The sequence below is a fragment of the Bos javanicus genome, chromosome 22 (assembly GCF_032452875.1).
Source record: "Bos javanicus breed banteng chromosome 22, ARS-OSU_banteng_1.0, whole genome shotgun sequence".
NCBI classification, from domain to species: Eukaryota; Metazoa; Chordata; class Mammalia; order Artiodactyla; family Bovidae; genus Bos; species Bos javanicus.
The window spans coordinates 58392763-58531363 of record NC_083889.1 but is presented as its reverse complement, the minus strand read 5'-3'; the positions used below and the strand labels follow the sequence as shown (position 1 = coordinate 58531363).

The window sequence follows — 138601 nt, the reverse complement described above, 5'->3', positions numbered from 1 at the left end:
GCTCTCTGCAGGAGAGGAGCCCAAGCCCCTTCTTGGGCTCGCATGTCACCCTGCAGTGCAACCTAAGGGTGCTTTGTCCCCATCCCTCTGAGCTGACCATCTTCCTGAGTTCGCTTCCTTCTGTGATGAGGATGTAGATCAGAGGCAGGGCCATGTGGTGAGGGGCCTTGGGTACTGCCAGGAACAGAGCTGGTCCTTTGGGGAAGGCAGTAGGGAGCCATGAAGTGCTCTGGGCTCTCCATGGAGCTCTTTGTGGGAGATGTAGGGAACCAGGTGGTGTCTAGGGTCTTCCAGGTGGCTCCGTAGTAAAGAATCTGCCTGCCAGTGCCGGAGATGCGGGTTCAACCCCTGATCTGGGAAGATTCCGGAGGGGAAATAGCAACCCACTCCAGTATTCTTGCCTGGGAAGCCTGTGGACGGAGGAGCCTGGCGGGCTACAGTCCACGGGGTCGCAGAGGCGGACGTGACTTAGTGACTAAACAGCAACGGGCTTCTACCAGGGGTGGCTTCTGAGAGTGACGTGTTAGTACAGGTCCCGTAGATTCTACCAGGGGTGGCTTCTGAGAGTGACATGTTAGGACAGGTCCCGTAGATTCTACCAGGGGTGGATTCTGAGAGTGAGGTGTTAGTACAGGTCCCATAGGTTGTACCAGGGGTGGCTTCTGAGAGTGACGTGTTAGTACAGGTCCCGTGGATTCTACCAGGGGTGGCTTCTGAGAGTGACATGTTAGTACAGTCCCGTAGATTCTGACCTTGTCTTTCAGTGTCCTTAGAACCAGAGCGTCATGGATCCGTTCTCACAGTGCCCTAGACAGAGCGTTTCCTCCCCTCCGTCTAACTTCTTCTGTTGCAAAAAGGAGGGAATTTTGTCTGGTGTGTGTGGGGGGTGACGACATAGCGTGGTGTTTCCCAAACATCAGTCATTGGCAAACCACTCTTGGGAATGTGCCATCAACTCATACCACCTGTTTCGTTATTTACATCAGAGTTTTTATTGACCTAGCCTTCATTTTTAAAAACTTTTAAGTAAGCCTGTTTTAAAAGGGAACATTATGTCATCTCAATGGAAAAAGCCAGTTTCATCTGCCTTAAATAGAAGGTCATGGTAAAAAAATAAATGCGATGAAAGCAGCAGTGTGTTCCAGCTCAGGCAGCTTACTGTTGGGACAGACTGTGGAACGATTGCTGCTGGTGAGGGGGTTAAAAAAAGGGAGAGGAGCAAGGATCAGGCAAGTGTTAAAAGAGAGGCCCCCACACACGACACCCCCCATGACGTCACCCCAAGGTGGAGGAGACTCAATCAGGAGAGTTTTTCTCACCTTGAGACGCAGCATTAATGACCCCTGTGTCACCTGCCTCTGCAAGTTGCCCAGCCACGCCTGAGCTCACCCCCTGGCTCTCAGTGCCCTGGGACACTGGAGGATCGCTGGGCACAACATCCTTTGCCCCCTGGCCCGAGGGCCTGGCGACTCTCTCCACACTGGCCTGAGAGGTGGCCCGTTCTGAGACTACCCGCAAGCCAGCAGGGGCCACATTCTCCTGGGACGGGGCTACCAGGGGCCACGTCTGAGCCCGCGGGAGGGGCTGGGGCTGGAGGCCAGCAGGGGTGCATGGTGCCCACTTTGTGGTTTCAGAAGAGAAGCTGCTGTCAGACAGCATGCTGGTGGAGGCGCGGGAGGCCTCGGATGAAGACCTGCTGGTGGTGCACACGAGGCGCTATCTCAACGAGCTGAAGGTGCGGGGCCTGGGGGCGGCCAGCCGGGAGGAGGGCCGCAGGCTCGAGGGGCTCCGTTCCTGTCCCTGCGCAGGGGGAGCGTGTGAGTCTGCGGTCCCCATCGGGAGCCAGGGGCCCTAGAAGGGCAGGTACCAGGGATGCGCGTGGCTGCTCCTGGGGTCCGTGAGCCCCCATCCCTGGAAGTATGAAAGCATGGACACCCCCTTATGGGGATTGAAACTTCGCTGGGGTTCAGGGCTTCTGCCTCGGTGACTTTCCATCTGGGCTTTGTGGACAGGCCTTCAAGACCCCTGCTGGGGTGAGGGGTGGCGGACCCCAGCTCCTTGTCTCCCTCCAGCCGCGTCTCTTCCACCTTGGCCTATGTTTATATTGGGCTGAAGTTGAAGATTCTGTTTCAAGGGCTTCTACTGCTGGAGATTTGTTGGAAACTGTTGCGCTGAAAGCTAGCCTTTGTGCCCCAGGGCCCAGCTGGGAACGTATACAAGTGGTCAGGCGGGTGGTGGGTGGTATCGGGGCGAACCCGAGCTCTGGCCCCTCCCAGGCGGTGGCTGCCGCCCAGCTCCTCCGTGGGCCTGGCTTTCAAAGAGAAGCCAGGAATGCAGACCAGTGGGTGACGGCACCTGATTTCTTAATGCAGCGACTCATCGGAAGGTTTGTAAATTCACCTGCAGGCTGCCTGTGGCGACCTCTCTCTAGAAGAGCCGCACGGCTCCCCTCCGCTTCTGAGGGCGGAGAAACTGTTGGGCCCCTTTGTGGGGGCGGGAGGCAGGCGGGCCTGGGGGCGGCATCAGAACACGGTGGGTCGAGGATGCCCCAGGTTCTCTGCTCCTGGGAGCGTGGAACCCTGACATGTACCACTGGGCTCCCAGCAGGACTCATCTTAGAGCCAGAGTGGACACCCGAGGTCACCAGGCCCTGCCCCCCCAGGTGGACAAGCCTGCAAAGAGGCCACACCTGCTCAAGGTCACCCAGGCGGTCCCGCAGGCCTCGGGGCGGCCCCAGACAGGCCACCTGGCAGGGTCTCCTAGGCTCCTGGTCACGCCTGCTGCCCCTCGTCCTCCCACGCGCCGGCCCGAGCTGTGAGAATTCTAGATGGAGCCGTGGCAGCGCGCGCTCCTGAAAGATTACCAGGAAGAGGGTGAAACCTGGCTCCCGGGAGAGCGAGGGGTGCGAGGCCCTGGCAGGAAGCCCAGCGCTTGGCTGCCCTGGTTTCCCGGGGCTGGGACCTGCGTGGTCACAGTCCACAGCCCAGGGGCAGGGCCAGGAGGACATGCCTGCCAGAGTCCAGAGGGTGAGGGTGGGACCAGGGCGAGGCTGGGACGGAGCGGGGCCGGGCTGGAGCCAGCGCCCGGAGAAAGCTGGGTGGGGGCCGGGCTCCATCTGTTTGGAGGTCCTTTCAGGGAACCATCGGGGGCTGACCGCGTGGCTGGCCTTGGGCCCCCTAGTACCCTGAAGGCAGCTTTCTAGGTGCTACGTGATAATACGAACAAGTATTCACAGGTAGAGTCTCAAGTAGAAAACCGACGTCAGGGGCAGGAGGAGAATTCAGATATGCCAACGTAACCAAGAGGCCACGGCCGAGCTACGTGTCTGGAGCTCCCTGGTGGCCAGACCAAAAGGAGAAACATGATGATTTCCATATGACCTACTGAGGCGAAGAAGTATTCAGTCATGCAACACCTCTGTATGGAATTCTGACTGTGTATTGGGTGCAAAAACAAAACAATAAGCAATGTTCCCTGCTGCCATGGATCCGCATTTCCTGGTAGAAGCCTGAAAAGAAGTAACGGTACAAAAGCGTTTCAGAGCAACAGAGGGAGAAGAAAGAGGGTCGCTGGGCAGAGGTGGGCTCGTGCAGGCTGAGTGATCCGGGAGGGCCTCAAGGAGGAGGCAGGCTGTGAGCTGAGACCAGAGAAGGATGAGCAGGCGATACGTGTGGCATTTCAGAGGAAGATGGTTGTAGAGACTCAGGCCTGGAGTGGGAGGGGGCTCAGCCTCCTGAAGGGGAGAGTGAGGGAGTGGGCTAGGCAGGCATCTGGGGGAGGCATTCTGAGCGAGCAGGAGGAGGAGCAGGGGCAAGGGGCCCTGAGGCAGGAGTGCCCCAGCAGCAGTGACCCCGCTGGATTGGAGGGAATGGAGGGGAGACGGTAGGAGGTGGGGTCAGATGAGGGTCAGGAGCACCGAGGGCCTGTGGTCACTGCGACTTTGCTCTGAGGGCGGTGGGAGCCCAGGGCTGTTTCAAGCAGGGGGACGTGATCTGACCTAGGTTTCCAAAGCTTGCTTGGCAGCTGTGATGGGAATAGATGAGACCCGGCTATCAGGATGACATCAGGAGCCCAAGAGGAAGCGGGTGGTTGCCGTGATCCTGGTGGGAGAGCCTGGGCGCTCAAACAAGGCTGGAAGCAGCCGTGGCCGGGGGTACACCTGGCAGCACCCGGGGTTTGTTGTGAAGTTGGAACAACAGGACTTTCCTGGGCTCAGATCGGGTGTGGGGTCTGGAGGCCAAGGATGTCCTGGAAACTGTGGCCGGAGCCCCACGGAGTCTGGGCACAACCTGGGCCTTGTTGCTGCCACCACGGTGCCCTGGGTCTGTGAGAGCAGAGACACAGACCCCCGTGCACAGAGTACCCGGGGTTGAGCCTCCGAGGGTCCCCGGGAAATGGGACCCCCAGGGTTATAGGACAGCTTCTCCACTTCTGCAAAACACAAAAACCAAAAAACGCTATTGGGATTTCAGTAGTGATTATGAATCTATAGATGAGTTAGGGGAGAACCGCCATCCTCACAAGGTTAGGTCTTCCAGCCCATGGACACAGATGTCTTTCCCCTTATTCAGATCTTCTTTAAGTTCTTTCAGCAGCATTTCATAGTTTCCACTGTACAAGTCTTATACCTGTTTGGTTAATTTATTCTTTTTGATGTCCTTGTAAATGAAATTGCTTTCTTAATTTCCTTTTGGGGGCGGTGGCTTCATTTTCTTTCCTTCTCTGTCCCCTGCTGGCTTGCTGGGGGTGGAAGGAGGCAGTGGTCGATGTTCTCCTTCGGGGGCTCGTCGCTCCCTTCCAGGGACAGTCGTTCCCTGGCTCCCATGTGCTGGGCTGCTGCTGGGGTGGGGTTGGTGTGACGGACAGGTGGAGCCCCTGCCTTCCTCCACACACGTGCACACATATGCCCCCACTCACTCACATGTGCATACACATGAACGCATGTGCACATGTGCGTACACACACACACACACACACACACACACACACACACACACACACACGCGTCTTGCAGCTGTCCAGCCAGACCATGTTCTCCCTCCCCCAGCAAAGCTGTCACATTGCAGGTCAGCACCTCCCCACCATGCTGCTGTGTGTCTGTGAGGACAGACCAGCTCCATCTCCGGGCCTGGTGCCTCCCCAGGCTCTTGGGAAGTATCTGCCAGGTGCCAGAGTCCTTGCAGGGCTCTGCCTAGCGTTGGTGGAGAGCAGGGTCTGGACCAGGTGTTCCCAGCCAGCCAGGAGAGGTCCAGGACCAGGGTGCATGGACACCAGCCCAGGGCCTGGGAGGTCGAAGGGAGGCTGTATCCTGGTCTGGGTGCCCCAGGCCCTCCTGCCTCGGCAGCAGGGGACGAGAGCGTGCGGCCCCATTTGCAGGGACGGGGCTTGCTGCTCTGGGGGACGAGCAGCCCTGGGCATCCAGTCTGGACTCTGTAGATGACTCGCTGTGACCTTGTAAAGAAGGATCCTCCTTCCTTACCCCCTCTCCCTGCCCCCGCAGGGCCTTGCTGCCCGCCGGGGTGCAAGCCAGGCCAGTTCCGGGTAGGCTGGGTGGTGACCGGTCGTCCCCTGCAGTTCTCCTTCTAGACACAAGAGGGCAGCCGAGGGCCGTAGCCCACGAGGCCCTTGCGCTGACTCCACTTTAAGAACACCCTGTTGTGAGCGTCTCCGTGCTGAGCCTGAAGTTCAGCCACGGTGGGAGGGCCCCCATTTCTCACCCAAGGAGCTGCACTTGCCTGCAGCCCCCAGGCGCCCCGAAGCTGGTCCAGAGGGAATCTTCTGCCTCTGGGCCCGTCGGGCAGAGGGAGGCCACACAGCCCGTGTCTCTTCCCGCAGTGGTCCTTCGCCGTCGCGACCATCACAGAGATCCCCCCGGTCATCTTCCTGCCCAACTTCCTGGTACAGAGGAAGGTGCTCAGGCCCCTGCGGACCCAGACGGGAGGAACCATAATGGTAGGTGGGGAGCAGGGGCCAGTGGCTGGGCGGGAACCCCCAGCCCCGGCTCCTTTGCTCCCTGGGCCTTTGCCCACCTGGGCTTTTGCCTCCAGAAGGCCTCGTCCCGCTGAGTAGTTGAGAAAAATCACAAATGTTCTTCAAGGCGGCAACAGGAACTCTTTCTTCCAAAGCTTCTCCCGTAGAAATCACTGCTTTTCCCCCAAGCCCCCCTGTTAGAGTATTTACTGGTGTGTAAGAGGTTTCCTTAACCAGCCACCCCCCACCAGGGTGTGTCCTGAAACTGTGGCTCTGAGCTGCTCACATTTCAGATGAAAACAAGCCCGTGGCCTCAGCGGTGGACAGGGGCCTCACCCGCAGCGGGGTGTGGCAGCCACCAACACTCGAGGCAAAACTGGGCTTCATGTCGCGTGTCAGCTCAGTTCAGTCGCGTAGTCGTGTCTGACTCTTTGTGACCCCGTGGATGGCAGCACCCAGGCCTCCCTGTCCATCACCAACTCCCGGAGTTCACTCAGACTCATGTGCATTGAGTCAGCAATGCCATCCAGCCATCTCATTCTGTCATCCCCTTCTCCTCCCACCTTCAATCTTTGCCAGCATCAGGGTCTTTTCCAATGAGTCAGCTCTTCACATCAGGTGGCCAAAGTATCAGAGTTTCCGCTTCAGCATCAGTCCTTCCAATGAAAATTAGCCACAGTCAGTGAGGAAAAGAAGTGGAAATGATTGAAATGTACAGTGATCTAACCAGACCTGGATCAACACCGGCTGACCCCTTATAGTTTTCTTCTTAGCTTTGCAAATTTGTGCACTTTTAAAGTTTATTAGAATAGTCCTGCTCACCCCAGAATGATGAGCTCCTACATGATTTCAGGACTAGAGCAACAGTATTTCCATGAGCAAAATTTTGTCTGTTTTCCCTTCGGAAGCCACGTGAGAATCCTTGTCAGCTCACATGCAAGCCTGAGACAGAACTTTGGTTTCCTCCAGTTCCCTCACACAGTCACACAGGGGTTTACACTTTGCAGGTGGCTCAGTGGTACAGAATCCGCCTGCCAATGCAGGAGCCACAGGAGATGTGGGTTCGATCCCTGGGTTGGGAAGATCCCCTGGAAGAGGGAATGGCAGCCCACTCCAGCATTCTTGCCTGGAAGTCCTGTGGACAGAGGAGCCTGGCGGGCTACAGTCCACAAGGTCACAGAGTCGGACGCGGCTGAGCACGCACATATCACACACTGCCCGTCTCATAGGCCGGCCCGTTGGGGATTTGCCGGACGAGGGCGGGTGGTGCCCCCTGTACCCCACCTCACAGCTCATCCCCCCTGGGAGCTGGCTGCAGTGTTCACGGGGGCAGTGAGTCAGCGCAGGAGCGAGTGGAGGGCTCGGCCCCTGCCTGCCTCAGCCTGTGCTTGTTTCCAAAGGCGGGCAAGCTGGCGGTGGACCGCGGCTGGGCCATCAACGTAGGTGAGTGCCCGGGCCGGGGCCTGCTGGCGGCAGCTCGGATGCCCTGATGGCAGAGCTGCCCCCCAACCCAGGGCCCCGGGGTGCTGACCTGCCCCGGGGGGGGGGGTCTGTTTGCCGAAACAGCCTGGAGGCCCAGAGCTGTCCCTGGGAGGACGGGGGTGGGGGGCACCTGGGGCGCACCCTCGCCCGGCCCTGCCCACTGCACGACCAGCCTGCAGGCCCAGAGCTGTCCCTGGGAGGACGGGGGTGGGGGGCACCTGGGGCGCGCCCTTGCCCGGCCCTGCCCACTGCATGACTGTCCTCGCAGGCGGCGGCTTCCACCACTGCTCCAGCGACCGGGGCGGGGGCTTCTGCGCCTACGCGGACATCACACTTGCCATCAAGGTGCGTCCGAGCGCACGTGACGGGCGGCGGGGAGGGTGATCGCCTCCAGGAGCCTCCCTGGAACCCCAGTCTGGTGTTCTCACCCCGTGTTGTGAAGGGATCGAGGTCCCGAATGGGAGAGAGCTCACCGGGTCCCTAAGCTGGGCTGAGACTCAGACGTAGGCGTGCACCTGCTCGTGACGCTGCCCGTGACGGTCCAGAGGTGACCCGCTTCTCCAGGGGCCGGGGGCCGGAGGAGAGCCGCTTACAGGACGCCGCTAGATATTAACAGGAGACAGGGCTTTGCTCAGGAGAGCGGGGAGGAGACAGGGATCAAGATCTTGATGGTGGTGACAGCGGCTGGCATCTGCGGGGCTCACCCCTTCACCCTCAGGGAACGGGGCTGGAGGGGGTGAGGGTACAGCCTGAAGGGGAAGCACTGGCCGTGGCCTCCGCGGCTGTCAGAAGCCAGCGCTCCCCCAGCACCTGCATCTGGGCTCAGGCTGGGAGTCCGTGTGGTCCTCGCAGCTCCTGTCTGCACACGGCATGGGAACGGATTGGGAGGAGGGGGCGGCAGACCCTGGCCGTTTGGAGAGTGAGATGCCAGGAGACCTGGCGGGAGGGGAGGGCGGGGGAAGGAAGGGCTTCCCGAGGAGGTGGCTTTAGGGCTGGGCCCCTGTAAGAAGGCGGAGATGGCCAGATGGAGCTCCGGGTACAGCTGGGAGGGGGACCCCGCTGCAGACACACACAGGCTCCTCTGAGCCACATGGACCTCCTGCTGGCCTGGGGTCCCCCACAAGCACGGAGGTGCTCCCAGTCCACCCTGTCGCTGACTGGGGCCCCTGGGGGCCTGCACCTTCCGGCCCAGGGGGTCCTCACCTCTCCCCTTTCTTGCCCCGGGCAGTTCCTGTTTGACCGAGTGGAGGGCATCTCCAAAGCCACCATCGTGGACCTCGACGCCCATCAGGTGAGTGCCCGGCGAGGCTGGGGTCCTCCCCTCCCCAGGCGGCCTCTGACACATGGCCCCATGAGGTGGGGTTCCCTGCCCCCAAGAACACCCCCAAGCCCCAGGCTGGGCCTCTGCTGCCCCTCCACCCAGGCACAGGGGGCGTTCTCTGGGGAGTGCTGGGGGTCCGGGCCTGGCCCAGGCACTGGCCTGCCGTGAGCAGCTTCTGTGTTCCCCCGCCAGGGCAACGGGCACGAGCGCGACTTCATGGGCGACAAGCGCGTGTACATCATGGACGTGTACAACCGCCACATCTACCCCGGGGACCGCTTCGCCAAGCGTGAGTGCCTGCCCACCCCAGCGCGCCCCCCTGAACTGGGCTCTGTCTGCTGGGCTGCTCCCATGTGCCGGGCCCTGCAGACGTCACTTCACTTCTTGATCTTCAGCATCCCAGGGAGGGGGAGGCCGTCCCCACTTCGCAGACAAGGAAACTGAGACCCAAAGAGGTCGCTTGACCCACCGAAGACCACGTAACCACCCCCCCACCCCAATAAACACACCGTGAATCCCTCTACTGGGGTGACCACCTGGAGAATAGAGTAGGATTTTCTCCCAGGTATGCAGCTGTCTAGTCAAAAACGGAAGAACAAGAAAGAAACAGAAAAATGTAGAAGCAGAAGATACGAGATAAGACGGCAGAAATCAGTTCAAACTTGACAGATGTTAATGCAAGTGGGTTAAACTCATTGATCCAAAGGCAGAGACTCTTCGATGAAGCTTTGAAGACAGGGGGACCTGCCTACCTTGTGGGGAGGGGACGTTTATGCAGGAAGCGCCTGCGGGCCTGCTGCGGGTGACCCAGCCACGCTGTGGTCCCAGGGACCCGTTTCTGAACTGAGTCTCGTCTCGAGGGGCCTGGCTTCAGACCCGAGGGTGCGTGGGGTGTCCCTGTCTCTGGCGAGTGCTTGCGGGGCAGCGAGCTCGGGGCCCGGCGTGGGTCCCTGAGCCCCAGGGCAGTGCTCCATCCGTGGTCTTCGTGCTCTGTTAGCTTAGTTTGGGTGGATGAGTGGCTGAGCAGCACTAGAGTCAGACGGGAAAGCAGGTAGTGTCCCCAGCCCCGTTTCCCGCCTGCACGCTGGGGCATCGCTGTCTCCCCCGCCAGAGGCCATCAGGCGGAAGGTGGAGCTGGAGTGGGGCACGGAGGACGACGAGTACCTGCAGAAGGTGGAGAGGAACCTGGAGAAAGCCCTGCAGGAGCACCGCCCCGACATCGTGGTGTACAACGCGGGCACGGACATCCTCGAGGGGGACCGCCTCGGCGGGCTGGCCATCAGTCCGCAGGTGCGTCCCGGGGCGGGGGCAGGGGCGGGCTCTGCTCTGGGGACTCAGCAGCGATGGGAATGTGGGCGGCACAGGCGTTCCTCCTGAGGCCAGAGGGGCTGGGCAGCAGCAGCAGCTCAGAGCGGGGTTAGACTCAGAGCAGGACCTCTGCCACCCTGAGGGCCCGGGCCTGCCTGAGCCCATCTTCCCCGTCCTCCCCCTACCCACTCAGGGTGTTGTGAAGCGGGACGAGCTGGTGTTCCGGATAGTCCGTGGCCGCCAGCTGCCCATCCTCATGGTGACCTCGGGCGGCTACCAGAAGCGCACGGCCCGCATCATCGCCGACTCCATCCTTAACCTGTACAGCCTGGGGCTCATCGGGCCCGAGTCCGCCAGCGTCTCAGCACAGAACTCAGACACACCTCTGCTGCCCCCGGAGGTTCCCTGACCATGCCGCCGTCTCGGAGGCTCCCCGCCTGCCGCCCGTCCGCCCACCCACCAGCCTCCCAGCGCGTCTCCTCCTCCAGCCGAGGGACCAGGGGGCGCCTTGCACAGCTCCACTCTCCCCCCGCCCCGGGTGTTGGGGGCTCTGGGCCCCTCTGCGGACGGGGCAGAGGGCAGGGCCCGAGTCCCGGCAGGACCCATGGGGGCACGGCCTGACCAGACCCTGCAGAGGTGATGGTTCTCCCAGGAGGGAGGAGGCAGGTGAGGCTCTGGGGCAGGGGGCGCCCCTCAGGGTGGGGTGCTCCAGTTTTCAGCACAGCACCACCGTTTCAGACTGAGGAGGCTTGCAGGACCTCCCTCCTGCCTCTTCCACACCCTCTCCCCCTCCCACCAGGGGTGGGGCATCCAAGAGGGGGCTGAGCCGGTCTCTCGGGGTAGGGATTCCCAGGCAGCAGGCAGGAACCCTGGTCCTGATGTGGGGTTGCGGGGAAGGGTGTGCAAGTGCAGGTGGGTTTTCCCGTCTGACTTCTCCATCAATAAAGGAAGGGCTGGACCCGCTGTCCCTGAGCCCCTCCCCACTCGTGGTGGGGTGGAGAGGGGAGCCTGTTCCAGCAACATCTTGCTTGTCCAGAGGGAAGGGCAGGCTCGGGGTGGGGAAGCCGGGAATGAGCTCTGACCTCAGGGACAGGACAGGCCTGAGCTCTGGAGGCCAGAGGGGCGGAGGAAACCGAGGCCCAGCCCAGGAGACCACGGAGGGGCAGGTGGCCAAGCAGGGTCCCGCAGGCCCTGAGGCCCAGTTGGGGACTGTGGTGCTGGTGACGCCAGGCTGGGGCTGCTGGGGGCAAGCGGAGGGTCTCCATCCTGGCCTGCAGCAGGTAGGGGTTGGGGGCAGGGCTACAGCCTGCACTGGCCTCCCTGAAAACACCAGGCCTGCCCTGCACCTGCGTCCCAGGTGGGCCCTGACCTTGTCACCGGCTCTGCTCTGAAGGGGATGCTCAGGACCCACTGGGAAGCTGGGACTGGGCGAGGCGTCCAGTGCCCCACGCCTGGTGTGTTCTCGGAGATCAGAGTTGGGGGAGGGAAGGCAGGCCGTCCCTGATCAACCCCCCTGGGGACTCTGCTCCTCGCCACCTGGGGGTGTCCTGAATTCTCCTGCCTTCTCCCTCGCACCCCCTCTGCTGTGGGGGTGGGGAGGGTCCCAAGATGACCAAGTGTCACAAACCTTGGACGCCCTGCCCTGCCACCCCACCCCCCTGTCTCTGCACCTAACACCCCTTCTCCTTCAACACGGGCCTGTGACCCCAGGGGGCAGGCGGCGATGGGCTTGTGTTGTGGAGCCTCTGTTCCAGAGAACCATAAAGGCCCTTCCCGATGAAAGCTGGCTGATGTGTGTTCTTCAGAGGAGTCTGTCCCTCCTAAGTATCCCAGGAAATAAAGGCTGAAAGTTCACACAGCAAGGGGCCTGGGGCAGCGGGTTGGTGAATGCTAGTGTTTCATTCTGTCCTCAGAGTCCCCTGGAGAAGGAAGGTCACTGTGCCCATTTTACAGATGAGGCAACTGAGGCTCAGTGAGTTTGCCCCAGGCTTGACCGCAGCTCTGCCAGATCCCACAGCATGTTCGCAGCTGCCTCTGATTTAGCAGGGGTGAAGAGAGGGTGCTCTCCAGACAGAAGGGTTTCAGGGGCAGGGGAGGGTGGGGATGGGAAGGTGCCAGACAGGGAGCACATGTTGGGATGGGCTGAGCAGGGGCAGAAGGGTTGGGGCAGGTGGGGAGTGGGACCTTGTCCTTAGCCTGGCAGAGCAGCCAGGGCACCCCCAGCATTAGGGGCACAGCCTGGGTGGGGAGTGGGTGTTGCTCAAGGATCAGTGCCGGGGCAAGGACAAGTGATGAAGACATCGGGTGGTGGTTGGGGTCCAGGTGTGCCCTGCGCCAGGTGCGAGGCGGGTGAAGGCTGGCAAGGCCGTCGTCTCTGTTTACAGCTGTAGATGCCGAGGCATGCGATTGGCGGGGGCGGGGTTACTTGCTCAGAGCGCACACTGGGGGCTGGAGGAGCAAGCTTCCCACCAAGGCCTTGGCTCTGGAATCCGCAACTCTTTCATCCTCCGTGAGATGGGCCTCGAAGGACGCGGTACTCACCCGGAGCGTGGGCCCAGGACTGAACACCTGGAGGATGTTTGGGACCATTCGTGACCACGATGGTGACTGCTGCAGAGCAGGAGGAGAGTCCGGGCTGGTTCCCATGAGGTGTTTGGGCTCTGTTCTTAGGATGTGCACTCTGTGCTCTTTGCAAGTGATCCCCCAAGTTATGAATCCCCAGGGAGAATGTGCCAAGCCCTGGCTGACCGGGTGGGCAAGAATGGGGCCAGGCTGGGAGGTCTGGGATCAGACACGTGCTCGGGGAGAACCCAGGGGCCTGGCAAGCTTGGAAAAGGTCCTGCAAAAAGGAGCCCACGTGGGCCAGCATGCTGCCTGGTGGTGGTGGAATGTCTGCAGCAGGCAGCTCCAGAGCGTCCTGAAGATCTGACCTAGGAGAACCCCTCGCCCCTACCACGCCCCACGCTGGGGAGTGGGCAGACCCCTGGGCCCCACGCCCAACACATAGGGAGCCCTCCGGGGCCTCTCCGAGCCTCCGTCCTCAGCCCTCCTGGTGGCTCGTGTCCTGAACTTGCGAGGCTGGCCAGGGTGTCCAGGGTGATGCTGGAGCCAGCTCAGAGCCTGACCCCACGAAGCTGGTGCATGATCGCGTCCCCCCCGTCATCCCCAAGACCCCAGTGCCAGGCCCGACTGGAGGCCCGCAAGTCCTGGGAGGTCATCTCGAGAGAGTTCACGGCCCCAGTCTCGGCTTGGGGCCGGTGCGCGTTCTCAGGCAGCACTGCCCGCCCAGGGCACCATGCCTGAGGCTGGAGGGGGCAGAGGCAGGAAGGGACATGCCCAGCCTGCCACCCAGGGCATAAACACAGGCAGGGGCACTGGCAGGGCCCCCGAGCTTTGCAGGAATCCTGGGCAGATCTGAGGGAGACACAATGCCGCCCTGGCCTCGCGTCGGTTTCATTTAGCCCAGCCATCCCCGGCTGGGGACGCCCTGCCCCGAGCAGAGGGCCACCGCGGGGAGGCTTGGTGCCATGTCAGGAGTGGTGCCTTCCCAGGACTGTCAGCCAGGCTGCAGGGGGACAGCGGTTAAGCCATGAGCGCCCACCCCTCACTGGCCAGACCTTGAGTCCCAACCCTCCACCTGTGGCTAGCCGGCTGCTTTTCCCTCTTTGTCTCAGTATACTCATCTGCAAAGTGGGAATGATACTCTGCATGGGGGCAGTTGTCACGAGAACTCAAGGAGCCAGTATTTGTTGAGAGCTTATAGTGGTGTCAAGCCTGGAACAGACACTCCATACCAGTTACCCATCAGCAGCTGCGTCACTGCCTTAGGGACAAGGAGGTTGAGACTCACAGAGGTCAAGTGACTTGCCCAAGGTCACACAGGCAACAGAAAAGCCAGGGAACGGACCCGAGGCCGCCTGACTCTAGAATGAGCGCCCTTGCCCCCCAACCCCACAAGCAGACCGTCTGGCAAAGGTTTGTAATGACCAGGGGGCAGAAGAGGCGGAGCTGTCCTTTGTGGAGGGCCCGCTGGGATACCAGCTCGGGGCTGGTGGTCAGTCTGGAAACTGACGCCCAGGGAGGGCTGTTAAGGAGCCTGGTGGCCAGCTGGGGACCAGAGCTCAGCCTCCTGGATCCCGCCCATGGCAGCTTTCCCATGGGGAGTCGGGGGGTCCGGAGCGTCGCCCCGGCCACCCCCTTGGGCATTTTCCTCTGCACGCCTTGTCACCACCAGGGTCAAGGCACGGCTGTCAGGGCACGAGGGAGCCCTGGGCTCTGCCGTCAGGGGCGCGGTCTCTGCAGGAAGGACGTGGGCTTTGTGGCCGGCCAGCCTCAGTCTGAACCTGCTTTGCCACTGGCCTCGGAGTGACCCTGGGCAAGCGCAGCCCCGACCGCAGGCTGGCCCTCCCTCCACACAGGCCTGTGTGAGGGGACGGAAGTGGCCTGGCCTATGCGCTCCAGTCACTTGAGGACGGACTTAGGGTCCGGCGGGAGAGTGTGGGGTGCCCTTCTGGCCTGCTCTCCAGTCTCTTGCTACACAGACGGGAAACGGACACCTAGAGAGACACGGCTTCATTGCACGTGGGAGCTGACTCATCGGAAGGTGGAGGACATGGTGTTTGGAGCTGGACTTTCTTGCCAGCTGTGCGGCCTTGAGCTGTGGTCACCATGCTGAGCCCTGATCTCCTCCCCCGTAAGATGCCCTGGTGTCGGCATGTTCTCAGTTAACATTGGCATCCTTCAGGAGGGCACCGGATGGGATGTTCTCGGGGCCGGGGCATCTGAAATCATCTTGTGGCCTCTGCGTGCAGCTTCTGGGTTCACGACGAGAGTCGTGCACAGGCGTGTGTTCACTGGCTTCATTCTCAGCACAGCTGTGTCCACGGAGGAAGACGGATGCAGAGAGGATGGGTCTCCAGACATACCCCCCAGCCCCCCAGAGCCTGCACCCCGTGTGCTGGAAGTGCCCACCCTTGGGTGCCCCGTGGCCGTGACCTCCCCTCCCAAGGGGTGTGCTAGCGAAGGGGCCTCGGGCATCCAGCTCCGTGGCTGAGGGGCGTCCCACCCCTTTCTGAGATTTCCCATTGGGCACCCTGGCCTTGGAGCTCTGAGGAGGGCTCACACATGAGGGGTGCTCCCAAGGGGCCAGGAGGAGGGGGCGATGGCCCAACCAGAGACCCTTCCCTGCTGGGACCCCCGAGCCGGCACTCACACCCCGCCAGTCATCGCGGTAACCGATACCCGGGCGGCCAGACGGAGTTATGGTGTGCGGCTGGGAGGCTATTTTGTCTAATGCGCTGTGAGGCGTTTGGAAATTCCTGGAGCCCATCTGGTCCTAGTTACGCCACAATATTGCTGTCTCTTCAGCTTGCAGACAAGGGAACACTTTTATTTCTCCTCTCGGAGCTCAGGAATGTGCCGAAAACACAGGCCGGCGGACGCCCATCTGGTTCCCGAGGTCTTCGGTCACGTGAGGACCCACTGTCGTTTCAAAGGCTGTGGCTCCTTCCCCAGGAATCCTGCGATGCCGCGGGGGTCCGAGGCCTGGCATAGGGTGCCAGCTGTGTGATGCATTCCCGAACCCCAGGCTCTCGTCCGCGCAGCTGAGATGGGCACTCCTGGTGGTGGGGCTGGGGGGCACGCTAGCCTGGCACGTGGTGGGCACCTATCCAGCAGTGGCGGCTTCCCCGAGAGCTCCTCGAACCTGAGACCGTTCTTTGACCAGTCCGAGGGCCAGTAGCCTCTGTCTAGCGGAAGCTTCAACTCTGACGGATGAGTCATTCCTGACACCCCGGCCTGCCCACAGCCAACCCCAGCACCAGAAGGGAAGCAAATTGAGAGGGTCCCCGTCTAACCCATCCCGGTGGAGTCCAGGCCAGACCACTCCTGCTGTCTCGCCTGGGCTGGAGCCTGACTCTTTATTCCCAGAGAGCTGGTCCCTGGGGCCCCTCGGGGCTCCCGCTGCTGCAGTGCCCAGAGCCGCGTGCGGCCGCCCACTGCCCCTGCTCACACACTCCTGCCTGGCCCAGCTCCCTCTTGGCCGCAACCCCGGGCGAGTGTTCAGAGTCGCTGGCACCCTCCTCCCCTTCCTGGAGGAGCTCCCACCCCTCCAGCCCAGGCTGTAGCGATCATGGTCCCCTGCCCGCCCCCCAGCCTAGCCCCTGCTGCCCCGAGAGTGCAGTGTGATCCAAGGACAGATCCTCCTGGAGGGTGCTTCTCTCCACCCCTGAGCTTGGACATGCCCACGGACTTGCTTCATGAACCGTGAGCTCAGTGCCTGTGTGTCTCCCCGGGGACGCTTTCCTCCCTGGGGACGCTTTCCCAGCCAGTGGGCGATGCTCCAAGTGCCTTGCTCTTGCTGCAGCGACGGCGGGAACACATTTTGAGCTGGGGCACCTGTCAGTCTGGGTCCCTGAAAGCCCCAGGTGAGCAAAGCCCCCTGGGCAGACAGGGGTGGGTGTTCAGAGTGAGGGAGAAATAAAGCACCGCTGAGGTTCTACGTGGCACGTTGCACGGCACAACCTTGCCCATCCTGACACCTGTCCCCTGCCTCTGACCACGGAGAAGGCTCAGTGATGGACCAGAGTCCTTACCTAGACTTTTATATTTGGGGGCGGGAGGGGAAGGGACTTGGTCTCACAAGTCACAGAGCAGCCTGATTTCAGCCACAAAGATAAAGCCTGTCTAAGGTACTAGAGAATGAAACGGAGAGAGAAACGGATAAAGCACGATGGGGAAACAAGGAAGCCTGGCGGCGCTGAGACGGGGTTGCCGTGGACAGCTGGACAAGTTGTGCACTACACAGCTCTGATGTGTGCTGCTCAGAGGGGCATCAGGGGAGATGTATTTGCCAGGATACTTTTCCAGCAGGTGGCGGTAAAGCATCTCAAGGAAGTGGAGCCTTGCTGAGCTTGGCACAGAACTTCATCCAGGCTGGCACCCTTGCGGTGTCAGATCCCCGAGTTCTGTCCTGGAGCCCCCAGAGCGTCCGGAGCTCAAGGAGGACTCGATGGCGCTTGTTCTCACCATGAATTCCCCTTGTTAAGCTCTGCTCGCAGTAGTCATCGATGGTCCATTCACTGGCAAGAGGCATCGAGCTTGTTAGCCGCTTTCCAAGCAGAGCCTGGGTGCTTCTAGAAGTGACTGGCCAACGACAGGAGAGGAGACAGAATAACCGCTAGAAGTAAACACAAGAACAGCACCAGCTGACTGCCAGTTTGGGGCTGTCTGTGTAGAGGCGAGTAACCCCCGCTCTCTCCACAGGTGCCAGATGCTCTGCTGTGCTGGTGTGCTGTAGCCTGAGCACGGCTGGCTGGCCTGGTCATTTTTCTGTAGGATCACAGAGGAGACACTGTGTGGGCTTCACTTCCTCTTGAATGGTTAAGTATAACTGTGTTGTTGCTTAAAAAGGACAGACCAAAATTATCCGCAGAGGGCGCATGTGTGTGTGGCTTGAGCTAGGTAAATAATGTATCATTGTAAAAGGATGCTGTTGGCCGAGGCCCAGTCCCCCAGCTGTCCCCGGCACAGGAGGGGGCTGCCTGCTGGCCGGGGCCTAACCCCACTCTGCCTGGCTCATGCGGACTCCCTCCTATGACTCAAAATGTGGGGAGTTTCAGGAAAAGTTTTGGGAGAGACAGTGGGTCTTCCCTGATGGCTCAGCAGGTGAAGAATCCATCTGCCATGCAGGAGACATGGGTTCCATCCCTGGGTCAGGAAGATCCCCTGGAGGAGGAAATGGCAACCCACTCCAGTATTCTGGCCTGAAAAATCCCATGAACAGAGGAGCCTGGCGGGCTACTGTCCAGCAGTTTGCAGAGTCGGACACGACTGAGCGACTGAGCATGCAAGCCTGTGGGCTCTGACGTCGGACCATCAGGGCGCCAGGGGGCAGTCTTGGTGTTGCCCTTCCCGGCGAGATGACTCCAGACAAGCCCCTGCCCCTGCCCATTTGGAGCTGCGGCAGCCAAGAGTGGGAAAGTTGACACCTACCTGCGGGGTCCTCGGAAGGGTCTGGTGGGTGGGCGAGGGGCCCAGGGTGTGGCTGGCAGGCACAGGGCCCAGGGCCCTTGACGTGGGTCCCTGGGTGCCCATGGCAAGTCGCTTCACCTCTGGGAGTCTGGGTTTCCTCGTCCATCAAGAGGTGGCTTCTCAGGGTGCAAGGAACAACCAGGCCCTTTCTGCTTCCCTGCCGGGCAGCAAGGGGTTGGGGGTGGAGGTGGGGGTCTGTACGCCCCGTGTCAGTCCCAGAACAGGGCCTGCAGGCAGGAAGTGGGTCCTCAGAAGCACCCCATTTGTGTTCTGGTCTGTGCCCACAGGCTGCAGGAGACTGGCTGGGAGCGGTCTTTGCTGGGCCAGCCTAGAGACCCCCTCCCCACTCCACATCCGGGAGGGGGCCCCCTTGCCCCCCTGAATTCTGAGCAAGTGCCCCGTCCACGCTCCCCCCCTCCCGCCAGGCCCTCCCCAGGGCTCCCCGGCAGGCTGCTTGGCACCTCTGGTGCAGGGAGGGGGGGGGCCCTGGGCCCCGCCAGCAGCCCTGGGCCAACACCACAATTGTTTTTCCACCTGGAGCTTCCAAGGGGCGGCTGGCAGCCAAGCCGGGGGGCTCGGGTGAGCCGCCAGCGGGCGCGGGAGGAGCCGAGTTTCAGCCACTCCATCCACGGAGTGAAGTGGACACCGCAGGTCAGCTGTGCACTGTCCTTTGACCCCGGGTGCATGACTGAACTGCCCTCGGCTCCCATTTCATCCATGAAATGGGGACGACATCTCAGCCTGGCTGGGGGGCCCCATGCAAAGGCCTTAGAACAGCGCCTGGCCCTGGACGAAGGCTCCAGAAGTCTGTTGCTGTGATCCTTACGGTTATAAGGCATCGTTCCTGCGGTTGTCGTCTTGACGCTGACGCCGCGTCTGTGGTGAAGCAGGTTGGACCTGTCTCCGAGCCGCTGTGTATGTAGGGAAGCCGTGAGCCCACAGACACCCCCGGCCTCCCACTGGTCCCTGACCCCTCTTCCTGCCTTTAGCCTGGTGGCTGCCCCCAAAGTGTAAAGGATAGGTCACCTGCCGGCCCCCCGCACTGCAGATGTGGTGGGCCTACGGATATCGCCACGTCCCAGCAGCCTCTGCGCGGATTTCGACATCCAGGCCGGGGCTGGGGGCAGGGCAGCCCCGCAGCTGTGAGGTCCAGCGGGGCTGAGGGCGGCCACTCAGGTCCCCAGGGCCTGGCTGTGAGAACAAGCTGTCCCCACCCACCTGGCCGCCGTCCCTCGCTGTTGTTTGGAGGAGACACAGGTCATCACACTCCGGCGGGCCTCCCTGCCTGCCCCTTGGCTCCCCCGGCTCTTGGCCTGGGACAGCCCCTGGCTGACCGAGTCGGACCCTGGTGGTCAGTGCTGCAGGCCTGCTCTCCCCCGGCCTCCACGTGAAAATCAGGGGGATGGAGCAGTCGGTCTCCGTGTGCCCTCCCCGATCCGGGCCTGGGAGATAAGGCTGGGGTGTGCGGGTGAGGGCCACGGGGCACTCGGGACGTTATACTCCCAGTGGCGTTTGAGAGGCCCTTTTCAAGAAGAAGGTGCTCAGGTGGGTGTGCAATCTGTTAGTGAGATGTGCCTCGTCCCTCATCCCTCCTGACCCGGCCGGGCCTAGGCTGAGAAGCAGCTGCTGGGCTGTGGAATTACCACGCGCCCCAGAAAGGGACGAGGCCTCAGAAAGGGGAGGGGAGAGTCATTAACACTGGCTGGGGGAGCTTGTCCTAGGCCAGTTGGATCCCGGGGAGGACCCCGCTGGGGGCGGCAGGGGCACCTCCAGGAGCCCGGTTCCAGGGCTTGATGACGAACACAACCCAGCAGGGAGACGGTAGCTGCGTGGGCACCGGGGCACCGGTGTCACTGGCACTGCAGGGCCCGCCTGCCAATGGGAGGAGGCGCAGGGCCCAGGCAGGGAGAGGCCGACTTGAGCGGCGTTGCAGAGACCAGGCCCTGGTTCCAGTCCCGCCTGGACCTCATCCCAGCTGTGTGACCGTGAGCAGGGCCCTTCTCCCCTCTGATTCCCCGCTCCTCGTCCACAAAGCCGAGGAGGAATGCCCCCAACATGTGCAACTTGGCCCTGGCATACTCCAGTGGCCGGCAGGCAGGCAGGCAGGCAGGGCTCTGAGCCTCTGGCCACCTTGGGCCTCCTGCTCTGTCCGGGGGCTGGAGGATGCAGTCGTGGGCACTGATTGCGCTGGCTCCAGCTCCCAAGACCCTGGAAGCTGCCAGGTCAGTCCTGGGACGGGTGCTCTGCCCATGGGAACTTGGGTCTGTCCCAGGAACAGGAGGGCAGAGCTCTGCCAAGCTCTCTCTGACCCAGGACGGACAGTGGGCACTGCCTGCCCGTCCAGTGCCAGCGGCTGCCGGCCAGGGTCTACAGCAGACAGTGGTCCTCCCCCTCTGAGGGCTGGAAAGGGGAGCCAGGGCAGCCTGCAGGCTGTGAGCAAATGTCTCCCCAAAAGACGCCTGGAACTGAGCTGAATCGGGAGCTCCCTGTGGCGGCTGGACGTGTGGACCGGGAGGGAGGGAGGCACCAGCTGGGAGTGAGGAGAGGGCGTCCAGCTGGGCTTGGCAGTCAGGTGCAGAGCCAGGGGGCCAGGGTGAGGTGTCCGGGGCTGGGGCCATGGCTCTAAGGGCCAGCCTGCAGCCCCTCAGAGCCCTCCGAGATGCCCGCTGGAAAAGGGGGGACCATACGCAGACACAGCAGGCAGGCTCAGGATTGGTGGGGGGCATGCCCCACGTGCCCTTGTAGACGCAGCAGCCCTGGCCGTCCTCAGAGATGATGCCTCCTCGGGGTCCAGACGGGCAGCCCCCTTGGGGGGAGGCTGGCTCCCAGCACGGCCCTCGAACTTGACCTTGAGCCCCTCCGCCCTCACCGATGACTCCAACCTTTCTCCAACACCCAGAGTGCTGGCTCTGCAGCCCCAGGGCTGGATGGTTTAGGATCTTGTGTGTAGATGAAGGCGCCACCCGAGGGGAGTGTCCCCTGGAGTGAGATCAGGCAGGGTCCCCATGGACGACCAAAGGGACCTCTGGCTGCCCCCACAGACACCCGTGGGCTCAGGCCAGGGCGGCCTGCCTCCTGCAGCCTCCTTCCACTCCCCGGGGTGCTGGGGAAGCCTGGCCCCCTGATGCCCCAGCTCCCCTCCTCCACCCGGCAGCGCCAGGCTGAGATGGGGTGCCCCTCCCTCCATGGCACCCCGGGGTCTCTGAAGAGCCCCCCACTTTGCAGCCCGAGCATCACAGATGTGGGGAGAGCCCTCCACTCTTCTGCGCCTGTTTCCCCAACTCGCGCTCCGGCCAGGCCATTCCCAGCTGGATGGAGGGGGGTCCAAGGTAGGGGGCGGGGAAAGCTGAGGCCAGAGGAAACGTGGTCAGCTGCCCAGGTAGGGACAGGGCTGTGCCCACCTCAGGGAGGCACTCCCCGCCCGCGGAGGACAGCTTCCTGCCCAGCAGGCTCCATAGGGAGAGCATCATCCCGGAGATAACACCATGGAACCCAGGTCAGCCAGGGATACCTGGGCAGCCGTCCAACAGGGCGATCCCCCTGCGGTCCTGGTGCCAGCGCCTCTTCCTGATGTGGGGTCCTGGGCTCGGGGGTCTCAGGCGAGGACAGACTCTTCCTGGGGTCGGGAACGCAGGGAACCTCGTGGTGGGCACGTGTGCGCGGTCACCGTGCTCTGCTTTCCACCTATACTAAACCTGGCGACCCTCGTCAAGGGTCCTGAAAGCAAAGTGAGGCCCGCCGGGTGATGTGCCTGTCAGCGTCCCTCCAGGTAAGGATGCAGAGAGCTGGGGAGAGCACTGCTGGCTCGCGTGCCCAGGGACACGGTGACACGGGGCTCAGACAGAGAATCCGCGAGCACCAGAGCCCAGGGTCCAGACAGGCTGGGGATGGGAGACATAGCAGAGGCACCTGGGGATAAGGGGCCCCTCCGCGCCAGACCTGTCCTGGGGACAGAACATCTCTTTGTCCATAAGACAGACAGAGAGAGTTAGAGAGAGTTAACGTTCAGAGAGTGTTAGTCGCTCAGTTGTGTCCGACTCTACGACCCCATGGACTGTATGTCCCCAGGCTCCTCTCTCCGTGGGATTTCCCAGGCAAGAACACTAGAGTGGGTTGCCATTTCCTCCTCCAGGGGATCTTCCCGACCCAGGGATGGAACCCGGGTCTCCCGCATCACGAGTACGTTCTTTACCGTCTGAGCCACGGCGGGGGGTGGGGGCGGGGCGGCTCAGAGTGGTCAGGAGCAAACCCAGGCTTGTGCAGCTGGTGTGTGGTCGTGAGCAGCAGCCCCCCATGGGTGTGACGCCAAAGCCCACGTTCGTGACCTCTCCAGCATTTTCCGCAGCTTAGCACAAGGGCCGGACGGCACAGGGCCTGGCAGGGGTCGACAGACGCTGGGCAGGCAGCCTGCTTCCTCCCTGGCCGTGGGGAAGGCCGAGACAGGGGGCCGTGGTGAAGGCAGCTAAACAAAGGCCTTTTATGTGCGGGAGGGTTTCTGGCCGGCCTGTCTGCATGCAGGATTGGAGTCATTGGTCTGGCAGAGCAGGCCCAGGTTGGTCCAGGCTGCCTGCTGGGCACAGCATCCCAGCTGGCGCGGGGGCTTGTCTGCCGGGTCACGTCTCTTCAGCGGTGTGCTCGAGGCCATCGGGGCTGGGGAAGTCAGAGAGAGACAGAGAGAGCCTGACAAGCATCTTTCTGGGGTGCAGGGCAGAGCCAGAAAAGGCTCCCCCTCCAAGGGTCCACCTCGATCCAGCCCTACAATGCCACCACTCGGAGTGGGGGCCCGGCAGTTGCCCCAGGTGGGACAGAAGCTGAAGACCCTGCTGACTGGTGGCCCACCAGGGGGGCCCAGCAAACCCAGAGAAAGCCTATAGCCGCAGGGCCTGAGCGGTGGTCCTGGGGCGAGGCCTGGCGAGCAGGACTCTTTCCAGAGCTAGTGACTTGACAGGGCCATGCAGAACCCGGCGGGCTGGTAGGAACAGCAGCCCCCACCCCCGCCCTGGCACAGCCAACATGGGGGCCTTGCCTGTGCATGAGTTGAATCAGTCATAAGGGCAGTCTGCTTTTTATGATCACCATGCTCCAGAAATTCTAAAATGAGTTCTGGATAAAGTGCTTGCCTGTGTTAAGCTATCGCCGTGGACACGGTCGCTTTCGTGACACAGACGGGTGCTTCAGATGTGCGTGTTTTAGAGACTCACCTTTTCATAAGCACCACGTCATCCATGGAATTGAATTCAACTCCCTGCGATCCGGCTGCCCTGGCACCTGAGGACTCAGCTCCAAGCACATGTTTGGAGGGTTAAGTTGGTGATGGCTCAGCGCCCTCAGGCCACATAAGGTGCATTTGGGGTCTCTGCTGTCCGCCGTGCCACCTACTCCTGTGCTTGATCGGTAGATTGGAAATAATCAGTTCCTGCACTGTGATTATAGAGCTGGGAGAGATAGAAGCTGACTCACTTCTATTCTTCGTGACCGCATGCAGCTTTTATCTGGATTTAAGATCTCAAATCTTTTGATGAAAGATGCAAATTCTGAGAGAAATGCATGCACTTGGTGGGTGCACATTTTTGTTCAGACATAAAATATTTTCATTTCGTGATTAAAAGTGAGGTGTGCAACAGATATCTGCACACCCGTGTCCACAGCGATATTCTTCAGAGCGTGTTTTCAGGCGCTCAGGCGTGTCCGGCTCTTTGTGAACCCAGAGAATGCAGCACACCAGGCCTCCCCGTCCATCACGGAATTTGCTCCAACTCACGTCCATTGAGTTGGTGATGCCATCCAACCGTCTCATCCTCTGTTGTCCCCCACTCTTATGATTCCACATATATGAGGTCCCTGGAACAGTTGAATCCTTAGACACAGGAAGTAGGATTATGCGGGGGAGGGTGTTGCCAAGGGCTGGGGAAAGGGGCCGGGGAGTTAGAGTTTAAAGGGCGCAGGGCTTCACTTCGTTCCGGAGATGATGGTGGGGGCGTTTGCACAACAACATGAGCGGACTTGACGCCGCCGCGCTGTGCACCTGGCAACAGTCCAGACGGTAACGCTGGGCCCTGTGTCAGCTCAGGGCAGTGCAGTCGCTCAGTCGGGTCCAACTCTCTGCAACCCCATGAACCGCAGCACGCCAGGCCTCCCTGTCCATCACCAGCTCCCGGAGTTCACCCAAACCCATGTCCACCCAGTCGGTGATGCCATCCAACCATCTCATCCTCTGTCGTCCCCTTCTCCTCCTGCCCTCAATCTTTCCCAGCATCAGGATCTTTTCAAAAGAGTCAGCTCTTCGCATCCAGTGGCCAAAGTATTGGAATTTCAGCTTCAACATCAGTCCTGTCAATGACTATTCAGGACTGATCTTCTTTAGGATGGACTGGCTGGATCTCCTTGCAGTCCAAGGGACTCTCAAGAGTATTCTCCAACACCACAGTTTAAAAGCATCAATTCTTCAGCGCTCAGCTTTCTTTATAGTCCAACAATCACATCCATACATGACTCCTGGAAAAACCATAGCTTTGACTACACAGACTTTTGTTATGTGTATTTTACTACAATTATGTGTTACGTGTAAAATGACTACAATTTATGGGCAGTGGCCATGAAGTTCCCGTGGGGAGGGGAGAGGCGGGCTGGGGAGGCCGGTGTGGAGGCACAGGAGCCAGTGCTGCCTGCTCCCAAAGCCCCGGGGCACACCCAGCGCTGCAGCGGGACACGGGCTCTGCACACCTGGCCCGCCGGCCAGGGACCCAGCGCTGCTCTGGGAGGTCAGTATGGTGATGGACCCGGCCGGGAGGTGCCCAGTGAGCTGCTGTCTGGGAGGGCGATCGGGGTTGGGGTGACACTGGACGCTGGTGTGGGCTTGTCCACCAGCCCTGCCTTTAACCTGCCGCAGTGGAATCGATACATCCCCGCCCTTTGTAGGGTTACTGTCCAGGCCAGTCTGCGCAAAGCCATTGACTGCATCGAGCACTGTTCTCTGTGCCCACTGAGGCGACGGCGTGGCCTCCCGCGTCTCTTTTGCCGCAGTGACCGGTCGTCCTGCCTTCCAGGCTCGCCGTCCTGGGTGGGCCACGCTCACACACACGCTTCTCTCTGCGGAGGCAGCCGGATTTGCTTTGTTCGCCTTCGTTGGGGTCCTTCGCGCCCATGTCTCTGGATGAGACTGGCCTGTGCCTGTCCTTCCTCCTAGCTGGGGGGTCTTCCATTTCTCAGCCCTCTCCCCTGCCCCGGCCCCGGCCATGCTCTCACAGCTCAGCCGTCTAAGCTCATGGGGGCTCCAGGACCGAGGGGCAGGCCATCGCTGGGGTGCTGCTCCCGGGGTCTGGGGAGCCTGAGCCCCTCTATGTAGCCTGGGGGTCCTGGGGCGGCGGTCCTGTTTTCTGAGGATGGTGCCTGCTGGCAGTGTCACCAAGCGGGCAGAGGCCTCCTCAGTCTGCCTGGCATATGGGAGTTTAATGGGGGGGCTCCTGCAGCTGGGCCGCAGCCTGGCGCCCCACGAAGCCCCGGTCTCTTCCTTCACGAGGCCCAGCTTCCTGTTTCACCGCCACTGGCTCGACGAGCAGCCTGCACTCCTGGGCAGACAAGGCAGAAAGCTCTTTTCCTTCCATCCTAGCTCTGCGGGCCGGCTGTTCCCTGATCCCCACCTCCGGCAGAACCCAGAGGGGTCAGCCAGGGAATGCGGGTTCAGGATACTGCGAACCTCCTCCGCTGTGCCCCTCCCAGGTGGGACGTGGCCTGTGGCCTGGGGCAGGGTGGGGCGGGTGCGGCGGGTGTGGCTGCGCACCCCACCCCCCGCCCCCACCCTCCTCTGCGTCCAGCCGCAGAGGCCGGAGGTTGCAGGGAGGAGGCGGCGCCCGCCTCTGCTGCCCCCCGCCTCCGCTGCCCCCCGCCTCCGCTGACCCCCGCCTCCGCTGACCCCCGCCTCCGCTGACCCCCGCCTCCGCTGCCCCCTCGCCTCTGCTGCCCGCTCACTGGCGTCTCCCAGCCCCCTGGGCTGCCCTTTGTGGCTATCAGGGTCCCTGGGGTGGCCTCCATCCCCACCATCGCATTCGTGGGCATGTGAGAATCTTCCAGAAGCACTGTTAGGGAGCGCGCTGACCCCGGAGCACCTTCCCTATCCGCTCTGATGCTGCCCCAGCAGGGTGCTCCAGGCCAGGCGTCCCTCTAGCGTGAAGAGCTGACCTGACAGCCCGAGCCTGGCCCCCTCCAGCGCTGACCATCGGTGGGCACCAGCGACTGCCCTCTGCCCTCCTCTCCCCTGCACACCTGGGCCCTGGACTCAGGGCCGCCAGGATCCAACCGGGAGCGACAGGCCTGCCTCCTTGCAGATCCACACGGTCTGGAGATCCGGCTTTGCGGGGTGCGGGTTTGGGGGTTACCTTGGCTTCTGGGGGAGGGGAAATGCGGCTCATGTCCTAACAGTGTAGAGCCCTCCCTGGTTGTTGAGCCCCCAGCCACCACATCCTCCCGCTCCACTGCGGATTCAGGTGTGTGGTGGGAGCTCCTGTGGGGGTGATGGAGCTGCGGCTCTCTGGCTGTCTTTAGAAGGTGGGGTTTGGGACTTCCCTGGGGGTCTGGTGGCTAGGATTCTGCGCTCGCTCAGCCGAGGGCTTGAGTTCAATCCCCGGTCGGGGAACAAAGACCCCACACGCCAAGTAGCGCAGCCAGTATAAAAAGAAAGAAAAATATGCAAGAAATTCACAATCTGAGTCTATCACAGAACGTGGGCTTCGGTGGGCTTCTTTGTCCTTTGCTCTGGGTCCTGGTTACTAGTTTTTGCAAAAGCAAAAGCCGCCGTCAAGATGCTGAGTGGCTCAGATAAGTCGGTGACTCAGCGCCGGGCACCCGCAGTCTCCTGATTAGATCTGAGGCGGCCGCCTGCCTCCAGATTCCCAGATAGGGGTAATCCCTCCGGCTGCCCTTTTGTTCCACATCTAAGGACACAAAAGGTGACTTGGAGCAAGGATTCAGGCACAAGGGGTAACCCGGAAAGCTCAGTGAGGGAGGGAGGGAGGCGAGGGGGAAAGTCACCAGCAGGGGTTGCATCAGCCCTGGGGTAACTGGGGCGCAGCCAGCCAGGGTCCCCGCAGGGACTGCGCAGGGCGCGCTTGAGAACTGCTCCCATGGGGGCCGAGGAAGCTGGGTGTTTGCCCAGCAACCCTGCCCCTTGCTGGCTGAGGTTAACTCCACAGCACTGGGGTGGCTCTGCACACACACATGGGCCAGCTGTGCCCCTGAAGCCAGAAGCCACACGTGTGTGCAAGGCTGACCACGGGGGCTGCAGTGACCTCCTGCATGGGCTGAGGGCGGCAGGCAGGGTGTTGCCTGCCTTTGGGCCACTCTGCTACCCTCCTGAGACCTCATCAAAACTCACATAAACAGAGCTGGGGGGATATCCCAGTTCCCACGTGATCCTGTCTTGGGGTAACTTCTCACGCCCCCAGCATCGGGTGTGCATACTGGATCTTCATGAATCACACAGACTCATGAAACTGGCCCCCAGGTTAAGATTCAGAACCCAGGGACTTCACTGGCGGTCCAGGGGCTGTGACTCTGCACCTCCAACAGGGACACGGGTTCGATTCCTGGTCGGGGAACTAAGATCCCACATGCCATGCACGTGACCAAAAAAAAAATAACCGCAACCCAAGAACCCTTCAAAAGTCCCCTCCGTGCCACCTCCCAGTTCTAACTACCCTGAGGGTCCCTACTCCCAACTTCTGGCCGCACAGATCAGTTTTGCGTGTTCCCGAACTTCTTCTGCTTGCTGTTTGCGCCTGACTTCTTGGGCTGCGCTGCTGAGCAATGTGCAGGTTGTCCCATGTGGCTGGGAACCGTTTGTTTTCACCGTGATGCCAGTTGCAGCTGTGTGGACGCACCCTGACCCCCGTATCCATCCCTCTGCGTTGGGCATGCGAGTGACTTCCAGTTTGGGGGACTAAGGGCAGAGCTGGTGAGGACCGACTTGCCCGGCCGCTGGCGGACACACGCTCGCCTCCTCTGCAGGGGAGTTTCGGGTCATCCAAGTTCAAGTGCTCAGCTGTAGCCAATTCTACCAAATGGTTTCTGAGATGAGCGTAAGGCGTGAAGCTCCCACCCGCGGCGGACAGGGATTCCAGCTGCAGCTCCTCCCGCCCACACTGCAGACTTGCGTCCTCTTCCTTCTACAAACCTAGTGGCCATGGGGCTTGTCCACAGGCACCACGCCCTTCTGACCCCTGCCGGCCTCCTCCACGCTTCAGAGACGAGACAGAACAGAGGCCCAGAGAGGGAGTCCCTGGCCCCACGTCACACAGCGTGCGGGCGGCTGGCCGGGGCTTGAGCCAGGCTCTCTGCGGGAGGCCTTCTGCCAGCTGGCAGGAGGCAAGTGGAGGGGACGTGGGTGGAGGGGACGTGGGTGGATACTCGGCAGATTTCCGGATGCAAGGTGGTGATCCGGACTGAGGCCCACTCCTCCCCTGGAAGCCATGCAGCTGGCCGGGTGATGACAGCTGCCCCTGCCCGTCCTCTGATCAGCCAACAGGAGGGTACCATGCCCCATCTTCCCAGGGCAGGACCAGGGGAGGTTGAGTGGACAACACGCCCGCCCTGGCTGCTGAGACCCCAGCAAGGAGCCTCCGGGCAGTGCAGCGGAGTGCAGTCCAGTCTCTGCCCCTCCTAGCAGCGTCCCAGGACCTCTGACCACGACCTCCAAGCCTCTCTAGTTCCCCATCTGCTCAACAGGCCATGGGCATGAGCCCTGCAAGAGCCAGGGTGGAGAGCACGCTTCCTGCAGCGCCCTTGGGCCCACGGGAGACTCAGCAGCGGGGCCTGGAGGCCGAGAGGGGGCTGGGGTGCTGCCCGCCCCCAGCCCCTCCCGCCACGTGTTGGCACGTGGCTTTGTTCAGCTGCAGCCAAGCTGCTGCAAGAGCCCAGAACACGGCCTCTTTGTTTGATCCCAGGTCTGTCTGCTCCCCGAGACTGAAGTTGTGGGCCCGACCTCGGGCTGGCCACCCACAGCATGACCTGTGATGAGAGGAGAGCCAGGACACCCCTCTGCGAGACGGGGAGACTCAGAAGACACGAGAGGTGCCTGAGAACTCGGTCTGGCAGGACTGGAACCCGCCTCCAGGGCTCCCAGTCCAGTGCCTGCCCCTCCTCCACCCTGTGGTCCCTGGGGCTCTCCCAGGGTCTCCATCAGTGCAGCCGCTTTTCTCAAACATCCCCTAGCTGCCTCTGTCCATCTGTGTCTTCCACGGAGTTTTGCTGATCTGCTTCTGTGCAGCTATGTTCCCACTTACGAGGCATATACTTGAGAGCAAAACAGTCATGCTCTTGACCCTCAGGGAGTCTGCTGTTTAGTGGCAAAGGCTCATGAGCCAGTTGACAGTTATGGCACACAGAACAGAGCCTGGAGACAGGCCCTGTGGCCCCACAGTCTGGATAGGGGTGGACAGAAGCCAGGAGGGCTCCCTGGAGGAAGTGATGTTTCAGCTGAGACGCAAAGGCTGAGAATGGAGCGAGCAGGCAAGGATGTGGGGCTGGTGGGGAGAGGGAGGCTGTTTCTGGCAGGTGTCACAGCACAAGCAGGAGCTGGGAGGTTGCAGAGAGCAGGGTGTGGACAAGTAAGTGGATACAGCCCCATAGGCGCAGAGAGGAGGGGAGACTGAGAGGAGAGAGAGAAACGCTCGGCTCCTACTGAGGGTAGATGCCGATCAGAGCCCAACCACTCGAGGGCCTTGCCGGCCTGGCCTCAGGCGTGGGCTTTGCTCCAGGGCCCCCAGGGAGCCATGGAAGGGCTTAAAGGCAGGGAGTCACATGGGCAGACTGTGCTTTACAAATCAGTGATTGCCGAGAAGAAAACAATATTTTCAGGCGCGAAAGGCCTGAGCGGAAACTTCACTGAAGAGCAGCTGCAGACCCCTGGCAAACATGTCAGAATCCTCATCCCCATTAGTGACCAGGGACATGTAAATTAGAACCACGCCGAGACACCATTTCACACCTACTGCACAGGCCAACGTTAACAAGGGTTGGCGAGGAGGCGCGGCCCCATGCCGCCAGCAGCAGTTAGCGGGAGCCCGTGTGGGTGCAAACACTTGGAAAGAGCAGTTTGGCTTGAGCCGGTGGACTTGAAAACGTGCACAGCCGTGACCCGGCCGGACGCTGGCCCTGGAGGACTAGTGCCCATGTCACTGGAGCAGCCAGAGCGGTGTCACGCGTAACAGGGAAACCAGACCACAGCCTGGAACATCCAGACAGCAGATTCACCCGCTGTGCTCACCCTGGTGGAATATTACGCAGCACTGAAAGGAAACCCAGACCGACGTGCGCATGCTCACTGATGCAAAGAGGAACGTTTACAGGGGGTCTGCTAAGGTCCACTTCAAAACCAACCCAAACAACATAACGATTTACGGATGTACCCAGAGCTGGCCACTGCTTTTAAGGGGAGATGCTGCAACCGGGGAGGGGCCTAGGAGAGGCTTTCTGGATCTGGTAGACCCCGTCGTCCACAATCCCCTGCTTCTGGTATTTTCACAAAGTGGGAATCAGCCACTGGGCTCGTGTCACATTCCCTCCTGCTGGCTTCACATTTTTGCAATGGGTGTAGCCTGCTTGTTTTGTTATTAGTCACCAGCCGCAGGCGACGGCATTCCTATCAGGCCCACGTTGCTTCCCCGGTGCTGCCGGGGTTCCTGGTACCCAGTCCAGCCGCAGTCAGCGACCATGTGAGATGCAGGAATCTCTGGGCTCTCATTGGCTGGTGGCTCAGGGCTTCGTTGGCTGACAGCCAATCACTGATGAGCTCGATGAAGTCCCCAAAGTGTCTGTTGGGGATTTTACAGAGAACACACTTCAGAAATGTGTGTTTTGGGGGATTTTACAGAGAACATGCTTCAGAAATGTTTGCTATTATCTGACAGCATCTGAATCGAATGCAGAAGAAATCAAGTTCAAACCCAAGAACGCAAATGCAGTCACCCTGTGAGGGTCATTCACGGATTCCTCTCCAGGATCTGGCAACGGCCCCCAGTTTCCATTGAGAGGCTCACTCCCACACCCAGGCTTTTGGGAGAGCGTATGATCGGGGCTAAGCCAATCAACACAGCCTGTTCCTCTGGCTGCAGTGATTGGTCCAGGGCTGAGCATCTGACTTAAGCCCCTCCATCGGGAGAGAACCTTAAGGCCAGTGGAGTATTGCTTCATTTCGTCTAGACATGAAGGGTTGTGGGCTGGAACTTCTGGGAATTTTGGTCACCAGGAGAGATGCTATGGGTGGAAAGCGGAGAGAGGAAAGAAGAGCTGAAAGCCGAGGGGGAGAAACTTGTTCCTGGAGACATTTGGGCACCTGGATCCAGCTATGCCTGAAGTCCTCCTCTCTATATTGTTCCATTATGGAATTGACTACCTCCCCCACCCCTCTTTTTTTTGGCTCTGGGCCCCTGTGAGTCAAGTGTTCTGTGACTTGCAGCAGAAAGTGCACTCCAGCACCCCTCCCAGCTCATCAGTGACACCTCTGGAGCCAGAAGCCTGGGAGTTGCCCCACCCCTCCCTCTCCCCAGCTCCCAGTGTCACACTAGCCCGGGTGGTCTTGCTCCTCAGTGTCTCTCCAGTCCTGCCACATCCTCACGCCACGACCCTCATCCGAACTGTGTCATCTCCCACCTGAACTCTAGCACCCAGCTTCTCAGTGTGTGCGTGCCGCTCAGTCGCTCAGTCGTGTCTGACTCTGCGGACCCCATGGACTGCAGCCTCCCAGACTCCTCTGTCCATGGGATTCTCCAGGCAAGAATACTGGAGTAGGCTGCCATGCCCTCCTCCAGGGGATCTTCCCGACCCAGGGATCAAGCCCACGCCTCCTGCATCCCCTGAATTGCAAGAGGATTCTTGTAACTGCTGAGCCACCAGGGAAGCCCCAGCCTTCTCAGTCTCTCTCTTTAAAATCCTCTAGCAGTTCCTCATAGCTCTCCGAATAAACACCAAACTCTTCTGACAGCCCACCGGGCCTGGCCAAGTCCTCTCCTCACCACCGTCCCTTCGAAGGACTCCTCAGCTTCGTGTGGGCAGCCGGGCAGCTAAGGGCACTGCGGTCAGTGTGCAGGTGCTTCAATATGGCCATCCTAAATAACCACCTCCAGCATGGGTCACATCACATGAGGTCTAAAGGTTGGAATGTGGAAGGTGAAAATTCTCTTTGGACGGTGTAGACAGCCTCGGGCCCAGCCCTGGGAGAGGGATGGGCTTAGTTCGTCATAGGGTACTGGAGGAGTTGGGGGTCTGTCAGCTTGGAAAACAGGCACCCTGGAGCTCTGACTGAGGAGTAGCAGAGAGGTCTGCAGGTACCAGAGGGCAGGGCCAGAGCCCAAAAAGGAGTCGCCTTCCTGTGTGAGGAAGACTTTTCTCTTCACACCTAACAGCCCAGTTTATGGCTCCTTCTTTCGGATTCAGCTGGGACAGGAGGATCTGGGCTCCTCTACTCAGGGAAGGGCATTCTGGGCCCTTTCCCCCGGCATCACTATAACCAGCTGGGGTCCAGGGGTCTCAGAGCTGGAAGAGGAAACCTGGAGCCTGGTGGGTGTGTCTCTGGACTGGGACACCTGGACGTAAGGATGTGGGACTCCGGGGTGTGGGTAGGGTGGGCACAGGGCTCACGTGAGCTTCCTGGCGGGAAGGAGACAGGCTGGGTTTGCATCCAAGCTCAGGTCTGAGTCTCAGCTGTGTGGTGGAGAAGGACACGAGAGAGGTGGTTGTATCAGAGGTTCATAAGCTAAATGAAGCTGTGGACTATGTGTTTTGTTGTTTAGTCACTAAACAAAGAGTCAAACAACATGTTTGACTCTTTGCAACCCTGAGACTGTAGCCCACCAGGCTCCTCTGTCTGTGAGATTTCACAGGCAGGAATACTGGCGTGGGTTGCCATTTCCTTCTCCAGGGAATCGTCCTGACCCAGGGATCGAATCCATGTCTCCTGCTTTGTAGGTGGATTCTTTATTGCTGAGCCACCAGGGAAGCCCGTGACTATCTTAATTACTATCTTTACCATTATTCCCGAAAGCTTCAGCCAGGACAAGGGAGCCCTCAGCCACTTTCTTCTGGGGGAACCCTGGGTCCTGCTGGAGTGATCCTGCATCAGCAGCCACTGCGCTCAGTTGCTGGCTGGGGGGCAGCTCACACGGTGGGAGTGGGGGTCGACCAGGCTCCTTGGAGCGGGAGGTCTGAGTGAGGCATTCCCAGGGCCACTGAGAGCATCAGCACCCGAAACTCCTCGGTACCCGCGGACTGGTCGGGTGGAGCCCTGTCAGGTACCTGGAGGTTATTTGGAGCCTCAGAGGCCAAACTTCATGATTTAAATAGAGATGTGTTTTCCGTCCCACGTTCCCAGAAGGGGAGGCTTCAAGGAATTACTGGAAATTCCTGTCCCTCAACAAGTCATGGTGCTGAGGGCCCAGCCACCGGGGTGTGGGCTAGGGTGGCCAGAGACCTAGGGCTTAAATATGAGAGTAACAGTGGATGAAGGCTGGATGAATGAAAAAGAGCTGGAAGAAAACACAGGTCGCTTACTAGTCTGTCTTAGAATGGAGAAATCCTACGCACAGAGGAAACTGCTAGACAGTTTTTCTACATCAAACTTTACAAGTTAAAAAAAAAAAAACTTTACAAGCTGTACATGTTAAAAAACAAACAAACAAACAAATAATCTTAAAACAAAGGTGTCTGCAGCAGGTACTTGGCAGACAAAGGGTTGGCGCTCCCACTATACAAAGAACTCTCAAAAATTTTTCAGATGAACTCCTCAATGGTGACAGCAAATGAAGAACAGGTGCATGGAGTTCTCAGAAGACACATAATCATTTACAAAGGCAATCAACTTCAGGCGGTGGGAGAACGCCTTCGCCTGGCAGATGGACTAAGACCTCAGAAGACGGGTGGTCCCCAGACATGGTGACTGGGTGAGGAGCAAGCGCCCTCACATGGCTGTGGGGAGGAAATCTGTGTGACTTTCCGGGGTCCTTTGGCAGGATATATCGCAAGCATTTACACACCTGCACACCCTTGCAACTTCTGGATGGTGGACAAGTGCCCAAAAATATAGGTTGGAGGTTAGTCTTCAAATTATTTTTCATGATAAAAACATTGGAAATGATGAAAGGAGGATCAGATCAAGCGCGGTTACAGCAGACAGCGGAACACGGGGCAGCTCTCGACTGTAGTTATGTAGACACGCGTGTTGATGTAGGAAATGGCCACAGTATATCACATAAAAATGGAGCAGAAAGTGTGTTAGAATTTGATTGTGAGCATGCACACGGACGGGCTTCCCAGGGCGCTAGTGGTAAAGAACCTGCCTGCCAATGCAGGAGACACAGGAAACTTGAGTTCGATCCCTGGGTAGGGAAGATCCCCTGGAGGAGGAAATGGCACCCCACTCTGGTATTCTTGCCTGGAGAATCCCCGGGACAGAGGAGCCTGGGGGCTACAGTCCACAGGGTCACAGAGTCAGACACGACTGAAGCGACTTAGCAGGCACGTATGTGTACGCACATACATTCATTCACGCAACTACTCGTTTTTATAAAACAAAAGGGGCTGGGAGAGTTTCTCTTGTGAAGGTAGATTTGCTAGTGTTGAGTGTTTTATTATGTATTTCCTAACTTATTTAGTAAAATCAGAACCAGCCTCTCCCGTTTCACAGATGGGAAAACTGAGGCTCAGAGCAGACAAGAGACTTGCTGGGATCAGGCCTCCTGTCTCTGGGCTGCCCCAGTAGGGAAGGGGCGCTGAGACCTAGTTTTCCAGCCCTCCAGGGAGGTCCTGGCCCCCTGAGCAGAGTGCCCCTAGCCCCCTCCCCACCTTTCCCCCTCCCAGGAAAGCTGGCCTGGTGGTGAGACTGGGCCAAGTCTTGTCTAGGGTGACCAGAACTTTTCAGAAGTGCCAGAAATTTCATCACACCAGGCAGAGGGATGGGCGGTGGTGAGTCACGAATGAGCTAGGCCACAGGAGGTAGGGTCTGGCCATTCCCAGCTGGGAGGCGTCAGGCTTTCCTGGAATCAGCAGATGGCTTGGGAAAGTGGAGAGAAATCCTAGAGTGAGAGACTGTGAAGGCTTCCTCCAGCTCCCCCAGCTCCTCTCTCCACACAGCCCGCTCCAACCACTCTGCCAAGGGGTCCCCCGCCCCTGCTCACGCCCCGTGGATGGGGAACCTCCTGCCTGGCTGCAGGGTGCTCCCCTCCTGCCTCTGGGAGGGCAGGGAGAGTGAGCGGACTCTGCGCTCAGACTGCTCTGGGCTGGGGCCTTAGCTTTGCCAACAAGCTGTGGTTTCTTTGTCTGTGAGATGGGGGTGATAATACCTAGTTTCTCAAAGACTACTTTTAAGATCAAATGAATTAATCAGTGTAGGGTTCCCATTAAAGTACTGTCGTTGTTGTTCAGTCACTAAGTTGCGTCCGGCTTGTTGTGACCCCATGGACTGGAGCACACCAGGCTTCCCTGTCCTTCCCTGTCTCCCAGAGTTTGCTCAGACTCATGTCCATTGAGTCAGTGATGCCATCCAACCATCGCATCCTCTGCCGTCCCCTTCTCCTCCCGCCTTCAGTCTTTCCCAGCATCAGGGTCTTTTCCAATGAGTCAGCTCTTCACATCAGGTGGCCAAAGTATTGGAACTTCAGCATCAGTCCTTCCAGTGAATATTCAGGGTTGATTTCCTTTAGGATGGACTGGTTGGATCTCCTTGCAGTCCAAGAGACTCTCAAGAGTCTTCACCAGCACCACAGTTTGAACTAGTAAAGTATATGATTAACAGATATGAGTTTATTTTTCATTCCAATCAGTGTCACCTTTATTTAAGGCAGAGCATCCTTGGAGATCATGAAAAACAGATTCCTGATGGCTAACTAACCTGGTGTCCTAAGTGGGCCTGGGAACTGCCGGGAGGTAACGTCGCCACAGTGAAACTCAGGCTATCAGCTGAAGCTCTTGGGTGCAAGTGATAAAACCCCAGTTCAGATTGGCTGAAGCCCCAAAGGGAATTTAGTACGCCCTGGAACAGGGGGGTGGGCTGGCTTCAGGCCTACAGACCCAGGGCTCAGCACACCTGAGGGCTCATTTCTCTTGCAGGTGAATGGCCAGGCCAGGTTCAGTGACTCCACGAGCCTCAGGGATGGTTCCACCCCAGCCTGACTTCCCCCTGGTAGACAGGGGGCCGCTCCAGCTCCGTGCCCACCCCAGGCCCTCACTTTAGCCAGCAGGAAGGGGAAAGGGTTCTTGACCTCCTGCAGCCAGAGAGTGGGGCCACGCAGAGACTGGGTACAATCAGCTTTCATCAGGTTGACAAGTAGGATGCTGGGGATGCAGAAAGGAGCGCAGACGGGCAAAGGGGCTGCAGGGACGGGTGGAGTCCAGAGCAGAGGGGCTTGCGCGGGGCTCCAGGCCTGACTCTGTGCCCGGATCTGAGCTCCCTCCATGCTACCTGCCAGCAGCTGCCCTTGGCCACCCCTTGGGACTGGCGTGTGTCCACTGCGGCCACTCCTAGGGGCAGATCATGGGACTCGGGGGCCGTTTGAGCAGGGGATTCCAGGGCCTGGAGTGAGGCATGGTGGGCTCCAGGCAGCAGGGACACAGCTCTGCCAGAAGGCTACAGGGAGCCTGAGTTTTCCCCACTTGGCAGCACCTCCAGGCAACTGGGGCTTAAAAAACAAAAATCCCAACACCTGGCTGCACCCTCCAGAGACTCAGATTTAATCGTTCTGGAGTAGGGTGATTCTAGACAGCAGCTTTGTCCTAGAGCTGAGTTCCCAGGGGCGGGGCAACCCCAGGTCTGTCGGACAGAAGCCTAGGCAGCGCCGCTCTGGGGAGGAGGGCCTGTCTGAAAGTCACTGTCCATCCTCTCTGAATGTCTCTGAATGTGGGAGACATTCTGGCTGGGCCCGGACGCTTCACTTTCTGTGCCCCCCAGTTTCTGTGAATGTGAGGCCAGAGCGATGGGAAAGCCAGCCCAGCGAAGAGCTCAGTCTTGGGAAAAGGAGGGGGTTCTCCGTGACCCCTAGAGGCAGCAGCAGGCGGATCCTGGGGGAGTGAGCAGCCCCCACACTGCCGGCACACAGGGCTGCAGGGAGAAGGCGGCCGGCTCAAGCTGGTGCCGGCTGCGTGGAGCTAGCGACAGCGGACATTTAATTGAAGTCTCATCACGTGCCAGACTCGCCGTAAGCATCTTCAAAACAATCCCACGGGGCAGGAACTATTTTCCAGACAAGTCCACTGAGGGCAGAGGGCTAAAGCCACCCCCACGAACGTCACACAGGCAGATGTGGCTTTAAACCAACCCTTTGGCTGCAGAGCCCGTGCGTCCAAACCTACGTGATTGTTGTCTGGGGTTATCACTGTCTGGGGTCACTCTCGTCTCTCACGCACCAGGAGAGGCACGGGACCTCCTCCTGCCTAAGCAGCAAGGATATAGTCCCAGCCAGCTCAGTAGGCCTTCTCTGCCCCACCGGTGCTGGCAGAGGGATTCAGGTGAGCCCCCACACCCGCCAGCCCTGGCGCCTCGATGCCTGGGAGATCATCACCGATGTAACCCCTCTGCCCACTCTGAGCGTTCTGTCTCAGCCTTATCGGCCCGGAACTTCCTCCAATCGTGTCTTGGCTGGGCCCCGGGCCCCAAATTCCTGGTGGGTGATGTGCACGCTGCTTGCGATAACGGCCCTGGCAGGACTCTGAGGGGCCGGCTGCCTTGGCTCATCTCCAGCTCAGATAACAGGGAGGTATCTCCGCTTTATCTTCTGGAAAGCTGGCCAGGCCTTGGGGGCGGGTTGGAAGGTGAGGCCCAACCTCACTACTGCCCCTCCCGGCCTGGACACCTGGGGCGGAAAGGGAGTGCATCTGAGAGCGGAGAGCTGCCCAGAGCCTTCCACAGCTGCCCACAGCATCACCAGATATTTACTGAGCTCGCTCCCGGGGCCAAGCCCTGTTCAAAGTGCTCTGGGACTTCAACTCATTTAATCCTCCCCACAAATCCCACGGGATTGGCCCTGATGTTATTCGGCTCATTTGACAGTTGAGACAATCAAGGCCCAGGGAGGTCAAGCAACTCGCCCAAGGTCACACAGCTGGTGGGTGGTGGAGTCCTTACCAGGTTAGCTTACTTCAGTTCAGTTCAGTCGCTCAGTCGTGTCCGGCTCTTTGTGACCCCATGAATTGCAGCACGCCAGGCCTCTCTGTCCATCACCAACTCCCGGAGTTCACTCAGACTCACGTCCATCGAGTCAGTGATGCCATCCAGCCATCTCATCCTCTGTCGTCCCCTTCTCCTCCTGCCCCCAATCCCTCCCAGCATCAGAGTCTTTTCCAATGAGTCAACTCTTCGCATGAGGTGGCCAAAGTACTGGAGTTTCAGCTTTAGCATCATTCCTTCCAAAGAAATCCCAGGACTGATCTCCTTCAGAATGGACTGGTTGGATCTCCTTGCAGTCCAAGGCACTCTCAAGAGTCTTCTCTAACACCACAGTTCAAAAGCATCAATTCTTCAGCGCTCAGCCTTCTTCACAGTCCAACTCTCATATCCATACATGACCACTGGAAAAACCATAGCCTTGACTAGACGGACCTTTGTTGACAAAGTAATGTCTCTGCTTTTGAATATGCTGTCTAGGTTGGTCATAACTTTCCTTCCAAGGAGTAAGCGTCTTTTAATTTTATGGCTGCAGTCACCATCTGCAGTGATTTTGGAGCCCAAAAAATAAAGTCTGACACTGTTTCCATTGTTTCCCCATCTATTTCCCATGAAGTGATGGGACCGGATGCCATGATCTTCATTTTCTGAATGTTGAGCTTTAAGCCAACTTTTTCACTCTCCACTTTCACTTTCATCAAGAGGCTTTTTAGTTCCTCTTCACTTTCTGCCATAAGGGTGGTGTCATCTGCATATCTGATAAACTCTGTATATCTGATAAACATAGCTGTCATCCGTAAACTCTAGCTTACTTAGAGTTACTTATAAATGGACTTTAAAAAGGCATCTAGGGACAAGAACTCTCAGGAACAAAGCGGGTAGAGAGGGATGGAGGGAGGCGCAGTTGCTATCTCTGCTGGGGTCTCAGGGAGGGCTCCCTGGGGGTGGGGTGGGGAGTGACATCCCACTGTATGGGGATCTGGGGGAAGGGCATTCCAGGCGGAGGGAACGGCTAGTGCAGAGGCCCCAGGCGAGAACAAGCTCCAGGGGAAAAGGGCCCGCAGAGAAAGGGCCTGGCGGGGTTATGGGTAAGCCGCTGGCCTGGCCCCAGGCTTTCAGTACAGAGCTGGCCCCTCCATCCGGTTCTGGCTCGTCTGCAGCCAGTCTGAGCCCCTCGGCACTCTCTGGCCTCACCTCCTCCCGGATGGGTGACCCTGGGCAGGCGGCTTCCCTTCTCTCTGCCTTTGCCCTTGGCTGCCTCATCCCAGTCTGGGCTCTGGAGGCCCCTAGGGTGGGGGCAGGGCCCATGACTGCTGCTCAGATGTGAGGCAGCGACCGCTACCACATGTCTCCTGGCAGGGATGGAAGGTGCTCCCAGAGGTCGCTGGGCTGAGACACACACAGAGACGGAGGACAGAGTCAGAGGGAGATGCGGGGACCGAGAAGAATAGAGGAAGACAGAGAGACACAGGCGGAGACGCAGAGACGGAGAGACAGGGTCGGTGGGGAGGGGGAGACGCCCCCAGAGAGCCTGGGAGACACGGGCCATCTGAAGGAGACACCCAGAGACACAGGGAGACGTTGACCCGCAGCAGCAGAGAGATGGGGACGGAGACGCTAGCAGAGAAAGCTGACTGTCTGGACGCCACTGAATGGTACTTGCCGTGATGAATTTCACGCTGTGTAAATTTTACAGCGAAAAGAGAGACAGCGATGGAAGGACAGACTTCTGGGATCCTGACTCTCTGGGGCCCTAAGCGGTGGTGGGGAAGGGACCGGGGCTGGGTCCCTGTGCAGAGTCCAGGCCTCCAGGGCCCAGGGGTCTGGGGGCCAGTCCCCCTTTCACCGGGCTGCCCCGGTCTGGCAGTGGCCGGTTTTGCTTATGTGGGCTTTGGGACGGGTTCTGAGCCCTTGGCCAGGAGACAGGGCCTGGGAGGTCTGGGGAAGGCAGCCTGTCCCTGTAGGTCCTGTCACCAGCTCCAAGGCTGCCAAACCCAGTGAGTGGGGGCCGGATGAGGCCCCCCGCCCCGGCTGTGGGGGTCGGCGTCAGGGCACTCAACCTTCTGAGCTGACAGCTTGGGGTGTTCACTGCCTGTCGCACCTAGCCAGGAGGGCATAATACGGGGTTCTCCATGGCTCCCCACCAACAGCCCAGGATATGGCTGCTCAAGAGATGAGGAGCCTGGGCTCAGAGAGGTCAAGGGCCTTGGCTGAGGTCACACAGTGGCCACAGGCAGCTGTGTGGGCTGGGGAAAAGGACAAGCCGAGGCTGGGGGCTGGGACCTGGTGCCAGCAGGCCGGGGTGGTGTGGGAGACCCCCAGACGGGGAGGAGCGGGTGAGAGGCGGCCAGGCCCCTCGGGCCCTCTCAACATGCTCGGGGAGGCCCGCCCATCTTCCCGGCGGGGACACTGAGGCCCAGCTGGCCGAGGCGGCCGGGCCAAAGCCCCTGTGGGCGGCAGGGCCAGGGCGAGGACTCTGCGCCAAAACGGGTCGGCGAAGGGGCGCGCCCAGGGCGCTCGGGGCTCGAGGCGCACGCGCGGCGCGGCCACGTCCGGCCCCGGGGGCGCGGCGGGGCGGGGAGCGGCGGCGCGCGCTCGGCCCCCTCCCCGGCCGCGGCCGAGACCCCGCCCCGGAGGCGGAGGGGGCAGGGCGGCCCGGGGGCCCGGCGCCCGCTCGGCCCGCCCCCGGCCCGCCCCCGGCCCGCCCCGCGCCGCCGCCGGGCTCCCCGAGCTCTCGACGCGCCGACGGCTGGACGGACGGACGGGTGGACGCGCCGGCGGCCGGGCGAACGGAGCGCAGCGCGGTGAGTGCACGCGGACCCCGGCCCGCGCCCCAGGGCCCCCCGGCTCCCCCTCTGCGGCGCTCCCCCGCCTAGTCCGGCCCCCGGCCCCCGTCCCCGGAGGGAACCGGGCCCTGGTCGGTTGGTACCGCTCTCCTCCCCCGCGCGTCCCCCTACCGCGGGCGGCCCAAGTTCTCCTGCTCCCGCGCACGCCCACCCCGGACCCCCTGCGCACGCCCGGCCCCTCACACTCCGCTCTCTCACGTCTCTTGTGCGCGCACAGGTTTCACCCACACGTGCCTTGCACACGGGCGGCCCCAGACACGCACGCCTGCCTCCACCCCGCTGCCTGTGAAGCGCGTGTGCCTCGCCGCCGTGCACGCGGGTGTGCCACACACGTGTCTGTCCCACACGCCTCTCCCGTGTGTCACACGCATACTTGCGGTGGTGAGCAGACCCCCCTCCCACACACACACCATGAATGCCTGCAGAGGCCAATAGCTTCCTCGTTGGGGGACCCCGGCCCCCCCACCCCCGTGGGCACCCCGCTTCATGCCCTCCTGACCCCGGTGGGGGCCCAGGCAAGCCCCCAGAGGCTTTGTCCCTTGTTGGGGAGCCTGGGTGGCTCCTGGGAGCACAGGCCGGGGTGACTGGCCCTGCCAACCCCCCCCCTCTTCACTCCCACCCCCACACACCCCCTCCCTGTATCCTCTCCTGCCCACTCTCCAGGCAGGGGTGCCCTCTTGCCCTTTGCGGTCACAGGCTCTCATTCCCACCTCAGTGTGTGCCCACCACTTGGGCTGGTCCAAAGCTGGCCTGAGCCAGCAGGTGTCACCGTGACCGGCCAGAAATGGAAAAATGGAAAGAACGTTTGGGTGCTGGCCATCACCCCGAGCCCCTCGGATCACGGTGCGGCTGCAGGGCCCTTCTGGGGTCAGCTGGTGCCTGGGCCTGGCCCGAGTCTGTGGCTGAGTGGTTGGGACTCTGAGTGTCCCCATCCCCACGTGCAAACAGGGCTGAAGATCCCCCTCCCCGCCGCCCCCCCCAGGAGGAAGGGAGGACCTGGGAACTACTGCTGGATCGACTGCCCACCGCCCCGACCCCCGACCAGATCCAGAGCCTTGGGAAGGGCAGTGGGCAGGGCGTGGATGGAGTCAGAGGCTCTTACTTGGGAGGCGCGGACTTGCCAGCCCCCACCGAGCCTGGCCCTGCCTGTTTGGTTTGGCTCTCAGCACGTTAGTATTCTTTTTAAAAATTTAATTAGCTGTCAGCATTTACAGATCGGTGAGCTTCACAGAAAAGTCCGGATTTCTGTCTTGTGAGAAATCGCAGGGTTCCGGCGGCTTGGGACCCATGTCGCCGGGGGTTGGTGCCCTTGAGTAGTTTGGCTTGCCTGCCGCCCCTGAGGTCGGGGCCGGGGCCCACTTGGCTGTAGTCCCCAGCTGGCCGCTTTCACATTTGCGGCTCCCTCCAGACCTGCTGTATAAACTGGGATGTTCTTGCAGCAGCAGCGGCCACCCCAAGGGGGCCTGGGCCGGTGGACACTCTTCCTGCCATGGCCTTGCAGTCACTGTGACTCCAGGACTGCCAGGCTGCAGACTCCGAGTTCCCCAAGGCTGCAGGGCCTCCGGAGGACCTCGGTGTGTCCTGTTGGGCATCAGAATTCTGTGTCTGCCGTGGGGGGGAGCAGGGAGCACTTCCCTTCCCCACCCCTGGCCGGCCTTGGAGGAGGAGGTGCTCTCTGCAGGGCGGGGCTCAGGCCGGGGGACAGGCTCCCAGCTCCCACTTCTTGGCGGCCTCTAGCTGGGTGGCGTGGGGCGGGGCGGTGGCTGCCTTAAGGCCTGGTTGCTGTGACTCTCTGCTCTCTTTCTGCCGCATGGATGTGGCCGAACTCATGCCAGCTGACTGTGCCTGTGGTGGATGGCTCCCTGGAAGTTTGCTGACTGACTGACTGAGGACCGGCCCTGTGGGCGGCACGCGGGACTTGGGGGCTGGACTCAGCCCCTGGCCTCGTCCCTGTACCTCCTGAGGCTTTCGTTCCTGCTATGGAGGAGGGTGCCAAGGGCCTGTTCCGCCCTTCCGTGACCCTGTGTCTTCTCTTCTGTAAAGTGGGTTCTGTTTGATGGCTTTCCAGGGCTCACGGTCCTGAAATGGGGTGTTGAGGAGGGGAGCCTGGGGCCCGCTGCCCAGGAAGTGTCTGGGTATCTCTCCCCTCTGGCTTCTTGAATCCTGATGTCCCACCTCTCACCACCTGCCCCCCCTAAACTGAAGGCCTGGTCCTGGGATGTAGTTCCAGCCTGCCAGGTAGGGTGACTGAAGCAATAGAGAATTGAATTAGGTTGACTTCAGGCAGGTGTAGTTGCTGTAAAGGCACTGAAGCCAACAGGGCAGCCCAACCCAGCTGGGAGGACAGGGTCCTCGGAGGAGGGGATCTCTGAGCTGCGATGGGAGCGTGCTGGCTGAGGGCGCAGCTGGTGCAAATGGCCTTTGGTGGGACCCTGGCGTGCTGTGCGTGAGCCTTGGCGTGTTCGAGGGACGAGGGACTGAAAGGGAGGAGGCTGGAGCTGGTAGGGGAGGGGAGGAGGGGCAGGGCAGGGAGTTGGAAAGCTGCGGAGAAGTGTTTATCCAGGGAGCCACGAGCTCTAATTGCCATTTTAAGACAGCCTCCCTGGCGGTGCAACCTGAGGGCTGTGTGCCCCCACCAAGAGGGTGCTGGCAGGAGTAGGGAGGCCCTCTCTGGGCCTGGGCCCGAGGGCAGGTATCCCCCTTGAGAACCTACAGGGGAGGTGAGGAGACAGGGCCATCAACAGACCTTTGAGATCCAGGGTGATGCATGCTAGAGAAATAGGCGTTGGTGCAACCTCCAACGGAGTACTATGCAGCTGTAGAAAGGAGGCGCTGATCCTCGAGGTCCGTCGAGAGAAGAGAAGGTGCTGAACGGTGTGTAAAATACAGTGTGTCTCGTGCCAAGTGAGAGCTGTGAACCCGCATTTGCTTATACGCTCGTAGGCAAGCGCTGGGAGGAAGCCCTGGGGTGAGTTGCAGTGGTTACCTGTGCTTTGCCTGGAGGGCGGGTGCAGGTGGGGGCCAGGGTGTGAGATCAGGTGGCACTGCCACTGCCAGCCTTATATTTTTGGATTTTGAGCCACACCACTGTGTTCGCTGTTTAAGCATTACATTAGAGTCAGACGCAGCTGAGCGGTTGGTGGGTGAGTGTTCATTTGTGAGTTTTAAGTGCAGTGTTTAAGGACGGTTTCTAAGTTCCTTGCTCTACCGAACAGACTAACTTCTTCCTGGCACGGTATACAAAGGTTTCCACTGTGATGAAAATTAGATGCGAGCAAAGTCACGTTTTGCAAAGTTTGGCAACTGGACAAAAGAAAAAATGCCGCCCTTTTCTCTGCCCCTTTTCCTGTGGGAGTTTCCTTCTCCAGGTTTGACTGCTGGCTCTTCCTGGGGTGGGCACCATGGCACTGGCGCCCATCCTCAGCCTGCCTCCGCAGTCCGCCTGCCAGTGGGCTGGAGCTTAGCGACAGGTCCAGACCACGGGGGCCTGCTGGGCGCAAGGAAGTCCCCGCCTTGGCGACCCTCAAGGCTCAGATCCCACCTCTGCTGGTCGCAGGCCATGCTTTCTTTGGGACAGGACCCCCTCTGTCAAATGGCGTCACAACCCAACTCTTAGGGTTGTTGGAAGGAGGAAGGGAGTGATGCCCAATGGGTGCTGGTCGCTGTCCTTGGGGAAAGCAGTGCCAGGACCAGCTCCTCTGCCCACCAGAGAGCTCGCTGTCTCAGGGAGACAGACGGATGCTCACTGTGAAGTCCCGAGGCGGCTGGGTGCACCTGGGCTGCAGAGCAGGTGAAGCTGGCCGGGAACCGGGGTGGGGGTGGGGCTGCTGTAGGGGGGACGTCAGCGGAGGCCAGTGGAGTTCGGGGAAGGGGGCACAGCAGGGACTATAACCCAGAACAGCTGGAGGAAGGACCCCCGTGAGCAAGGGGGTGGTCAGATCTGGGGATACAGGGGGACTTGCAGTTTTACCCTGGGTGTGATGAGAAATCAGATGAGCGCAGGCCGATCTGATTGGGATTTTCAGGGACCCCTGGCTTCTGGGAGTGGGGTTACAGCCTGCCTCCGGGAAGGTTGGGAATCCAGGGTGGGGATTGTGTGGGAGCAGCCGGGAGAGGCTGGCTGTACTTGGGGTTCCTTCCGTGTGAGGGACCTTGAGTCCCCCTCTCACACCCAGCACTCAGGACAGCCTCTGGTGTGGGCCAACCCAGGGTCCCTCCAGTAGCCATCCTGAGGGCCCCAGGGACCCATTTAGGCAGTTCTGAAATGCTTCTGTCAGAGTGGTTCTAGGGGAGAGCACGGAGCCTCTGGGAGTTTGGGCGTGGTCAGGGAGGGCTTCCTGGAGGGGGCGATACTTTCTCTGTAATGTGAACGTTGAGGGGTGAGCAGAACACTGGTTCCTCTCGGATGAGTGGGAGGCGAGGCGGGCTGTGAGGCTGGCCTCACGTCCTGGACCAGACAGGGAGGACCTTAAGTCCTGCTCAGAGGGTAGCAGGTGGGCAGCCTCGGGCGTTTCTGAGCGGAGGGGCGAGGGTCCGCCGGCCAGCGGGAGGCCTGGGCAGGTGACAGGGCAGGGAACCAGGCTCAGCGTAGGTGGGAGGCTGGCTGCAGTCACACAGCATGTGAGGACCAGGGCTGCGCGGGGGCCAGGTCTGTCCGCCTCGGGTCCTGCCCTGGGTTCGGGGTACCGTGGCACGCAGGAGCCACTAATCCCTTCCCTTCGGGCTGGTCCCTTCCCGGGGCCCCTGTGGGTCAAGTCGTTCGTCATTTCGCACCATTGTCCTCAGCATTGTTGGAATCTGGAAGCATTGCAAAAATGCCCGTCTTCTCATATATGGAGATTATAGCAAAGAAAGTGCTGGTTTGGAGAAAGGTCATTTCCTTCCTCCAGGGTGGGGAGCCTGGCTTTTCGGTGGGGGGGGTACGTGTGCTGTAATATGGGCGGCCAGGGCAGCCCTGCCTGGGTCAGCGGCGGTGAGGAAGTGCTGTGCCTGTCTGCCAGGGGGGCGTAGTTGGCGGGGAGCATCAAGAGCCTCTGTGTGGCCAAGAGGGTGGGGCCACCAGCCCCCGTGTGCCCAGGAGTGGGCGACCTCCTGCGGCCCTGGAGGCTTTTGCCTTCGAGCAGACTCTGCTGGCCTCAGGCCATCTCACCTCCTAGGGCCTCAGTTTCTTCGTCATCTGCAAACTGGGGCCAGCCCTCCTGGCTCTGCTGTCACTTGGAGCCCAGGAATGGCCTGAAGTGTGAGAAGAGGGGTCCAAGGTGCTGGGTGACGGTGGGGTGAGGACCCCGCCAGGCCAGGGCGCCCGTGCACCTGCCTGGGCCTGGAAAATGGGGAGTTGGAGATTCAGAGTGAGGCTGTGGAGTCCTGACCTCCAGCCCGGCCTTCCTTACTCCAAATGGTTGGGACTCCACACACAGGGCACAGGGAGGGCAAAAAGGCAGCTGTGAACGCCCAGGAAAGATTGACTGGCAGGGGGCATACTGAGCTGGGTCTTTAGGGATGAATAGGAGTTTGCTCAGGCCATGGGTGTGCCTGGCAGAGGGCCCAGGGCACTGGGCAGACCTGAGGGGCCGTGAGATTGAGAGGAGCTGAGGCAGGTCCTTTACTGAATGCCTGGTTTGCCTGGTGCCGAGCTGCGGTCTTTACATCTCCTCTGGAGTCAGCCCGTGTTGCCCGGAGGCTGTTGTGATTGGGCTCACGAGCAGACAGGAGCGGGTCTGCTCTGGGGTCACATCCTCTGAGCCGCCCACAGCCTGGGGGGAGCTGGGCTCACATTTGAACCCTGACCTCCAGGGTCCAGGGCTTGATCCCACTTGTTGCCCATCTCTGCTCCAGCAGAGTTGACTGACGGCCTTGGGGGCCCTTTGGGGACAGCCGTAAGAAGTTTCTAAATTTCAGGGCCATGCAAATAAATGGGGGTGCTGGCCTGGCAGAGGCCCCAGATGGTCACAGAGCCTCCCTGGCTGCACCGCCTTCCGGACGCTGATGCTTCGGAGGGTGGTCCAGGAGCCCGGGTCTGCGGGACCGGCCCCCTGCCCATCCGCTTCATCACACCTCCTGCCCATCCCTATCTGTCTGTCTGTTTGTCTGTCTGCCTGCCGCTGCTTCCCTCTGTGTCTCCGTGTCTCTGTCTGTCTCCCTGCCCCCATCCCCGATCCCAGAGTCCCTCCCTGGCCTCCGTGAGGCTCAAAGGAGGACCCAGGAGACGGGGCTTCTGTATGAAGGGTGGACACACGCCAGCGGTGGTTACGGTGGGACCACCACCTCCAGCTTGGCCAGTGACTTGCCGGGTGACGTCACGTGAGTTTTTCCCCGTTGCTGAAGGCCCTTCTGGGATGAGCGCAGCCGACAGTCACGTTGAGGACGCATCTCGTATCCTGTGCCGGTCTTGTGCTGGGGCCAGGCGAGTGAATCCAGCCACCCATCCCCACTCTCCCACCCACCAGAAGCATCAGGGCTGAGCAGGAGAGCTGGGTCCCCGCCTCCGGCCCATGTGCGCCAGATGTCAGCTCCCAGCACGGGGAGGCGACCTGCCCGCCTTGGCCCCGTGGGCATCTGGCCTGTCTGGCAGAGGGGAGGTGGTAGCAGAACCAGCCTGCCCAGGGCACCGCGGGAGCCCGGAGCACAGGGATGTGGGCAGAGCTGCCCGCGCTGAGCTCGGACAGGACGCGGGGTGTGATGGGCGCTGACACCTGGTCACATCAGCGCAGCTGGGAACCCAGTGGGGCAGGCGTGCACAGGCTCACACTTACACACACGTACTCCTACATGCTTAAACGTGCCTCGGGGCACACACCTGCCCATACGCGTACTCACTTAGACTTCACGTGCACACAGATGCACTTACCTCACCCCTCTCTGCCCCAGCACTCCTGCTCACACGGACCCGCAGGTAATGGACATGCGTCTCTTGTGGAGGGACCCTTGGTCTTTCAGCTTCCCTTGAAAACGCATGTTGCTTCCGATGGAGAAGGAAAACAGGAAGCCAGAGGCGGTCTGCGTGGTAGGTAGAGAGGTAGGGAGAGAACCAGGTCCCGGCCCCGCTCGGGGACTCCCCTCTCCTCCTCCAGCAGTTTCTCGGTATGCATGGACCCCTGGAGTCCAGGGGCTGGAGAAGGGCACGTGCCTGGTTTGGGAGGCTCTGAAGGAACGGTGGACCCCAGAGTTGATCTCCTACCTTTGTGTCCCTTTCAGGAGAGAGACGTTGGGCTTCCCAGGTGGCTCAGTGGCTAAAGAGTCCACCTGCAATGCAGGAGACACAGGAGACGTGGGTTCAGTCCCTGGGTTGGGAAGATCCCCTGGAGGAGGGCATGGTAACCCCCTCCAGTATTCTTGCCTGGAGAATCCCATGGATGAAGGAGCCTGGAGGGCTACAGTCCATGCGGTCACATAGAGTCACATATAACAGCATACACACACGCAGGAGAGGAATTAAATCCCTGTAAAGGCCAGTTTATTCTGCGTATGTGTGGTGGTGGGGGGGTGGGTGATGGGTGAACCCATTCTCTATGTCTGTCAGGGAGGGAGCCCCTCCAATAAGGACCGAGTGGATGGTCCACTGTACCAGGAGCAACTGACTTCTCTCAGGGCTTTTAATCACAAAATGTTGAAGCTTACTGAGTAGCATCTATTGAAAGGCTCACATCGAATTTGTCTTTTAGGGAATTGCCTTGATTTTTCAGTGTTGTACGGCGCTTGCATTCCTGAGGTAAGCCCTGTTTGGACACGATGTATTATTACCCCTGTAATGTGCTGCTCGATTCAACTTTCTGATATTTTACTTAGGGCTTGGCAGCTCGATTCATAAGTGAGGCTGGCTGGTACCTCACTCTTGTCGTGTCCACGTCTGCTTTTGGTATCAGGACTTTCCCTAGTCTCATAAAACGGGAGGAGGAGGCCCCGTTCTTATTCTAGGCGCTGGAACAATTTTTAATAGAGTGGGAACTATCGTCAGCTCGATTGGACCAGGTCTTGGGCTGGCCGCTGCAGCTACGTTTCGATTTCATCCCACGGCGCCCTGCAAGGGCAGCGTGTTCTCCTCGCTGGATGGAGATGGGGAAAAGGAAGCTCAGAGGTGGAGACTCTCAGACGGCAGGAGGGGGCTCCGCTGGGCTGTGAATGTGAGCCAGTCTGACACCCGCCCCCCGCTTTGCACGCTGTTCACCGCAATGCAGGACTCCCCTGAGACGCTGGCCTGTGGGGGAGCTGCGGGCCTTGTTCTGGGTTTTCCAGGGAGGCTGGGAGGAGCACTGGTGGAGCGAGAGCTCCCCTCACTTGCTCACGGTCTGCTGGCCCACCCGCCATCCGAGCATCCACTTGTCTGCTGACCCACTTCCTGCCCAGCCAGCCCGTTGTCCTTCAGCCCTTCGGCCCCGTGCTGCTGCCCCTGCTGCTAACCCACCCTCCCGTCCACGCTGCCTGCATCTCCTCACCCATCTTTCCACCCACCCGCCTGCCCATCCACCAGACATTTATCCACGGGCTGGTTACTCCTCCATCCACCAATCCATCTTCACATCCATCTGTCTTCCATCTGCCATTCATTCACCCATCATCCCTGATCGGACCGCCATCCGTCAGACACCCGTCCATCTCTTCATCATTGTCCATCCACGTGCCAATTCATGTACCCATCTGCTAGTCCACCTTCTCATCCACCTTCCCTCTGGTGCCCACCCACTCATCCGTCCACTGATTCATGCTTTCATCTGTGCCTTCATCCACCCATCCATTCATCCGTCCACCGGCCCTTGGGTCTTGGCCTTAGATTTGGGTGTGCAGAGAATCAGGAGGGAGGGCACTCTTGTTTGGGATAACGATATTAGCCAAAATGAGCGGCTGTAAACCAGAGCCTTAGAATTTAGCAGGAATTACGTATGTGGAGGGCAACTCAGAGAAATGGAGTAGGAAAGATAGGTGGGAGTTGGATGGTGAAAGCTAACCCTAGGAGTTTTCACTTTATCCTCGGGCCAGGGGTATTCAACCCTGGTTCCATGAATCCCAGAGAGTCTCTGAGACCCCTAAAATGATAGGCATCAGTTTTTTTTTATATAAGCCCATATATCTGTTAAGACTTTGGGTTGCAAGTGATGGAAAGCATAAGCAAGATGGGTTCATGACTTGCAGAGCTCAGCTTATCTGTTAGCTTCAGGTCTGGCTGGATCCAGGTACTCGACAGCTGTTGCTGTGACTCCATCGCTCTTTTCCTATATCTTGGCTTTGCCTTTGTTTTTTTGTTTGTTTTTTAGTTGACTCCAGCCTCAGACAGTCTCCACCTGACTAACACGATGGCTTCAGGGACCCTCATTGTTAAATCAGCTCACATCTAATACAGTGGGAACAAGAGAGGCTGTTTGCCCAGGGCAAACAGGGCAACAGGCCCTGAATTGGGCCTCATGGGCTCAGGTCGGCCTGGTGTCCATCGCTGGGCTAGGCACTGTTGCGAGAGGAATGAGAAGCACGGATGGCGTGGCGATTGAGTGGTGTGGACCCCAGAATGAAATGCAGGGGCCCTTCTTGGAAGGAGGGTGAGTGTGCGATGGGTGAATGAGAAGCCGTGCCATGTCCAGGGAACGCTCACATTTTCCTTTTGTGGTGGAGATGGGTGCATTAACCAAGAGATTGGGGGTGGTAGAGAACCATCAGAATTTCTAGCAACTGGGAGGCAGTCGGGCGAGAGGTCCTCGGCGGGTAGGACCGCGGGCAAGCTGGATGCCTGTCTGTCTGCCTGGGACCGGGTGGAGGGTGTGGGGACGCAGGTGGGGAGGGTGATGAGCTCAGCCTTGGCCCGGGCAGGGCCATTGCTCACCGCTCCGCCCAGTGTGTTTCCTCTCTCCAGAGTCTTGACTCCTGGGGAAGGAAAATATCAGCTCCGTCCTGTGCCAGAAGCAGCATTTTCTTTTCTCGAGGGTTGACTGTGAGTCTTGGGTGTTCATCTTTGTAATTTTTCACCTGCTTATGTTGGTAATGAGATTAGTGATTATATATGAAGGCTCAACTCTCACTCTGGATTTAAGGAGATTTTAATCATTTTACTTACTTTTTTTTGTTTGTTTGTTTCTCTTTATGAGCAAAGAGAGGGAAGGGAGGGGAAGAAGTCTGGCTGTTAAACTGGAAGGATGGTCTTCCCGGTTTTCACAAGCTCGCCCGTGGAGGGTCTCCAGGGCCATGAGTGTGAGCACATGGGCCCCAACACCCTCTGTGCCTTCCACCTGGGCCCCACCGCGGTCAGTACTTTGCACCTCAGGTTGGCCCGAGACCCGGAGTCCCCTGCACTCTCCCTCCAGTCCCCGTCTGCCTTGGGGGTCCCAGGCTAGTCCCCTGTGCCCTCAGCCGTGCCCGCTGTCCCCTGGCCAGCCCTGTCTTTTTGCAGATGACGGCATCGATTACTGAGATGTCTTTCCATGAGAAAGGGAAGGAATATCGGCCTTTAAAGGTGGAAGCCAGGCCTAATCACTTTTCTTTGGGTGATTTGTGACGATTTTTCATATCTGTCCACTCCTGTCCATTTTTTCTGCCAACAGCTCTCTTGTTTCCTTTTTCTGGACTATTATAATAGGCTCTTTTCTTTTAAAACTCTCTTCCCTTGGGAAAAAACACGCATACCAAAACATACCCGAAAGTCCATGAAAGCCAGCATACCAATGAAGAGGCGCTCCTGTGACCACCATGGCCTCTGACCCCGGAGGACGCCCCTTCCTGCCATGGTCCTTCGCCCATCCCCGCCCGCACCGCACCCAGGTACCCACCAGCTCAGTGGCGTGGCTGTGTAGCCCTGCCCCCTGTGCCTGCTCTCCCTCTTTGACGATGACAGAGTTTGAGCCGGCTCCCTGCTTCCTGTGGCTGGAATCTTCCTCCGGCTTCCTGACGACTTCCTAATGTGCTGGGACCCGGTGATGCCTCCCGCCACCCTGTTGGAATAGTGTCCACCAAGACACTTTGCCACGTTCCCTGGGGCCCTGGGCATGGGTGACTGACTGGTCTCCTTCTGACCTTCTCTTCTTCCTTAATTTTCACACCCCCGCCTCTTTTCCATCTTGCTGTTCCCGTCAGCTCTTCTCCTGTTGTTCTTTGTCTCCCTGCGTGCCGGCCACAGGGAGTGTAGCCGGTTCGTGCCACAGGGCCTTTGCACGTGCTGTTACCGCCTCCTGGCTGGCTTCTCCCACATCTTAGCGCAGCCACTGCACTTGTGCCAGGAGACTCTCAGCCCAAGTGTCACCTTCTTGGGGAGGCCTGTGCGGCCCCATCTTGCCAGGGTAATCCCTCACAAGCTCCTTGTTCCCTTCTTATGTGGTATTTGTCTCTTCCATCCACCAGGATGTTGGCCACACGAGGTCTTGGCCACCAGGGGTCTTGTTCGTGGCCGCATCCCAATACCTGTTGTGGAGACTGGCAAGTAGCACGTGGGCAATGAATGTCTGCAACGTGGAGGACCCAGGCTGTGCTCCCTGGCCTGGCGGATCTGCCTTCCGATATCTGAACCACCTTTTACCGTTGGTGTCACTGTGGGCCCGTGTGGGCCTGCGTTTCCTTATCTGTCGAGCGTGGTTAAATAAAATCAACACGCTGGAAGTTCTCAGGCCGGTGCTGGGCGTTCTGTCGGTGCTGAGGAAGCAAAGGTTAATACGAACCTGATCAACAGCTAAAATCCCTCCTGACTCTTTGTGCCAAGAGCACGTTTATTTTTCCCAGAGAATTAGATGACTTCCTCTGATCAGACAAGGAGCACTGGGTCATCCTCCAATTTCCCTTTTAGCCTTGGCTGCCAGGAAGCTTCCTACAACGGGGAGGTCTCGGGGGCGACCCTGGCTTCCTGTTAGGTCTTCAGCACAGCACTTCTGCCCTCTGCTCCTTGACTGTTCACTTTAGGCTCAAAGCACACATTTTATTACTTTTGGCTGTAGAAGATACATATAAAACTGACCCGCTGAGCCATTTTTGAATGGACACCTCAGTACCGCTAAGTCCATTCCCACTGTTGTGTAAAGGTCCCCACCATCCTCTCCAAAACCTTCCTCTTCCCAAGCCGACCCTCTTCCCCATTAGACCCGCGCCCCTCCCACCCACCGCACGCACCATCGTGCTCTCCGTCTCCATGGAGCTGACTTCTCCAAGGACCGCGCGTAAGTGGGTCATTCAGTCCTCGCTCGTGTATCTGACCTCTTTCACCGGGCTGTGTTCTCCATGTTCATCCATGTGGTCACGAGTGTTAGCACTTCCCTTTTACGGCTGGATAATATTCCGTTGTGTGTAGGGAACCGTATAATGTTGATCCATCTGTCTGTTGATGGACGCCTGGGTTACTTTTCCCTTTTGGCTGGTGTGAATGATGCTGTTGTGAACATCTGTGTGCAAAGACTATTTTCAGGACACGTGTTGTGGTGGTTCAGTCGCTCAGTCGTGCCCGACTCTTTCTGACCCCATGGACTGCAGCACACCAGGCTTCCCTGTCCTTCACCATCTTGCGGGGTTTGCTCAAACTCATGTCCGTTGAGTTGACATTTTAGGACACTACTTTCTTACCTTTCTGAGCCTGGGGTGATCCCAGCCCAAATTATATAGAAAGTAAAGCTGGGTTTGGGGGAGTTTCTTGGATTAGGCTCCCTGACCTGCTCCTGTGCACACGCACACATGTGTGCGTCTGTGTGTGGCAGAGCCTGTGGTCCCCGCTGGCACCCAGGCTGCTGCTCCTCCTGGCTCACGCCGGCACCCTCTCCAGACACTCACCCTTGGCCACCCGGTGTTGCTCCCCACCCCGCCCCGCCCCCGCCTCAGGCCCAGGAGGTGATCTCCCGCTGGCATCCCTCCGCCATCGTCAGCAGGTGGCCCTCCGACGTGCCTGATGGGGGTGAGCCCTGGGTGCTCCCCGTGGGGTCAGGCAGCTGTCAGACTTCGGCTGAGACGGCACCGTTGCCGTCGTGTCCCCTTTTCTCTTCTCCCAAGGGTTCTTCCAGGGAGAACCACCCTTCTTCCCGTGCTCAGAACCCATCTCAGGCTCTGCTTCTGGGAGGCACCAGCGTGCCACTCCCGCTTTCCCTCCTGTGCTTGTGTGTCTCGTGTGGCTGCGCGGATGATGTCGGATGCTCACACCGGTGACCTTCCAGGCCGCCCGGGTAGGAGCGGGCTCCTTGGTTGTTGTTCAGTCTCTCAGTGGTGTCCGACTCTTTGCAACCGCATGGACTGCAGCACGCCAGGCTTCCCTGTCCTTCACTGTCTCCTGGAGCTTGCTCAAACTCATGTCCCTCGAGTCGGTGATGCCATCCAGCCATCTCATCCTCTGTTGCCCCTTCTCCTCATGCCCTCAATCTTTCCCAGCATCAGGGTCTCTTTCAGTGAGTCGCTCTTTGCATCAGGTGGCCAAAGTATTAGAGCTTCAGCTTCAGCATCAGTCCTGGAATTCCAATGTATATTCATGGTTAATTTCCTTTGGGAATGACTGGTTGGATCTCCTTGCAGTCCAAGGGACTCTCAAGAGTCTCCTCCAACACCACAGTTTGAAAGCATCATTTCTTCAGCACTCAGCCTTCTTTGTGGTCCGCCTCTCACATCTGTACCTGACTGCTGGAAAAACCACAACTTTGACTATACAGACCTTTGTTGGCAAAGTGACATCTCTGGTTTTTAATATGTTCTCTAGGTTTCGAGGCTCCTTGGAGTGGGCACGATTCCCCAGCTTCCACTTAGAGAAGAGACAGTTCCTAGCCCAGAACACTAGGCGGTTCAGAACTCTAGGCGGGAAGAAGCAGGGACCGCCCCCCCCCCCCCCCCCCGCCCGCCCCCCGGGACTCTCTGGCCTGTGTATAGACAGGAGAGGCCTGGGAGGGTTCCAGGAGACAGAAACGGGGTGCCGGGGGGAGCCCCGTGATGCCGATGGACAGTGAGCGTGGCCCCGCCGTGGACCACTGAGGCCCTGCCGTCAGGCCCAGCTTCAGATTTTCCTAGAGAAATTGGAAATCCAGGTTGACTGTAAAATGTTATGGTTTTCTGTGTCATAACATTAAATCGATTCTATAAATTAGTAACAGTGCAACATTAATAACAGCAACTAATTTCAGAAGCACCGTGTGGGTTCCAAACACACCCCGTGGACAGACGGTGGGGTGGCTGGTCGGCACTCACCCTCTGCTTGGACTTGGGGGCAGCGGGCAGTGGTCTGGACAGGCTTCTGGGAGATGCTGGGGCCAGCGCTGCTCTGTGAGGTGGCGGCCAGCGGGCCAGGTGGTCCCGATTGCTCGCGTGCTTGTAACTGGTGTGTCTACAAGGGTCCTGAGTGTTTATTTCCCTTCTGTCATCCCCAGCTGCTTGAGAGCCTCAGCGTTTGGCTGTGTCTGCCTTGGGTTTAAAAGAAAGATGCCTCACAGATATTTTTAAAGTTTTGAAGCCACACCAGCGTCAACCTGAGACTTTGTTCTCGTCTGGGGTTGCCCAGTAAAGATGTAGGATGCCCAGTTACGTTGGAATTTCAGAGAAACGATGAAATAAGTATCTCCCAAATATCGCACAGGACTGACTTAGTACCAAACAATCATGCCTTGTTTATCTGAAATTCCTCTGTAACTGCCTGTCTTGTATTTTTATTGGCCAGCTCTGGCAAGCCTGTTCTTGTCAGAATCAGAAGGCTCAGCGAGCTGGAGAAAGGAAGAATTCCCTTATCTTGTGAGTTTCTGTCTGTCACATGAGGCCAGACCCCACGCTCAGGAGTGGAGGCTTGGTAGTGGCGATGAGTCGGTGCCCCGCGTGGGGGGCACCAGGGTGGCTTTGCCAGCTCAGAGAGTATGAACCCGGGGCTTCTGTGGACGGGTGTGCTGTAGTCCGTTTTTGGGGGTGGGGGTCATCTGAATGGAGGAACGTGTGTCTGTGTTTGGGGGGGAGCTCGCAGCCGGGCAGGGAGGGCAGTGGAGGTGTGGTCAGCGTCATCAGCCCCCCGTTCCCTGGGCGCCCTGTGGATGTGGGGCTGTGGGACAGTAGGCATGTCTCCCTGGGCACCCTCGGAAGACAGCCTTGCTGAGCGAGCCCCGGCCCTGCCCCGCCCACACCCCACTTGTGAGACCCTGGCCCCGGGGCTGCATCAGAACCCCTCCCTGGCAGAGCTGTGGTCAGCCCAGGCCAACCCACCTCTCCACTGCTGCCCCGAGCCTGCCCTGGGTCCACAGGGCGGGACGCCCCCAGCCGAAGGCATCTCCCATCTTCCTTCCTGTCTAAAGGCCTCTTGTTTTTGCCTCTTGGTGATGGAGCATGAGGCCCCGAGAGGATGCCCATCACTGGCCATCGCCGCGGGCTGCAGATCCCTTGGGAGGACCCCGTGGATCAGGAGAGCCTGGCGCCCGCCCTGCACGCACGAATGCCCCTTTCTCAGCGTCCGCTCCAGGGCTCACGTAGGCCGCTGGCACTGTGACAGTCGTAGTCTTATTATCATCAGCGCGCATGCCTTTCTTACCCAGCTTGGCTCATCTGTGGGTGTCGGGAGAGCCTGGGGGAGCCTCTGCGTCTCCGTGGTCCCCAATGAGCCCCTACCTCGGGCCCGGCGCCCCCCAACCTCGGCCCAGCCACAGGCCCTGGGCAGTCCGCCACAGGGTCTCCGTGTGTCCCCCCACTCTCTGGCTGCAGGAGGTCAAGAACCCTTTCTCAGCCCCTCCCCTCGTGATTCCTCTTTTTAGATCGGAAGGGGGGGCCCTCTGTAGAAGCCTATAGAAGAAACATTTGGGGGGCTCTGTCCGGCAGGGGCCCTGGGAGAACAGCAGTGGGCACCCCCTGGAACAGGGTGTTTGGATCCGAGAACCAGCCGTGTAGAGATCGTGCCCTCCCAGTCCTGTCTCGAGTGCAGGTTCCCAGTCGGCTTGCTTGTCTCCGGGGGCGGGGAGCTCCCTCTGCTCCCTGCAGCCTGGTCTGTCTCTGACCCAGAGGGGCTGCCTTTGTTCCCCCATCTCTGTGGTTTGTCATGTGGATCTTGGGCCTCCTTGCTGGGGGGTCTTCTACCCGCCTGAGGTGGGCCGTGGGGGTCAGCCCTCGCCCAGGGACGCCCTGGCTTCTGGCCCCACTGCGCACTTGCTCCTGTCCTCACCTGCATCCTTACCGTCCTCACCTGGACCGTCCCCGGGCTTCTCAAACTCAGCCTGGCCCAGTCTCCCCAGCACGTCGTGACCCTCCTCCATGGAAGCCCCAGCTCCATCCATCCTTCCGACTTTCGGCCCCAGACCTCCGCTTCTCCTGGACTCCTTACCCCCCATCCTCTCCCACCACCCATCATTTGCCCAGCTTCCTGCTCTCAACACGGCAGCAGAGAAGCCCTTTAAGTCAAGGATCCTGTCGGATCGTTCCAGGCTCTGGGGCTCATTGGCCATTAGCACCCTGGCCCTTGCTCACTGGGCTCCACCATGGTGGGTAGACCCTGCGGGTGGTGGGGAGCCCCTCTCCCCTTCCCCGGTCCTGCCTCGGGCCCCTTGCACTCGCCGTCTCTGCGTCTGCTGTGCTTTGCCTCCCGAGAGGGCCGGGGCTCAGGCCTCCGCTCACATGTCGCTTCCTCAGAGAAGCCTTGCCCGACTCCCCTGGCTGACACAGCCTCTCCCCTGCCCCGGCCTCTTCCTGTCCCATTTCCTGGCTTTCATTCATTTACGTCTCCATTGTCCTCACGGCCGCCTGGCGTTCAGTAATCTCCGGAGTCCCTGTGGGCTGGCACCCGCCTCCCCACGCTGGGGCCACAGCGCTGGCGGAACAAGCCGCGTTCTGCAGGGCGCCGGCTTGGGGGGCTGTGCCCTCAGCCCCGGCTGACGGGCTGCGGGTGCGGGCTGCTCCTGCTGCTCTGTGGCCGCTGCGCCGTCACCGCCCTGCCGGCCAGGCCCTTGTGCCACCGTCGTGTCCTCCCGCATTGTCCCACGCTTCTCCCGTGTTCTCTCATTGTGTTCTCTCATCGTGTTCTCTCGTGTTCTCTCATCGTGTTCTCCCGTGTTCTCTCATCGTGTTCTCTCACGTTTCTCCCGTGTTCTCTCCTGGTGTTCTCCTGTGTTATCTCGTGTTCTATCTTGGTGTCCTCCCGTGTTCTCTCATCATTTTTCCCGTGTTCACTCATCGTTTCTCCCGTGTTCTCTCATGGTGTTCTCCTGTGTTCTCCCGTGTTCTCTCATGGTGTTCTCCTGTGTTATCTCGTGTTCTCTCATGGCGTCCTGTGTTTTTTCGTGTTCTCTCACGGTGTTCTCCCATGTTCTCTCATCATTTCTCCTGTGTTCACTCATCGTTTCTCCCGTGTCCTCTCATGATGTTCTCTCATGTTCTCTCACAGTGTTCTCCCATGTTCTCTCATCATGTCTCCCATGTTCGCTCATCGTGTCTCCCGTGTTCGCTCACGGTGTTCTCTTGTGTTCTCCCGTGTTCTCTCATGGTGGTGTGTGTTTTTTCGTGTTCTCTCAGGGTGTTCTCCCATGTTCTCTCATCATTTCTCCCATGTTCGTTCATTGTTTTTCCCCTGTTCGCTCATCGTGTTCTCTCATGGCGTTCTCCCGTGTTCTATCATGGTGTCCTCCCGTGTTCTCTCATCATTTCTCCCGTGTTCGCTCATTGTTTCTCCTGTGTTCTCTCATGATGTTCTCTCATGGTCTCTTACGGTGTTCTCCCATGTTCTCTCATCATGTCTCCCATGTTCGCTCATCGTGTCTCCCGTGTTCTCTCATGGTGTTCTCTTGTGTTCTCCCGTGTTCTCTCATGGTGGTGTGTGTTTTTTCGTGTTCTCTCAGGGTGTTCTCCCATGTTCTCTCATCATTTCTCCCATGTTCGTTCATTGTTTCTCCCGTGTTCACTCATCATGTTCTCTCATGGTGTTCTCCTGTGTTATCTCGTGTTCTCTCATGGTGTCCTCCCGTGTTCTCTCATCATTTTTCCTGTGTTCACTCATCGTTTCTCCCGTGTTCACTCATCATGTTCTCTCATGGTGTTCTCCTGTGTTATCTCGTGTTCTCTCATGGTGTCCTCCCGTGTTCTCTCATCATTTTTCCTGTGTTCACTCATCGTTTCTCCCGTGTTCTCTCATGATGTTCTCTCATGTTCTCTCACGGTGTTCTCCCATGTTCTCTCATCGTGTCTCCCGTGTTCGCTCATCGTGTCTCCCGTGTTCTCTCATGGTGTTCTCTTGTGTTCTCCCGTGTTCTCTCATGGTGTTTTCCTGTGTTTTTTCGTGTTCTCTCACGGTGTTCTCCCGTGTTCTCTCATTGTTTCTCCCGTGTTCGCTCATTGTTTCTCCCGTGTTCACTCATCGTGTTCTCTCATGTTGTTCTCCTGTGTTCTCTCATGGTGTTCTCCCATGTTCTCTCATCATGTCTCCCGTGTTCTCACATCGTTTCTCCCATGTTCTCTCGTGCTCTCTTATGGTGTTCTCCTGTGTTCTCTTATGTTCTCATGATGTTCTCCTGTGTTCTCTCACGGTGTTCTCCCGTGTTCTCTCATCGTTTCTCCAGTGTTTGCTCATCGTGTCTCACGTGTTCTCTCATGGTGTTCTCTTCTCCTGTGTCCTTTCGTGTTCTCTCACGGTGTTCTTCATACTGTTCTCTCGTGTTCTCTCATCGTTTCTCTCATAGTGTTCTCTCATCGTGTCTCCCGTGTTCTCTCATGGTGTTCTCCTGTGTCCTTTCATGTTCTCTCACGGTGTTCTTCATAGTGTTCTCTCGTGTTCTCTCATTGTTTCTCTCATAGTGTTCTCTCATCGTGTCTCCCGTGTTCTCTCATGATGTTCTCCTGTGTTCTCTCGTGTTCTCTCATGATGTTCTCCTGTGTTCTCTCGTGTTCTCTCATGGTGTTCTCCTGTGTTCTTCCGTGTTCTCTCATGGTGTTCTCCTGTGTTCTCTTATGTTCTCATGATGTTCTCTCGTGTTCTCTCACGGTGTTCTCCCGTGTTCTCTCATCGTTTCTCCAGTGTTCGCTCATCGTGTCTCCCGTGTTCTCTCATGGTGTTCTCCTGTGTTCTCTCGTGTTCTCTCATGGTGTTCTTCTGTGTCCTTTCGTGTTCTCTCACGGTGTTCTTCATCGTGTTCTCTCGTGTTCTCTCATCGTTTCTCTCATAGTGTTCTCCATCGTGTCTCCCGTGTTCTCTCATGGCGTTCTTCTGTGTCCTTTCGTGTTCTCTCATGGTGTTCTCCCGTGTTCTCCCATCGTTTCTCCCTTCTTCTCCCATCGTTTCTCCCATGTTCGCTCATCGTGTTCTCTCATGTTGTTCTCCCGTGTTCTCCTGTGTCCTTTCATGTTCTCTCATGGTGTTCTCCCGTGTTCTCTCATCGTTTCTCCTGTGTTCTTTCATGGTGTTCTCCCATGTTCTCTTGTTTCTCCCGTGTTCTCTCATCGTTTCTCCCGTGTTCTCATCGTGTTCTCCTGTGTTCTTTCATGTTCTCCCACATTCTTTCATTGTGTTCTCCCCAGCTCAGCCAGGAGGTGGGCAGCTTAAAGGCTGTTACCTCTTTATCTCTGTTATAAACGTAGTAAAGTGAAGTCCCTATCCTTATATTTCTTGGGTGTGAAATTTACAAACTTAAAGTACTAGCGATGTGGCTTCAATGTGTTCGTTTCTAGGTCAGAGAACTTTAGCAGTGACTGACAGCACAGCTCTGGGGCGGGGAGCGGGTGGAGGGGGACCCCTTGTCTCTGACAGGGCGGCCCCGGGCGGGGCAGGCCTGTCCCCGAGTCACGGCAGGTCCCAGGGCCGTGGGACCAGTGACCTTTGTGAGGATGGAGGTGAGGGGACGAGTGAGGCCCTGTGAGAAGGTGACATTCGAGGAGCATGTAGAGGAGGCTGAGGAGGGGCTGCGGGGGTCACGTGAGGGCCCTGGAGGGCAGGTCGGGGCAGCTCCCACAGGGAATCCAGGCTGCTCCTTGCTGGCCGGGAAGCTGTGGGGTCAGCTGCTCTCAGAGCACACTGGCTTTGCAGAGAAAGGGATCGGGGGAGGGAGGCGGCAGGCGGCTTCCAGGGTACTGGTAGGGGGAGGGGAGTGTGCGGCTAGATGGAGGGGTTGGGCAGGGGTGGGTGGAGGGGGGTGGGCAGGGTGGATGGAGGGGGGTGGGCAGAGGCGAGTGGATGGAGGGGGGCTGGCAGGGTGGATGGAGGGGGCTGGCAGGGTGGATGCAGGGGGTGGGCAGAGGTGGGTGGAGGGGGCGGGCAGAGGCGGGGAGCTCTTCACAGGGCCCCATGAATGCATGGCGTTGGCGTGTGTACATGTGTGCACATGTGTGTGTGCGTGTGTGCAGGACACTGAACGTGCAAGGCTGATTCTGCGAACGACAGTAACGTTTGCTGAGGAGGTTGGCAGAAGGCTGCCCTGCAGCTAAGCTTGCAGTCGTGGGGGGTCCGTTGGGGGTTGTTCCTGAGCCCTGGGACCTGAGGGCCGCAGTGGTGGGGGGCTTGTTTGCTGCGTGAGACCTGGGAGGGCCTGGTTCCTGCCCTGCATCCACCTGGCCGTGTCCTTTGGCTGGCCGCCCCGGGCCTGTGGGCGCGTGACTGGGGCTCAACCTGGATTTCGGGGGGGGGAGATAAACTGGGTGCTGCCGTGTGCACGTGCCTGGGACCCTGTGTGCAAGACCACCCGTCGTGTCCCAGCACACGAGTGAGGCTTGGTGACACGGTGCTTATAACTGCCTGGAGGACTGTGGTGGGGCCTCTGCCTGGCCGTCACCCGCGTGCCTGTGGCCGTGTGCCCAGTGAACACGTGTGACGTGTGTGTGTGTGTGTGTGCCTGCGGGACTGGGGGCAGAGGGTCCCACTCGGGGACGTGTCAGGAGGCGGGTGAGGGCGGGGGCCGCGGCCCTGAGCTGGGTGCTGGCGACCCTGTACATCACCCAGGTGAGAGTCGAGGTGACCTGTCTGTGCAGTGTCTGAGCAGGTGGGAGTGTGTGTGCGGGGATGTGGGGCGAGTTCCGCGTGTGAACGGAGACGGTGAGGCTGTCCAGCCGTGCCCCCATGTGCTGGCATGTGTGCCGGGCGTGCACGCGAGTCCCCCCACCCCCACCATGCAGTGCTGACCCCTGTCCTTTCCGATTCCCCCAGGGCCTTGTGGGAGAGGACGGTCCGTCTGAAGGCTGCACGTGACTGGCTGCGGGGCATGGCACGGCTCGGGGAGCCCATGGGAGCCTGGCTGGCCCTGGCCCTGGCCCTGGCCCTGAGTCCCGGCGGTGCGGCAGCCCCGGGGCAGGACTGCACGGGCGTTGAGTGCCCGCCGCTGGAGAACTGCATCGAGGACGCGCTGGAGCCGGGGGCCTGCTGCGCCACGTGCGTGCAGCGGGGCTGTGCCTGCGAGGGCTACCAGTACTACGACTGCCTGCAGGGCGGCTTCGTGCGCGGCCGCGTGCCCGCCGGCCAGTCCTACTTCGTGGACTTCGGCAGCACCGAGTGCTCCTGCCCGCCGGGCGGCGGCAAGATCAGCTGCCAGTTCATGCCCTGCCCAGAGCTGCCACCCAACTGCATCGAGGCCGTGGTGGCGGCCGACAGCTGCCCGCAGTGCGGCCAGGTGGGCTGCGTCCACTCTGGCCGCAAGTACGCCGCCGGCCACACCGTCCGCCTGGCGCCCTGCCGGGCCTGCCACTGCCCAGATGCAGGCGGTGAGCTCATCTGCTACCCGCTGCCCGACTGCCACGGAGACGCCGCCCCCGGGAACACCTCGGACGCCGAGGATGGGGACCCCGAGCGGCACTATGAGGACCCCTACAGCTACGACCAGGAGGTGGCCGAGGCGGAGGCCCTGGCGGGCGAGCTCCAGGCGGGCGCTGGGGGCCCGGCCGCTCTGGGAGGCGGGGGTCAGCCACCTTCGGCCCTCCAGGCCACTCTCTGGCCGGCAGCCCTCCCCAGGCCCACAGCAGCCGCCGCCCTGGGTCCCCCGGCCCCTGTGCAGGCCAAAGCCAGGAGAGTGACGGACGATGGTCAGGAAGACAGGGAGGCGCCAGCCGTCCAGGATCAGCTGGCCGCAGGCGGCCCCCAGGGGCTGGACGGACGGCCCACGGCAGGCCCGATGCCTGCTCACCCTGTCCGGGAGGAGGGGGCCGAGGCCAGGGCTGGGGTGGAAGAGAACCTCATCCCCGACGTGCAGGCCACGCACCGCAGCGCCGGGCCCCCTCCCACGTTCAGCATGCCCAACATCCTCCTGACTGAGACCACGCAGGGCCCCCCCGAGGCCCCCACTGAGCCCAGTGCCCATGCCGCCCTGACCACACTTCAGCAGGAGACGGCCCGTGCTCCACCTACCCAGGAGGTGCCCCAGCAGCCGGCTGGGCCCCGGTCCCGGCTGGAGGAGGAGGAGGACCCCAACTCCGTGCACTCTGTCCCGAGAGCTGGCCTCGAAGGTAAGACTCTTCCCTGGTTCCTCCCGGGATGCTCGACCAGTGGAGGGCGTCCTTGGGTCTTGGTGCTGGCCCAGGTCTGTGCTCAGCTGGAGGGGGGTTGGGGGGTCTGTGGCCGAGCCCCACCCCTCTGAGGGAGCCCTGGGAACCTGTTGTCTGGAGACCTCTCTCCACGGCAGGGAGTCCACGTCCTGTCAGGTCCTGGGTCGTTCGCTCTGAAAACCTTCAATGGGCATCAGCTGTGGGCAGGCCCTGCAGGACCCTAGGGAGGCAGCGTGGGCCCGGTTGGCCCTGGTCCATGGGCTATGAGCGGGGTACCCCTGGGCGGGGTCCAGGAGGGTTTCCTGGGGACGGGGGGCCCGTCTGTCCAGAGCTGTGGCCCTTGGCGGGTGTCCACAGTGTGCTGAGACTGAGACTGCAGGCCCCTGGCCCGGCGGCTCCTTCCCTGCATCCTGCTCCCAGTGGGCGGCACAGAACTCGCCCTCACCGAGTGCCTGCCCCACCTGTGGCTCGACCCCCACAAGCTGGGCTCCTGATTTTCAGCTCACCAGGTCGAGAGTGGAAAGGCATGGTTCGTGGAAGCGGGTCGCATGGCGGGAGGTGGCGGGCTGCCACCAGGGCAGCGGGCTTCCGGGGGCTCCTCCTCACCCAGGCCCCCGGGCCTGCAGGAGGCGGGGAGCGTAATGAAGGCCACGTGTGCCCGAGCGGGCGGTCTCGCAGGCCTGCCTCCCGAGTCTGTGCCTGCAGCCTCCGGGGTTTCCAAAACAGACACGGCCCCCCGCCCCCTCTGCTTGCTGCCAGAGGCCTCTGTGGCTGTGGGCCTTGGAATCCTGGAGGCTTGCTTTGTTCTCGGGCGCCCCAGGTTTTTTCCTCTGCCTGGGCTTTCTCAGATGGTCTTTGGGGTGTGGCTGCCGCTGCAGTTGGCCGGGGAGTAGGGGCCCCTGACTCAGTGCCCCTCATCCCATCCGAGGGTTGTCCTGGCAGGGGCCCAGCGGAGGGCGCAGACAGGACGGGCTGGGTTTCTCGGTGCTCCTCTGGGGAGGGAGGTGTGGATGGTGGGGGGCGGGTGGGGTGAGGGTCATTGGGACCCAGGAGTTTGGCCCTGGCCGCCTGAACAAGGACTGATGGCCGCCCATCACCCCATCATCTCGCCGCCGCCTCCTCCTCACCCTGACCCCTCTCCCTGACCCCTGACCCCTACCAGCTCTCCACCTGTAACTCAGGCGGGCACCACTTTGTGCCTCACTCTGTCCATCTCTAAGCGCAGGGAAGGCCCTGCGTCGGGGGCGGGGAGGGTTCTGAGCGTTAAATGAACTAACTCATTCAAGCTCGGGGAGGGGCCCAGCACTGCTGAGTAACTAAAAACGCTCGCTTTGATTATTCACCCTCTGTTACTTGGTCTGCCCACTCAGTTTCTACAACAGACAAGTACGGAACAGCCTCTCTGCACCGGGGGTCGTGGTGGTGAAACTGAGTGGGCACAGCCTCTGCCCTTCGTGGTCTGGTGGGGGCAGAGGGCATGCGTGGATGGGCACACGGAATTATTTGTGGTCGCCACCATGCACACAGCGTGGGGGGCGGTGGGGGAGGCCTGGTGGGTGGGGGTCAGGGGTCTGATGGTGCATCGCTGGGGCAGCCAGGGCCTCGGTGCCCTCTGGCTGCTTTTGCAGGGGGTGGCTGGGGGATCCCGAGGGAAGGAGGGCCCTTGGGTGAAACTGGGGAGCTGGTAGCTTGGTCCTGCTTGCCCATGGGACCTGCTGAGAGGTGGGTCACAGGGTGGAAATGCCCCTTGGCCACGCTGCCGTGGCAGCCCGGGCCTGGAGAAGGTGGTTGCCAGCCATCGCCCCAGGCCCCACTCGGGCAGGGTTCCGAGCCTTGCCAGGGTTCCTGGCTGCCTCTGGGCGTGTCCAGGTGGAACCTGACGGAAGCCACATGCCTGACTCCCCCGCGGGGAGAGGGGCTCTGACGTCTCCTGTCACTCGGGGGCTTCTACCGCTGGGCTGGCAGGATGGAGGGACCCGGGGACCACCCCACCCCGCCCCCCTGAGCACAAGGGCGGGAACCTGGGGTCAGGGTGGCCCAGCTAGAGGCAGCCCCCTCCCCAGAAAAGGACCCCAGTGAAACCTGCAGGCCCCGGGACCCTGTGGGAGGAGGAGCACCCCCGCCCCCGTCGGGACTTTACATCCCGACGTGTGGCCGGGATTCTGCTGGGCAGGGGTGTTTGAGTGGCTCGACGTCCAGTTAATAGAGAAGCTTTGACGTTGAGATAGCTGGATGCAAACTGCAGACCCCGTATCACGCTCGAGGCCTATTTTTGCACCGTCGTAAGCTCTCTGAGATCAGAGGCCCTTTCAATCATCACAGCCGCCCTCTCGGTACACGGTGGAGGAATTGGGGCTGCTTCCCCACCGACACACGTGCAGGAAGTGGTGAGCCCACCTCACCCCCCATTTCTCCACGTCTTCACCCCAACAGTCACTTCCGGTGCCCAGCCTGCCTGAGGGCTGTGATGCATGCCAGATGTTCCCCACACCCAGTGTGGCCTTGTCGCCGGGACCGTATAGTTCAGCAGAAGAGAAAACCCCTGCGTCGTGGGAGTGCAGCGGATGTGCTCTGCGGGCCTGTCCAGGGAAGCTGACGTCCCTGGAGATCAGGGAGGGCTCCCTGGAGGGAGGGCTGTTTGAGCAGGAGGAGCTTTTGACCGGGTGGCAGTGGGGATCAGAGAGTGCGTCTGGCAGAGGCCACAGCAGGTACAGAGACCCTGCAGGTGGAGAGGAGGTTGGGTTGGAATGAGGCTGTGTGGCTGGGGTGAGAAGAGGCCTGGGAGGTGCCGGGGACCAGCCCCGGCTGATCCAGGGTATTCGAAAGAGAGACGGCGTAGGCGAAGATCAGGAAACAATTGCTTAATTAAATGTTAATTAAGAATATAAAGAGTAATAGAATGAGGATAGCTCAGTAAAATTCAGTGAAGAAAAGAGGCTGAAATAAGGATAGCTCAGTGAGGAAATTCAGTGGAGAAAAGAGGCTGAGTAGCTTGGTTTACGCGGGAGACCAATAAAACTTCAAGACAAGAAGTTTGCACCACTTACGTAGGCCGCAGGCGTCCTTCCGTTCTCCCGAAGGAGAGGAGACACTGAGGCCTCCCCGGTCGGATCTTAGAAGCCCAGGCATAATTAGTAAGCATGGCGGGTTCCGCGCTCCAGATGGAGACTCAACCAGAGTGAGAGAGAGAGCGACATGGGGAGACCAGTATTTCGAGAAACTGATCCCAATTCTTTATTTTCCGTGGTCTACTTTTAGACACTGAGATGTTATGCAAAAGTCACGCGTGGTCAGCAGTCCTGACTTTTATCAAAGTCAGGTGCTTCATACAAATGTATACAGAGGTCTTAGGGGTGTTACATCATCTTCTGGCCAGGGGGGCCTGCTGACAATTTATGACCCTCTCCTTGTGACAGCGGTCAGTCAACCAGGACACTTATTTCTCCAGGGGTGATTATTCTTAAAACAGACGGCACCCAAATAAAGTTACATTCCTATAGGGTGAGGGTGTAGTGGGTTTTAGTTAAGGAAAGAATTTACTTAGCCTAAGGTCTAACGTGGTTAATATCAATGGTTAATACTTATTTCTTCTATATATTCATTAATGTGTGTAAGGGCAGGGGATGTGGAGACTTAGCAACAAACATTGGCTCAACAAATGAAAAACCCTTCACCAATACACTTTGTAATCAGCCCATTATACTTATACTAATAGTTTTCTAACTTCTCTAAAGAACCTGTTTTTAGAAGGTTTAAAGCATCTCGTGCCTCTCACGGTTGGGAGGCTGTGAGCAATCACATGTGGCTGGACGAGCCTGTCAGGCAGGCTAGAGAACCTTCAGAGGAGTTTGTAGGTTAAAACACTCTTGTCACGCCCAGGAGTTTTTATTGACTGGAGCTCTAGGTTAAGTCCTTCTCCGAAAGAGGTGGTGGGGGACAGCCCCCCGTAAAGTCAGAAGTGTGGGTGAGAGCACAAAGTAGTAAAGTAGGCAGGCTCTGGTTATGGGGGTAGATGCTCGAGGATTTCCAGGGGGACTCCTGAGGCTTGATCCCGCCTTTGCGTATGTCAAGCCTCCTTTCTCATGACCTTTGTCATGGGCAGAGTACCTCACTCTGGCCCCCAACAGGGAGGGGCAGGAACTGGGCCCAGGGCAGCAGTGTTACCCTCAGCACGAAGACTGGGGCCTTTCCCCAGGGGCAGGGGGTGCCCCTGCCAGTGTGAGGCAGGAGCTGGTACAGTCTTACTTGGGTCATGGAATGCTTCCTCCGGGTGCAGGGGGCAGAACGTGGGGCCTTCAGCATCTGGGGTTCTCCAGGGTCCCCCAGAGTCCCCGGGTTGTGGGTCCAGGCAGCAGTGAGACCCGCCCAACCTCTGCCTGGTCCCTGGACGATTGCCGCAGACCGTCCTCTCTGCTGTCCTCTCCAGTCCGGGCATGTGGGAGATTTAAACTGGCGCCGGGTCTGAGAGGTCCCCGAGCATGGCCAGGGGACCCGAGGGAGCCGGGCTGGAAACCCGGACAGCTGAGCCCACGTCCTGTGCGAGAGCGCCTGGCTCCTGGAGTGGCCTGGAGAGGGCGTGTCCCCCCGCCCCCCACGCCGAGCTCACAGGCAGGCCAGGTAGCCCTGCCCCAGCCCACGGCCGCTGGGAGCAGACCAGGGACCCAGGCCTCCCCCGGCCCCTGCCCGTCCACGCTGAGTCCCCGGGCAAAGCTCGGCCTCGCTCCTCGTGTGACCTGAGGCCTGGGATGCCACCTTTCTGAGCCCCAGGCTCTTCACTGACCCCGCACAGCTGGGCCGGCCCTGCTCTGTTTTGTTTTGTTCAGTCACTCGGTTGTGTCCGACCCTTTGTGATCCCTTGGACTGCAGCATGCCAGGCTTCCCTGTCCTTCACCACCTCCCGGAGTTTGCTCAAACTCCTGTCTGTCGAGTCGACGACACCGCCAGCTGTCTCACGCTCTGTCTGCTGTTGGGCTGAGGGTGCACGCCCGTGTCACGGGTTAGTGTCTTTCTGGAAAGCACCTTCGTAAGCCCTCAAGTTTTGCTGCAACGTTTAGAAGACGTAACGTGAACACGAGCTTCCTGGCTTTTGTGAAATCGGCAGCTGTGGGCCTGCCAGGCGCATGTGTCCTGGGGCAGCTGCCGGGGGACCTGAGAAGGGGCTGCCTGCCCGTCGGGGTGCAGGGGGGCAGCTGGACTGTCCTGGGCTGGTTCCCCTTGCTTTCGTCACTGGCTCGGCCCCAGTTGGCAGCTGGGTGGTGGATGGGTCCTCTGCAGGGGGTGCCTGTCAGGGCACTGAGATGTCCTGTGTGGTGACCTTGGGAGGGTCTGTGTGGTCCTTCTATTCCATGGAAGAGGAACTGGGATTCTGAGAGTGGAGGGGATGGCAGTGCTTTTCTAGAGGTCGTAGTAGAGCTGAGCAGGGGGCCCTCGTCTTCCAGGCGCGGGGTGGGCTCACAGCTCCCATGGGGCACCAGGGCAGGAAGGGGTCCCCGGCTTTGGCTGCCCGCAGAGCCTATGGCACTTGGAGGAAAAGGGCGCATTTCACAGCCGCTCCCCATAGTGAAGGTCTGGCCTGAGGGGGGTTTCTTGGCTTTAGAAAAACAGTTTCCTTCCTTCCTGCCTCCCTCCCTCCCTTCCTTCCTAGACAGCTTTATGAGACATTGTTCGTGCACCAGTAAATCCTCCCATTTAAAGCGTACAATTCAGTAGGTTTTGTCAGGGTCATGAAAACATCATCAGAATCGAATTCTAGAACACTCTGATCACCCCAGAAAGAAACCCCATGCCAGTAGCAGCCACCTCCGGCTTCCTCTTCCCAGCCCCCAGCAGGCTCGGGTTTAGTCGCCATCCGCATGGATTGCATGTGCTGGACGTTCCTGGACATGGAATCACAGAGTACGTGGCCTTTGGGGACTATCCCCGGTTAGTTACTCAGCGTGACTCTGTGGAGTTTCCTTGTGTTGCAGCATGAATCAGGGCTGCATTCCTTCTCGTGGCGGGCATTCCAGCGCGTGGATGGGCCACGTCCCCGGTTAGTTACTCAGCGTGACTCTGTGGAATTTCCTTGTGTTGCAGCATGAATCGGGGCTGCATTCCTTCTCGTGGCGGGCATTCCCGCGCGTGGATGGGCCACGTCTTTGTTTGTTCATGTGCCAGGTGATGAAGTTGGCACCTTTCAGCTACTGTGAGTGCCACTGCTCTTGCGTTCACTACCTATCTTTGAGTGGACGTGTATTCCTATCTTTGGGGAACGTACCCAGGAACGTAGTATTGCTGGGTCGTCTGGTAACTCTGTGTAACTGTCAGATGAAACACCGAACTGTTAATCCACAGCGGCTGCCCCGCTATCTTCACCAGCACTTGTTATTGTCTGTATTTTTTTAAAAATATGTATTTAATTTTTCAGTTTTTGGCTCTGCTGGGTTTTAGTTGTAGCCTATGGGACCTGGTTCCCCAACCGGGAATTGAACCCCAGCCCCCTGCGTTGGGAGCCCAGAGTCTTAACCACTGGACCACCAGGCAGGCAGTCCCTGTCTGCCTTTTTGAATGTGATGTGTTGAAGTGTTAGGTGATACCTCACTGCGGGTTTCACTGGCCGTTCCCTCAAGGCTAGTGACGCTGAGCTCCTTTTCTCGAGTTTAGACAGCCCTGAATACGCACGTCCGCGTTCCGTTAGCCATCACAGCGGTGCCATCATCACCGACACGTGGTTTCTGGAAGGTTCCACCGCCTACTTGTAGGAGAAGGGTCAGGCAGGAAGGGGGCCGCCAGTGTTGTTTGGAAAGTACCTTGACCCCGTGGGTCCCTGGCTCAGTCTCAGGGACTGCAGGACGTGGGAGCACGCCCGGGAACCACAGGTTCCCACGTGTGTTGGGGGTGTGCACTCGCTTTCACAGATCCAGCGTCGTGCGTGCACCTTTCTGTCCTCTGCGTTCCTCTGTGCACAGCCCACCCTGGGGCTCTCCCTGTTGGCACGTGGGGAGGAGCTCTGCTCCCTGCACGCCCCCGCAGTCGCTCACTGTCCCTGCTGGCGGACGCTCGGTCGTCTCCATTGCCTCAGTGAGCGTCTTCCCGTCATGGCAGGAAGTTGTCCGGTCCGTGTCCACCTGGGTTTCTCTCTTTTCTCTCGGTGAGACGTTTAGCCGACATGATCAGGAGGCCCTCTCAGAAGCGTGCGCCTGTGCGTGCTCCGAGTCACCAGCTGTGCCCCACTCTGCCACCGCTGCTCCAGGGCATCCTCCTGACCCAGGGATTGAAACTCTGTCCCCTGTGTCCCTGTGTCCCCTGCCTTGGCAGGCGTGTTCTTCCCACCGCGGCCCCTGGGCAGCCTCAGAAGCTTGCAGCTCAGTGAGACGTCTCAGAGGTGAACGCCCGCGTGCCCAGCACCCAGATCATGAGGCAGCATCCCGAGATGAGCAGGCTCCCCTCGTCTGTGCCCGTCCCCAGATGCTGCCCTGACCGCAAACAGCTCTGGGAGTTTTGTGAACGGGGCCGTGTAGTCCTTAGCAGCAGCAGCAGCAGCAGCCTGCTCTCTGGGGTGGCGACTTGCGCTCAGCACAGCACTTCATGTCCACATGTTGTGGGTGCCTCGGTGGGTCCTTTTTGTGGTTGAGAGCTGCTCCATGGTGAGGACAGACCCTGGTTGGTGGTTCCTTCTCCTGAAGGGCTGTGGGCTTTTTTCCAGTCTGGACCCTTTGGAGGAGGGCTGCTGTGCTCACGCCACTCCATGTTTTGATGACTGCCTACACACTTTTCTCCAGGGAGGCGCCAGCCGGCTGCCATGGGCTCTGCTGGCGACCACGGGGTGTGTCCTTCTAACCGGTGCCTGCCAGCTCCCCTCCACTGATGGTACCAGACAGTACTCACACCTGCCGTGTACAGGAATGCCTGTTTCCCTAGGTTACTGAGTCAGCAAATATTTATGAGAGCCTCCTGCACGATTCTAGGTGCCAGAGAGACAGCTGAGATCAAAACTGAATGAAGTTGGCACCCCTCACGGGCCTTCCACTCTGTGGGAGGGGGTGCCCACAGCCAGCCGTGAGAACACGTCAGATCTGTGTCAGATGCTGAAGAGACCAAGGAGAGCGCTGAGCATGGCTGCGAGATGCTCGCACCTCGGCCGGAGGGACGTGTCCCCCAGGACTGTTGGTGTTGGCATGCACTCCTCTCTCCCCTGCTTTGGCCGAGGGCCCCCCGGGAGGTCTGCCAGCCCTGTGTGGGGTGCGGGGTGATCTCTCTGCGGGGTGATCTCGTCTCGCCAAACCGGTGACAGTCCTTCCTGCGGGGCACACGCCTCAGTCACGGCATGAATGAACGCGAGGTCTGCTGCGGCCGCGGAACCTCTGTGGTGCACTGTATGCATTTCTTCCCGATTCCAAGACCACGGGGCGGCCAGGCTCACTGCCCCAGGCTGGGAGTGGCCACTGGGAGGGGCTGCTTTGGGAGTGGTTGTTTCAGGATGGCCCCCACCAGGGCAGCTGCCTCCGCCCCACACGCTCGTTTCCATCGTGGAAACAGGGCTCCCAGGGAAAGGTGAGATGCACATGGGGACTCTCGGACCGGGCTCGGAACCGCCTCAGCCACTGCTTTCTCCACGTCTGCTGCCCGCCGGGCAGGACGCCGGCCTGGGGTCGAGGGTCCCTCTTGATGGATGCTACAGAGGGTTTGGGAAAGAAAGGAAGCACACGGGGTGGTCATTGCAGTGAATCTACCCCAGGCCGGTGCTCTGGGAACCTCATCTCAGCCCCCAAACAGCCTTCCAGCGAGTCCCCTCCCACCAGGGGACACAGCCCGTGGCCCAGCAGCGAGCAGTGGTAGGCCAGCTGCGGATCCAGGTCCTTCTGACCCTTGGGGGTCCCTGGCCTGGTCCCCAAGGCTGAAGCTGCCCTTCCCCACGCTGGCTGTGTGACCTCAGGCACATCGCTTCACTGCCCCGGGCCTCGGTTTTCTCGTCTGTACAGTGGGCTTCCTGAGGGCTCCCTGCTAGGGTGCGTTCTCAGCTGGCAGGAAGCTGGCGCCGCGTGCTGGGGTCTGCCGCGTAGCAAGGTTGCCCTCACGCTGGTGTCCCGGGCGCTCCACTGGAGGGCAGCCCCTCTGAGCTCCAGGCTGCTTCCCATTCATCCCCCAACTGGCTCTCCTGAGGCCCAGCCAAGCCCCCTGGACCTCCTGCGCTGTGAACCTTCCAGAGCCTAGGTGCCTCGTGACCTGCAGCTCAGAGGTGGGGGCAGTGGGCTCCCCCGGGGGAGTGTCAGCCCCATCGTCCTCCAGCGCCTCCTGCAGGCGGGGCCGGGATTGTACAGCCTCGGGCCCTTGGTCGTCCAGCGTCTGGGGCCTCCAGGAGGAGCTTCTGTCCGGCCGAGGTCAGCTGTGCATGGACCGGGTGTCTACCGGGCCCTCCCTGCCTGCTCCGGGATCTCCATGCAGGGAAGTTGGGCGTGGGACTGAGTTGTACTGGTCATGAGCCAGCTTGGTCCTCCGAGGGTGAGTCCCTGGGCGAGAGCCCTGCCTCTGAGTCTCTGGCTGTGTGACGTCAGGCGATGAACGCACCCTCTCTGAGCCTCAGTGTCAGCATTGGTGAGATGGAAGGGTAAGCTCTCCCCGCCAAGGATTACTGACCAGCGGAGAGGGGACGACCGCCTGCTCAGAGCAGCTGCTGTGGCCTGAGCTCCATTCTGTCCCTGCACCGGGGCCCAGGACTCTGGGTGGTGGGCTGCGGGTTTGTTTCTGCTTAAGTAAACAGATGTGGCCTTTTCTGGGGCCAAGAGTTGTCCCTCTGGTGAAGAGGCAAAGGGGCCGGGCCTCGTAAGGTTGGCTGGGGGCGTTCAGCGGCTTACTGCCTGCCCCCAGCCCTGCCTGCTCCTCCAGCACCCTCAGATGCGCAGAGACTTCCCCCCACTCCCCGCCAGGCTGGCCCCTGCCCTGCACCTTCATTCTGGCACCTGCCCACGGACTCAGCCCCCATCCTGGGGGGTCCCGCCTTGGGCGGCACAGCCTGGCCATGGGCTGACATCCCAGAAACGGGGAGTGTCTCCTCCTTCAGCCTCGGTCGGGCTGCGTACGCATCCCGTGGCAGGCGCTGTGGTCCTCCCTGGACACGTATCGGTTGGGGTGTTACCGCCCGGGACACCCATAGCGTGGGGGTCCGTCATCCCCACCTCACGGCCGAGGTGCCTGAGGGACAGAGAGGTGATGTCCACGTGCAGGGTCACTGAGGGCGGTGAAGCGGATGTTTGCCGACCGACCGCCAGTGGCACCTCCTGGGGTTCGTCCAGCTGCCTGGCCCGGGGAGGGGCTGGTTTTCCCTGTGGTCAGAAAATCGAGGCTCCAGGTGCCCAGCTCCAGCATCACTGCAGAATGAGAGGGGACGAGGCGGCATGACCTGTCACTTTAGATTTTCCAAAAGATGCCTCGGATCTGGAATTTTGAATCAAGTCTGCAGATCTGTAAATGTATATCAAGGCCGCAGCAAAGTGTGCAGTGGGCACCAGCTTGCTGCCATGGTTTAGACTCACAGAGCGCCAACTGCCCCTAATTATACGTCTGGGACACAGAGGCCGACTGGGGGCCTGGCAGACTTCACAGCGAGCTCAGAGGGTGGGGTCTCCAAAGCTCCAACTCCTGGCCCAGCGGAATCCAAGTCCAGAAAATAGGCTCTAGGCTCCTGGAGAGGGTGACCGAGGGGGCTGCAGAATGAGCGCACTGCAATGGGGGCGGTCACCCCCGGCCTGGAGGGGGGCTGTGACCTTAGGCCTAGGCGGCTGTGCCCAAGCGGGGACCCAGCTCCGTCCACGGTGAGCAGGCCAGGCGGTGGATCAGGGTCAGCTGGACGCCACCTTGCAGCCGGGGAGCGGCGTGTGCTTCCTGAGACAGGCGGCCCCAGCTCAGTGCGCCAGGGTGGCTCGCGGGCCCATGCTGGAGGGAGGCATGAGGGGCAGACGCCGACTGCCGGGTGGAGGAGCTGTGGGAGTCAGAGTGGAGGCTGGGCCATGGAGACCTGCTCAGAGAGGGGAGAGGCCAGCCTGTTTCTTTCCCGCCAAGTTGGCCCCACCTGGTCAGGTGGGTGGCCTCGGGGGTGGGGGCTGGTCGCTCAGGGAAGGTCTCGTGATTCCTCGCCCATCACCACCTGGCCCCCAAATCCTGGATTCCGGAACAGAGAGGCTGAGGGTGTTGTCTGTGGTGGCCCAGCCCGGGGGAGGCAGAACAGGGCTCCAGCTTCCCAGCTCTGCTCCCAGTGACATCCAGTTTAGGGTCCTCAGTGGGGCTGGGCGTGTTACCCATCTCTTCACGGTCCCTTCACTTTGAATATTCTCCAGACACTGCAGACTGCGGGGGATGGGGACAAAGGATGGAGATATTTGTGGGTGGGGTGGGGAAGAGATCTGGCCAAGATCTAGGTTGGGTAGGCCACGTGTGTGGGTTATGAGAAACGGAAAGTCGCTGGGCGGGGTCGCTGGGAATTTGGTTCCAGAAGGACCCCAGCCTGGCCCAGTGGCCTCCCACTTGGGAACACTGGAAACCTTGCAACCCCTGACCCTTGCCCAGTATGCACCCCCCCACCACCCCACCCCACTGCCTCATCTGATGACGGACTCCAGGGTGCCCGCTGCCCCTTCCCCAGCCAGGATTCTTCATGTCCCCTCTGCTGATGCTCTGCTTCCTGTTTGCGTCTCATCTCAGAACAGAAAAAAAACTTGTCCAGTTTTTTTATGTGATTTTTTTTTCTTTTTTTTTTTTCTAATTTTATTTTATTTTTAAACTTTACATAATTGTATTAGTTTTGCCAAATATCAAAATGAATCCACCACAGGTATACATGTGTTCCCCATCCCGAACCCTCCTCCCTCCTCCCTCCCCATACCATCCCTCTGGGCCGTCCCAGTGCACCAGCCCCAAGCATCCAGCATCGTGCATCGAACAATGTTTTTGATGAGTCAGTTTTATTAAGATGGAAATTGAAGTTATATTTACATTTCTCTTAGAGTAAATACTGGCTCTGGAAAACCCAAATTGCCTTACAGATAAACATCTTCTCTTATTAAACTGTGTGCATGTACAATGAACTGGTAATTAAACTATCTGGAAAGAACAGGAAAATAGAATGATGTCGTTTACAAGATTCGTCTATAAAACGAAAAGCTATCCCAAGAACTGGAATGCCATCAGACTCTAGTTTGAGCCAAAGCATCGTCTGGGGTAGCAGCCGTTTCTGAAGCTCATAATGAACAAGAGCGAGTTCATAGTTCTTTCTAAGGAGAACAGAATCCATGTCAGATGTCTTGGTTTTTCTGCAGTGTGAGTTACACTGCAAGCCTGTGCTGGGGTACGGGGGTCTGCAGAAGCCTCTAGAAGCACAGCAAGGGAGTGCCCCCACATCTGGGGCCACCAGGAGCTTCGGCAGGGGCTGGGCTGGCCGGTGGCCGAGGTGAGCCTGGGTGGAGGGAGGGACAGGTCTCCTTCCAGACGAAGGCCACTCTCATGGGCGTCCAGCCTCGGTCACGTGCCCTGCGTCAGGAAGATGCTTGCAGTGGTCTGCTTCTAGACTCCTCTCCCAGTGACTCGTTCATTCTTAGGGCGTGAGCTGTCCACTGCAACATCCAAGTGCTTGGGTCTCGTTGTTCCTTCCTTGTTTCTGGGAAAGTTATCTTCTCAGAGAACAAGGCTGGTCCCGTTCAGTTTGTCAGCGTTTGCCTGCAGGTTCCATGTGCCCAGTGGCTCTTTCTGGGGTGGCATCCGCTAACCACGGTGCCCGGGCCCCACACACCTCTTGAACAGAGCAGAGCCTGTCAGGAGTCTCTGCATGGCCCCGATCAGGGCAGCCTGCTTTCCTACAAGCCGCTTTTCTCTTTTCCCGTGGTGTTGGCTTCTCATTGATAGTGAGGGTACCAACAGCCCTAGCTCTTTCAAATGCCCACGACAGACCCACACCCCTACTCCCTGGGAGGCCGGGAGGGTAGGACTTGTGCTGGTCATGCGACCACCCCCTACCGCCTTCCAGAGCTTCCCAGGACTGGCTGGAAGCCTGGCACAGCCCGTCCACATCAACAAAGCCCACCGTAGAGCCTGCAAGTAACTGCGGCTCTGCCAGCCACGGCAACCAGCATCTCAAGTACCACCCGCTACGCCAGCCCCCACCAGGTAGCTGGGACCGACCCTCTAAGCGGCTTGGGCTCGGGAAAGAAATCTCAGACCCGTAACCGTCCATGGCTTGTTCTTTCTCTCTGGTTTCAGTTACCGCGTGCACGTGCGTGTGTGATGGACCCGGTTGAGTCTGGCACAGTATGTTGCAACAGAAATAAAGACATCTCTGGGTACATTGCTACATGCTGTGGTCCTCCACCTAACAGTCGCAGCGCCCTCCTGCTGCGTGCATACTTCTCCGCCAGTCCCCAGAGAGCTGCCTCCAGTCCCTTTTGTAAAGGAGTATCTAATCAGGGACGATGAGATCTTTTCCGGTTCATGTTGTTTTATTTCTTGAATTTCCTTCTTTCTGAAAGCTTTTATTAATACCATGGAGGCTCTGGAGCATCTTTTCATCTAGATTAATTTAATAGTACTCCCTTAAAACTTTCTTATGTCTTACTATATAGTTCTATAAAGTATCATGTCTGTAAAGCACAGGGATCTTCATAAAAAAAGCTTAGTAGGTTCCAGGCATCTCCACCCGGATCAAGACACAGAACATCTCGAGTGGGCCAGACTCTTCCTGGTGTCCCTTCTCGGCTGGTTCTGCTCTCCCTCCCCCCGCCCCACCCCCACCATGGAGCCACAAGGCTGACTTATCGCTATCAATGACTCCTGCCTATTTTTGAATTTATTCTGTGTAATGGGAACCATATGATACGGTTTCGCTTGCGTTTAACTTCTTGAGTTCAGGACCATGTGTTTGAGAGTCATCCAGACTGCTGCATGTAGCAGTAATTCATTTTAAAATGCTGCTCTTTATTGCTCTGTCGTAGGGATAAATCATAGTTCATTGATCTGTCGTGGTGTGGATGGAGGTTCGGGCTGTTTCTGGTGAGTGAATGCCGTGGCTGTGGACATTCTGTGTGTTTCCGAAGGGCGTCCACCCAGCAGAGGAATTGCTGCATCGGAGCTGTGGCCAGCCCTGCCAGTCTTCCAGAGTGTCACCGGTTTCTGTCCCCACCAGCCGTGAGCAAGACTCCAGCTGTCCCCGTCTCTGCCGACACTGGATGTGGTCTGTCTGTTTCATCATCGCCAACCTGGTGGCCATGTAGCCGGATCTCACGGTGGCTTTAATTTGCATTCCCTCGCATCTGATGACGTTGAGCACATTTTCATATTACTGTTGAACAGTTTGTTGTTCTTTGCCCGTTTCTAAATTAGGTTTCTTTGTCTTGCCAGGCCTAGGAATTCTTGAGATGTTCTGGGGATACATCTTCAGCTGGGTCACAAATGCCTCATCTCATTCTCTGACTTTTCTTTCCACTCTCATGATGACTTTTTCTGATCGGCACATTGCAGACGCTGTCTTCTGAGGAATGAAGGCTTCTCAGTTTCGTGAAATGCACTTTATTGACCTTTATTTTTATGGTAATGTATTTTTTGCCCTTTTCAAGAAATCTTTGTCTACCCTGGAGTCATGAAAATATTTTCCCTTGTGACATTCTAGATCTTTTAACTTATTTCACCTTCCACATCAGATCTCGTTTGTTTCTCTGGGTGAAGTGAGTAGGAGTCAAAATTCCTTCCTTTCTCTGTACAAAAGCTTTTAGGTTTCATCAGGTCCCACTTGTTTATTTTTGTTTTTATTTCCATTACTCTGGGAGGTGGGTCACACAGGATCCTGCTGTGATTTACGTCAGAGTGTTCTGCCTATGTTTTCCGCTAAGAGTTTTATAGTTTCTGGTCTTACATTTAGGTCTTTAATCCATTTTGAGTTTATCTTTGTGTGTGGTGTTGGAGCGTTCTCATTTCATTCTCTTACACGTAGCTGCCCAGTTTCCCGGCACCAACTGACTGAAGAGGCTATTCCCCCGTTGTCTCTTCTTGGTTCCTTTGTCAAAGATAAGGTGCCCGCAGGTGTGTGGGCTTATCTCTGGCTTTCCATCTTGTCTGTATCTCTGGTTTTGTGCCAGTACCATACTGTCTTGATTCAAATGGATATTCAGTTGCCCCCAGTCTGGGTGTTGAGAAGCCCGTCTCCCCGCCAGCCCCCAAGCCTACCCACTGCAGTCTCCTTAGTCAGGATCTGGTGCGTGTGAGTAGGTTTTTTCTGATCTCTCTTTTCTGTTCCATGGTCAAGCTGTCTTTGCACACTGCCCTGAGTTACTGGAGTCCCTTGGGAACTTTTGCCGTCTGGCTGCCTGACTACCCCTGGCTGGGCGTGTGGTTGGGGCTGCTGTCTGCTCACCTCTAAAACGGGGCTGGGGATGGGACCTTGTCCTGTACCTGGAGGGACGGTGCTGTGGCTGCAAGCTGGCGCCCACCAGGCCAGAGATCTACCAGTGAGCCAGGGTGGCCGGGCACCTCCCAGGTCAGGCTGGGGTAGGCGGCGATCTAGCCAGTGAGCCAGGGTGGCCGGGCACCTCCCAGGTCAGGCTGGGGTAGGCGGCGATCTAGCCAGTGAGCCAGGGTGGCCAGGCACCTCCCAGGTCATGCTGGGGTAGTCGGCAGGTGGGCAGGGTGCTGACTCAGGTCGGGGGAGGGAGTCAGTGCGCACCCCCCACAGGGAAGCTAGGCGGTCAGAGGGGCTGTGAGGGGCGGCGGTGCTGGGGGCCTCCTGCCCTGGGGGAGGGATGGAGGCCTCTCTGAGAGGCTGGATGGCCTGGGCCTGGCAGCTGGGCTCAGCCCAGCCACTCCTGCTGGTTCTCAGCCATCGTGTCCGGGATCCTGGGGCGGGAAGACAGCGCTCAGAGTCTCGCTTGTCTGCCCATCTTCCAGTCACTGTGAAAGGCGTCCAGGCGCAGCCAGGGCCTGCAGGTGACCCCTCCCCCCAAGAGCACGGAGCACCGGCGCCTCAGCGTTCCCCGGGCTGTTTGCTCAGGCCCCGCAAACATCCTGACCAAACAGGGCGCTGGTGGCGGTGGCCGCCCATCACCCTGCAGGTGGACATTTTTCTGCAGCATTTCCAAAGCCGCCATTCTCTAGGGCTCTGATGTCTGGGAGAGGGCACCCTCTGGAGGGGTCACGGCCTCCGGGCTGGATTGTTCTGGGCCCCCCCGTTTCCTGTGATCAAAGGAGGTTAGAGTCCCCAGAAGCTCAGGGTCTTTTTTATAACAGTACTTTTCTTCAATAGGCAATACCTGCCTGCGATAAGGAAAAGACATAAAAAGTACAAAGGAGGCCAACAGTGAATGACGGGGTGCTGCCTCCCCGCCAGGGCCGGGCCCTCGCTGGGCACGCACTGCTACCCCCTCCTGAAACCCTCCGTGTATGTGCCTGTGTCCCTTTGGAAAGGTCCTGCTGACTCGTGCCTGACTCTCGGCGACCCCACGGACTGTAGCCCACCAGGCTCCTCTGTCCATGGGATTTTGACAGGCAGGAATGTTGGAGTAGGGTGCTATTTCCTCCTCCAGGTTTGAAGAGGTCGGCAGTGGCTTACTAGACGCTGCTCAGCGTGAAGCCTGTCTTCTTTGCTCTTTGTCGTCTGTTGGGAAATTGTTGCACGGAGTTGCATGAAGATCTCACACCGAGCGCGTCCTTTTTGACACTCGTGTGCGATGCGGCGGTCATGACACCAGCTGTTTCATCGCTGCCCTGTCGGCGGGGCTGGCTGGGCCTGCATCTTCGCTGTCTCACGTTCCGGGGCAGCTGGTATCCAGGACTTGCATGTGAGTGCCCGCTGTGACCTGTGAGCTGTTAGATTTCTCAGAGGGGAGGCGCTACATCACCCCTCTGTTTCTGCGCTGTGTGCCTTATTTTCTCCCTGTTGTGGTTAACAGCACGTAGCGTAGCACTCGGAGTTGTAACTGGTTTTAAACGTACACATCCGTGGCGCTAGGTACGCCCACCCTGTTATGTAACCATCACCACCCTCCCCACCGTCCAGCTCCCGAGCGTATTCTCTTCTTCCCAAACGGAACCTCTGTCCCCGTGAAACACTAACCCCCCCGTCCCTGCCCGCTGCCCTCAGTAACCTCTCCTCTGCTTTCTCTCTCTGTCACTAGAATCCTATGTAAGTAGAATCCTCTGTGTAAGTAGAATCCTCTGTAAGTAGAATCCTATCACACTTGGCCTTTGGTGTCTTGCTTGTGGCACTTTTAGGGACAAAGTTGTTCAGGACTCTTTGCATCTTCAGTCTGAGAATTTTCTAGCCAGATGATCTTTTCCAGTAATGCCTTTGTTATGGGGTATTTGTGCGTAGAGGAGCATGGGGCACTTGCTGGACGGTGGCGGAAGGGCTCGAGGTGGGTACCACCTACCACAGCACCAGCCGTGGGGGCAGAGGCTGCGGCCGCCTGCCCGGTCACCACCATCCTCACTTCTGCAGGCATGAGCGCCTCGTGTTCGTGACAGCATCATCGCCTCAGAAGGCGCTCTGCCCTTCTGTGGGTTGGAGCTTCCCCTGAGAGGAAGCTCAGTGTCTGGCCATGACGGCTGCTCCCTCGAGGCCGTGTCTCTGCGGTTTGCCGTGTCTTCGTGGGGCATGGTGTGCCGCGTGCCCCTTTGCACCACATGGACCTGCCCGCGTGTCCACCTTCTCTTGGCCACAAATTCAGAGACAGGAAGCAGAACAGAGGTCACTGAGGGTAGGGGGCAGGGGCTGGGGAGTCCAGGAGGGTCCTGAGGTTAGCGCAGGGACGACCCGGGGAGACGTGGTCTGGGGAAAGTCAGTTACTGGACAGACCTTGGCCGTGGGAGCGCCAGAGGGTGCCCCGGGCTGGTCACTCAAACACATGTGCAGGAGCAAGCCCAGACGAGCTCAGCCAACCAGGGTGTGGACGCACGGAAGAGCCCTGGGGCCAGAACTCTGTGGGCTTGGTGCCCAGGAGCTTAAAAAGAGCCCGAGAGGCGAAGCTTGCGACCTCAGAGGGGGTGATGGGTGGGGCGGGGGTCCTGGGGGTGCTGGGTCTGGACGAGGAGCCGGAGTCCACACCTGGTGGTCTTTGCTGGCCCTGCCTCCTGCTCCCGCGCTGTGGACAGTACCGGGCAGTGCCAGGCTTGGTCCCGAGCTGATCCCCCACCCGCTCCAAGTGGGTGGCCCTCCCAGCCTCAGGGGTCATGCCCCTGAGTTCCTTTGTCTGAGAAAGGGGGGAAGCCAGCGTGGGGAAGACTAGGACAGAATGGTGGGAAGGCTGCCAAGTGCAGGCTGGGACCTGGCGTCTGCTGGGGGGGCGGGGGCAGGAAGGGAGCCTGCTCCGTCCACAGGGCAGAGAGCCTCCTCCCGGGCTGGCGCTGAGATTCTCAGACAGGGCCTCCAGGATCGGCTGCATCAAGCCACCCCGGCGCCCAAGTGGAGAAGCTGAGGCTGGAGATGGGAAGTTGAGGTGTGGGACGTCCAGCTCCCCGCCTGATCTCGAGTGGGCCTGACAGCGGTTCCCACCCCTCATAAATGCCTGTGGAGATCAAAGCGCCTGGCTCCCACCTGGCTCCTGGCCGGCACTCAGCACATTCCAGCCGATGGTGTTACCCTGATACGGCACCCATCTCCTGCCATCTGGCTGAGCCCCAGGGGTCTGTTGCAATCTGCTAATCTTTAAGGCCGTCTTGGAGAAGGCTTAGGAAGAAAGAATTCAGTCCAGTGAAAGAAAGGACGTTGTGTGCTGAGCTGAACGGAAAGGGACAAGCTGCCTGGATAGAGTGAGCTCCCCACCACCAGAGGTGTTCAAGCAAGGCGAGACTCCCACGTGCCTGGAGTGGGACGGGAGAGGATTAAGTGTGGGTGGTGGCGTCACTCTCAGGGGCCACAGAGACTCAGGCCCCTACCCTGAGGGGACGAAACAGACAAGTGAAAAAGTAAGCTCATAAATAACAGGAGGGTCTCACATAGTGATACGCGCTGTGCGGAGACTGGAAAGTGAGTGATGTGATAAGATCGGGGGCCGTGTTTTACCATCGGGTGTTTTCAGCTTTTATCCAGTTGCTTGGATTAAGGTTTTCCTTTTTGCTTGTGAATTGTATTTTCTTTTTTCCCCTAGCTCTATTGAGATGTTTAACTGTTGTTCAGTCTGTGAGTCGTGTCCAACTCTTTGTGACCACACGAACCGCAGCATGCCAGGCTTCCCTGTCCTTCACTATCTCCCTGAGTTCACCCAAACCCATGTCCATTGAGTCGGTGATGCCATCCAGCCATCTCATCCTCTGTCATCCCCTTCTCCCCCTGCCTCCAATCTTTCCCAGCATCAGGGTCTTTTCAAGTGAGTCGGCCCTTTGCATCAGGTGGCCAAAGTATTGGAGCTTCAGCGTTAGTCCTTCCAGTGAATATTCAGGATTGACTTTCTTTAGGATTGACTGGTTTGATTATTGAGATATAACTGCTGTATAATATTGTGTAGATTTAAGGTGTACGATATGATGCTTTGATATACACATAAACAGTGAAGTGATGATTACAGCTAGGTTGGTTCACACACCCGTCGGCTCGTATAGGTCTCGTTTTTGTTCTTGTTTGTGCTGAGAACGTTTCAGATCTCTCATGGGGTGTTCAAGTGCGTAGCACAGCGCAGGTAACTGTAGGCACCGTGCTCCGCATTAGGTCCTGGGACCTACTCGTCGTGTAACCGGAAGCTTGCGTCCTTTGACCAACACCTCTCCGTTCCTCTAACTGCTCACCTCGCCTCGCCACCCACCCCAGTTCTCGGCGACCATTCTACTCTTTCTGTGAGCTTGGCTCTTTTAGATTCCATATGTAAGTAATATTACAGTATTTCTCTTTCTCCATCGGACGTATTTCACTTAGCGTAATGCTCTCAAGGTGCACCCCGTTGTTGCAGATGGTAGGATTCCCTTCTTGTTTATGGCTGAGTAATACTCGTGTGTGTGTGTGTGTGTGTGTGTGTGTGTGTGTATGTGTGGCGTGTGTGTGGTGCTTTATTCACTGTCGATGGACACTCAGGTTGCTGCTGCGTCTTGGCTTCTATAAACAGTGCTTCTGTGCACATAGGGACGCACGCATGTTTTTGAGTTTGTGCTCTTGTTTCCTTCAGATAAATGCCCAGAAGTGGGGTAGATGCGAGTTCTGCCCTTAATGTTCTGAGGAGCCCCCACACTGCCCACAGTGGCTGCCCCAGCTTGCATCCGCACCAGCAGCGTAGGAGGGTTCTCCCTTTTCTCCGCAGCTTCACCAACACCTGCTGTCTCTTGTCGTCTGGGTGACGTGACAGCCGTCCTGCCCGTTGTGAGGCGGTAGCGCGTCGTGGTTTGACTCCGTTTCTCTGATGACGAGTGATGTTAGCGCCTTGTCACACCTCTGGCCACTCACATGTCTCTAGAAAAACGTCTCTTTTAGTCCTTTGCCTACCGTGAAAATAATTTTTGGTTTGCTGTTGACTTGTATGGGTTCTTTATATATTCTTGTTAACCCTCTTATCACATACCTGGTTTTCAGCTGTGTTCTCCCACTTCATAGATTGTCTTCATTTTCTTGACTGCTTCTTTGGCTGCAAAGAGTCTTTTCAGTTTGACGTAGTACCGTCTGTTGACGTTTGCTGCTGTTGCCTGCACTTCTGGCGTCATTACCAAAAATTTGTTGCGAAGACCACTGTTAAGGATCTTTTCCCTCTGTGGTTTCTTCTAGGAGTTGTATGGTTTGAGTAAATCGTTTTGAGTTGATTTTGGTATATGGTGTGAGGTAAGAGTCCAGTTTAATTCAGTGGATTTTATTTCTGAAGAAGCCTCTCTTTATCCGAAAGTTATTTCCTTAGGTTTTCTTCTAATACTGCCCTTATAGATGTGGAATTTATTTTTGTGTGTGATGTGGGGTAGATACCAACACCAGATATTCAGTCCTTTCCCCACTGGGTATGAATGCCACCTTTATCGTATACTAAATACCCACGTACACATAGTTCTGTTTCTGAATTTTATTTTGTTGCATTCATCTCTTTGTCTTTTTAATTATTAAAACTTTAAGGTGTGCTCCTCTTTATTTCTTTTCATGGATTTTCTTGGGTATTCTTAAGACATATCCTCTTTGCGGTGAATTTTAGAATCAACTTGATACATTTCATGACGAGCTGTTTTGGATCTCGGGGATTCCCCTGAAGCTGTAGATTAAGTAAAGGAAAATGGACGTCTTTAAGGTATTTAATCTTCTCATCTAAATACATATTGTACGTTTCTAACAAAGTATATGGTTATATCTATGGTGGTTGTTCAGTCACTAAGTCGTGTCCGACTCTTTGCGACCCCCTGGACTACAGCACGCCAGGCTCCTCTGTCCCCCACTGTCTCCTGGAATTTTCTGAAATTCATGTCCTTTGAGTTGGTGATGCTATCCAGCCGTCTCATCCTCTGCTGCCCCCCTTCTCCTTTGGCCTTCAATCAAGGTCTTTTCCAATGAGCTGGCTCTTACCTATTAGGCGATTTTTTTCTTCACATAGATTTAGTGTGTTTACCATAGATTTATTTCCAGGTTTCTTTTTAGTATGGAACTTCTTTTCTTTTACCTTTTCTATTTAATTGTTGCTGGTGTATGGTAAAGCCACTAATTTGTATGTGTTGATTTTTTCTACCAAATAATAATAATTAGTATTCATTTTAGTACTGTGTCAACATTGATTCCTTTGGACTTTGTAGAGAAATGAAACCATAACATCTGCAGGGAACGACAGTCATGTCTTCTTTTCTAATGTTTCTGCCGCCTCTTTTCTTTTTCTTGCTTTATTGTATCTGCTGGCATCTCTCAGACAGCGTTAAACAGGAGGATTAGTGGATACTTTTCTGCCTGCAGTGGGGCACTGTCTGCTGTTTCACCACTGGGCGTGATGTTTGTTACTCGTTTTGGTAGACACTGATTTTCAGGAATGTTTTGCATGCCTCCTGGTGCCTCAGAACAGCCTTCAGGTTGATGTCAAAGCCTACTGCCCCTGCTTTCAGAAGGGAAATTGAAACTCAGGAAAGCTCGGTGACTTGAAATGCACGCTACGCCAATGACGCAGATGGTTCTTAGTGAGCTCTCCGTTGCCAGAACCTTGCAGGCTGCTGATGTGTCCTGATGCCTTTCTTCCTCAGCGCTGCTGGGTTCTGTGAACTGCTCAAGGACATTTAGAGGTCCTCATAGGCTTTGGCAGCTGTGCAGCTGTGGGTCTGCATAACAGAGCAGGGCTCTGAGTCTTCAGGGAAGAGAGATGACTGTGCATGGCAGCCCCGAGTTGTGGACCCAGGTACGACGTTATTCTGTGAAGCTGTGCTGCCCCTCAGCACGTACATAGGCATCCAAGTTACGCTTCGTCTTTGAATGTCATTTGTTTTCAGACTGCGGAGGCAAATGGTTGCATCAATTACCTCCCTCATTTCCTGGTTCCTTATCATCTTAGCAAGACTCTCTCGTTTTATTTATTTATTCCTGTTTATTACCGACTCGATGAAGATGAGTTTGAGCAAGCTCTGGGAGTTGGGGATGGACAGGGAGGCCTGGCGTGCTGCAGTCCACGGGGTCGCAAAGCGCTGGACACGACTGAGGGCCTGAACTGAACTGATCCTCTTTCCCCAGGGCCACCTCTCCCTCCGTCTGTCTGTCTGGATTGCTTTTTTGCTTTTCTGTGTTCCTGCACAGCGTACACTTGTGATTTGCACGCAGTCTTCTCAGTGCCGTTCCCGCCCAGTGCTCTGATCCCTGCTGCTGCTGGTTGCCGTGCGTGTTTGTGTCCAGGTTCAGTGTTGTGCAGACATCTCGCCTGCTGCTTCTGACGGCCGTGGGGCCCTCCGTGGAGGACGTCCCCACGTTCCGTCCACGACTCCCGCAGTGATGAGCACTCCGGCTGCCTCCTCACCACTGGCATAAGCCTCACTGAAGTGAGCGTCCTCGAGCTGCTGGAATGTGGGTCCGTGCGATGATGACTGTCCTGCCGTAGACACCGGGAGCAGGACCGCTGGGCCCGGGACGCTGATGCGCCTAACTGTGTCCGAGGGGCCAGGTCTCCACCCGGACTGGCTGCTGCGGTCACCTCTCCCGCGCCCAGGGCACCAGGGCTCCCGCCTGTGCCTGGCATTCATCACTGTTGCCCATTTTCTGGTTTCACAGATACTCTATTTTGGGGGTTGATTTTTTTCATGTTTATTTCTAGGAGGTTACTGTATTTCTCAGTAACAACTCTTTGTCAGTATAGACGTTCCAAAAACACCTCCTAACCTGTCAACAGTCTGCTGTATTTGTCCACGGAGTTCTTGGTTATTCAGAGAATGTTAATTCTGAGGTAGGAAAAGGCATCCATGTTTTAACCTGTGGTCCGTGCCTTTAAGACCTTCTCCCAAGCCCCAGCTCCTCCCGCCCTCCACAGTCATCACACCCATCCTCCCCAAGAACTTTCCCCGATGATGATGCCACTGCTCATGTGTTGGTGTCTTATCTGGTCCCTCAGAGGCAGAGTCTGGGTCGGAGGTTCTTGGGCACTTTGTGGTTCGTTCGGTGAAACTGCCCAGGGAGGGGACCAGGGAAGGAGCTGATGATACTCCGGTCCCACTGGGCTGTCCCCTTGGAGATGGAGTGCGTCTGTGAACCCCGCCTGGCCGGCTCCCCCCGGCTGGACTTGCCCGCCCAGGCAGCTCTGCAGAGACGGTCGTGCCTGCGAGCTGCGGGCTAGCAGCCCGCGTGGTCGGCAGCAGGTGGGCGAGGCCGCTGCCCAGCGATGGACGGGGATCTGGCCAGGTGCCGGCAGCCTCCGTACCTGCCGGGCCTGCACGCCTGGGCACCGCGGGCCCCCTCCAGGCACTGACTCTGCCCGCGTTGCTGCCCACAGTGTCCACGAAGGACCTGATCGAGACATGCTGTGCGGCCGGGCAGCAGTGGGCCATCGACAGCGACGAGTGTCTGGACATCCCCGAGAGCGGCGCCGAGGGCGACGCATGCAGGTAGGCGGAGCCGGCTCCGCGTCCCGTGTCCCCAGCCCCGGACCCCACGCTGCCCCGGGAGCCCGCTGCACACGTCAGGTGCCCGCCCCGTGTCCCCAGCCCCGGACCCTGCGCTGCCCCGGGAGCCCGCTGCACACGTCAGGTGCCCGCAGGTGCTCTCCAGGTGTGAGAGCTCCCGACTGGCCCTGACAGCCAGCCCACCGTGCAGACTAAGCGGCTGACCGGTCAGAAGTGGGCAGCTGGGAGCAGGTGACGGACCCGCCGTCAGCCGGGAACAGCTGGCTGCTTCTCTGACCAGGTGCTGCTCTGGGCCCTGCTCGGCTCTGAGCCTTGATCGCTCCTTCTGACGCTGTTCTCAGCAAAGGAAGCTTTTTTACCCACTCCCTCCCTGTGCCAGGCCCAGGGGACGTCCTCTCAGACACACACCCCCTCTATTCCTGGGACGCACCATCTCATCCAGCCTGCTCCTCTTTCTACATAAGGTTCAGAGAGGGCGTATGGTTCACCCCAAGCCACACAGCTCGTTGGACATTGGGCTGTGTTAGATCCCGTGCTTCCTACTGTCCCAGTGGCTCAGATGGTAAAGAATCTGCCTGCTCTTCTGGCACACGCACTTCCCTGCTGTCCACCCCCCATGTCTCTGCTGCGTGCTGAGCCGCTCAGTCGTGTCCCACTGTGTGTGACCCCACGGACTGTAGTAGCCCATCTCGCTTCTCTGTCCATAGGATTCTCCAGGCAAGAATACTGGAGTGGGTTGCCATGCCCTCCTCCAGGGGATCTCCCCGACCCAGGGGTCGAACCCGGGTCTCTTACCTCTCTTGCATTGGCAGGCGGGTACTTTAACCACTAAGCCACCTGGAAAGCCCTCTGTTAGAAATATGCAAATTCTAGCCTCATCCCTTGGCTCTTGGGCTGCCTAGGAGTTAGGGTGTGCAGTATTCATGAGTCGTGAACCTAGCAGTCTAGTGCTTGCTTGTATCCCTCCTGTGATGGGAACCTCACTACTTCATAGGTAGCCATTTCTGTCACCGGGTGGCCCTTGCTGGGACATGGCCTTCCTCTAGTGAGGCTGAAGCCTGACTTTTCATCCCCCCGTCTTGGGTTCTGGTCTGTCGGCTCTCTCACGCCTATGGTTACTGGAGGCAGGACCAGGGACCCTGACCCCCACTGGTCAGGGACGCCGAGCCCGGAGCCCTGTGGGGCCCAGGCCTGAGTCATCCTGGTTAGGCTGAGAACAGAGCTCATCTCGCTCGGTGGGGACGTGCCGTCTGGCTGCTGCCCCGGTGCCAGCAGGGACCCCGCCCGCGGTGGAGCTCGGCGGGGCTTTCCTTCCCTGAGCCGAGCGTCCTCCGCTGGGAAAGCGGGGGCCCTGGAGGACGGGGTGCTCGGTGGGGCTGAGGCGCGGCTCTGTTGCAGGACGGCCCAGAAGCAGTGCTGCGTGTCCTACTTGAAGGAGAAGAGCTGCATGGCCGGCGTGTTGGGCGCCAAGGAGGGCGAGGCCTGCGGGGACGAGGACAGCGACACCTGCGGCGTCTCCCTGTACAAGGCAAGCTGCCCCGGGCGCGCGGCCCGAGCCTGCAAGTCCTTGAGGGCAGAGGGAGCGGGCGGGCTGTGGGGCTCACTCCTGGGGGCGGCCCTGCACCCACATAGGAGGCACGCCAGTTTCCCTCGGACCCATTCATTCGGGAATATGGACGGAACACCAGTGTGTGTCGGGCCCTGCGTCGTGTGTTAACAACACGGAAATGGCTCACACGAGACCCCCTGCCCTCACAGGGCTTTCTTTTTCTTCTCTGGTCCGTGTGTGGCTGCTCTAAGCCAGTGGCTTTGCTGGCTAGATCTAGGATGGCCGTCACTTGGGACAATGTTTCTCTGCTCCGTGCGGTCCCACTGTCCAGCGGGCTAGCTTGGGCTTGTTCAGGTAGTGGCTGGGCAGGTCTCCAACACAGGAAGCAGAGGTGTGCGAGGCCTTTTGTGGCCAGAAGACCACCCCGTCAATTCTGTCTCCTCCTGTTGGCTGAAGCGAGTCATGAGGCACAATCAAGAGACTGGGAAACGAACCCTCTCTTTCAGTGGAGAATCAGCACTATCACACTGCGAAGACAGGAGACAGTGAAGAGTGAACAACCGGGGCTTTTATTGCAATCCGTCTGCCACAGTAGTTTAAACAAATTAAAGGCTTTGATTTTGGAGGCAGGCAGGCTGGCACAGTGAATCTAAAAATATCTTTGAGCACCTAAGCTTCTGTATTTCTGCTTGATCCTTTTTAGCTTGTAGTTTCCAACTTTAAGGTCACCTCATGACACAGGATAGCTGCTAGAGCTCCAGCCATCACATCTGTTCCAGAAAGGAGGAAGTAGGAATGTAAAGAGATGTGTTTTCAAGTTGAGTTAACCCCAGTTAGGAGCTCTCCTGAAAGCTTTACCCAGCGACTCCTATCTCTAACTTCAAGGGGCCATGGGAAGTGCTGTCTTTTAGGCAACCAGAATAGAATTGGAGTCTGCTGGCAAATATGGGGGCAGTTAATGGGCGTGGACAGGGGTTAACTTGTAGTTCTTTTCATAAGAAGTCATTTATGAATTATTCAAAAACACTTGCACTAGCTGAGCCAGACACAGGACGTGGGGACAGGTGGCACGTCTGTCTCTGGATAGCACGTCCTGGGCAGAAGAAAAAAGAGGAGGGTGAAATCAGCCCCTCCTCTGAGCCTGGGGGCCTGGAGTGAGCCTCGTGGGCCCTCAGGCCGTGTGGAAGGCAGGTGGGGAAGGCCTGTGGGCTGGGCAGCGACCATCCGTTTCTCTCCAGCAATGCTGTGACTGCTGCGGCCTGGGGCTCCGCGTGCGGGCTGAGGGCCAGTCGTGCGAGTCCAACCCCAACCTTGGCTACCCCTGCAACCACGTCATGCTCTCCTGCTGTGAGGGCGAAGACCCCCTCATTGTGCCTGAGGTCCGCCGGCCTCCAGAGCCTGAGGCCGTACCACGGAGAGGTGGGTGCTGCTCCCCAAGCCAGGCGTGGGGGCTAGTGGGTGACAGGGGCAGCTGCTGGGGCTTCTAGACAGGGCTGGTGCCCTCTGGCCTTCTGTGGGGACCTTGGTCACCTTCCCAAGGTCCGGTCTGGACAGAGTTCTGTGGCTTCCGATGATAGACTCCTATTATTTTCAAGATGGTGGTCTCATTTGCTTTTCTATGTAACCATCCATTCTGCACAACTGCGAACCACTCATCTCCCTCTGCTCTCTGCCCACCCACCCTCCAATTTGCTTTTTCACCTATACATCCATACTTCTTCCTCCCCATCCACTCATCCGTTTCAACCAGCCCCCGCCAATCCTGGTCCATCTTTCTACCACTCATTCCCTCATCCTCTCATCCACCCACCCCTCCATCCATCCACTGAGCCAAACACTGACCTCTCCATCAGCCTGTTCATCTACCTGCTCATCCACCTACCCATCCATCTGCCCACCCACCCACCCCTCCATCCATCACATCCACCCACCCACCCCTCCATCCATTCATCCATCCATCCATCCGTCCACCCACCCCTCCATCCATCCACCCCTCCGTCCACCCGCCCCTCCATCCTACATCACGCTGTCTCAGCTGAGCACATGGAATGTTCTGGGGAGGACCTGATCAGATTTCCTGAGGGCCTGTGGTGTGGTCTCAGCCACTCGCTGGGGCCAGCCTGGCTCTCATCACGAGCATGGACCCCCGCCCCAGTTTCAGAGGCAGAGTTAGCGAGCCGGGAGGCCCTGTCGCTGGGCACGGAGACCGAGCTGCCCAACAGCCTGCCGGGCGACGACCAGGACGAGTGCCTGCTCCTGCCGGGGGAGCTGTGCCAGCACCTGTGCATCAACACCGTGGGCTCCTACCGCTGCGCCTGCTTCCCCGGCTTCTCGCTGCAGGATGACGGCCGCACCTGCCGCCCAGGTGAGGCCGGTGGTGGGGGCGGGGCTGGCCCTGCCAGCAGGGCGTGGTGGTCCTGGGATGGGGGTTAGTCCTGCCCCTTCCGCCATGCACAGGTAGGAACCCACAGTTGCCAGGGGTCCCGAGCGATCGGTTTGTGAGCCCAGGCAGATGGCTCCCTCCTGGAGCTCCATCTACAGGGGAGCCCCAGCACCCCGAGCTGGATTCAAGCTCAGGGCCAGGACCTGGTCCATAGAGGAGGCCCCCATGTCCCCAGACTGTGTCCCCAGCCCTGGGCCTGTGGAGGTCAGGCCCCAGCACCCTGTCCAGGAGGACTTTCTCCCTGCCAGCTTCCAGGGTAGAGTCATCTGAGTCTAGAGACCCTTTCCCCTCCCTGCCCCCAACTCTGATCAGCTGCGAGATGGATCTTGCCTGAAATGTGTTCCTCCCTGAGCCTCCGTTTCCTCTGCCTTGGGGTTGGGGGTGCGGGGTGTGTGTGTGAAATGACCCTTCCCCACTTGAGTGCCCCGAGTGACACCTGTAAGGGCCTGAGGTTGACTGCAGACATGAGACCCCCTCGCTTGTCTGCCCTGTCTGTGACAGAAGGCGGCCCCCCCAAGCCAGAGGCCGCCGAAGAGTCTGCACAGAGGCCCGAGTCTGCCCAGGTGGCCCCCAACACCATCGCGCTGCCCGTGCCGCAGCCCAACACCTGCCAAGGTAAACCCGGGCGCGGGCAGGCGGGGAGCCCTCCAGGGCTGGGCATGAGCAAGGTGGCCCTGCCAAGGGGTGCTTCTGCTCGGGGAGGTTGGCTGAACTCTCTGTCTGCGCTGTGAGAGGTGAGCTGGGGGACACGGCCTGGGACGAGTGTGTGTGGCCCCTGGACGGCCCGTCAGCTGCCTTTAGGCTCAGTTTCTGTAAAACCGAGGGCGTAGAATCCCCGCCTGCCCAGGCACCGTACAGCCTGGATTCAGCGACACATGGGAAGTTCTCTGCATCCTCCCCTCCTCCCTCCCCATCTCCTTCTCCCCGGCATCCCTGGTACTTGAGGGAGGGGTGGGTGATGGTGGCAGAGCCCAGACCCCAGCAGGGGTTGAGCAGGGAGGGAGACCTTGTGGAAAGGGTCGGGACTGGGGTTCCCCGGCTCCCGGCCCCTCCGCATGTAGGCTGGAGCCAGGGGTGCTGGGCCGGCTGGTCTCCTGGCAGACAGTAAGGAGTCTCTGCAGCACAGGAGAGCCAGGCTCAATCCCTGGGTCGGGAAGATCCCCTGGAGGAGGGCACGGCAACGCACTCCGGTAGCCTTGCCTGGAGAATCCCAGGGACAGAGGAGCCTGGTGGGGCCGCAGTCCGTGGGGTCGCGAAGAGTCAGACCCGACTGAGCGGCTAACGCGCCCACTCTCCTGGCAGACAACGGGCCCTGCAAGCAAGTCTGTAGGGTCGTCGGGGACACAGCCATGTGCTCCTGCTTCCCCGGCTACGCCATCATGGCGGACGGCGTCTCATGTGAAGGTGAGTCCCCGCCGCCTACCTGAGCGGCCCGGCACGGGGGAGGCGGTCCAGGGCTGGGCCCCGCTGTGCAGAGAGCGGGGAGCAGGTGCGGCTGCCGCGACCGCTGGTGGCACGGGGAGCGGCTGAGACCGCTGCCTCACCACATGCCAGGGGTGCTTGCAGCCCCGGCACCCCCTGGAGCGGGCCTTCCCAAACCTGAGTGTGCAGCCGGTGCCCTGGGGGCCTGGGACCACGCCGATCCTATGATTGCCACCTGGCCCCAGAGATCCGACCCAGTAGGTGTGGGGAGGGGCCCGAGGCCCCCCTGGGCCCCGCTCTGACCGCCTCTGTCCCTGAGGGTCACCCCGCGTGAGTGGCCTGTCTTGGCTTGTGACCGCCTTGCCCTGTAATGGTGAGCACTCCAGACTCTGAATCCAGCAATCCGAGTTCGTATCTCGGTGGGACCTTTCTGTTAGCCCTGCTGGTGGCTCAGACGGTAAAGAAACTGCCTGCAACGCAAGAGACTTGGGTTTGATAGCTGGGTCGGAAAGATCCCCTGTAGGAAAGCACGGCAACCCACTCCAGTATTCTTGCCTGGAGAATCCCCATGGGCAGAGGCGCCTGGCCGGCTACAGTCCCTGGGGTCGCAAAGAGTTGGACACGAATGAGCGCCTAACACGCCTCCTCTCACTCACAGCCCCTGTTCCAGCCACGGGTGAAGCCAGGACAGCAGGCAGTGCCCTCCGCTGGCTGCCGTGGGGAGCCAGGCCGGGGCGAGGGTGGCCCAGGTTGTGGGCCTGCTCTCAGAAACCACGGAGGGGTGTGGGTGTCGGTGACGCTGCCTTCACAAAGGGGCTGGAAAGGGTCTGGAAGCGCGTCCCTTTCTCACCTGTGAGCCCGCTCAGTCTGGGTCTCGTCCCAGGGGAGGGGTCTGCCCTGCAGGCCGGGCCCGCCCTCTGTGAGGCAGGGTCATCAGGGCATGGTGCCCCCAGCGAGCATCACCTGGAGCCCCTCCGTGTCTGGAGGCGGTGTGGGCGCAGAGCGAGCCAATGGTGTCGGAGATGCTTTAGTTCACGTTCAGGAGCCATGACGCTGGTGGGGGTCCTGGGGGGTTACGTCTGTCTGGGAAAGACCCCCATCCCTGTCAGCAGCCAAAACCTGCCTCCGGCCTCTTGCCCGAGACCGTTCTGGTGTAGGCGGAAACCATCCTTATGCTCAGCAAGGGCAGGAGACTTGCCCAGGGTGCACAGCACGGCGGTGCCTGGAAAGCCTTTCTCTCAGATGGTGGGGACCAAGCTGGCTCTGCTCCCCGTCTTCCGGGACCTGTGTCTTTCCTGGGCCCATGTCCCTGCTCCTCCAGGCCCCCGCTTCTCTCTGCAGGGCCCCCAGCGGTGAAGGCTGTGGTGTCCAGGTCAGGGGGTGCATGCGAGGGTGTTCCGTGGGTGCAGTCTGCCCTGCAGGGGAGTCCTGCTGGGCTCCATCCTGTTTAAAATCATCCACCAGGTGACCAACAGTGACGGATCAAGAATCATTTTCAAGTGTCCAGATTTCAGGTTTTTCTCGGATCGTTATAATATCCGAGCCTGCAGCCCCGCTTCCCCTTTGGACAGAGCACAGGCTCAGCAGTGCCCACGGAGCCCCCTTGGCCCCTGCTCCTGTGGGTGTCCCCAGCCTGGCCCCCTACGCGCTCAGATTTACAGCCCCCAGCATCTGTGCCTCCCCTGGCCGCCCGTGGAGCTGGAGTGTCTCCGGAGCATGGGTGGGGGACAGCCTCTCGTCCCGCCCGCTGTGTTACCCCAGGCAGGCTGTCTGCCCTCTCTGAGCTTCACCTGGCCACCTGTCCTTACCAGAGCTTCTGCTCCCTCATCTTTTGACCGCACAAACTCAGACTTGGGCCCAAAGCCCAGAGGGACCGCTGATGGATGGGCCGAGAGGCCCCGGGCAGCTCCCTGCCCCTCTGGGCCTCAGTTTCCCCATCTGTCACTGGAGGCCACACCTCTCTAACGGCCCTTCTGTTTCTCCTCCTGCGACTTATCACTAGACCAAGACGAGTGCCTGCTTGGCACTCACGATTGTAACCGGCGACAGTTCTGTGTGAACACCTTGGGATCCTTCTACTGTGTCAACCACACAGTGCTCTGTGCTGAGGGCTTTATCCTCAACATGCACAGGAAATGCGTGGGTAAGCCTGAGCCCCGCCCACCGCCACGCCCCCCGCTCTGCTCCACGCTGCCGCAGCCACGTGCCAAAGGGCCCGACCTTTGCATGTGAGCCCTCAGCACAGCCACCACGCTCCATGTCCTGCCCTGCTTCTCCACTGACCCCCGGGGAAGCCGCTCTCCCCAGGGATGGGCCTGAGTCAGAGCTGGAACCGAGGCGTGACCTGGCTGCTCACTGAAGAGGGGGCATTGAGACGCGTGGGCAGCAGGACAGGATGTGTGGGGCTTGGGGGCAGGGAGGCCGGGCTTCAGAGCAGGACCGCCAGGTCTTGAGCTTCCTCTTGGGCCTCTGTTTCATCTGTGAGAAGGGAGTGCTCAGAGCACTGCTCCCCCTTTGGTGATTATGTGACATGTGCGTGGCATACCCAGAACGCCAGGCACAGTGAGCATGTGACCTCAGCTGCTGAGGTTGTACTTCAGTGGGGCCAAAGTCCCTTCCAAGGCAAATGGATGGAGCTGGGGTCCGGATGGTCCAGGGTTGTATACCCCAGCTGGGTGTTCATTTGCTGTGTGACCCTGAGCCATGGCTGCCTGGGCAGCTGGTCTTCCATGGCTGGAGGGGGGCATCTGAGGTTTTCTCGGAGGAAACATCATGGACCTGACCAGAGAGGGACCCAGGGTAGCGGGGCATGGGGCAGACTGGGAAATGCTATGGCAGGGGCACAGGCCGAGGGGGAGGCTGTTCCAGCCGGCGGCGTCTGGACACCCTCCCTGGAGAAGGCGGCATTGGCACGGGTCTCCAGGGACGGCAGGGACGCCGGAGATGAGGAGGGCACGCGGGGAGGAAGAGCCGCGGCAGGAAGCACATGGAGGTGGGAATGGCTTGCGCCCAGACGCCCCCGCCTGTTGTCTCTGTGCTTGAGGACCATGCCCACCTTGGGCATGTCCTTTGCCTCACCCACCACCGCTGGGCAGCTGTGTGGCCACTGCAGACATGTTTGCCCCCCGGTCCCCGGCCGTGGGCACAACATGAGCCCTGCGGAGCCTGCTTGTCGGCAGCTCCTCCCGTCTGGGTCGTGTCTGCGTGTGTGTCTGGGAGGATGGTCCACGGGGCCTGCCAGCGCCCTCCCAGGATGTGGTATGCACGTTTTCCTGGTGGTCTGGACAGATGACTTTGTTCTCAAAGGGGTTGCCGGGGGGCTGGAAAACGGGTTTTGGGATTAAAGAACAGAGGTGCCTCCATTCAGCAAGGTTTATGGTCGTTCGTTCAGTCTTTCCCTCCATGTCATCCTGCCTGGACCCCGGTCTCCTTTTCATCCTTGTTCCACGCACGTGTTCATCTCGTCCGTGAGCACTCACTCATTCTTTGCATCACTTGTCTGTCCACAAACGTGTCTTCTGTGGTGCGTTTGTAAGCTCCAGGCGTGTTCTGTTAACCTCGGCTGGTGAGACGGGAGATGGGTGCCCGGGTGAAGAGTGTGGTCTCTGCGGCCAGACGGCCAGGGTTCAAGCCCTGGCTCTGCCACTTTCTACTTGTAGGATCCAGGACCAGTCGTTTAATCTCTCTAAGACTCAAGTTTCTTCACCTGTGAAAAGAGAAACAGCATCCACCTCCAAGGGTCACTGTGCTGCTTAGATGAGTCTGTGTAAACAACTTGCTAGAGTTTGATGTCATACTAATGATTCAACAAATGTGTTATACTGAGGCAGCCTGTATAGGTAGTGAGCTCCCCATCACTGGAGGTATGTAAGCCAGAGTGGGACAGGACTGAGTGGTGCCAAGTCCAGAGGACTTTTGACAGGCTGGTGACCTCTGTGGGGGCACCCCTGTGCTTTTCTGTTGGCCTGTTGTGCCCTGTCCTTTGAGGACTGGCGTGGGCCCTGGGGAAGAGTGTTCCAGGTGGGCCGGGCTTTGGGAAGATGGGAGTCTTGGCTCTGCGGCCCACTCTGCGGGGGTGAGGAGAGGGCTGGGCACTCCAGGCTCTGTTCTTGTTGCCACGTGCAGGCCGTGGGACTTTGGTCCGGTCACATCCCCTCAGTGAGACCTACTTCCTTAGCTGGGAAGGAGTGTTCAGGGTCATGGAAGGGCATTTCCTCTAAGCCAGCGGTCTGCACCCTTTTCGGCACCAGGGACTGGCTTTGTGGAGACAGGGTTTCCACGGGGAGGAGGGGGACGGCTCGGGCGGTAACGCGAGTGATGGGGAACGGCAGCGGAGTGGTGCCCGCTTGCCTATGGCGCACCTTCTGCTGCGTGGCCTGGCTTCTAACAGCCCGCAGACCAGTGTGGTTGGGGGCCCCTTCTCTAAATCACCGGATCCCTAGTGAGCCGTGCAGTCAGTGGCGTCTGCTGTCGTCCCTCAGCATGCTTCCTCCCAGGCTCCGGAGCAGGGTGGGGACTGGGGGCGGGGGAGCTCCTGACCCACAACATTTCTGGGGTCCTGAGAAAGTGTCAGTCCAGCCTGTAAATCAGAAGTCTCTATCTTGCAGAGCCAAGCCTTTCTTGGAAACTGTGGGTCCAGAATCCCCTTTTCTTCTCCCTCATCCCCACCAACCAGGCTTGGCTCGGCTTATACACCAGTCGGCTCACCTGGGACTTTGGGAGCATTTTTTTTCTGGTGGCTCAGAAAATAAAGAATCCACCGGCGATGCAGGAGACATGGGTTCGATCCCTGAGTCAGGAAGATCCCCTGGAGACAGGAAAGGCTACCCACTGCAGTATTCTGGCCTGGACAATCCCATGGACCGAGGAGCCTGGTGGGCTACAGTCCATGGGGTCGCAGAGTCAGACACGGCCGAGTGACTAACACACACATGCCCCACAGCCTGGTACCCCTCCTCTCCACCTTGTCCCCGTCCTGCTTGTAGGATCAGCTCTGATCTCAGTGTCCCCCAGAGCAACCCTGACATTCCAGCCCCCGAGCAGGTGGTGCTTCTGAGACCGTGCCGCCTTCCTCCCCAGTGTCTCCACCCGCCTGTCCCCTCTCCCCTGCCAGCTCGGGGTGGCCCCCACGCGGCTAGGCCACCTGGGCTCAGCACAGAATAGGTGCTGGTTGAGGTGTGTCCAGGGAATGAAGGAATCAGCAAGGACTGCTGCGTCTCCGCGGCCGGGTGGGGTCGGCAGGCGCTGTCCTCCGCGCGTGCTTAGCTCCTGCCTGTGGGACGTCTGCGTTGATCACCGCTCTGAGTCCCCTCGGCCCCCCCCCCCCCCGGGGCTGCTTCTCCCTCCTTTGCGGGCGTCTCCCCACCGCCTGCTCCCACCAGGCGTCCATCCTAGGCCTCTTCTGTGCCTGTCCTGTCCCCGAGCTGACCTTAGCATCCACCACTCCCAGCTTCACTAAGACCCGTTCTGTGAACTCCAAGGCAGGACCCCGGCTGGCCCTTGACCCTCAAACTCAGTGTCACCTCCAGGGCTCCCAGCCTTCCTCTGTGAGCCTGCTCCCCTCAGCTGGCCCCATCCTCAGCTGCCCAGCTGCTTGGCCAAGAAGCTTTGGCAAGACCCCTTGGCTTCTTTTTTCTTCTCTCCTTCATCTCATTCATCATAGATCTGTTGCTTTGACTTTCACATTGTTTTCAGAACGTGACTGCGTCTCCTCACCTCCGTGGATGGCAGCCTCAGCCCCTTCATCTCCTATTCTATGAACCCCTCATTCCTGGAGTGTTCACTCTCCACCAGGGGCCCCTGTTACAAACAAGTCAGTCCACTCTCCTCCTCTGCTGGAACCCTCGATGGCTCCCGCCTCCCCCCGCATCTCCTGATCACCTCTTCCCACACCGCACCATCTGGACCCTACCCTGAACCTGCCCCCTCTGCCTGGGATGTGTGTTTGGCTCGTCCTGGGTCTCTTCAGATGATTGCTCAAGTGCCCTCTGCCCTGATGACCCTTCGTGCCCCATACTCCTGGTCTCCTCCACCCCACTGTTTCTTCCATAAGACTCCAGACCACCCTCCCTCTTAGGTCTGTCTGTGGGGCATCCTCTTCTGAGTGTGCCCCATGGCAGGGCTCCTGTCTGTCTAGTTCACCGGTGCCCTGGGGCCAAGCACAGTGCTGCTGGCACCAGGCATGTGCTCCATAAATCTTTGTTGAATGGGTGGTGGCACAGAGCCTGCTGCTGTCTGGCAGGCGAGCACCTTGAGGGCGGGACTGGTTGGCTGCTGCCGTCCCCAGGACCACCCCGCAGCCCCTGACGGCCTGGCCCTCCCCGCAGACATCAATGAGTGCGTGACAGACCTGCACACGTGCAGCCGCCGCGAGCACTGCGTGAACACGGTGGGCTCCTTCCACTGCTACAAGGCTCTGACCTGCGAGCCGGGCTACAGGCTCGAGGATGGCGAGTGTACAGGTGAGGAGGGCTGGCTGCAGGCCCTGCCCCGCCCCTCACCCTGCCCCGCCGCCCCGCCCCCTTACCCTGCCCCGCCCCTCCCCTCACCCCGCCCCTCCCCTCACCCCGCCCCTCCCCTCACCCCGCCCCTCCCCTCACCCCGCCCCTCACACGTCCAGCCCCGCCCACTTACCCTGCCCTGCCCCAACCCCTTAGCTTGCTCTGCCCCGCCCCTTACCCTGCTCTGCCCCGCCCCTCACCATGCTCCGCCCCACCCCTCACCCTCTCGCCCCTTCACTTCACCCCGCCCCGCCCTGCCCCCACCCCTTAGCTTGCTCTGCCCCGCCCCTTACCCTGCCCCCGCCCCTACCATGCTCCGCCCCCCCCCTCACCATGCTCCGCCCCCCCTCACCCTCCCCCCCCCCGCCTCCCCCACGGGCCGCTCAGAGCTTGCTCCCTCAAGAAAGTTCCAAGCTCCAGGGTTTCTGGCCCGTTAAGAGACCCCACAGACGATGGTGTTTGGGGGCAGAGGTGGCCTCCAAACTGGTGGGGGGGGGGAGGGGCGAGGTAAACGTGTCTGGGTCATGTTAGTCTCTTCATGCCTCCGTTCCCACAGAAGGGTCGTTTCTGTCCTTTCTAACCAGAAGATTCTAACCTCAGAAGAGAGAAGTTCTGCTGAGCCATTTCAACAGCTGCTTCCCCGGCTTCGTTTATGGGCCCGGCAGGGTTCTGGGTGGTGGGGGTGCTGCGGGGGCGTGTTTCTCTGTCTGGTCTGTTGACCAGGGAGGCAGGGGCTCACAGGCACACCAGGATGGCAGGGCTAAGGCTGGGTTTTGCTTTAGTTGGGGGTTCAAAGAGGCCAGCCCCCTGTGGGGGTGATGTCGAGGTAGGGACCTACAGAATGTAGAGCCCCTGGGAAGGGTGCCAGCCCTTAGGGGAGAGGGGAGGAGGGGGCCTTGGTGCAAGGAGCAGAGGGCAGTCTTGGCTGGCGGCACACTGCCAGTGCAAGGAGGCTGCTGGGTTGGCAGGCCCAGGCAGGCAAGGGCTTGGGAGTCTGTTTCACACATGATGGGTGACAGTTTATTTAAATGTCCAGAAGAATGTCACCCAGGAGGTGAGACCCAGAGCAGTGCTCCATTGTTGCAAACTCAGAAAATTTTGATGGGAACCAACTCTGAGGTTGGGCATGAGCTCAGGGAAGTGGCTGAACACACTCTGTGCCAGGCCCTGAGCTGGGCTCAGAGCAGGGGTGAAATGAGCTGAGAGGAGAGGAGCCCAGACCCCTTATTGCACACCTGTGTACACCCACGCACGCCCAGGGCACACGCACACCAATGGCGAGCCCCCTTTAGAGAACCCTGACCCCTGGGGAGCGGTCCTGGCTCCCTGGACGCCCAGCACCCCTGGCCGTCTGCTCCCAGGGCATCCTCCTTAGACCAGAGTGGCCAGGCAGAGGCTGTGTCCTCAGGCTTCTGGGGGTTGTTGGAGGGGGTCCTCGAACCCAGCATGGGCCCCCTAGAGACAGGACTGCTGTGGAAACCAGAGGGGGTGGACGGATGGACAACAGACAGACACACGAGGTGGGCCTGGCCGTCAGGAGGCTGATGGAGTCTCGGCCGTCCCACGAGCCCCGCGTGTCGCCTTTTGACTCCGTCCTCGGCTTCCTCATCTGGGGAAAGAGCCCGATGTGCCTGTTGCGGGGTGGGGGGGACACAGGCCGGCACTTTGTAAACTGTGGGTCTGGCAGCGGGGGCGGGGCGGGGCGGGGGTGGGTCGTGACCCGCTGGGGCCGCATGGCAGGTGGGGACAGTGGAGACACGCAGGTCTGGGGGCTCCATCCTTGGAAGCTCCAAGCCCGGCGGCCCAAGAGCAGCGCTGAACTGTGCCCGTGCCTCAGCTTCCCCCATGCGGGAGGGGGCTCGTCTTGGCCCCGGCCCTGGGTTCCCACACGCACTGAGTAAAGACGTACATCTCAGAGTGCGCGGCAGTGAGAGGGGTGACATCATCACTGCTGCACGGGCCACGGCGGTGCCCCACAATGCGGGAGACCTTTGTAACATCAAGGTTGTGGCAGGGGTGTGCGGGTGCGTGCCCGCCAGCCCCTGACCCCCGGCCCTGTCTCTGTGGCAGATGTGGACGAGTGTGAGCTGGGCACGCACAACTGCCAGGCGGGCGCCGTGTGCCACAACACCAAGGGCTCCTTTTACTGCCAGGCTCGGCAGCGCTGCCTGGAAGGCTTCCTGCAGGACCCCGAGGGCAACTGCGTGGGTGAGCGGGGTCTGCCCGGCTGTGTCTGCCGGCCCCGGGGTGGGGGGGTGTGGTCTTCAGGGAGGGTGCTTGGGGGAATGGGCTCTGAGGGCTTTAGAGATCGGGGCGGCCTGGGTGGCTGCGCTTCCCTCCCCCAGCCTCCGTGTTCCTGTCAGTGTCAGTGCCTGGGCCCCGGAGGCCTTTGCAGACAGAAGCTCCCATTACCCTGAGCTGTCTGATCATGGCTGAGTTGCTTCTTCTTCAGTCTGTTTCCCCCATCTGTGGGACTGGGCTGGATGAAGGTGCATCACATCTGTTTTGACCTGGTCAACAGTGCCCAGCTTCTGGGAGGGAACACCCTTGGGTCCTGGGACACAGGCACTGGGGGGGGTCTGACCTTCCGGCCCTGACCTGGGCTGGCCTGGGGCCCCAGGAGGGGCTGCACCTGGCTCCCTGTCACCTGCACCCCCTCCACAGACATCAATGAGTGCACATCTCTCTCCGAGCCGTGTCGGCCCGGCTTCAGCTGCATCAACACGGTGGGCTCCTACACGTGCCAGCGGAATCCGGTGATCTGTGGGCGCGGCTACCACGCCAGCCAGGACGGGACCAAGTGTGTGGGTGAGGCCTGCCGCTGCCCCCACAGCCTCCGCCCTCCTGGGGGCCCTGGGCGTGGCAGCTCCTGCAGGGGGTAGAGCTCGGGCCTCAGTGTGCCCTGCTGGCCTCCCCCTGCAGACGTGAACGAGTGTGAGACGGGTGTGCACCGCTGCGGCGAGGGCCAGGTGTGCCACAACCTCCCCGGCTCCTACCGCTGCGACTGCAAGCCTGGCTTCCAGCGGGACGCCTTCGGCCGCACCTGCATTGGTAGGTGGGGCTGGTGGCTGGGACGTGCCCCCAGCAGTGCCCGCCTGTCCCAGGCCCCAGCCAGCCTTGCTCTGACCACCTGCCTGGCCGTCTCTGGGCGTGTCTGCCCAGCTGAGGCTCCCCTCACGGTTCCTGTTGCCCTCGTTTCTTGCTTTTCGGCCGTGTCTGTCCGTGCGTCCCTCCGTCTCCCTACAGTGCCCCGGCTGCTTCCTGCTCTGATCCTTCCTCCCCCTCGCTCCTTTGGGTCCCTGGGTCCCTCCTCTGCCCGGGGTTGGGGTGGGGGCTGGCATCCAGGCCCCTCTGCCCTCCTGAGCCCCCGCACCTGCCGCCCGCAGATGTGAACGAGTGCTGGACGTCACCCACGCGTCTCTGCCAGCACACGTGCGAGAACACGCTGGGCTCCTACCGCTGTTCCTGCGCCTCCGGCTTCCTGCTGGCGGCCGACGGCAAGCACTGCGAAGGTACGGCGGCCCCCCACCCACCCTCGGCTGCCCGCCGCTTCCTGCAGGAACCCCCGTCTCAGAGCGGGGGTCGGCTGTGCTGTCTGCACGCCTGGAGGTGGGAGTTTCCCCGTGTGCAGGGCTGGCAGCCCAGCTTCTGCCCCTTGGTAGGCTCTGGTCCCGGTCACCACTGCGGTGCCCTGGGGTCTGGGGAGGGAGCCAAGTGAGCGAGACAGGAGACAGGCCCGCGGCCCCGCAGCACCCCACTGATGCCACCCGGCCATGTGCTGTGCAAGCGGACCAGTCACGGTTTTCCAGATCCCAGCATCCCAGATATTTATCACGCATAAATCCTGCTGGGTTTTACATGTTCCTGGCAGGTTTAAACTTAAAAGAACACGCTACGGGGTGCCCCGGGGCTAACAGAGAGAACTTGTGAGGGGCTGTCCCAGGTCTGCTGGGACTGGGGTAGGGGAGGCGGAGGTCCCAGGCTGCTCAGTGCAGGGGGAGGGGTCGAGGGGGTGAAGGGGTTGTGGGGTCTCCAGCCTCCCCTAGCTGGCGCCGTCTCTCCCGGCACCTTCCCCAGAGGTGTCCTCCTTCCTTCCCTACTGGGGAGGTGAGTTTGCTGAGACCCGCAGGCAGGCCAGGCCCCTCCGTCTGATTGCCTGGCCTGGCTAAAGAGCCGGCCTCCCTGGGACAAGTCCAGCCCAGGGGCAGCGGAGCGTCGCCAGGCTTGGCTCCGTCGCACGGCACTCGGATGGGCTCCCCAGACAGACCCTGTGGCTGCCGTTCAGTCACTGGTGCTCCCGTGACCTTTGAGGCCCTCCGCCGGGCCAGGTGGGCACAGAGCTATGGGGGGCGGGCCATTCTGCCTTCACCCACTCCTCGTCCCTACCTCGCCCACTTCTCGGGCTGCACGGTAGACGCGAGGAAGGAACCAGCGTGGCCTCGGAGCCTGGTAGAGGAGACCAGGCACTTATGCATTCATTAGTACCTTCAGTCATTCCGTGTGAAAGCGGTGTGTGCGGAGAGGCCGTGAGCGTCACGGGTCAGGCGGCGGCCCCAAGGGCGTGTGCAATGTCAGCCCCACCCCACCGCGGCTCACCCTGCTCCTACCCCAGCACCCCATGCTCATGCACAGGGCCACCCCCAGCTGCTCTGTACCTCATCAGCTCCAGAGGGTGGGGGTGTTTGTCTGTCTTGTTTGGGGCCGTGTCTACAAGCTGGGCACAGACCCGGCGCTTGTCAGAGCTCAGCAGGTCTCGGCTGGATGAACGAGAGACAAGTCCCTTCCTGCACGGAGCTCGGGGTCCAGCCAGTGCTCCCCTCACTGTCCTCCACTCGCTCCCTCCCCGTCCGCCGCAGACCGGCTCTTGCTTCTCCCCCAGCCCCGTGAAGGGGGTTGAGGGCAGGTCCCTGTCCGCACCTCAGGTGACATTCTCAGAGCCACCTGCCCAAGCTGCCATGGACCTGCATGGACCAGCATCTAGTTCCCCACGGGGGATCTACGCACCACTGTGGTGCCTCCTCCAGGCAGCCGGCCAGCACTCTACCACTCCCGCCTCTGCCTCGCCACATGTCCCCGGCTGACCCCTTGCCTTTTTCTGGACCTCGGGTTCCCCATCAGCCCCAGGCGGAGGCTGGACCCGATGGTCTCTCGAGAGAAGGCTCCACATGAGCGAGACCTCGGTCCCGGCTCTGGTCTGGGCGGGCTCCTCCGTGACCTTCGGCCGGTCTGTGCGCAGATGTGAACGAGTGTGAGGCCCAGCGCTGCAGCCAGGAGTGCGCCAACATCTACGGCTCCTACCAGTGCTACTGCCGGCAGGGCTACCAGCTGGCCGAGGACGGGCACACCTGCACAGGTACCTACCTCCCCTGGCCCGCCCGGGGCCCCCGCCCGGAGGCACTGCCCCGTGTGCCAGGCTCGAGAGCCCCCGCCGCGGGGAGGGGATGCTCCGGACACACAGAGGCCTCAGCGGCGGAGCGGCGCTCCCATCCCTGCCGCGCGGCTTCCTGGCACCTGGACAGGGGCTCCCCAAGCCTGACTTCAGGCACCTTCCCTGCAAAGCAGAGATGATGGTCGTGACCTCAGCGGGGTGAAGGTTTAAGTTACATAGTTGACCTTGAATCCTGCAGGGCTCAGGGCCTCCCCGCCCCTGGAGTCACGTGTAACTTTACAGCTCGCCCTCTGTATCCGTGGTTCCACATGCGTTACTGGCCCGAGGGTGGATCCCACAGTAATTATTGAAAAAGGTCCCTATGCATGTGGATGCACGCAGTCCAAACCCGTGTCGTCAGGGGTCAGCTGTGCCTCGTCCAGGCCACGTCTGGTACCTGATGGGCCCTCAGCCGGCCGCAGCAAGCCCGGAGCGGCCCGGGCATGTGGGCCCGGTGTGGCCACGGGCGGCTCTGTCCTCTCTCAGCCCCGTTGTCCTCATCTGTGAGAAGGGCCCCCAGGCTCCCTGGCCGGGGCAGGGACGGGGTGACCGGGGGTTCCTGAGGGCTGACTCTCTCTCTGGCAGACATTGACGAGTGCGCCCAGGGTGCCAGCATCCTCTGCACCTTCCGCTGCATCAATGTGCCGGGGAGCTACCAGTGCACGTGCCCGGAGCGCGGCTACACCATGACAGCCAACGGCAGGTCCTGCAAGGGTGAGTGCGGACTCCGCGCCGGCGGGGCCTTGGGCAGCCCCCGAGCAGGCGCAGGAAGCCTTTCACAGCCTGCCGTGTGCCCGGAGCCATGACACCGAGCACGTGAGCCCAGAACGGCCAATGCCGCTGGTGGCCAGGTTCACCGGGGCCCACGCCTGGGATGAGGAACGTGGCGGTTTTTCTGCTGCCGGACCCAGCTTAGAGTCTTGCAGGCTTGGACTCCACTCTGGGCCCTGTCCTGTGAGTGCGACAGGGATCCTGGGGAGCGGTCCCGAAGGTGGGAGACCTCCCCAGGGAGGATCCCACAGAAGAGGAACCCCAGGGCTGGCCAGGGCTTCCTGGCTGCAGAGTTCTTACTGTTATTACTGTTTTAATATTCAGTTCAGTTCAGTCGCTCAGTCGTGTCTGACTCTTTGTGACCCCATGAACCGCAGCATGCCAGGCCTCCCTGACCATCACCAACTCCTAAAGTCCACCCAAACCCATGTCCATCGAGTTGGTGATGCCATCCAACCATCTCATCCTCTGTCATCCCCTTCTCTTCCTGCCCGCAATCTTGCCCAGCATCAGGGTCTTTTCCAATGAGTCAGCTCTTTGCATCAGGTGGCCAAAGTATTGGAGTTTCAGTTTCAACATCAGTCCTTCCAATGAACACCCAGGACTGATTTCCTTTAGGATGGACTGGTTGGACCTCCTTGCAGTCCAAGGGACTCTCAAGAGTCTTCTCCAACACCACAGTTCAAAAGCATCAATTCTTTAGCGCTCAGCTTTCTTTAGAGTCCAAATCTCACATTCATATGTGACCACTGGAAAAACCATAGCCTTGACTAGACGGACCTTTGCTGACAAAGTAATGTCTCTTTTCAATATGCTGTCTAGGTTGGTCATAACTTTCCTTCCAAAGAGTAAGCGTCTTTTAATTTCATGGCTGCAATCACCATCTGCAGTGATTTTTGGAGCCCCCCCGCAAAAAAAGTCAGCCACTGTTTCCACTGTTTTCCCATCTATTTGCCATGAAGTGATGGGACCAGATGCCATGATGTTAGTTTTCTGCATGTTGATCTTTAAGCCAGCTTTTTCACTCTCCTTTTTCACTTTTATCAAGAGTCTCTTTAGTTCTTCTTCACTTTCTGCCATAAGGGTGGGGTCATCTCTGTATCTGAAGTTATTGATATTTCTCCCAGCAACCTTGATTCCAGCTTGTGCTTCTTCCAGCCCAGCGTTTCTCATGATGTACTCTGCATAGAAGTTAAATAAGCAGGGTGACCATATACAGCCTTGACGTACTCCTTTTCCTATTTGGAACCAGTCTGTTGTTCCATGTCCAGTTCTAACTGTTGCTTCCTGACCTGCATACAGGTTTCTCGAGGCAGGTCAGGTGGTCTGGTATTCCCATCTCTTTCAGAATTTTCCACAGTTTATTACTAATTTTAATTAAAAAAAAATAACCAGTCTAGATTCTGTAAAAGGCGAGGATCCCACCCGCTCTAAACAGCCAGGTGGGAATGATGACTTCATGTGCCTAGAGCGTGGTTTCACTCTGGAGGCTGAGGCCGTGTCTGCCTGATGGCGGAACCCAGAGGGGCGTCTCAAAGCTCAGACGCTGCAGTGACTTTGGCTCTTGAAGGTGCTTCAGGCTGGACACCTGTGTCCGTTCAGATTGTCTCCCCCTGAGCCTTCCTCCCCGGTGCCAGCCCCACAGCAGAGGCTCCAGGCCCTGACTGCTGTCCAGAGTGGATGAGGTGGGGACGTGTGAGCTGTGCACCCACAGGACCAGCTGCTCCGAGACCCAGGCCCCCAGGGCGGGCTGGGGGTGCTGGGACGAGGGTCTCCAGACCGGGGCCCCCGTAAACCCGCCCATCACCCTCTGTTCCCCACAGACCTGGACGAGTGCGCGCTGGGCACCCACAACTGCTCCGAGGCTGAGACCTGCCATAACATCCAGGGCGGCTTCCGCTGCCTGCGCTTCGACTGCCCTCCGAACTATGTCCGAGTCTCTGAAACGTGAGTCGTCCCCCTGCCCCAGCCTTGGGCCCGGGCACCCTGCACCAGTCCCGCGCTGCCCGGGGCAGAGGCCAGGTGGCCAGTGCGCCTGCCTTCGCCACCTCCTGGTCTTCCCGGGCCCCCTGTCCGGGGTGTGGTCTGACTGACCATAAATGGTGCAAAAAAAAGCACCTTGCAGGAAGTTTGGAGCAGAGAGAATGAAAGAAAGAAGACTCTCACACACACATAAAAAAAATCTCCATCTCTCTCTCAAACATGCACACGCTCATTTTCTGTTGTGTAACGAGTTTTTCCCAACCCGTAGCATCTTAACAAATATGACAAGTAGTTACCGTCCTCCCCGGTGTTTGGAGGGTCATGACCAAGGAGCAGCTGAGCTGGGTGGTTCTGCTCCGGGCCCCGTGGGGCCACGTCCACTGGAGGCTTGCCTGGGCTTCAGGATTCCGCTGCCCACTCATGGCTCTGGGAGGGAGGCCCCAGCGCCTCACCACCTCGGCCTCTCGGTGGGGCCGGAGCTCCCCAGCCCGGGTCACTGAGAAGGCAGTGACCTTCTCAGTGATGGGTCACAGTGATGGAGACCCTCGTCCGAGCCCCCCCAGCCCGCCCTGGGGGCCTGGGTCTTGGAGCAGACGGTCCTTCGTGACCCAGGCTACTCTTAAAACCGCCGTATCGTCACTTCTACCACTGGCCGCACAGTCCAGTGCTGTGGGTGAGGGTGGGCAGGGGTCACCTGGGAGGTGACCCACACGCTGTGACCGCGGGAGGGGGCGTGGGGGCTGTCTCACAGGCTGGTGACCACATTCTCTCGTGATGCTTCTTGGCATTTTGCCGTTTTTCCTGTCTTCTTACTAAAGAAGACAGGGCTTCCCTGGTGGCTCACATGGTAAAGCGTCTGCCTGCAATGCAGGAGACCCAGGTTCGATCCCTGGGTCAGGAAGATCCCCTGGAGAAGGAAATGGCCACCCACTCCAGCATTCTTGCCTGGAGAATCCCATGGTCAGAGGAGCCTGATAGGTTACAACCCATGGGGTCACAAAGAGTTGGACATGACTAAGCAACTTCACTTTCACTTTTCTTACTAAACACACGTTTCCATAAGTGCTTGCCAGAGTGTCCGGCATCCGTCCTCTGCACGGTGCTGCCACGCGGACGTGCTCGGGTGATCCGAGCTTGCTTTCTCTGCTTTGCAGCCTCTTTTGCCTCTGCGCGCACGGCCCGCCTCGGGCGGCCCTTCCTGGCATGTACGCGCCCACGGTGCGCGGTTTACTCCTGGCTGCCCTACTGACCCTGTGCCGTGCTCTCTAATACACAGGGCTGGGCGGCTCAGTGTGCAGGTGTGGTGGGGTGTTTACATGAGTGTGTCGAGTGGCCAGTGGCCTCCCTTCCCTGGGTCTCAGCTGCTCTGCCTGCCACACGGGTGATGGTAGTGCCAACCCCAGGGAGGGTGAGAACACGTGATGAGCGAGAACAGGTCATGAGTTTACACAGGGCGCGACGTGGCCTGGTCCCGCCTGCTGTGGTCCCCCCGTTCGGGAACTCTGCTCAGAGCACCCTCTAGAACTGCGGAGCCCTGGTGCCCCTGGCGGAAGCACTGAGCTTCAAGACGGGGGTTTAGTGATGGAGGAGACAGAGTCTCATTGCGCCAAGAAGAGACCAGATTATTGCTGAGCTTGGAAATCGAGTCAGGGGTCCCATGGGGTTTGGTGGTCACCCTGTAGTGTGGCTGGGCTCCCGGCCTCCTCTGGGGCAGGCGTGACTCAGACCTCTCTGGTACTCGGAGAGGGACAAGGGCAGGCCATCAGTGGGGGAAACGGCTCAGAAGGAGAGTCAATTACGGGAGAAAAGGGAATCTGAGAAACGATTAGAGTAATAGAAACACCATGGCCAGGGAATCCATGCAAATAGTGTGGGAAGGAAAAAAACTAGGGGTAGGGAGGTAAGAATGAAGGCAGACAGGAAGGAGCGCGGGGACCAGACGCTGTGGGCACTGTGCCGCGCGCTGCCTGGGTTATAACTTCACCATTGACACCGCGTGGCTGTTAACCCATCCTGCAGACGGGAAAGCTGAGGTCCGACGGGGGTCAGGTGACCCAGCTCAGGCTGCTGGGGGCTGCCGAGGGCGGAGCTGCGGGTGGAGGCTGGGTGGGAGCTGCGAGCAGGAGCCTCCCTCGGTTGACGCCCCCGCGTGCGCCCCGCAGGAAATGCGAGCGCGCCCTGTGCCACGACTTCCTGGAGTGCCAGAACGCGCCCGCGCGCATCACGCACTACCGGCTCAACTTCCAGACCGGGCTGCTGGTGCCCGCGCACATCTTCCGCATCAGCCCGGTGCCCGCCTTCGCCGGCGACACCATCGCGCTGACCATCACCAAGGGCAACGAGGAGGGCTACTTCGGCACGCGCCGCCTGAACGCCTACACGGGCGTGGTCTTCCTGCAGCGCACCGTGCGCGAGCCGCGCGACTTCGCGCTGGACGTGGAGATGAAGCTCTGGCGGCAGGGCTCCGTCACCACCTTCCTGGCCAAGATGCACATTTTCTTCACCGCCTTTGCCCTGTGAGGCGGCGCCCACCGTGGACAGCGCGTGGAGCCCGGGTTCCCCCGCTGGTCCGGCGCCCTGGCCGCGCGCCCGCCTCCGCGCTCCCGCCGGCCGCGTGGGGGACTGGCGCTGTGGCCGGTTTCCTCCGACCCTGTAAATTAACTTAATTTTGCTGACTTCCTTCCTCGCGTTCTGGCCTCTCCTGGGCCCGGGACGGAGCTGTGAGGGCAGTTCCAGGCCATCGCTGGTGCCCCGTGGAAGGGGTCGGAGGATCGGAGGCTGGACATGGCGACCAAGATCGGAAAGAGCGACCACGTCGGAGCTTTGGACTCAACTGCGTGACCCGTCCCCAACGATGATATTCTGTTTCATGTTACACTGTGATTAGCTCTTTACTTTTTTTTTAAGATCATTTTTGTGTTTTTGTTTAATTATAAAAGTAGCACATGTATATTGCAAATATATATATATTCAAATAGTTCCAAAGGGTTATAAAGTAAAAAAGTGAAAAAAGAAAACCTGCTTCCTTTTGTGAAGTGCTTGGGATGATGTTCCCCAGTGTCTGCGGTCCCCAGCCTGCCCTCGCCTCTCGTTGGAAGGATGGCAGCGGGAACACGCCCACTCCTGCCTCTGCTTTTCTTCCTGCCCCGTTGCCTGGTCCCCCCTTTCCTTCTCCCAGTGTGGCCCTCACCTGGCTTGTCACCTTGGACATCACCCAGGAACCGGACATCTGTGTATAGTATTGGGACTTCCCTGGTGGTGATGGTGGTAAAGAGCCTGCCTGCCTGTGCAGGAGATGTAAGAGATGTGGGTTTGACCCCTGGTTCAGGAAGATCCCCTGGAGGAGGGCATGGCAGCCCACTCCAGTATTTTTGCCTGGAGAATGCCATGGACAGAGGAGCCTGGTGGGCTGCAGTCCATGGGGTCGCCCAGAGTTGGGCATGACTTCGCGTCCATGCACGCATGGACGTGTTACCTGTTTGACCTCTCAACCTGCCACTGTTCGCACCTTACAATGAATGTGTGTGGGACTGTTGAGCAGAGAAATTAGCTAACGATTAGGCAAGTCCAGTTTCTCTCTCGGGCCAGCCACTTTCCATTGGTGTCTTCCATCCTTCAGAAGCTGTAGCTCAGTGTCCGCACGTATCTGGCTGTTATCACTGGCTTTATAGCCTCACCGGCGGCGCCAGGGCTACGTGGACACATGGCAGGAGTCGCCTGCAGAATGAGACTGAGGCTGGGGTCCCAGCTGTCATTAGCGATTCGTCCACTGCATCGTCTCTCGTGTGACCACGTGTCCGCCGGGGTCCCCAGCCTCCATTCCACCTTGTCAGACTCCAGAGGCAGGCGTGAGCTCTCAGACGTCTGGCGTGATGGAGCTGAGAGATGACGTCGTCTCTTTCTCCAAGTCCCGAGATGGTCATGTGGTGCTGGGCAAACGTAATACTGCCTCTCCCTCTTGTATAACGATTCTTCCTTTCCCCTTGGCTGCGACTCCCTTTCTGTTTGTACCCTGATTCTTCACCTCTACAGTGGACATCGCATTTGGCCGTGGTGCTGGTCTAGACCGAAGGCAGCAGTGCCCGTCCAGCAAGCGCTTCCCCCAGTCCACTCTGCCCCCCGGGTAGGGTTGCAGACACAGAGCTAGGGCTCATCCCTACCAGCGGGCGACACGGCTGCAGCCACCGTCCACCTTGGTCTTGCCAGAGGGGTTGAAGGCAAGGCCCTTTGGAATTCTGCCACCGGGGTTTTAAGGTCTTAGTTTCTTGTTTAGGAATCAGGCCACTGTTGCAGCCTTGTTCCTGGCGTTAGATACAGAAAAATAAGGTTGAGATAACAGCATGGCAGTGTCCTCCCACCGTGGGAAGAATTGCGTATTCGTAATAGCATTCCCTGCCTCTCCCTCTGTCACTGCAGACCACCTAGAAACACCGAGGAATCCGTCTAGCAGGGACCTCCCTCGTCCCCCTGGTGTTGAACGAATACCCAGGAAACCTTGAAAGCCGGCACGTCATGGCTTTATCTCCCCACGCCGTGTTAGCCAGCCAGCATTTCGGATGCCAGTCTAACTCTGTCTAAGCAGCGTTCCACGGAGAAGGTCTCTGCCTGTCATTGGCACTATGGCTGTGAAGTGTGATCCTTGGTCTGAAGAAACGTGATTGGCTGGTTCAAGTTGGCACACTGTCTCCTGTGCCCAGGCTCTTACAGGTTCTTGAACATTTGTGTCCACCACCGGGCTGAATCGACTCAAAGGCCACGAGTTTGAGCAAACTGGCAAATGGTGAAGGCCAGGGAAGCATGATGTGCTGTAGCCCATGGGGTCACAGAGAGTCGGACAGGACTTAGTGACTGAACAGCAACAAGTGTTAGGCACCCCTCGTTGGGCTTCCCAGGTCCAGTGGTAAAGAAGCTGCCTGCGGTGCAGGACACACGGGTTTGATCCCTGGGTCGGGAAGATCCCCTGGAGAAGGAAATGGCAACCCACTCCAGTACTCTCGTCTGGGAAATCCCGGGGACAGGGGAGCCTGGCAGGCTGCAGTCTAGGAGGTCACAAAGAGTCACGACAGAGCGACTGCGCACGCAGTCTCCAGTCCTCATAGTGACTTTCATAGGTGCCCGTATGGCCATCTCGAGAGTAGGAGGTGTTACTTTGCCGGCAAAGGGCCGCTTAGTCAAAGCTCTGGTTTTTCCAGGGGTCATGTATGGATGTGAGAGTTGGACCATAAAGAAAGCTGAGCACCAAAGAATTGATGCTTTTGAACTGTGGTGCTGGAGAAGACTTGAGAGTCCCTTGGACTGCAAGGAGATCAATCCAGTCAGTCCTAAAGGAAATCAATCCTGAATATTCATCAGAAGGACTGATGCTGAAGCTGAAATTCCAATACTCTGGCCACCTGATGCGAAGAGCTGACTCATTTGAAAAGACCCTGATGCTGGGAAAGATTGAAGGCAGGAGGAGAAGGGGACGGCAGAGGATGAGACGGTTGGATGGCATCACCGACTCAATGGACATGAGTGTGAGTAAACTTCGAGAGATGGTGATGGACAGGGATCCTGGCGTTCTGCAGTCCATGGGGTCGCAGAGTTGGACAGGGCTGAGCGACTGGACAGCATTGTAGACCGGGTGTCCATTGCCCTCTGCCTGACTTACGGCAGGCCACTGGCCACCACCCGTGAGTCAGTGTTTGGCCCAACATGGGGCCAACTGAGTGTCTCAAAGTATCCAGCCGGTAATCGTCTCTCAAGTGGAGAGCCTCTGGTCCCAAATCCACGTCTGGCACATGGCACAGTGAGGAAGTAATCCCCTCGCAACTGCCCTTGTGTGCCGGTCAGAGTTGTCTAGAGAAATAGAACTTATATATATGTGTGTGTGTGTGCACATGTGTGTGTATAGATAAAATAAGGAATTGCTTGCACAGTTAAGGAAGCCAACAAGTCCTATGACCTGCCGCCTGCATGATAGCGGCCCAGGAAAGCTGGTGGGTGGTGCGGTGTGAGTTGAAGGCCTGAGGGCCCAGCACGTGAGGGGCAGAAGGTCAGCGTCTCAGCTCAGATGGTCCGGCAGGGGGCGCTGGCTTCTCCCTTCCTCTGCCGTATTGTTCTGCTCAGACCCTCAACGGACTGTACGAAGCCCATCCACAGTGAGGAGGGCAGGCGACTTTCCTGCACCTTCCTGTTCAAATGCTCATTTCCTCCAGAAACTCCCTCCCATTTACACTTGGGAAAAAAAATGTTTAGCCAAATATCCAGTCAGGTTGGTACATAAAGTAGCCATCACATCCTCAGACGCCAGCTACGATATCCAAGGACCACACTCACTTCAGAGCAGCTGCCAGCTCAATCTGTGTTCCCTTCCGGCTCCGTAATTCACTGTAATGACCCACGGAACTCAGAAACGCGCTGGGCTTTACAGCTTTGTTCACAGCAAAGGGATGTGTCCGATGGCTCAGTGGTAAAGCATCCGCCTGCAGTGCCGGAGACGCATAGGTGTGAGTTCGATCCCTGAGTCCGGAAGATCCCCTGGAGAAGGCAGTGGCACCCCACTCCAGTACTGTTGCCTGGAAAATCCCATGGGCGGAGGAGCCTGGTGGGCTGCAGTCCATGGGGTTGCAAAGAGTCGGACACGACTGAGCGACTTCACTTTCACTTTTCACTTTCATGCATTGGAGAAGGCAACGGCACCCCACTCCAGTGTTCTTACCTGGGAAATCCCATGGACAGAGGAGCCTGGCGGGCTACAGTCCAGGGGGTCGCAAAGAGCTGCACACAACTGGCCAAGCGCACGCACATGCGTGCTGGCAGAATCCACGGAACAGATGATAGCGAGAGGACACAAGCGAAAGTCAGCCGAGGAAGGAGACACGCAGGGCAGGGCACGGGGGCGTCTGCACACAGGTTCTGGTCACGCCTTCCCCGTGGAGTCCCAGGTGTGTGATAACCTCCTCCCAGCCTTGATGCGGGAGTGTTGCCCAGCGGGGAAGCTTGAGTGTCCAGGGTCCAGGGCCGTTGGGCTGTGCAGGCGGTGTGTCTGAGCGCCCCGCGTGGGTGGCCCAGGCTTGCTTCCTCACTCAGCTCCCCCCACACTGGGGCCCCTCCCAGCGAGCCAAGGGCCCACGTGCTCCGTGGCATGACTGACACCATCTTTAGAAAAGCTTTGCAGCAACATGTAAATGTTGAGAGTTTTTACCCGAACTTGTAGGTTTTCAGCTTTTTTGGAAACCCCAGGCTTCCTCCTCCTCATAATTTCCCAAGGTAAAGCTGTTCTAAAATGCTGATTTGGTAACCCCTGTGGCAAGGCAATGGCACCCCACTCCAGTACTCTTGCCTGGAAAATCCTGTGGACGGAGGAACCTGGTAGGCTGCAGTCCATGAGGTCACTAAGAGTCGGACACGACTGAGCGACTTCACTTTGACTTTTCACTTTCATGCATTGGAGAAGGAAATGGCAACCCACTCCAGTGTTCTTGCCTAGAGAATCCCAGGGACGGGGGAGCCTGGTGGGCTGCCATCTCTGGGGTCGCACAGAGTCGGACACGACTGAAGCGACTTAGCAGTGGCCCCTTATGACCTCATTCAATTCATTTCAGTCTCTCAGCCCTGTCCGACTCTGTGACCCATGGACTGCAGCACGCCAGGCCTCCCTGTCCATCACCAACTCCTGGAGCTTACTCAAACTCATGTCCATTGAGTCGGTGATGCCATCCAGCCATCTCATCCTCTGTCATCCCGTTCTCCTCCTGCCTTCAATCTTTGCCAGCGTTAGGCTCTTTTCCAGTGAGTCACTTCTTCGCATCCGGTGGCTAAAGTATTGGAGTTTCAGCTTCAGCATCAGTCCTTCCAATGAACATTCAGGACTGATCTCCTTTAGGATGGACTGGTTGGATTTCCTTGCAGTCCAAGGGACTCTCAAGAACCTTCTCCAACACAGCAGTTCAAAAGCATCAACTCTTCGGCGCTCAGCTTTCTTTATGGTCCAACTCACATCCATACATGACCACTGGAAAAACCATAGCTTTGACTAGATGGACCTTTGTCGGCAAAGTAACGTCTCTGCTTTTTAATACGCTGTCTAGGCTGGTCGTAGCTTTTCCTCCAAGGAGCAGCGTCTGTTAATCTCATGGCTGCCGTCACCACTGGCAGTGCTTTTGGAACCCAAGAGAACAGAGTCTCTCACTGTTTGCATTGGTTCCCCATCTACTTGCCATGAAGTGATGGCTCCTCATCTAACCTCATCTAACCTCATAGCTCCTGCAGAGCAGGCCACAGCAAGGCCGTGACAGCCTGGCTGGAGGTGGTAAGCTCCCCGTCACAGGAGATGTGCAGGTTGGGCCCAGAAGGTCCGCTGGGCATGGGATGGGGCCCTGGACGTTCCAGGATTTTGTGAGGCAAGTGTTCTCCGTCCTGCTGCTCTGCAAGCCAGTGGGATGGAGGCGGCTCCTTCCAGCAGGCCCGACATCCCAGGCACGTGAGCTGGGCAATGGTGCCCCCTCGTGGTTGCAGCCCAGCCCGGCAGCTCTGCCCACAACCTGTGGAGAGAGATGGATTTGGACAGGTGGGGTGGGGGAAGGTGTTTCTGGTGGCAGGGGGGTCCATGCTGGCTCATGGGGACACACGAGAGACCCTGACCACGGGCCCGTGTGGCTGGAGGGGAGTGTGTAGTGGCATTGGAGGCTGGAGGTCTGGGGGAGGTCAGGTGGGGGGGCACCGGATGCAGAGTGAGGGGTGGTCCTCGAGGGACGTGGGCCTGGGTGATGCCCAGCAGAGTGATGACCCGTTGCTTCAACAGCAGTATGTCCCTGGGCCCAACGCTGAGGTCTCCTGGGGTCTGCTCCTCTACTGTATCTGTGGGACCGAGAATTCCCCCCCACAGGAATCTTCCTGGCAGACGGATTTGCTGCCCTGCCCTGCCCTGGCACGGATGGGACCGCTGTTGACAGCCGGGTGCGTTCATGGTGGAACTGGGGGCAAAGGGCGCCCCCCCCCCCCGAGAACTGACATGCCTGGGCTCCACCAGCATCTACCTGGAGGCACTGCAGGGGTTCAGCTCTGTGCTTGGGGCTCTGCGTTGCTAAGATTGCTTTTCATCCCGCTGTGACCTGTGAGTGAGGGCTGCTGTTCCCATTCCACAGAAGCGAAGACTGAGGCTCAGAGAGAGCGTGGGACAGGCCGAAGGTCATAGATTCTGGCCCAGGTGTGCCTGACTGCAAAAGCTCATGGCTCAATAGAACGAGAAGACAAGGGACCAAACACTGGCAAAAGACATACACAAAAGAAGGACAGTTCTCTAAAAATACAGAGAACTCAGAAATCAACAGTAAGAAAATGAATAACCTAACTTAAAAATGGGCGAAAAGTTTGAACACACACTTCACCAGAGAAGACCTGCAGATGGCAAGGAAGCAGGTGCAAAAATTCCCCGCATTGTATGTCGTCAGGGAATTACAGATTAAAACGAGGAGTATCATCACACACCTGTTAGAATGGCTAAGATATTGAATGCGGGTGACGCCCCATTCTGGTGAGCTTGTGGATGAGCAGGCTTTCTCATTCACTGCTTGTGAGAACACAAAATTGTACAGCTACTCCTCAAGATACCAGGCAGTTTCTTATAAAATTAAAAATACTCTTTAGTCAGCTGTCACCATCCTTGATTTACCCAGCTGAGCTGAAAGCTTGTGTGCACATAAAAAATGCAAAGATGGATATTTATAGCAGCTTTATTCATACTGCAAAACTAGGAAGCAACCAAGATGTCCTCCCGCAGGTGAGTGCATAAATAAGCTGGTGCGTCCAGGCAATGGGAGATTGTTCAGCAGTGTAAAGAAATGAGCTATCAAGTCATGAAAAGACAGGCAGGGAGGAACCTTCAGTGCTTATGACTCAGTGAAAAAGCCAATCTGAAAAGGCTGCAGAGTGTGATTCCCACTCTGTGACATTCTGGAAAAAGCAGAACTGTGAAGACGGTGAAAAGACGAGGAGTTGCTAAGAGTTAGCAGGGAGGGAGGGGCGAACCGGTGCATTCTGGAGGATGTTTAAGGGAGTGAAGCTATTCTTTATGGTATTATAACGGTGGACACGTGTCATTGTACATTTTTCTAATCCCAGAGGACGTGCACCACTAAGTATAAACTGGACTGTAGTTACTAACAGTGCAGTGAAATGGGCTCATCGACGGTTACAACACACCACGGTGGTGGGGCATGCTGATGGCTGGGGAGACTGCACCTGTGTGGAGGGAGGGCGGATGTGGGCACGCTGCATTTCGCAGACAATATTGCCGTGAACCTAAAACTTATGAAAAAGTAGTCTATTAAAAAAAAAAAGTCACCGCATTACCCTAACCAGCTCCTGGAAGCTCCCAGTCTGGTGGGAATTGGACACAGAAATAGGTACGACCATTCCTACAGTCACTGCAGTGATGAGGAAGCCGCAGGGCGCGAGGGGGCTGTGAATACTCAGGAGCTGTTACACCAGCATCATGGAAGGCTTCCTGGAGGAAGTGTCCAGTGAGCTTTGACAGCCCAGCTGGAATAGCAGGGCCGGCCTTAGGGACGGAGGAAGCAGCACGCAGGAAGGCACGAGGGTGCGAGGTGTCGTGGGCACAGCGGAAGTTTGGGGGTGCATAGCGTGTGCGGAGTTGAGTCTCAGGAGGCGCCCGCAGCCTGGAGGTGAGGTCTCTGGGTTCGCTCGGGCTTCTCTGAGGCAAGACGTGTGCGCGGCGACACCTGGCGGCGGCTCAGGAAATTGCGGGAGGCCGCGCAGGCGCAGACCGCGGACAGCCTGTGCCTACCTGGGCGGGCAGGCCTGGGCAGAGCACCCGGCGCGGTCGTGGAGCAGGAATCAGGGGCATCTGCGAATACAGACGGGCAAAGATGACATGGTTTGTTTGTCACTAACCTCGAGTGGAAGTGGAGCGTTTGCTGTCGGTACGAGCGCAGGCAGGAACGCTCAGTTGCGTTAGCTGTGTTCCCCTCTCTCTCAGGTGTCTCAGAAGAGCACCGGGGCTCATCAGTGCTTTGCAAATCACCACCTGTTATTCACGGCGCTAGGAAGCAGGCCCACGTTGTGCCGTATTACAGACTTCTTTTTAGTGTTTTGAGAACTATAATTTCAATCTAAATTAGCGTTTTAAAAACCGACAGGCTCCTCCAGGCTGCCAGAGGTGTCTCTGGGACACACGTGCACACACAAATATGCACACACAAACACACGTGCACACGCAGACACGCACACACAGCGTTTGAGACCCGCTTCCCAGGAGGAAGAACGACACCAGCAAGGACTCCGTGCGAGGCACTGGCTGTGTAATGATCGTCTGGATCTGCACTCTCCAGGGAAAACGGAGCAGTGGGTGGGTGCACGGCCTCCCCCTCGCATGGAGGGCTTAAGGGGCATCAGTGGTTGCATCTCTAGGTGAGTGAGCCTGAGGGTGGAAGCAGCAGCGAGCATCTGAGGGTGGGTGCAGTGTGTGTGTGTGTCTGTGTGTCTTTGTGTGTGTCTGTGTGTGTATCTGTGTCTGTGTATGTCTGTGTGTGTGTGTGTGTGTATGTGTCTGTGTCTCTGTGTGTGTGTGTGCATGTGCTTTATCAGTGTGTGTGTGTGTCTGTGTGTCTCTGTGTGTCTGTGTGTGTGTCTGTGTGTGTACATGTGTGTCTATGCGTGTCTCTGTGTGTGTCTGTGCGTGTCTCTGTGTGTCTCTGTGTGTGTGTCTGTGTGTGTACATGTGTGTCTCTGTGTGTGTGTACATATGTGTCTGTGTGTGTGTCGGTGTCTCTCTGTATATGTGGGTGTCTGTGTGTGTGTCTCTGTGTGTGTGTGTCTCTGTGTGTGTCTGTGTGTGTTTGTGTGTGTGTCTGTGTCTCTGTGTGTATGTGGGTGTCTGTGTGTGTGTGTTTCTGTGTCTGTCTGTCTTTGTGTGTGTGTGTGTGTCTGTGTGTTGTGTGTGTCTGTGCATGTGTGTGTCTGTGTGTGTGTGTGTAGGGGGTCTGTTCTGATGCCTGGGCTCCGGCAGCCGCCTCACCTGCAGCCGTTCTCATTGCCCTGCCCAGCCGTCTCCATGTGGAATTGGGAGGGGCTCTGCTCCGCCTCCTCTGAGAGACACCGATGGACTGGGTGTGTCAGCTTCTTGGCATCACCAAGCTCATCCTTCCTCCCGTGACAGTGAAAGTCGCTCAGTTGTGTCCAACTCTTGCGACCCCATGGACTGTAGCCCGCCAGGCTCCTCTGTCCATGGGATTTTCCAGGCAAGAGTACTACAGTGGGTAGCCTATCCCTTCTCCAGCGGATCTTCACAACCCAGGAATCGAACCCAGGTCTCCTGCACTGCAGGCAGATTCTTTACCAACTGAGCTATGAGGGAAGCCCCTCCATGATCATCCCCATTTTACAGATGCGGAAACTGAGGTCCAGGGAGGTTGAGTATTTTTGCACAGGCCACACAGAAAGTGCAGCCACGGATGAGGGGCGGGTCTTTCTGAGCCTCCGAATCCCTGCCTGTCACTTCAGGAGAGGGGGGTGTGAGGCTAGGCTGGAAGGGGGTGCTCTGCACCGACCCCTGTCCCGTGTGCACCCCCACCCAACTCCTCGTCCTTGCCTCCCTGGCTTCACGTCCAAGCTCCACGCCTGCCGTCGCTCTCAGCCCACCCTGGTGCTCCCGCCACCCCAGCCCCAGCCCTCCCTGGCTCCCTCAAGCGCCCCCACACCTCCAGGCGTGTGCCCCTCTGTCCCCTGTGCTGGGAGTGCCCGGTGGACCCGCTCCACCGCACACAGAGGGGTGCGTCCTGCTCTGCACCCCATGGCCTCCGCACAGCCCCTCTCAGGAGAAACCCACACAGACACCATCTCCGTTTCCCTAGCTCTCAGCAGCAGGCAGGCACAAAGCAGGCTCTAAAAAATGTTTGCTGAGTGAAGAAACAAACATCTTTGCGCGCCCCCACCCACCCACCCAGGAGAGAAAGGCGGGGTCCTTTCCGTCTGTTCAGGTGGTGATCAGAGTTTGCCCAACTGTCCAGGCTGAGTCAGAGCTGCAGGAGGAGCAGGGACCGTTGGGGCGGGGTCCCAGGCTGGGGTCCATCTGCGAGCTTCACGGCCCCCCTAGAACCTGAAACATCAGCTCCAGGTTCCCATCAGCCTGATCTTGAGAGGGGGTTCCCCCTGAGGGTCCCCCAAGGGCTTGGACCTCAGCGGCTTTCTCCGTCTCAGCCCTAAAAGGTCAGCGCCACGCCCCACCTCATCCGCTCCTCGGTCCATTTATCAGATCGGAAGCTCAAGGCTGGTCCGGTCCAGCTGCGCCCAAGGTTATGTGCTTGTCCTCCGCACCCAGCCGCCCTGACCCTGGGGAACTTGGCAGGAAGGGCGGGGGCAGGAAGGGGACAGCGGGTCTCTGCACCGGCCCCAGGACATTGTCAGCCGCATGAGGATTTATGCCTGAGAGCTGGGCAGCGGGTTGACACCACTGGGCCAACCCTGGGCCATCCCTGCAGAGAGCCTGGTCAGGCCTGGGCGCCGGGACTTGGCCCGGAGGACGCAGCAGCAGCAGAGGAGTTCTGAGACCCCAGGCACCCGGCATGCTGGGCCCAGAGTAGATGCAGTGTCCCCGTCCCGGCAGTGGCCGGCCCAGCCTGGGCCAGCTGAGACCTTGGCCGGGGCATCCTGCCTCCCTGGGCCTCAGTTTCCTCAACCGTGACTGGGCGTGAGTCTCTGTAGGCACTCCTCAGCCCCCTCGGACAGTACCTGTCCACTGGCCATTGCGGGGGCGCCAGCTGTCTGTGTCTGCCTGGGGGAGCCCCTTCCCCCCCCACCCCATATTCCTCCAGGGGTCTTCACTGACCACCTTCGTGTCCATCTCTCCAGACGAGGGGAGCTGATGCGGAAACCTTGTCAGCAGGGGTCCTCAGACACTGCCGGTGGATCAGGTGTTCAAGAAGGGGAGGGGGCTTGGTGGGGGGCTGCTGGCTGCAGAAGTCACAGCGGACGGAGGGAAGGGCCCAGTGAGCCGGAGGTGGATCACGGGGTACACGGGCAGTGGTGTCCCCAGTCCCCCGGGTGTCGAGTTAGGAATCCGGAGTAGCCGGACTTCTCTGTGAGCCCCGGCATCCGCGCTGTCAGAGTCCTGCCTGCGAACCCTCGGAACATTCCAGAACCCCACCTCCTCCTCTTCTGCGGCCCCTCTCGCCTGCCTCCTCCTCCTGAGCCCTGCCCCGCCCGTCTGCCCAGCACCTTCTCCTCACTCTAAATAACATGCCGGTTCTGTGTTCCTTCCGTCCCTACCTCCCCCCCGTGGGTTTGCCATCACTCCCAGGACAAACGGCAGGTCCTTAACTGTGGCCTCTAAGACCCTCGGAGCCCTGGCCCTGGCCCCCGACCCCCCAGCTGGCATTACTCCTCCTCCCAGCCTTTTATATTTTCATTACTTCTCCTCCCAGCCTTTTATATTTTCATTACTTCTCCTCCCAGCCTTTTATATTTTCATCAAACCACTTCCACTCATGCTGTCCTACAGATTTAGTTGTGTGATCACCGTCCGAGGTCCACGCCTGCAGACCCTATGGAGTGATGAGTGCTGCGTGGGGGGCCACACATGGGTGAGTCGGGGGGACACGGAGCAGGGTGCAGGCCCTCTCCAGGCCTCAGTTTCCCCTCTGCGCCTGACGGCCTGGGCCCTCTCTCTGGTGGCGCCGGCTGCCAGGGGGTGGCTGTGGGTAATTCTGAGTCTCCGCTTTGTCCTGGAAGAAGGGTTGCCATGGAAACAGAGGCTGAGGCTCCAGCGGGAGGGAGCCTCCACCGCCCTTTGTTAGACGCGGAGCGGGCTGACTTCTGGGGGCGGCCCACTGCCTGGTTTCGGGGAAGAATGCCGCCTGAGGTCTGTGCTTGTTGAGGGCCAGGCCGGCCACCCTCCTGACCGACCCTCCTGCCAGTCGCTCGCTCCACCAGGTGGTGACACCTGATGAAAAGGCAGCTGTCCCCGGGTGGGTGGAGGGTGGGGGGCGCGGGGGCCCAAGGCATCTGGACCCACCCGTGTGTTTAGGCAAGTCCCCTGCCTTTCTCTGCACCCCCAGCTCGGGCATTTCCATCAGCTGGCTGCACTTACGTGAAGATGCACCCTGAGCCCTCAGGAAACCCGGTCCTGCCTCCTGGCCGAGCACGCATGGCCAGAAGGTCCCTGACCCTCCGGGGCTAGCGTGGGGTGTGATTGAAGGTCTTCCGGTCCTGCCGCTGCCCGGTCTGGGGGGACGGGAAGCCTGGGCCCCCCGGAAGGGGTCCCCCTGCAGCTGGCGGAGCCTGCACTCAGAGTCATCCCCTCCCACTGTTGCCTGGAGCCCCATCCCTGCTCTGCCCTCGGGGCTCCCTGCTGCCTGGCACCCCGGTTCCCCCTGGCCTCTCCCCTCCCCCCGACCCTGTACTGAAGGAAGGTCGGAGCCGATAGGCCAGACGCCGCCAGGGGGCGCTCTCACCCCAGGGTCTGGCCGCTCGTCGCTGCCGGCGGGGAAGGACCGGCCGGCGGCTCAGAAGCCAGCACGACCTCGGCTCCCGCCCTAGAGAAGGGGCGCCTTCAGAGGAAGTAGCCCCGGGGCTGGGAGGGACCTCACGGCGTCGTGGGCTTCTCTGAAGGGCACGTGTGCCCTTAACTGAGGTCTCTGGGCGCCGACGTTGTCCCGGAGAGCTGAAGGCTGAGGTGTGAAGAACACCCCACAAAGGAAATCTCTTAAGGGCTTCCCTGCTGGCTAAGCTGGTAAAGAACCTGCCTGCAATGCAGGCGACCCTGGCTCGATTCCTGGGTCGGGAAAATCCCCTGGAGGAGGGTAAAGAGAAGCCGCTTGCCAATGCAGGAGACGTAAGGGACATAGGTACGATCCCTGGGTTGGAAAGAGCCCCTGGAGAATGGAAAGGCTACTCACTCCGGATTCTGGCCTGGAGAATTCCATGGACAGAGGAGTCCATGGGGTCGCCTTAAAGAGCCGGACGAGACTGAGTGACTAACAGATACCCAGTGATGATGGGCAAGCCCTTAACTTCTTGGTGCCTCAGTTTCCCCACCTCTGTCGAGCAGGGTTACTGTCACTCATCACAGCGTGCTTGACTCATGGGCTCAGAAACCCAGAGACACAACTGGAGGTGCAGAGACTCGGGGAGTTGAGACAGAGATGTGTGAACGCTGACAGCGGGGGCTGCCCATGAGACGTTTGGCCCAGACTTTTCCCTTTCTGGGAAGAAAAGGGCAGTGAGAGGCCCCAGCAGGTGGAGACAGAGAGGGTGAAGTCTGTGTGGGACCCAGACCATGGCATGCAAGACGCCGGCCAGCTGGGTGCTGTGGGCACCTTTGAGGAACCCCGAGCCCATCTCCGCTCCGGTAAATGGGGTGCAGACAGCTCTTGTGTGGGGTGGAGGAGGTGCGTCCGGGGTGCGGTGTGGCCCGCAGGAGGGCATCAGTAAATGTGGGTGGCTGCCTGCCCTAACTTTGCCACACCCTTGGGCTGGGGCCCTTGGGAAGATAGGGCCCAAAGCGGTGAGGGAGTGCCCCGATGTTAGTCACCGCTGCCCCGTAATCGGGGTGAGCATGTTGGTTCAAAAGCCATTATTGAGCACCTACTCTGTGCCAGGCTCTGGCGCTGACGTGAATTTGCTAGAGGAACGCACAGTCGGCAGATAACCAGGATGTGATGTGGGTGGTTGCAAGGATGAAGGTGAGCCGCAGAGTGGAGTTGGGGCAGAGAGAACGCGGGGCCTGGGTTACCCGGCGCAGGGTTCACAGGGCCAGACGCCTAGAGGGTGAGAAGGTGCTGCCCTGTGAAAGGCCGGAAGGGTCTCAGGCAGAGGCCCCCATGAGGGCGAAAGCCGGGGAGTACGAACGTGCTGGTGTGGCTGGGCTGGGGTGGGTGAGGCTCCAGAGAAGGGCTGTGCCCGACACCCCTGGGTCCGCTTGTCGTCTGCCCAGCCCCACCCCTTCCACGCCCCGGCGGGCTCTGGGACCCCGAAACTGCCTCCAGGAGGCTGCGTTGACTCCTTCGGCCACACGAGGGCAGCAGAGAACACCACTGGGAAAGACCCGGGCGGCTGGGCTGCCGCTGAGCGCCCTGCGGGCTCTCGGAACCCGCTTTGGGAACCAGGGCCGGATCCTGGACAGCCGCCCACCCCAACCCACTTCTGTGCTCCCATCCTGCTAATCCCTTCCCACGCTCCCCACTTCTGACCTGCAGGACACGTGCTACAGCCGGGCTTCAGCACTTCCGGTGCGGGGCGGGGGGTCCCCCTGGAGCCTGGAACCCGCATCTCTGAGATGGGAACAGAGTCCCACCTACAGCGGCGCGGCGGTCGCAGTGACGATGTGTTTGGCGTCACACGTGCCGCGGCCGATGAGCTGGGTGGCCTTGGGCAACCCGCTTACCCTCTTTGAGCCTGTTTCCCCGTCTGTGAAATGGGGATGATGGCCTCTGGTGTAGGAATCTTGTGCAGGGAAACTGACAAAATGCGTCCCGCACGCCGGGGACTCTACTCAGCCCGGCTCTCAGTAAATATGCTCCATGGTGATAGTCCATCATGACCAGGGCATTCATGACTGGGGGCGGGGTGGGGGTGGGGTGGAGAAGACCCCAGAGACCGTCTGTTTAGATCAGAAGCTGGAGCTTGTCAAGAAGGGTTTACCTCACTTAACGCACCAGGAGCGAGGCCGAGAACCCCTAGGGCTGCCCATCAGCCTGTCCAGACCATCCTGGGCCGACCCAGGACTGGAACCCGGGCCGCCTGCTTTGTGGCCTCAGTTTGTCCCGCTCTGTCCGGGAGCCTCCGCCCACAAGGTCCCTGTCCCCAGCCTCTGGCTCAGCCCTGGACACTGCTTCCCACGGTGCCCGTCCGACCCTGCTTGCGCACCCAGGGAGCTCACCACCCGCCCTGGCAGCCGGTGTGGGGGCCACTGTAGAACTCCAGGGAGGAGCTGGTGGGGGAGGGGGCACCTTTCAGGCTGTGACCCCTGGATTCCTGGTCTCCCCAGCTTCCCCTGTGCCAGACTGTGGGGGCCTAGAGACCGGGAAATCTTGGAATGCCACATTCTCGGAAAGCCGGTCCCTTCCAGCCTGGGAATTCTTCGAGCTTCCTCTTAGGGGTGGGGCCCTTCATTTCCCATGGAGCTTGTGGGGGGCCGCTCCTTGATTTTGATGTCATTTGGGGTGAACGAGGTGTTTCCGGAGGCTGGGCCATCAGAGAGGGGGCAGCTGGAGGTAGGGGTGGGAGTTGGGCAAGCACAGGAGGGGATGTGGGAGCACCGTGTGGACCCCCGTGGGGAAACCCTCCTCCCGGGGGGCACACCTTTCCCCGTGGTGCAGAGGTGGGGAGAGGTCTTCCAAGCCCCCTTCTCTCCACCTCCTCGTGAACCACCGCAGCCCTTGCAGAGTAATTCCTCTGAAACCTCGAATACCTGCAGCGTCTCCCAGGGTATTTTTCTTGTGGTTAAGGTGGTATTTACAGTGAAAACAGCTATTGAAGCGAATCGGGAAAATAATGTCAGTGTTTCCACTTTTGACAAAAATGGGAAGGCGGGTGGTTTCTTGTCTGTGATAAGCGCATCTGCTCCTGCAGTAATTACTGTTTGAGATAATTATGAAAAAGAATTTAAACACTTAAGGCATGCACAGGGCCAGGACAACTTTCTTCCCCTTATTCATAATTTCTCCTGCAAGTCAGAGTCTTGTCCCGACGCGGGCTGAGGGAGGGGCCCTGGGAGGCTGTGGGCCAGCGCTCAGGCCCTCTCCCCCTGCCCCCCACTGGGGCCTGCTCCAGCGCAAGGGGCAGGACCCCTGGGTTGCAGCTGGATTTGTTGGGGGAGTGACTGTGGACAGGCTCCTCCGAGCCTCAGCTTCCCTATCTGCGTTAAGTCGCTTCCGTCATGTCCAACTCTTTGTGACCCCATGGACTATAGCCTGCAGGCTCCTCTGTCCATGGGATTCTCCAGGCAAGAACACTGGAGTAGGTTTCCATGCCCTCCTCCAGGGGATCTTCCTGACCCAGGGATCAAGCCCTCATCTCTTACGTCTCCTGCATTGGCAGGCGGGTTCTTTACCTCTAGTGCCACCTGGGAAGCCCTTCCTTACCTGTGAAACGGGGTTAGTACTCGGGTGCCTTCGAGGACAGTGACGAAGCAGCCCTCTCACGTGGGCCAGGTCCCTCCTTGTGTTGCGGGAGGCCTGGGGCCGCTCCTGCAGCTCCCTTGCCCACGGAGGTAGCACCCTGTCCTTGAGAAGCCCCGTTGAGCTGGCTTTGCCTTCCTCCACTGTCCTTCGGGAAGCAGATGCTCAGGAGCTCGGAAAGGAGCAGCCTCAGAGAGTCCTGGTCCCTCTGCCCAGGTGAGCCCAGAAGGTCACCCGCGTGGCCCAGTTGGAGCTCAGCAGGGCTGGCCTGAACTGGGCTATCGGGGAGGAATGTTCTCTCTATCACCTGGGGTGTCCCAGCAGGACCCGAGTGACCATCTGCCGGGGCGGCCAGGGAGCGACAGGGCTTGGGCTGGAGGTCCCCTGATCTTCAGCAGATCCTCTGGTCTTCAGATTTCAAGGCAAACCAGAGCCCAGGAACCCTGGGTCCTCGGGGAGACTAGAGAAAGGAGGCGTGGAGGGTAGCGGCCAGGACTGACCAAGCACACGGGCGGCCTTGCCCAGGTTCACATAGGTGCCCTGGCAGAGCCCCGGGTGCCCTGTGCCTCCACCCAGGGCTGCCTCTAGGGACCTTGGGCTCACCGTGGGTGAGAGTGAGGTGGGAGGCTGGCCTGGGCAACCTTGAGGGAAAAGCTCCTGGGACCCATTAGAGAAGAAACCAGAAGAGCTGGCTTGGGGCTCATAGGAAGACAAGGCCAGGGCTTCATTTCAGGCCCTGCCCTGACTCATCACCTGGCCTTGCACAGGTCCATGCCTGACTCTAGTCCACTCGCCCCATCTAGGCAATGAGAGGGTTGGACTGTAAATGAAAATCCCAAAGAGCAATGGCTTAAATAAGAGAAGTTTCTCTCTTTCATATTTAAGCCTCGGAGTATGTGATACAGGAGCCAGCCTACTTCTAGCTCCGGGATGCACCAAACCAAGGCAGAAATCTGGTCCTTAGGGCCCAAGAGAGCTGCCAGAATTCCAGCCATCACACCTGACTTCTAAGTAGGAAGAAGGAGGAAAGAGGGAAAAGGAGGCCAAGTGTGGGTGTCAGTTATCTTTTAAGAAAGGCTCCTGGGAGTTGATGCTAGACACTCTTATATTCCACTGGTTGAAGCCTAGATGTGCAGAGGCTGGGAATGGAATCTTTGTTTTGGGAACCCCGCTGAAAATCAGAGAGAGAAGGGGAGGCTGGTGCTGGGGGCCACCAGCTGATTCTGCCATAAGGTGATGTGGTGTAGCCTTCCTCCTTTGACTCTGGAGGGGTCTGTGGGTCTGGAAATGTGCAATCTGCCATGTCTCGGACTTCCAAGAAAAGGACATGGACTTATAATAAGTTTTCAGAATTTTGAGACTCTGGCATTTCCAAATAGAGCGCCTGTGCGTGTGTATGTGTGTGTGTGTCCGGGCGTGCCGCCCAGGTGCCCAGGAGCAGGGCTCAGGTAACAGATTTGGACGCTTGGGGCCGGGGCTGGAGGTGCCCCACGGTGGGCAGCCTCTCTGCGCCCAGCAGGCTGCTCCCTCGGCTCCTGGAATCCACTCGTGCCGGCCTGTCTGCACACGCGCCTCGTGCGCGCCGGAGGCCCGGGGCAGGGGCGGCGGGAGGGGGGCGCCCAGGAATGCTTGCTCTTTTGAAGGCCGAGCTGTCCGGGCAGACTTCGTCGATCTGGCGCCGTGGCGGGCTCCGGCGCTGGGGGGCGCCCGAGAGCAAGCTCCAGGCGCCGGTGGAGCGGGGGTGGGGTCAGAGCGGGGCTGACTCGGGTGTGCTTTGCAGCTGCTCCAAGTAAGGTTCTGTCTTAAGCACCGGCACTCGGCAGAGAAGCTGCCTGCCCCAGGGAGGAGCTGCAGTCACTTGACAAAACATACAATGAATAAATGGGAGCCAAACCAACCGAGGAACAGGGAGGGGGAGGGTTGGTGACCGTAGGGACTGCAGGTTTGGGTCTAGGCGGTCAGGGAAGGTGGGAGGGCGGCACTTTTGCAAAGACCTGAAATGGAGGAGGGAGTGAGCCCAGCAAGCACCCAGAAGCGTGCGGGTCAGAAGGCACAGCCTGACCAAAGGCCCTGAGGCAGGAGCCAGGTCAGGGTGCCCTGGGAGCCAAGATAAGGACTTTGGCTCTTGCTGGACATGAGGCAGGAGCCATGGGAGGTCTGAGCAGGGGAGGGTCACTATGTGATCTAGGTCTTCATGGGGCGCCCCCTGCTGCCGTGGGGAGCATGTCGCTGAGGTGCTGGCGGCAGGTTTTCTGCAGGCTGTGCCCACTCCCCCCACAGCACTGAGCTCCGTTTTCCCATCCTGTCGTCTCCTGAGTCTTCCTCCTCCTGGGCCCTCTGCCTTCTCCGCAGCCACTGTTCCAGCTCAGGCCTCAGCTTCTCTCACTGTGATTCTCTTGCTCCTGCTGCCTTCGTGTGGCACCCCCCTCACGATGGCAAAGTGGCTGCAGAGGCTCCAGGCCTCACAGGTGGGATCTCTAGCAGAGTCGTCAGAGGTTCTGGCCTCAGCAGGGATTGGGCCACTTCTGTGCTGATTCCCTGGGCAGGAGGATGCCTTGCTCTAGTTGTCCTCTGGGACCTGGGTCAGTTGTTGAGGCAAGTCCCATCCACACTGGTCCTCCTCCTCCTTCTACCTTTTTAAAGGACCCCTGTGATTATGCTGTGCCCACTTGGATAACCTGAATCACCTCCCCCTCTCACCATCCTTAACGTAACCGTGTTTGCAGTCTCTTTTGCTGCATGCGGTAACACGTATGGGGGCTCCAGGGTTGGGATGTGGACATCTCGGGATAGGAAGCATGATTTGCCTGCTGATGACCGTGTCCTCTCAAGGCCAACGTGTGGCCCCTGCCCACCGCCAGCTGTGGTTCTCAGGGGAGTCTGGGCTGGTGTGAGTGAGGTACATGGCAAGGGGTGTACCCCGAACAAAAGGCACAGGACCCAGGATGGGAAGGTTGCCTTAGCTGCTTCCCCCGTTCACAGCAGAGCATCCAGGCTCCAGTCTGACTTGCCGTGTGACCTTCGGCGTTCCCTTGACCTTGCTGGGCCTTGGGGGGGTTTCCCCACCCATGAACAAGAGAAGGCAGGTGACATGTTCGTTCAGAGGGTCTCCAGCCCGGGCCCTGAAATGCAGTCTTGAGCTCTGCATATATCCCTCCCTGAACGTCCATGGTCCCGTCTGTAGAGTGAAGTCCTTGGTCCCCACACCACTCCTTCACATTGTTGCTGCTCAGTGATAACGGACAATGTCCTTGAACTTGCTTCATTAAATTCCAGGCTGACTCAATGGACGTGAGTTTGACCAAACTCCAGGAGATAGTGGAGGACAGGGCGACCTGGTGGGCTGTAGTCCACGAAATTGTAGGGAGTCGGACTTAGTGACTGAACGACCACAGGCCGAAGGGAGCGTTTATTGAGCGCTGCTGTTTGCCAGGTGCCGTGTTCGGCGGGGGAACCCCATGGCCACTCTGCAAGCTGGACCCATCACCCGCATTGACATCCAGGGACCCTGAGCCCTAAGGCGGCCGTGTGTGCTGCCCAGTGGGCAGGAGATGGGGGCGGGGTCTGGATTTGCACAGAGACCGCCTCCTCCCACCAGCAGAGAGCGCAGTCCCGGGGGGCGCTGGGCAGGAGAACCAGTCTGAGCCCCTTGAGGGTCTCGGGTCACCTGCAGCCCGGCTCCGACCCTGACTCCCTGCCTGGGAGCGTGAGGCGGGTGGTGGGTCCGTGTGCTCCTGGGGAGGGCCGTCCGGGAGGGGCCGACAGGAAGACACGGGGCCTCGGGCCCTGCCAAGAGGCGTTGATTCCAGGCACCAGCACTGCGCTGGGGCTGAGCCAAGCGATGAGGTCATGCAGGACAGCACGGTGACTCCGGGCCGGCGTCCCCGCCGATGACGTGATCGCCGGACGTGAGGGAGCTCTCTCTGCCTGGAAGACGCAGGCCCGCTCCTTCCTTCTCCTTGACAAGCCCCGGACTCCAGCCTGCGGCGCCGCCAGAGAGGGCCGGCCCGGGGACCCTGCCTTGCTGCCGTGCTGTGTGACCCTGGACTAGTCACCCGCCCTCTCTGGGCTTCCTGCTGGGACCCAGGGCTCTGCAAGCACCTCCCGTGGACAGTTTGACCAGTTCCCACTCGAGATCCCCAGGCTCTGCAGGGTCAGGCAGGGAGGCCGGGGTGCCCAGAAGCGGGTGATCGGCGGCTCCCAGCACCCACCCACAGCTGCCTCCACTTGTACACAAGTCCTCGGGGCACGAGGTGGCTGTCGTCCTAGCGCCCTCTGGCCTGTTCCCGTGCTGGAAGCTGGAGTGTGCCTGGGGGTTGGAGCCCCCGGCCCTGCCTCCACCGGGCTGTGTGGTCTCTGAGGAGTTGCTTAACGTCTCTGTGCCTCGAGCCCCATCAGGAGGCCGTGGAAGAGCTGAGGGGCGTTGAATGGACACCTCGCTGTAAACTGACCCTCTCGGCCTGTCACACGTTCTCGCAGCTTGAATTTGCATCCTGGCTTTGGTGCTGCTCAGCTGTGAGACCCAGGCTGGGTTGGTGCCTTTCTCAGAACTCCAGTTTCCTCATCTGTAAGGCCAGGACCACAGTATCCCCCAGATTGGGTTGCTGGGGACACAGGGGAAGGCTGTGTGGGGTGAGCTCTGACCTAGGGCACCGCCCCGTGGGTGCTGACCACTGATGTCCTGGCTGCCCGGCAGGCCCTGCCCTGCCTGCACCCCTCCCCTCCCCTCGGGTCTGCTGGGGGCTCCCCAAGAGGGTCCTGTTTGGGAACTCACCTGGGGGTCACCGGCCAGGGCTGTGGATGGTGGACTGGGCTGTGGAGGTGACCACCACGTCGGTTGCGTCTTCCGGTTCCCACCGGGTGTAGAACCACAAAGCTCTGCTACTCTTTGCAGCTCCCATTCTTACTCAGGGGAATTGAAGGAACCCCCAGGGGGAAAACCCCAGATAAACAAAAGGAAGGCAGGAAAACTTGCCTGCAGTTTCCTCCCCCAGAGATGGCCGATGGCGTTTCCAGTCTCTTCTGCTGTGCCTGTGTGTATCTGTATTTAGAAAAAAGGGACTCCCCACCCTCCGTTTTTCCTTTTAATGAAATAGAGTGCCTGTCTTTCTGTGTTGGGAACCATTTCTCTGAAGCATCATTTCACAAAGCCTTGATCCCGTGGCGTGATCCACACAGCCAACCCATCCACGGACATAGAGTGTTTACCAGACCCCTTCCCCTCTGCCCCGGCTGTAGTTAAATGTGTCTGATCACTCTTGCAGCTAAAATTGCCTGGTCAGAAGATGTGCATTATTAATGTTTGAATCTTGATACCAGTTCATATTCCCAGCAGCTGCGTGTTCTCTCTTACCCCACAATGTCCTGGGATCAAAAGCAACTGCGTTCCTTTCGTCTCCTCCTTCAAACACGATCTCCCCTGCTCTGGGAGGATTGACGCTGCCCGGGAGGCAGACTTCATTCCGGGGATCCTCCGGGCCTCACACTCTCTGCCCCTTCTGGCCCCTTCTAGCTGGACTGGCTGCCTTGATGTTCCTCCAAGCACATGCCCGCCTCAGGGCCTTTGCACCTGCTTTTTTTTTCCTTTCTGGATTCCTTTCCTCAGACAGCCATGATCCATCTCCTCCTCAACAACTCGGATTGTATTTTCTGCGAGGTCTTCCTTGGCTGTCCTAACTAATAAATGCGTGCCCGCCCTCACCTCTTTATTATCCTGTTTTTCCTCATCCTAGCGTGTTCGCTTCTGGACTTTGTCTTTGTTAGGTAGTCTTTTTCCTTGCACAGGGGGCAGTAAAGGAAGGTAGCAGTGGCTGGAGGTCAGCCCAGGTCTCCCCAAGACAGACGGAGCAGGGCCTCCCTCGTGCCCTTCCCTGGGGTCTCCCAAGAGCCCAGTGCCTGGAAGTGAGAATGAGGATGACCACGAGCCGGGAGGCGGGTGGGCAGTGCCCAGAGAGTGGCCACTCTGGCCTGTTGTTCAACAGGACACCCCGGGCAGTTTGAGGGACGCGGAGGGCTGCAAGCCTGGCTCTTTTCCCGAGTCTGTTTCCCCCGCTGTAAGATGGGGAGAGTCCTTCTAACTACTGGCTTCATGAGGAAGAGGGGAGGCAACGTATGTCACATGCCTGGTGCCGGGTCTGGCCCTCAGGGGTGGAAACATGCAGGGCTCTTGGCCGTTTCCACGTCTGGGGTGCTGTTCTCTGCACCTGCTATGGGATACCTCATTTCATCCTCAGAACACCTGTGTAGTACGCGGTTCGTCCTGTAACAAATATCCCCATTTTACAGCCAGGTAGACTGAGCCCAGAGAGGTCACTGGCCAAGGTCACAGAGGCTGGAGCTGGTATCCCACTGTGGGAAGCAGCCCCTTTGTCTGCCCACTACACAGCCCTGCCTGTTCTGTTTTTTACTTTCATTTTATTCATTGTTTTACTTTTATTTATATTTTATTTAAAATTTTTGTTGACATATAGTTGATTTGCAATGTGTGAATTTCTGCTGTACGGCAAAGAAATTCAGTTATACATATGTTAATACATTCATTCTTTTTAAATATTCTTTTCCACTGTGGTTTATCAAAAGATACTGAACATGTTCCCGTGCTATACAGTAGGGCCTTGTTGTTTATTCATTCTGTGTGTAAAAGCTTACATCTGCGGACCCCAGCCTCCCGTTCCATCCCCCCAGCCTGTTTCCCCTTGGTGACCACAACTCTGGTCTCTGTGTCCATGGCTCTGTTTCCGTTTCATAGATAGGTTCTTTGGTGTCTTGCTTTAGATTCTATGATAAGTGATGTGGTATTCGTCTTTCTCTTTCTGACCTGCTCCGCTCAGTATGATAATGTCTCGTTGCATCTGCGTTGCTGCCAGTGGCGTCATTCCGTTCTTCTTCACACCTGAGCCGTACTCCGTTGTATTTAAGAGCCGCTCATCTGTTGACAGGCCTTTAGGTTGCTTTCTCGTCTTGGCGCTCGTGAACGGTGTCGCTATGCACAGAGGGGTGCGTGGATCTTCTTGAGTTATTGTTTTGTCTGGATATACGCCCAGGAGTGGGATTGCCTTGAATAAACCTTATGGTAATTCTACTTAGTGCTTTGCGGAAACCCCCGTGTGCTGTCCGTGGTGGCTGGACCAGTTTACATCCCCGGCAGCAGCGAAGGAGGCTCCCTTTCCTCCATGCCCTCTCCAGCTTTTGTTATTTACAGACTTGTTAATCATGGCCATTCTGACCGGTGTGAGATGTGCCGGGGACCAGCCCCGGCTGATCCAGGGTATTCGAAGGAGAGACGGCGTAGGCGAAGATCAGGAAACAACTGCTTAATTAAACGTTAATTAAGGATATAAAGAGTAATAGAATGAGGATAGCTCAGTGAGGAAATTCAGTGTAGAAAAGAGGCTGAATAATTCAGCCAGAAGGTAAGAGAAAGAACGACATGGCGAGACCAAGTTTTGGTGAACAAGGCCCGCACTTTATTTTCCAAAGTAGTTTTTATACCTTAAGTTATGCATAGAGGATAATGGGGGAAGGGGTAGAGTCAGGCAGCAAGCCAGGCTTTCTTCCTGCAAACTTATCATATGCAAAAGCTTAGGTGATTTGCATCATCTTCTGGCCCGGAGGCCTGTTAACATTTTAAGACCTTTTCTTCAGAAAACTTATTTTTCTCTAAAGGTGATTGGTCAGGAGCCACCCTCCAAAAGCATTAGATAAAGTTGCATTCCTACAGAGCAAAGGTGTGGTGGGCTATAACAAGAAAAAGAATTAACTCAAGCGTCCAAGGTTACAAACATTGAGGCTACTACTTACATTTCCATACACCCATTATATCAATCAATACACTGCCAAGGACACAGTAGGTAAGGGATATGGAGACTTAGCAGCAAACATTGGCCCAACAAGTGAAAAACCCTTCACCAATACAATTTCTAATCAATCTTTTAACTACTCAAAAGAATCTGTGTTTAGACAGTTTAGAACATCTCCTGCCTCTCACAGTTGGGAGGCTCTGAACAATCACATGTGGCCGGAAAAAACCTATTCAGGCAGGCTAGAGGACTTCCAAAGGAGTTTGTAGGTTGAAACACTGTCACACCCAGGAATTATTAACTGGAGCTGTAAGCTAACTCTTTTTCAGAGAGAGGTAGTGGGGGACAGCCCCCCGTAAAGTCAGAGGTGTAGGTGAAAGCACAAAGCAGAAAGTAGGCAGACTCTGGTTTTGGGGGTAGATTGCTCGAGAATTTCCAGGGAGACTCCTGAGGCTTGATCCCGCCTTTGCGTATAAGCCTCCTTCCTCATGACCTTTGCCAGGGATGGAGCTCGCTCCCCGCAGAGATGGTACCTTATTGTAGTTCTGGTTTGCATTTCTCTAAAAATTAGCGGTGTTGAGCATCTTTTCACGTGCCTTTTGGCCATTTGGATGTCTTCTTGGGAGACATGCCTGTTTAGATCTTCCGCCCATTTTTTTTTCTTTTTTTTGATTGGATTGTTTTTTTGTTGTTGTATGAGCTGTGTGTATATTTTGGAAATCAGGCCCTTGTCAGTCATATCATTTACAGGTATTTTCTCCCGTTCTGTAGAATTTTTTGCATCTTTTGTGGTTTCCTTTCCCATGCAAAAAGCTTGTACGTCTGGTTAGGTCCCATTTATTTTTGTTTTCACGTCTGCAGCCCTGCATGTCTGGCGGTGGGGCCACTCGCAGAGGTGGCATCTGGCCTGGCCCTTGACGCTCTGGGAGACCTTGGGCGAGGAGCGTGTTCTCCAGAGGCCTCAGTGTCCCCGTCCGCCCACATGTGTCAGTGGTTCTTGGGTGAGGAGTAGGGCTGAGACTTCGGGAAGCTTCTGGGAGATGGGGGCAGGAAGCTGCAGCCCTGAGTGTGAGACAAGGGGAAACAGAGGAGGGAAAAGGAAATGCTTGAGGGGGTGTTGAGGGTGGGGTTCAGCTCAGCCCCTCGCCACAAGGACCCTGCCCTGCCCCCTGCCCCATGCTCCCCAGCGCCCTGTGGGCTGTGCCGCTTCTCCAAGGAAAATGCCACCATGCCCTGGCTGTAGCTGAGCCACAGATGGCCCAGAGCCATGGACAGACTCAGGGGTCGGAATGGTCTTGTCCTGCTGGGAGGAATGGATGGGGCAGAGTGATTAAATTAGAAATGAATGTCAGTTCCAGCACTTGCATCCCCAAAGCAAATGGCATGTGGCTAGGATCGGAGGAGCTGGCTTGGCGCTGTCCATGGTGGTCAGAGGCTCAGTCCCTGTGCAGTGCAGACGAGCCCCGGCTCGTAGGACCTAAGGCAGAGAGCCTGGAAGGCGGAAGGTGGTCACTGCCTTCAGCCTGTGCTTCACAGAATTCCTTAAGTGCTGCAGCTGAGATCCTTGAGAAGAGGACAGGTGTAGGCTGGGAGTGTCCGGGGGAGCAGCCATCCATCTGTCCATCCACCACCCATTCTTTCATCCATCTGTCCACCCATCCATCTATCTGTCCATCTGTCTGTCCATCCACCACCCATCCATTCATCCATCTATCCACACATCCATCCATCCTTCTGTCTGTCTGACCATTCATCTGTCCACCTACTCACCAATCCATCCATCCGATATTTATCCACCCTCCTTGCAGTAGGCTGGGGTCACAGCAGTGGAAATAGGCTCCCTTTCTGCCCTTGCAAAGCTCACAGTCTGGAGTAAAAACTGAATAGGTAGCAGTATCGAGAGGGGTGAGTGTCGGGAGAGTGGGTGCTCTGACCATGGAGGTGTGAAGGAGGGTGGAGAGACCGTTTGCTGGGGAGTGGGGATTAGCTGTCACACGGGAGGTGGGGCAGGATGACCTCGGGGTCTGTGTGCGGGAAAGGACTTGTTGGTGGAACAGACTGCATGGCTGAGCCCCTGAGGCCATGGAAGCATTGCTTCTAGGAATCTACATGGGTCCCTGGACATCCCCGCTGTGATGCTCGCAGCGGGGTAAGGTGATGCGTGGATGGGTCTTGGACCTCCCAATTACCTCCACCAAAGTGACCCGCACGTTGAGTGTTGAGCACCTGCCTGAGCTGTAGTTTGAAGTCAGAGTTTTGTGCTTCCCTGAGCTGGACCCCACGTCTCTCTAGGGTCCTCTGTGGGTGTGGTTTTTCCCAGCACCCACATTGCCTTCTGGGGAAGATTTATTGTCTTTGGGGGATAATGCGAATTGATGGGGGAGTGGATTGTCACTCCAGGCTTCAGACTTGAGCCTGAGACTTAGGCCTGGCCAATCAGAGAAGAGCTGGTCTTGACCACACTGACTGGGCCTCAGGGGTGGGCCGTGACGTTAGACGCGTGAGGTCACACGGCAGCTCCATCAGTGCTAGCCCAGAGGTTCTCCTGGGCGAGGCGGTGTCTTGGGGACTTGGGGCTGGTGGCCAGCATCTTGCCACCGCAGGGGACACCTGCCTGAGGACAAGCCACACATTAAAATGGTGCTGCTGGGGGCCAAGAGACAGCCCGGAGGACACTTTGGGGAAGTGTCCAGCCCTGCCTGAGTCCGAATCCAGCACTGAGCTTTTCGTTTGCGTGCAGCAGTATTCGCCAGGTCTCCGTTTCTCAGTGTTCATTTATTTTCCCAGCTCTACTGAGGCATAATTGACAAATACAACTGATGACTTGCCGAGCGTGTACATGATGACTTGCTGAGCGTGTGCATGATGACTTGCTGAACGTGTATGTGATGACTTGCTGAGCGTGTACATGATTTGCTGAACGTGTACACGATGACTTGCTGAGCGTGTACATGGCTCCTCCCATCTGGTTGATTCACGCATGGCCACCTCACACGTGCATCTTTTCCTTGTGTGTGCTGAGAACGTTGAAGTTCTTCTGTCTTAGCAGGTTTCACTTAGAAAACACAGTGCTGTCCGTGCAGGCACCGCGTGCCTCATGGATAGACCCTTATTCATCTTATGGCTGGAAGTCTGTGCCCTGGGACCACCCTCACCCTAATTCCCATGCCCATCCCCAGGCCACTTGTCTGCTTTCTGTTTCTATGAGTTTGGCTTCTTTTTTTTTTTTTTTAAGATTCCCCATATAAAAGAGATCGTGCAGTATTCGGCTTTCTCTGTCTGGTTTATTTCACTTAGTATAATACCTTCAAGGTCCGTCCATGTTGTTGCAGAAAGTAGGATTTCCTTCTCTATCGTGGCTAATATTCCACCATATGTATATATGTGTATGTGTCTATTAGTTCAGCTCAGTCACTCAGTTGTGACCCCATGGGCTGCCGCACACCAGACCTCCCTGTCCATCACCAACTACCGGAGCTTGCTCAGACTCATGTCCATCGAGTTGGTGATGCCATCCAACCATCTTATCTTCTGTCGTCCCCTTCTCCTCCTGCCTTCAACCTTTCCCGGCATCAGGGTCTTTTCCAGTGAGTCGGCTCTTCATTCATACACCACACCTTCTTTATCTGTTTATCCATCGATGGACACTGACATTGTTTGCATCTCTTGGCTGCCCTAAATAATGCTGCAATGAACATGAACTGCTAGTATCTCTTTGAGATCCTGTTTCCATGTCTTTTGGATACATACCCATGTCCACAGGCATTTTACAGGTGGAAACGCAGGCTCCAGGCAGAGTCAGGACCCTGCCAGGGACCTTTGGGGGCGGGGCAGCCCCAGTGGAAACCTGCCTCCTCCCACAGCCCTGTGATCCAGGCTTGCTGTGTGATGCCTGCCAGGCTCCGCGCCCTCCCTGTGGCTCTGTGGGGTCGTGTGGTCTCTAGGAGCTCTCTAGCCTTGTGCTTTGCTTCCCTGGCTGCCTCCCGGGTTCTCCCATCCTCACGGCCACCTTCTGCGAGGCAGGAAGTGATTTTGTCTTTACCGAAAGGACAGATGAATCAGAGGGTTGATCAGCAAGGAGAGAAAGGCAGCACCCCAGCTGGCTTTGCCACTCCTGTGTGCCTTGAATGAAATTCCTCTTCTGTACGTGCCTTT

The 138601-nt window shown here is 58.8% G+C and overlaps 2 protein-coding genes across 3 annotated transcripts in view; both read left to right on the top strand.

Annotated features, from left to right (window-relative positions):
- The window catches only part of HDAC11 (histone deacetylase 11), a 14291-nt gene extending 2428 nt beyond the window's left edge, over positions 1 to 11863 (top strand). Inside the window, exons 3-10 of the mRNA XM_061397247.1 lie at positions 1635 to 1735; positions 5836 to 5952; positions 7371 to 7413; positions 7721 to 7797; positions 8681 to 8743; positions 8966 to 9062; positions 9885 to 10063; positions 10275 to 11863. Of these exons, the coding sequence (XP_061253231.1) occupies positions 1635 to 1735; positions 5836 to 5952; positions 7371 to 7413; positions 7721 to 7797; positions 8681 to 8743; positions 8966 to 9062; positions 9885 to 10063; positions 10275 to 10490 (893 nt within the window). The 3' untranslated portion in view covers positions 10491 to 11863. The remainder of the gene's footprint in view (positions 1 to 1634; positions 1736 to 5835; positions 5953 to 7370; positions 7414 to 7720; positions 7798 to 8680; positions 8744 to 8965; positions 9063 to 9884; positions 10064 to 10274) is intronic.
- Positions 11864 to 40963: 29100 nt separating this feature from the next.
- Positions 40964 to 110546, top strand: FBLN2 (fibulin 2). Of its 2 annotated transcripts, XM_061397239.1 has the most exons (18): positions 40964 to 41059; positions 62118 to 63406; positions 87304 to 87415; positions 88832 to 88961; positions 90221 to 90401; positions 91138 to 91347; positions 91927 to 92040; positions 92728 to 92829; positions 94850 to 94990; positions 99174 to 99308; positions 101418 to 101555; positions 102012 to 102155; positions 102270 to 102398; positions 102734 to 102859; positions 104584 to 104700; positions 105361 to 105489; positions 107370 to 107493; positions 109692 to 110546. In XM_061397239.1, exons 2-18 carry the CDS (start codon positions 62173 to 62175, stop codon positions 110047 to 110049), a joined length of 3624 nt encoding a protein of 1207 aa, XP_061253223.1. In that variant the 5' UTR covers positions 40964 to 41059; positions 62118 to 62172; the 3' UTR covers positions 110050 to 110546. The 2 variants fall into 2 exon arrangements, with proteins under 2 accessions (XP_061253223.1, XP_061253224.1); XM_061397240.1 differs by lacking the exon at positions 94850 to 94990.
- The last annotated feature ends 28055 nt before the right edge of the window (positions 110547 to 138601 follow it).

Bases quoted from the DNA above. Each gene is read 5' to 3' on its own strand.
- FBLN2 (XM_061397239.1), top strand. From the start codon at position 62,173: ATGGCACGGCTCGGGGAGCCCATGGGAGCCTGGCTGGCCCTGGCCCTG. The intron at 88,962-90,220 runs GCAAGCTGCCCC...GTTTCTCTCCAG, and splicing joins GCGGCGTCTCCCTGTACAAG to CAATGCTGTGACTGCTGCGG. The intron at 104,701-105,360 runs GTACCTACCTCC...TCTCTCTGGCAG, and splicing joins GGACGGGCACACCTGCACAG to ACATTGACGAGTGCGCCCAG.